We start from the raw sequence: 144179 nt of genomic DNA, 5'->3' as shown, positions 1-144179 counted from the left end.
TTCCCAAAATGGACTTGTGTCCTTAGGAACACATGTCACTCCTTCCCCTCTAGTTGATCCACTTGTCCCTTTTGAGGATAAGTGTATCCTCTTCAGACCCCCTCTCATTCCTCTCATCTTGTATATAAACCCTCCATTTATAGACTGAATCTCTCTCTAATCCACTATTCATTCAACACATCGTTACTCTAACAAAATCACTACTCACACTCACACATCCATTATCATTTGCATTATCATCTTCATCAAATCATGGAACATGATCAAGCATCCAAATCTACGTCATAAGCATACATCCAATTGTGAAATAATCAAATCTAAGCAAGGGTTTCAGGCTTGCATAGCTTTTCTTTGTGTTTTTGCTTTGATTTCACCTTTTCAATCTTGAGGTGCATGATGTCTTGTGTTTGTTTTGGTTAATTAGTTTATATTTTATCCTTTGTATTCATACGCACATTTTTCATCAGACAACTTTAAAGCTAGAGAATGGGGTCAAATTGGACCTAGGAAGGGGATGAGGATAGGATATGCTAAAGAAGGAGCACAAACATTAGGTGTAAATTGAACTAGTGATAATTTATGATGCTACACTAGTGTGGTTTTGTTCACCTATATATTGGAGCGCATGTACAACCTTCTTTAAGGTGTGTATGTTTTCTTGAGGATCCCTTCTCTTTCTTATGGGAGGTGTGTATTCTTATTTAAAGTTCCCCTCTTCTTCTAAGACATGTGCTATTTTGTTTGAGGATCTCTTTTCCTTGGTTTGGGAGGTGTTCATTCTTATTTTATGATCCTAATCTCTCTTCTTATCCTTAAAATAAATTAGCATAGAACATATGATAGTATTTTAAGGTGGGGCATATGGTCTCCTAAGCTTTAATCTTGTTGATGTGCCCCTTTTGTGGTGGTGTTATTTTCATGATGCTCCATGAGGCATGGTTATCAATATTTGTAGTAATCACTAATTATGAAGCATCGGTTATTTTTCCCTCTATTCTAGCAAGAATACACACTCCTTTTTCCTTTGTTCTTGTAGTAAAATAGAATATTTTGATGTTATTCCTATAGGAACACACACTAAATATGTTTATGAATCACCTAGAATTATACCTTTCTTGCCAATGAAAATCATATGATTCATTTTCATCAACTAGTATAACATGGCTTGTTAGTTGTGATCATTGTTGTTTACACTTGCTAAGGAGTTGATCAACTAGTATAGGGTGGCTTTCTACTTGTGATCATTTTATTAAGAAACATGTTGGCATTTTGGCACTAAGTTGTCATTGATGTCAACTGGCTAGATGGAGATCCAGTGAGCATAAAGAATGAAGGCCTACCGGTATGGGATGCTCTACCGGTTAATAGAAGAAGAACACTCTATCAGCAAAGGGTTTCACTGGGATGTGTTTGCCAGACTGACTGTGTGTTGGTAGGTCATGTCTTGATCGGTGTGATGTCATGCGGAGCTGAGGTGTCAAGTAGGGTGTGGTTGGTGAAGTTTCACCGACAAGGTTGATGAAATAGATAATCACCTTTAATGAAGGAGCCACAAATCACGGGATTGCATCAGATCGATTGCAGCTTGAGGAAGAAGGAATGATAGAGGAAGATCAGGGAGTAATTGGTGATTGGATCGAGGCAAGAAGATCTGATTGAAAGAATACCTCAAGAAGGAAACAACAAAGATATTAATAGTAGTTTGATAGATGTAGATCCAAATAATGGATCATGTTTCCCTTATCTGGAAAAAGTATTTTAAAAAGGCGAGCAAATGGCGGAGATGGAAAAATTGACATCAAGGTGATCAGATCATGTAGGATCTAATTGGATTTGGTTTTGCCTCGTAGATGGTGAGGAAACCCTAACCGTCAAAACTTTGAATTGCATTTTGGCTGGAAATCACTGAATAAGAGATGAGAGCTCCAGATAGAAACAAGTTGATGCTGTGAAGATTGAAAGGTCAAGGGAAGTAAGAGTGAGCAAGGAGAAAACTTCAGAAGGTGACATGAGCAAAGTTGCAATGTGAGTGAGCAAGCAAACCGGTGAGAGGATTCTACCGGTAGTGTCATAGTCTGACAATTGAACCTAACCGGTAAGGTGTGGTAGAGCAGGTAGCATCCTATAGTGGAGAAGTGTGTTGAGAGATTGTATGTGAGAGGGAGAGAAAGATAACAGAGTTTGAGAAATAGGGACAGTGATCTCACAATCGGTAATGTGAGCTCTAGTGAAGGAGAAAAGACTGTAAACTGGAAGAGAGTTATTTGATTCAAGAGTTGTAGAATTCATTTGCAACAAGAAGCCTTAACTATATTCAAATAGTATTTCATTATATGTTGCCAAGTTTAAGCTTGGTGAAGGGGTTGGTGCTCCTTGGGTTGGTGCTCTAAAAGTGCAGGGGTTGGTGCCCAAAATATTTATAAATCTCTGTTTTACTTGTGAGGCTAGATTGGAGTAGTAGTCTCCAGTAGCTCTTCTCACCTAGGTTTTTCCCATATTGGGTTTTCCTCATAAATCTGGTGTTGTGAATCTCTTGAGTATGGATGATCTCTTTGTTCTTCTCTCTTGCATTACTGGTATGACTATTTAGTGCGCAAGTAAAAAGTTGACTGTCTTGAATTGGATTGGTAAAGTTAGGGTGATAGGAACCACTAATTCACCCCCCTCTCAGTGGTACTCTGTGTTCAACAATTGGTATCAAAGACAAGTTCCCAGTTATCCTTAAACCTTGGGTAGATTCTAGACTTTGAGCATAATGGCAAGAAGTGAGTCTACTTCCTCAAAAGCGCCTATGTTTGATGGATCCAACTATGCCTTCTGGAGCAAAAGAATGGAGACGTATATTTCATCTCTTGGTTTTGATGTGTGGATGGTGGTCAATAATGGGTATGCTATTCCCAATACTCCTCCCACTGATCCAGATGCAAAAAGGGAGTATGAGAATAATGCAAAGGCAAAATATGCCATCTTGAGTGGACTATCCGATAATGAATTTGTCAAAGTCATGCACTGTGTTTCAGCAAAGAACACATGGGACAAATTGCAGAGGTTGTTTGAGGGAGATGCAAAGGTCAAGGAAGCCAAGCTACAAATGCTGAGAAGCCAACTTGAAAGCATCAAAATGAAAGATGATGAAAAGATTGCAGACTATCTTCACAAATTTGATGAAACTGTGAGTACTATTAGAGGACTTGGTGAAGAGATCACAAATGAGATTCTTGTCAAAAAGATACTTAGATCTCTCACTCCCAAATATGATACTAAAGTGTCAGCCATACAAGAATCCAAGGATCTAAACACTTTTACAATGGATGAACTATTTGGCTCCCTGACAGCCTATGAGACGAGAACAACCGGTGAGAATTCTACAAGGAAAGAGGCAGCATTCAAAATCATCAAAAAGGGAAAATAAGTTGTTACTCATAAAGAATCTAGTGAAGACTCTAATGCTGAAGTAGCAAAGTTTGTTAGGAAGCTCAAAAGAGGATCTGACTGGTACAAGGGAAAGCTACCAGTTAAATGTTTCAATTGCGGGAAGGTAGGACACTTCGCAGCGAGCTATCCTCACAAAGAAGCTGGTGTAGATGAGTCAAGAGAGTTCAGAAGATCTACTGGCAAAGACAAAGAAATGAATGAGTACCAGAAGGGAAGAAGAGGCTACCAAAACCAAAACAACCTTTATACCATTGAGGATGACACAACAGATGATGAAGATCCATCAGAAGATGATGACCATGAGAATGACAGAAAAGTAAATCTCTTCATGGTACTTGATAGACCTACTAATGAAGATGAGGAAGAAGAAGAAATTGAGGCTAAAGTGGATTTGGAAAGTGAACTTATCAGTGCACTTGAAGAATTGAGTAAAACAAGAAGGGAACTCAAGAGAGTTAAGCTTGGTGAAGTAGATGAACAAGATCTCTTGAAGTAGTCTCTAGAAGAATCCGGTCAAATGATATTTGACTTAAAACTGCACCTGGAAGAAATTAAGAGGATCGGTGAAGCTACAACCCTTGATCTGACAAGGAAAGAAAAGGAGCATCAAGAGATGGAAGTAGAAATAATAAATCTCAGAAAGGATCTTGAAGAAAGGAAGGAAGAAATAAAGACAAGAGGTAAGTATGAAGGCAACACTGAGGCTTTGGATAAGATGTTGAGCAAACAAAAGCAATCCAAAGACACCAGAGGTTTAGGCTTTGAAGCTGGTCAAGGTTCAACCCACAAAGATAAATACAACAAAGAGATAATGTTCACCTCTTCAATTGAAGGTGAAGAAAAGAAGACATTCATTGTAGGCAAGGATACTGGAAAAAAGACACATGCAAATGCTATTAGAACTCAACATCCAAATCTGTATGTAGAAATGAACTGGAGGCCATTCTTCATGCATAAATATGTAGACCCAAGAAGTAATGATAGGATTGACCAAGAAGGATTCATCAGATTCAACAACATGAATGGAAGACACCTAATGAGGCAGTTCCATTCAAGACCAAGACAACCCAACTGACATGTATCAAACTTTCATGGTTATTGTTACTGATGTAATAAGTTTGGGCACAAAATAGCTGATTGTAGGTTAAACAATAAGCCTTCTGTGAATTATGAAAGTAGAAATTCATTTATTGCACTCCAAGATATGGATATTGTCTGCTATTAGTGCAATGGATCTGGGCATAAGAGTTTTGATTGTAGGAAGAGAAAACTGGTACCCTACAAAAAATTTAAGGATGTTCCCTTTAATTAAAATATAAAAATGCTATAACTATCAAGAATTTGGACACAGAGCAAAGTTATGCAAAAACAAGAAGATCAAGAAAATGAAGGAAAAAATAGATCATGAACTGGTAATTGAACCTAAGCTGAATATAGCAACTAACAAGAAGAAGGAAATCAAACCAGTTTGGGTTGAGAAAGAAAAGGAAAAGGTAGAATCGAGTCTCATAGTGCAAACTACCTTGCATGCTGAAAGTAAAAATCTATGGGTGGTAGATAGTGGCTGCTCAAATCATATGACTAGGGACAAAAGGAAATTCACTAAGCTTGAAGATTGGAATGTTGGATCAGTAAGGTTTGGAGACAATTCCTCCATCAAAATAAAAGGAAAAGGAACACTAAGAATTGATGGAAAACTAAAGGCACATGATGTATACTATGTGGAAGGCCTCAAACATAATCTGCTGAGTGTGAGTCAGATGCGTGAAAAAGGTTACAAATTCACCTTTGACTCAATTGGCTGCCATAAAGAAAGACAGTACCGGTAAAGTTGTGGATGAAGAAAAGAGAACTGATGGAAATGTTTAAAATCTGAAGGAATGCTATGAGTCCCAATGTATGTTAGGACAAGTAGATGAAAGTTGGCTGTGGCACAGAAGATTAGGCCACATAATTTTTGATAACTTAGTTGTAGTAAGAAAAAAGGAGTGTGTGAGGAATATTCCACTCATTATCAAACCAATAAACACATTCTGTGATGAATGTGTAAAAGGTAAGCAAACAAAAGTGAGTTTCAAGACAAAGAAGCACAACACCTCCAAGCCACTTGAAATTGTGGATACAAATCTATGTGGTCCAACTAGAACAAGAGTACTTACCAGTGAAAGATACTTCATGCTCTTCATTGATGACTACTCATGGATGACATGGGTTACCTTTTTGCAAGATAAATCACAAGCATTTGAAAGATTCAAGATATTTCGGAAGATGGTAGAAAAGGAAAGTGGGTACAAATTAAAATGCCTAAGATCAGACAGGGGTGGAGAGATCACATCAAATGAATTTGAAGATTATTGTGAAAAACATGGAATTAGAAGGCAATACTCTGCTCCTAGAACACCACAGCAAAATGGAGTAGTAGAAAGGAAAAACAAGATAGTCAAAGAGATGGCCAGAACCATGTTCAATGAGGCCAGTCTGCCTGATACTTATTGGAAAGAAGTTGTTTATACTGTTGGATACACTTTGAACTGGGTTCAATTAAGAACAAATAACAAGATGACACCTTATGAGTTATGGTATGACCGGAAGCCATTAGTCAAATATTTCAAAGTATTTGGAAGCAAGTGCTTCATTAAGAAAGATATGGATGGTTTGGGAAGTTTTGACTCTAGGAGTGATGAAGGGATCTTCCTTGGTTACTCATCTAACAACAAAGCCTACAAATGTTGCAATAAAAGACTAAGAAGAGTTGTTGAAAGTGTGCATTTAAGAGTTAATGAAGATATGCACAAAGGTTCTCAAATATAGGTTAACCGGTATGATGAGTCCGGTGATGAATATTATGAAGCTTAGACAGAAACTGCACCATAGGTAGCATCCCAAAAGGTTCCCAACCAGTATGTACAGTTGAATCACCCAAAAGAGAAAATTTTGGGGAATAAGAATGATGGTGTGTAGACTAGAAGAAGACTTGCCTAGAATGATGAACAAGTCAACCTATGTCTCATGACTAAAGTTGAACCCAAAAATTTCAGTGAGGCTAGGAAGAGACAAGAATGGATGGATGCCATGGAAGAAGAACTACACTAGATTGAGAAGAACAAGACTTGGGAGTTAGTCCCTAGACTAGAAGACAAGAATATCATTGGTACAAAGTGGGTCTACCAAAACAAAATGAATGAAGAAGGTAAGATTGTAAGGCATAAAGTTAGAATAGTGTGAAAATGATACTCTCAAGTAGAAGGGATTGACTTTGAAGAAACATTTGCACCGATGGCTAGATTAGAAGCAATTAGGATGTTTCTAGCTTACTCTGCCTACAAGGGCTACAAAGTATACCAAATGGATGTAAAATCTGCTTTTCTAAATGGAAATTTAGAAGAAGAAGTATACATGGAGCAACCAGAAGGATTTTTGGTGCATGATGATGAGACATTTGTGTGTAGGTTGAAGAAGGATCTGTATGATTTGAAGCAAGCTCCTAGAGCATGGTACTCATGATTAGATCAGTATCTAAAGGAGAAAAGATTCAAAAAGGGAAGTGCTAACAGTAATTTGTACATAAGGAAATATGGGAATCACATGATTATTGTGGTTGTGTATGTAGATGACATCATATTTGGAGGCAACAAAGATACTCTCCGCAAAGAGTTTGCTGATTAGATGCAGTCAAAATTTGAGATGTCAATGCTTGGTGAATTGACTTACTTCCTTGGATTACAAATATTACAGAAAGATAAAGGAATCTTTATCTCACAGGTCAAGTATGCAAAGGAGATGCTGAAGAAATTCCAATTGGAAGATTGCAAACCGGTAAGTACTCCCATGGTGATAGGCAGAAAATTGAGTAAGAATGATGAATCACTGGTAGTGGATCAGACTTTGTACAGATCCATGATAGGCAGTCTACTGTATCTGACTACTTCAAGACCAGATATAGTTCAGGCAGTATGCATGGTATCCAGATTCCAAGTTGCACCAAAGCAGTCACACATGAATGTTGTTAGAAGAATTTTTAGGTACCTACAAGGAATGTTCAGCTATGGTTTGTGGTATCCTAAACAGGGAGATTTTATCTTGGAAGCATACACTGATGTTGACTGGGCAAGATGCGTTGATGATAGAAAGAGAACAAGCAGTGGTGCATTCTTTCGAGGTGACCGGTTTCTCTCTTGGCATAGCAAGAAGCATGACTCAGTCTCCTTATCCACTGCTAAAGCTGAGTACACTTATACTGCTACATATTGCACTCAGGTGCTTTGGATGAAGTAAACTCTCAAAGATATCCAAGTAGACATCACTGATCCTATTCTCATCCGGTGTGGCAATTCAAGTGCAATCAACATACCAAAGAATCCAGTCATGCATTTCAGAACAAAACACATTGCAATCAAATATCACTTCCTAAGAGAGAAGGTTGAAGGACAAGAGGTAAGAATGGATTATTTTCCTACTGGTGAGAAAGTAGTAGACATTTTCACCAAAACATTACCAGTCAACACTTTTGAGTACCTCTAAACACAAGTTGGGCATTGTATCATCTGCCTAGGAAGGTCTTATGTGGCTCAGGGGGAGCCTGGTATGGATCAAAGTGGGCGTGCACAAGTACCCTTTGTCATTGTGTCAAAGGGGGAGAAATGTATCGGTATATATATGAAGCGATTTGTGAAAAAGTTTACATCAATGCCAAAGGGGGAGATTGTTGGCAGTTTGGCACTAAGTTGTCATTGATGTCAACCAGCTAGATGGAGATCTAGTGAGCATAAAGAATGAATGCCTACCGGTATGGGATGCTCTACCGGTTAACATAAGAAGAACACTCTATCAACAAAGGGTTTCATGGGATGTGTTTTCCAGACTGACTGTGTGTTGGTAGGTCATGTCTTGATCGATGTGATGTCATGTGGAGCTGAGGTGTCAAGTAGGGTGTGGTTGGTGAAGCTTCACCAATAGGGTTGATGAAAAAAATAATTGCCATTAATGAAGGAGCCACAAATCAAGGGCTTGCATTAGATCGATTATGGCTCGAGGAAGAAGGAATGATAGAGGAAGATCAGGGAGTAGTTGGCGCCTAGATCGAAGAAAGAAGATCTGATTGAAAGAATACCTTGAGAAGGAAACAATAGAGATATTAATAGCAGTTTGATAGATGTAGATCCAAATAATGGATTGTGTTTCCCTTATCTAGAAAAAGCATTTTAAAAAGGTGCGCAAATGGAAAAGATTGAAAAATGGACATCAAGGTGATCAGATCATGCAAGATCTGATTGTATTTGGTTTTGCCTCATAGATTGTGAGAAAACCCTAATTGTCAAAACTTTGAATTGCATTTTGGCGAGAAATCACCGAATAAGAGATGAGAGCTCCGGACAGAAACAAGTTGATGTTGTGAAGATTGAAAGGTCAAGGGAAGTAAGAGTGAGCAAGGAGAAAACTTCAAAAGGTGACATGAGCAAAGTTGCAGTGTGAGTAAGCAAGCAAACCGGTGAGAGGATTCTACCAGTAGTGTCATAGTCTGACAATTAAACCTAACTGATAAGGTGTGGTAGAGTAGGCAACATCCTAGAGTGAAAAAGTGTGTTGAGAGATTGTATGTGAGAGGGAGAGAAAGATAATAGAGTTTGAGAAATAGGGACAATGATCTCACAATCAGTAGTGTGAGCTCTAGTGAAGGAGAAAAGACTGTAAACTAGCAGAGAGTTATTTGATTCAAGATTTGTAGAATTCATTTGCAACAAGAAGCCTTAACTGTATTCAAATAGTATTTCATTATACGTTGCCAAGTTGAAGCTTGGTGCAGGGGTTGGTGCCCTAAAAGTGTAGGGGTTGGTGCTCCTTGGGTTGGTGCCCAAAATCTTTGTAAATCTCTATTTTACTTGTGAGGCTAGATTGGAGTAGTAGTCTCCAGCAACTCTTCTCATCGAGGTTTTTCCCATATTGGGTTTTCCTCATAAATCTGGTGTTGTGAATCTCTTGAGCGTGGATGATCTCTTTGTTCTTCTCTCTTGCATTACCGGTATGACTATTTAGTGCTCAAGTAAAAAGTTGTTTATTTGGAATTGGATTGGTAAAGTTAGGGAGATAGGAACCACTTATTCACCCCCCTCTCAGTGGTACTCTGTGTTCAAAAAAACATGTATCACTTAACATAACATAAATTTTTTGGCTACTTTAATTTATGCAACTTAGAATGTTTGTGGACCTATAGCATAACACAACTTGCTAGTTTCTAGACCATGATAATTCATCTTAACTATGTATGATCTTGTCTCTTTCTATAAGTAAACTACTATGTTTGAAATATAATTTTGGGGATGATGTTGGTATGTGGTGACTAATCATCCTACTAAGCTCAAATTTTGGTGACTTTGTTAGACATATTCTCCCCCCTTTCCTGCCCCCCCCAAATCAATTAATGGGGAACGCAAGGGGGTAAAGCCCCATTTTTAAGGCTTGGGGGAAACAATTCGGTAGTGGAGTTGTAGAAATGGGGCCCACGGCAGGGATCAATTAGGGTAATGCTTCTATATGGGGGCTTTGGGGTAGGACCCTTAAGAAAAATTGATCATTATTTGACAAAGAAGTTAGACATTGTTTGGAAATATAAGCTGATCTTTGTAAACCACTAAAAAGGATTGATAAATAAGTGGTTGCCAAATATCTTCAAATTCTCTTTTTCATCACTCATATCAATATTATTTGTTGGACCAATAGTCCTCTCATTATTTTCTCTACAAAATCTTGTAGTGTGTCCTAATTTATTGTAGTTATAAAAAGTTGGACATTATTGCAGACCATTTCCATTTTATTTAACATTAGATTTATGGGTAAGTACACCAAGTTGTGGTACAAAAAATGTGCCACTTTTTATCTTTCTATAAAAATGCACCATTGGTAAGAAATGGTTGTCCAAACCTTCGGGTTGGATGGCCAAGGAAAATCCAACCCAACGGGTTGGTAATATCCAATGTAGACCATTTGGTGAGTGCCAAATATGGCACTTGCCAAATTCAAAAAAATGAATGTTCACATTTGGTGCGTGCCAAATTTGATGCTTGCCCAATGTGAAAATGGAAATTTTTGCATTTAGCGAGCACCAAATTTGGTACACGTCAAATGTTCTATATTGTTAAATGTTGTGCATTATTAATTTTTGCATTTTTTCAATTTGAGCACAAGTTATACCCAACCCCGAAGGAGAATATATACATAAAATATAAAACTTAAGTATAAGAAAGGAAAAAGACATGTATATATTGGCATGATGTTTGAGAGTTGTTTCAGCTATATAGGACTTATAAAAGTAGATTCTAGTTTTTAGAGGATCATATAAAATTTCAAATAGTCAAATTTTAGTAATCACCATGCCAAATATCAACAATCAACATGCTCCTATTAGAATTTTTTTATCATTGTACCTCACTCTATTTATCTTCCCCAAACTCTAGACCTATCTCTCTCACTCTCTTGTCTCTCTCACTTCTCTCTCCCCTCTCTAGCTTTCATTCCTTCCTTACTCCCATTTTTATCCTTGACTCCCTCCCTCTCTCTTCTTCTCTCTCACTCTCTTATTGTTTCTTTCTCCTCCCTTTCCATTCTCTTGATCACTAGTACCTATCCCTTCTACCCTCTCTCTCCCCATATCTAGGGCTCTCCCTCCCTCCCTATTCACCTCATTACCTCTCCCTCTCCATATTATTACCTACCTCTCTCTCCCCCTCTAGGTTTATCACCTATCTAATTGTCTACATGAAGGGAATGAGAGACTTGGTGATAAAGGCCATAGAAGGGAAGGGAGGTGAGACAGGGGTTTAAGAATGGTGGGGGGGATAGAGAGGTAAACATAGAGGGTAAGGGAGATGAGAGGCATAGAGGGGAGAGAGAGGTGGGAGACAAGGGGATAAATATTAAGAAGGGTGGGGAGATAGAGAAGTAAACATGAATAGAATGAGATACTTAGGGATAAAGGACATAGAGAGGAAAGGAGGTGAGAGGATTGGAGGGGAGAGAGAGGTGATATGGAGTTTTAAGGAGGGTGGGGGGATAGAGTGGTAAACATGAAGGTAATGAGAGACTTGGTGATAAAGGGCGTAGAAGGGAAGGGAGTTGAGAGGTCTATAGGGGAGAGAGAGAGGTGAGATGGGGGTTTAAGGAGGGTTTGGGATAGAGAGGTAAACATAGAGGGGAAGGGAGGTGAGAGGCCTAGAGGGGAGAGAGAGGTGGGAGACTTGGGGATAAAGGACATAAAGGGGAAGAGAGATGAGAGGCCTATAGGTGAGAGAGAGGTGACATGGTTGTTTAAGGAGCATGGGGGAGATAGAGAGGTAAACATGAATGGAATGAGATACTTAGGGATAAAGGACATAGAGAGGAAGGGAGATGAGAGGCCTAGAGGGGAGAGAGAGGTGAGATGGGGGTTTAAGGAGGGTGGGGGGATGATAGCGAGGTAAATATGAAGGGAACAGGAGACTCAATGACAAAGGGCATAGAAGGGAAGGGAGGTGAGAGGTCTAGAGGGGAGAGAGAGCTGGGATGGGGATTTAGGGAGGGTGGTAGGGATAGAGAGATAAACATAAAGGGGAAGGGAGGTGAGAGGCTTAAAGGAGAGAGAGAGGTGGGAGAATTAGGGATTTAAGGAGGGTGGGGGGATAAGGAGGTAAACATGAATGGAATGATATACTTAGGGATAAAGGACATAGAGAGGAAGGAAGGTGAGAGGCCTAGAGGGGTGAGAGAGGTGGGATGGGAGTTTAAGGAGGGTGGCAGGGGGATAGGGAGGTAAAAATGAAGGGAATGAGAGACTTGGTTATAAAGGAAATAGAAGGGAAGGGAGGTGAGAGGTCTACAGGGGAGAGAGAGGTGATATGGGGGTTTAAGGAGGGTGGGAGGCATAAAGAAGTAAACATGAAGGAAACGAGAAGGGTGGGGGGGATATGATGTCCTAATGGGTCATATAGTGTCTTAAGGGGTCATATGGTGTTCTAACACATGTGTGGCCCCTTAGGACCCCAAATGACCCCTAATGACACCATCCCTTAGGACAACATAAGATCTCTAACGATACCATATGACCATTCAGGACACTATATGACCCTCAGGACACCATATGACCCCTTAAGAGCCCATATGACCCCTTAGGATGCCATATGACCCCTTAGGACACTGTATGATCCATTTTAACATCATAGTACATGACATGACCCCTTATGACACCATATGACCACTTAGGAACACATAATGTCCTAAGGGGTCATATGGTTTCCTAAGGGGTCCTATGGTGTTATAACACGTGTGGCCCCTTAGGACCCCATATGAACCCTAATGACACCATATGACCCCTTAGGACCCCATATAACCCCTTAAGACCATATGATGCCCTAATGGATCATATGGTGTTCTAAGGGGTCATATGGTGTTCTAACACATGTGGCCCCTTAGGACCCCATATGACCCCTAATGACACCACATGACCCCTTACAACATCATATAACCCTTTAGGACCATATGATGTCCTAATGGGTCATATGGTGTCCTAAGGGGTCATATGGTGTTTTAACATGTGTAGCCCCTTAGGATCGCATATGACCCCTAACAACACCATATGAGCCCTTAGGACCATATGATGTCCTAAATGGTCATATGGTATCTTAAGGGGTCATATAGTGTTCTAACACATGTGTGGCCCCTTAGGACCCCAAATGACCCCTAATGACACCATATGACCCCTTAGGACAACATATGACCCCTTAGGACCACATGATGTCCTAAGGGGTCATATGGTGTCCTAAGAAAGGACATCATGTGGTTCTAAGGGGTAATATGGTATTCTAACATGTGTGCGGTCCCTTAGGACCCCATCTGAACCCTAACAACATCATATGACCCCTTAGGACCATATGATGTCCTAATGGGTCATATGTTGTCCTAAGGGGTCATATGGTGTTCTAACACATGTGTGTACCCTTAGGACCCTAAATGACCCCTAACGACACCATATGACCCCTTAGGACACCATATGACCTCTAATGACATCATACGACCCCTTAGGACACTATATGACCCTTAAGACACCATATGATCCTTAAGGACCCCATATGATCCCTCATGACACCGTTGATAATATGCTGAAACAGTACGGATCTGATCAACTACTGAGAGGGGGGGCTATGAATCAGTCAATAGAAAACAAACTAAACTTTTACCAAACTTAATCCCAACTCATAAACCAATCACTAAACTAACCTGTTTAAACACTGTATCTAAAACTACAACTGCACTGTCAAACTTTACTGATTGACCAAAACATCAATGATATAATGTAATAGATATGAAACTCACATACCAATTAACTAAAAAATTAAACCACTTTACTTACATCGGTAATATCTCATTTCAGATCACTTTTGGTCATCTAAACATATCTAAGTGGCTTTACCAGTTAATCATATCATCCATATCAAAACATATCTGCAAAATAATTCACCACTTGACACAATGATTTTTCATGTGGAAACCCAAATGGGAAAAACCATGGTGGGGATGAATACCCACAAGTATTTTGAACTCTTCTGAAGTTCACCATGTTAGGAGCCAAGCCTTGTTAGAAGCTTTACAAAAATGTCTTATTAGGAACATATCTAGTTAAGGACCACCTGATTAAGGGATTGACTACAATACCTTGTTAAAGGCAATACCCTGTTAGGAGTAACCTTGATAGAGGATTTAAAATCCAAGCTAATGGATCACTTGGTTAGAGGATTTAGGTAGCACAAAGCCTATTAAAGATTACCCAGTTAGGGGATTTAACTATTGTAATGGTTAGAGAACAATAGGGTTTTTGCTAATCTGGTAATATCACTATCTTGCTTCTAAGTCAGATCCTTTTATGCTCCTATCTGCCTTCAAAACATTATGCAGACACTCCTTCTGATTTGACAACAATCTCACTACCACATTTAACAAATTTGTGAACACAATTACAAAACAACTCATCAGCCTTATAAGAAAATACAATAGGTTGGTAACACATCACAAAACCTACAAATCTCATAGAGATTACAAACATATATCAGTTCAAACATGATCGTTGAATTACATAGTGTAGATGTATAAAAATGACCATATTCCTAAATGAATATTTTATTTTCATTCCTCCATTTAGTTAAATCCAATTTAATTAAATCACCCACATTCCTCTATTTAATTAAGTAAATTATTCAATTTATTTACTTAAATTCACTAGAACCCCTTTCATCATTTAATTGAATAAATCATTTTATTTAATTAAATCCCTTCTCTCTACTTTTAATTAAATTTACATTTAATTAAATAGCTCACCCCAAATTGAATAAATCTAATTTATTCAATTTCCCAAATTGCAACCAAATTGAAATAAAGTAATTTATTTTAATTAATTCTATTTTCCCTCATCCACTTGCAAAATCCTACATCTCCCACTTGCATCCTAAATCCCCTTTCTAAATTCTTCTAGAACCTATCTAATCCTAATCAATTAACCCTAAACCTATCCATTATCCCTTTTCCCTAAATTTGAGGAGGTCACTTCTCAAATTTGGAGTAAAGTCTTCAAAAGGCATTAAAGCCTTTATCCATTCAACAAGGTAACTTGTTGAATACCCCCAAATTTGGAAGGACTCTTACAAATTTGTCCCCAAAGTCTTTAAACCATTAATGGTTAACTAACCCTTAGTGGCATATTTAGAGACTTTTTGACTAACTTAACCTCCATATAGCCCAAGAGTCTCATCAAGCATTTATTGGTTTGACCATGGTTATTCATTTATCCTTTGCACAAGAGTTTATCCTTTGGGTAAAAGCTTTATCCATTGGATAACCCTAACCTAACCTTAACCCTTACCTCTTAGGGTAACCATGAGGTCTTCTCAAGCATTTAACGCTTCCTACCTCTCCTTTCAACCAGCCTTATGTTGACAATTATCACCATTTCATTGGTGATAATTGTAAACATGGATTGACAACTTTCAAACTCGACCCTTGATTAACTCTTTCAATCTTGGCCATCCATTGCCCTATTTTCACTATAAATAGAGCTCTCCTTCCTCCATTTCAAAGATCCATGCAAGTTTTAGTATCTCATTTATGCTCAATTTAAGCACATCTAGTCTCTCTTTGCAATAGGAATTAATCTAATAAACATTTTAGACTATTTCCTTTATCATTAGCTTAAATCATATAACTAGTATATCATGTTAGGATAGTAGTACTACTAATCTTTGTCATCTTATAATCTAGTTTGTTGCATTTGTAGAATCATGCATAGATAGGATGCATTTTCATAATTAAATCAATCATAAGCATCCCTCATTCTTGCATTTGTCATCCCTAAACCACTTTTCTTAGTGATCTGAGAGCAAAGGCATTGGTTTGAGGGACCTTGTGAGATAGAGAACCATGGAACAAACCTTGGGAAGTTGAGTCATTCTTCATGACTCCATATCTTGCACCAAGAAGTCCTATGGGTATGTGGACAAGTCTCTTTGAGCTTCACTTTTCACATTTTAAGTTTCATTGACCCGCTTCTCCCGCATACACATAGCAATCAACTACACATTGTTCTAGACAAATTGAACCACTCCTGGATCACCACATATTGAATCATATAACTCATCACATGGTTATCACTTCATGCTATAAATTTTATCATTCCCAAGATAAACAGTTATCTTCATGTGCTAAAATCACTTTGAAACTCATCATGTGCATCATTCATATGTGGCATCTCCATCTTCAATCACCATTTGATCATAGATCAACATAACCGATTCACCAAGCTCCATCAGTTAGGGTTTGGCATATCAATTGGTTGGGGTTACCGGTTGATCACTCTGCTTTGAATACCAATACCAGTTTCCATCACTACTCTACTACCGGTTGCAATACAACTTTATTACCGGTTACTATTGGCATCAATGACAACACTATACTTCATTAATGCAATCTTCATGCAATGCCAACAACCATATGACCCCTTAGGACACTATATAACCCATTTTAACATCGTACTACATGACATAACCTTTTAGAACACAACATGACCCCTTAGGAGGGTATGTATAGGATCATAAGGGTCCAAAAAGTGGCAAATTTTGACTAAAGTTCTGATTGAAAAATATCTATAACTTTCAAATGGTATCACTTTTTTTGAATCTAAAACATGCATCACATTATATACTTTGTATATTATAGGATTAAACAAAAAAAATGAATTTCATAAATTTTTGACCAAGTTATGGTGGTCAGACATACGAGTTTTAATATTTTTGAAGAGTTGTAGTAAAAAGATCATAATTAATTATTTATTTTTAAAAAAATACAAAAAAATAGGTGTCACATTCGCACATGAGTCTTACACTTACATATTAAATCTTATAAAAAAATGTTATGATTTGATTGTGGTTAGGGTGGTTAGACATACACCTACTACTTATGTTTTTCCAAAAATTTATTACTACTGCATTAAAATTTCAAATTGTCGTCAAATAGATTTTATATTTTTAGGAAAAAACTAGTAGCTTAGAAACTAAATTCAATTTGCTACAAATTTTATTCTTACATATTTTTGAAATAAAGTTGGTAACTTATTCAAATTTTTACGTCAAGTTGCCTAACTTTGTTTTTCTCATTTTCATTGCCACTTAAGGACCTATTTGGTCCACCATGATCCTACACATACTCAAGACCACATGATTTCCTAAGGGGTCATATGGTGTCCTAAGGGGCCATATGGTGTTATAACACATGTGTGGCCCTTTAGGACACCATATGAACCCTAACCACACCATATGACCCCTTAGGACACCATATGACCCCTTTGGTCCATATTGATGTCCTAATGGGTCATATGGTGTCCTAAAGGGTCATATGGTGTTATAACACATGTGTGGCCCCTTAGGACTCCATATGACCCTTAACAACAACATATGACCCCTCAGGACACCATATGACCTCTTAGGACACCATATGACCCCTTAGGACCATATGGTGTCCTAATGGGTCATATGGTATCTCAATGGGTCATATGGTGTTCTAACACATGTGTGGCCCCTTAGGATCCCATATGACACCATTTGACCCATTAGGCCATCATATGGTCCTAAGGGCTCATATAGTGTCCTAAGGGGCTATATGATGTCATTAGGGGTCATATAAGGTCCTAAGGGGCCTCATATATGTTAGAACACCATATGACCCCTTAGGACACCATATGACCCATTATGAGATCATATGCCATATGGTGTCCTTAGGGTTCATATGGTGTCATTAGGGTTCATATGGTGTGGTTAGGGTTAATATGACCCCTAATGACACCATATGACCCCTTAGGAGCATATGATGTCCTAATAGGTCTTATGGTATCCTAAGGGGTCCTATGGTGTTCTAATAGATTTGTGACCCCTTAGGATCCCATATGACCCATAATAACACCATATGATGTCCTAATGGGTCATATGGTGTCCTAAGGGGTCACATGGTGTTCTAACACATGTGTGGCCCCTTCGGACCCCATATCACCCCTAACAACACCATATAACTCCTTAGGACCATATGATGTCCCAATGGGTCATATGGTTGGCTAAGGGGTCATATGGTGTTCTAACATATGTGTGGCCCTTTATGACCCCAAATGACCCTTAATGACACTGTATCACCCCTTAGGACAATATATCACGCCTTAGGATGATATGATGTCCTAATGGGTAACATGGTGACCTAAGGGGTCATATGGGGTCCTAAGGGGCCACACATGTGTGAGAACTCCATATGACCCCTTAGGACACTAGATGACCCATTAGGACATCCTGGTATGTATCACATGATCCCTTAGGATACCATATGACCCCTTAGGACAATATGATGTCCTAATGGGTCACGTGGTGTCCTAAGGGGTCATATGGTGTTCTAACACACATGTGGCCACTTAGGACCCCATACGACCCCATACGACTGCTAATGACACCACATGACCCCTTAGGATCCCATATATCCCCTAGCTACACCATATGACCCCTTAAGATATTATATGACCCATTTTAACATCCTAGTACATGACACGACCTCTTATGACACCATATGGCCCATTAAGACCAAATGATTTCCTAATGGATCATATCGTGTCCTAACGGGTCATATGGTGTTTTAATAGATTTGTGGCCCCTCAAGACCTCATATGACCCCTAAGGACACCATATGACTCTTTAGGACACCGTATGTCTCCTTAGGACCAAATGATATCCTAATGGGTCATATGGTGTCCTACGGGGTCATATGGTGTTCTAACACATGTAGCCCCTAATGACACAATATGACCCCTTAGGGAACCATATGACCCTTTAGGACCATATGATGTCGTAATGGGTCATATGGTGTCCTAAGGGGTCATATGGTGTTCTAACATATGTGTGGCCCCTTATGACCCCAATTGACCCCTAATGACACCATATCACCCCTTAGGACACCATATGACCCCTTAGCAACAAATGATTTCCTAATGGGTTAGATGGTGTTCTAAGGGGTGATGTGGTATTCTAACACATGTGTGGCCCCTTAGGACCCCATATGACCCCTAATGACACTATATGATGTCCTAATGGGTCATATGGCATCTTAAGGGGTCATATGGTGTTCTAACACATGTGTCACTCTTTAGAACCCCATATGACCCCTAATGACACCATATGACGTGATAATAGGTCACATGGTGTTCTAAGGGGTAATATGGTGTTCTAACACATGTGTGGCCCCTGAGGACCTTATATGACCCCTAATAATATCATATGATGTTCTAATAGACCATATGGTGTCCTAAGGGGTCATATGGTCTTCTAACACATGTGTGGCCCCTTATGACCCAAAGGACTCCTAAAAACACCATATCACCCCTTAGGACACCATATGACCCCTTAGGACCATATGATATCCTAATGGGTCATATGGTGCCTAAGGGGTCATATGGTGTTCTAACACATGTGTGGCCCCTTACGACCTCATATGACCCCTAATGACACCATATGATGTCCTAATGGGTCATATAGTGTCCGAAGAGGTCATATGGTGTCCTAACACTAGTGGCCCCTTAGGACCCCATATGACCCCTAACACGTGGGTACAAGATTAATGGTAAATAGTTTCGGCCTATATGTAGTGGTAAATAGGTGGAGAGGAGGGAGGGAGAAACCTAAAAATGGGAGAGGGGGTGGGATTTAGAGGTGATGAGATAGATAATGGAGATAGAGGATAATAGAGGAAGAAATAAGATGAGAGAGTTGGGGAGGGAGATATTGAGGGAGAGGGGAAGAAAGGAAGGGAGAGACCTAGAGAGGGGAGGGAGGGACAAGAGAAGAGATAGTAGAACAAAGAGATGATTAGGAGGGGATGGATGGAGAGGTATGCATGGAGGGAGTGAGAGACTTAGTGAATGAGGAGATAGATAAGTTTGGAGAGAGAGAGAGATAGAGAGAAGAGAGGGAGAGATTTCATAAATGTATAGGGGTAAGGAGAAGGGGGAGAAAGGTGGAGAGGAATGGAGAGAACTAGAGGGTGGACAATTAGATAGGTTAGAAACCAAGAGGGAGAGAGAGAGAGGTGGGTAATAATATAGGGAGGGAGAGGTAGTGAGATGAATAGGGAGGGAGGGAGAGCCCTAGATATGAGGTGAGAGAGGATAGAAAGGATAGGTAGTGACTAAGAGAATGGATCAAGAGGGGAGAGAAATAGTAAGAGAGTGAGAGAGAAGAAGAGAGAGGAAGGGAGAAAAGGATAGAAATGGAGGAAAGGAAGGAATGAAAAGCAAAGAGGGTGGGATATATCTAGAGAGGGGAGGGAGAAGTTAGATGGACTAGAGAGGGAGAGAGATAGGTCTAGAGTTTGGGGAAGATAAAGAGAGTGAGATACATAGATAAAAAATGCTAATACGAGAATGTTGATTACTAAAATTTGACATGCTGATTACTAAAATTTGACTATTTGAAATTTTATATGTTCTTCTAAAAACTAGAATCTACATTATGACTCATATAGACCTGAAACCACTCTCAAACATCATGCTAGTATATACATGAAATATAACTTAAAGTATAAGAAAGAAAAAATACATATTGAAATGTGACTTATACTTAAATGTAATATTTCAATATATCACATTTCAATGTCTTTTTTCATTCTTATACTTTAAGTTATATTTCATGTATATATTCTCCCACGGGGGTAGGTACAGCTTGTTCCCAATTAGAAATTTGTAGATTCACAAGACCTTCAAATTGGAAAATGTAAAACATTTGGTATGTGCCGAATTTGGTGCTCGCCAAATGAAAAAAGTTGACTTTTCACATTTGGCGAGCACCAAATTTGGTGCACACCAAATGTGAAAAGTCAACTTTTGGCATTTGGCCACAAGGGCTTCACTTAGTGAACCTGGGTTATATCACCTGCATTCATTGCATACTAAACAATCCCCCTATTTTCAAAAAATATTTCCCTAAACTTCTTTTTTCCACCCCTTCCCAATACATAGCCTAAATTAAAAGCTCCCTTATTTGCACAAAAGATTGCATTTTTTCATAGCCCGAATTAAAAACCCCCCTATTTTCACCAATGGGAAATATATTGCACCCTTATTTTTGGGATATTAAACCCCCTAATATGAACACACATGATATTATATTGCCTATTTAGTGAAGCCCCCCATGCATTTGGTGAGCGCCAAATAGGGCGAGCGACATATTTGGTGCGCGCTAAATGGATTGCATTGAAAACCTCCAACCCTTTGGGTTGGATTGTACTTGGACATCCAACCCAAATGGTTGGACAACCATTTTAGGTATGAGATGTGTTTTTATCAGAAGATTAAAAAATTTCACATATTTTTGGTCATTCTCTCTCCTTCAAGTTTGCATGTATTTCAATGAAACTTAAAAAAATACCATATAAACCTTAAGCTCTCTTTTAGCCATCCAAGCATGTAACTTTTTTCACATTTTGATTTTGTTAAGGCTTTCATCTTTAATTTGTTTTGTTAGTGTGTCCATTTTTGGTCAAAAACCAACATGCACTATTTTGGGTATAGTTGTTTACATGTTCATCGGATTTCAAAGAAACATACATTTTTAGAAACTAGACTCCATTCTACACAACTTTAAAAACAATTTTTTTTATTTTTGACTAGTTTTTAATGATTTTAGGGGGGAGCACACTCAAATTTCTATTTTCAAAAAAAAAGTGGCATCTTAGGACCCCCTTTTGGTATCACAAATTAGTGCACATACCCCTACACTCAAAATCCTTGTGCCCAAATTTGTTGCATGCATAACAATGTACATTGAATGATTGAACATTTCTACCATTGTTTGTATTCACATATCCATTCCATACCATCCTACTTCACTCATTTTCTTTTTGTCAAAAATTAGTAAAAGAGTAGCACCAATCATTACATGATTGAGATCTGATTTGACTTCTACAATCATTATCTCTATGTTCAAACTTATTGCATGAAAAATAGTTACCATTAAAGTTTGATGAATACCTAGTTTGAGTAGGAGGAGTCCATTAGACATTCTTCTCATTCTAGACTGGAATGAAATCTTGTTCATCTTTGTTAGTGTCCTTCAATTCATCCTTGACCTTTTCCTTCCTTTACCTCCTTTGCTAGGAGTCTTAGAGATTTCACCTTTCTCAAAGCCCAATATGAATTTATCTTTGTTTATTTTTTCTGAGCAATCAACATTACATCATGTACCTCACTACCACCTTTAAGCTTTAAACCCTTGCCAATTTGTTCTTTTCATCTTTCTTTTCATTCTTTGGCATAAGCACTTCTTCTTCAAGTTTAGTATATTCTTTGGTTTTTTCATTTAACTCCATTTCAAAATCATCAATACATTCTTTCCTTCATCAAGTAACTTTCTCAAGTAGGAAATGTTTTCTTTTGTCTTCTTGCACTTATTTATACTTTCATCTAGATTTACTAGATTATACCTCAAGTCTCTTTCCATATCAACCACAACATGACTATCCCACTCAGTTTGATCCATAACAACCAAATCTCTTTCAAAATTAAACATAGTGTTCAAAACCTAGATCTACCTCAACTAATAGGATGTAACTTGAGGAACCTTGCTCTGATACCAATTGTTGAACACTACCTGATGTTGAGAGTGGGGGGGGGGGGAGAATCAATATATACAAAAACTAAATTAGAATTACCCTTTTTACTTAATATTCATTCCATATCCCATATGCATGAAAATAAATACCTAGAATCATAAAAGCAACCACACAGGAACACCAAAATTTTTACGTAGAAAATGCAAATTGGGAGAAACCATGGTGAGATTTGTCTCACTATATGACAAATAAGTTACAATGTTTAGGCTAGAGGCCAAGGAGGTCATTGCCCCTGAGATGAAATACACACAACCTTAGGGAAATATACAAAACTTTTGATAAAATAACATTAATAAGGTTTAGCTATTCAAAACACATCAAAACCTATCTTCACAATTGCTATATTGTACTTTTAGATCTCTCTACTACACATTCACTTCACACAACACACAACCTTTTTTTATCTTTCCAAAATGATTTCATCCTTTATATATCATTTCCAACCATATTAGCATCAATTAGGTTGGTTAGATGTGACATGTAAATGCAAAACGGTCAGCCCAAAAAGAAACTTTAATGCAATACGGAAGGAAAAATGAGATATGTGAGGTATCACACCATGTCGGCACACCTTCTCGTCCATCCTAAATTATTGCTAAAAGATCCACACATAATCACATGAACCAAAATATTAAAGGTTAGGTGCAAAATATTTAAAGAAATTAAAGTATACTAATATAACCAACACCAATTATAATGTAGACCACCAAGGATGCAAGAGGATGCTCAAGATTACATCACCAAACATCACAACACAATAATTGAACCACATCATGAAAATACTAGTAGACATAGGAATGCAATGTATTGTTATACACTGATACCAAAACAGTTGCACATGATTGAACATCAACCGTGGAACCCATAAATCAAAACCAAAGATTCGAAAACATCATGGTACATCTTTATAAATCTTTTGAAATGTACAAAAATATATTCCATGCATCTTCATGGTCATAGAGAAAACTCATAATATTAATGTGTTATTCTATACCAAATCTAGAGCACATAATGTTACCAAATTACACATCCATACCAACAAGTTTGACATCAACGACAACAAGAACTCAAATTTGCAACATTTGTAACCTATATTAAAAATTTCTATCCCTTTCATCCAATCCTTTGCATAAATATATACCCCTTTCCATCTCCTCGTCCATCTCATCTCCCTTTAGCATCATCCTACCAATGTCTTTGAGCATACCTTCAATAGTCATGTTACATTTTTTAACATATTCCAAGAACACTCTTCAAGGAACTAGATGCTTTAGTCCTTCCTCCATCTCTTATCATGTGTCTACTATCTTTCAAATCCACTTATCCACATCCTTTTTCTCATCAATCTCTACTCAAACTATTCACAAAACAGAAAAATATTAAAAACATTAAAATATCAAAAAATCAAAAAAGCAATAAAAAAGTAAAGAGAAATAATTTATCCACTAGACAAAACCACTTCTTGTGGCACCTTGGGAAAGCACCACGATGAAAACCAAGTGCAAATAGGAATCATGTGTAATCCATTATTCTCTTACATTCTCCATTTGGGAGAAAGTTCATACATGCTATCCTACATATCACATCCTCCATTATCCCTTTTTTATTATCTATTGTCCTACATATCAAATCTTCCATTATCCCTTATCCCTTATCCATCATATTGCCTACATTAATCTTCCCTTTTCTGCCTTTGATCTTGACAAGACCAATGTCTCAAGAAGAATCATGTATCCTATCTACATCATCTTATCCACACCATTTAGTCCATATTCTTTATCTTATTCATTTCTTCCTTCCATTATATATTACCACCTTGATCTTTCTTATCCTATCTAAATCCATCCCTTGATAATGTTCAAAATATAGGGGCATATACTTTTAAAATATGCTATCTCATTGTTGGTTAGTCCTTTAGAATTAAGTCAGATCCAATTTCTTAATAAGTTAACCTCGATCTTTCACATATGCATTTCATTAACACTAGTTTTTTCATCCATTCATAGAGTTTCATGCTTTTATAAACATTGTGGGAAAATAAATACATCTTTCTTGAGAATAAAACTAATTTAAATCTATAAAACAAATAAAAGATTCAAAATCCAAAATTTTCAAAAATCCAAAAAATTCAAAAAATCCTAATCCATATCATCTCACCATGCAATCAAATATCACCATCATAACTATTTGCCTACTCCAATAAATATACACTAGCATAATCTCCACCATCATGACCACAATCAATAATAAATTATCTCTTTACTATGATAGTGACATTTTAGGCTAAAAGAAACATTTACATTGCAACATATTCATCACAAACAAACTACCAAATTATCCTTTAGCCTCAACCAATCAATTGCCTAATGAAATTTATCCTAATCTTGATCACACTGTGAAGAATGAACACATCGGTCCAAAATAGACATCCTATCAATCAAACAATCAACATCCTATCTAAACATCAACACATCTATGCATACCCTATCGAAAAAAAAATCTTTGTCAAGAAGAGATAAGTGATTGTTGACTTGTTTGGTCAATGATATTTTTCTCTGCATGATCTCTTTCATGTCATGTTCCTATGCTACTCAAGGATATCTCTATTATTAGAGTAGTATGGATCAAACTTGACATGGTTTTCATATGTTATGTTTGTGGGATATTTTAATTAAGTTTTGGAGCAAGTGTTTTTGGTGTCTATGTTGGCATATTGATTCAACACTCTCTTATATCCTATGCACATTAAAGGTCATCTAACACTATTTTCCATAAGGATCATCATACTTTGTTACTATCACACATACCTCAACCATAGACATTCATGCCTTACAATGGAGGAAACCATTCAACTCTTGTAATGTTCTTGTCTATGCAAAGTGAGATCGTCTTCTCATAGGTATTTCCATATGTTTTTGTATATTTATCTATTTCAAAAAATCCAAATGCCCTATGATGATAATAAGAATACAATAAAGAAATTTCATAATCCTCATCTTCCATATCTATCCATATATTTCATATTCTACATTTTCTTCTATCCATTCTTTCTATCCCCTTTCTCTATCCATTTTCATTGCCTAAGCTTGTTTTTATAGCCACATCATCTTGTTGAGAAATTGACCTCCTTTGACATTTTTTTTTCTCAAATTCTCAAGAGGACCACATACCTCCTTATCTCGGTCCTCAAGAGAATACTGGGGCATATTCAATTGAATCATTTCTTTTTTGTTTGAAATAATTCTTAAAATTGAATTTTCTCAAAAGAGGGGCAAACTATATACAGTCAAATTTGACCCTTCTTTTGTCCACCCCTTTTCATCAATATTCTTCATTAATTAAATAATTTTTAAGTATTTATTTGCTTTAGTAACTACCCTGCCTTGTTCTAACATTATTAAAATAATTTTTTGTTTAATTAATTGATCATGTTACTTTATTTAATTATTTTTTAATTAATTAATTAATCTTTTCATATTCCTCTATCCCTTTATAATTAAATATTATTTAATTATTTAATTATTTAATATTTCAGCTATAGTTGAATAAATTGACAAAACTTATTCTTCTATTCACATAAATGTAAATTTTTTTATTTATTCATGCTTTTTCTTAAAAAAATAATTTTTTTATTATTTGTTTTTTCTTTTTTCCATTCACCTCTCCGCTCTCATATAGTCTGCACCATTTGTCATATGATTCCTTCTGACAGATTCCATGCTCTCACTGTCTTTGGTAACCTTTTTTCTATGTGATCTAAGTTGGAATTATTCCTTCTACAATGGACTCAAACTACATTGTTGATCTTCCCTTTTTGAAATCTATAAATTGAAATCTCTCCCTCCATTTTCTCTTTAAGAATATTTCATGAGTTTTTCTTTTATCATTCTAACATAGTGCTTGTAGATTTCTGAGGGAAATGATAGTTTATTTTTGAAGGAGACTCATGAGAAATGGAGAATCATGACAAGGAGAATATTTGATGTTTCTTTTCTTATTTTGATTTAGCTTATTTGCATTTCTTCTTGATTATCTCCATTGTTAGTCTACAAGTTTTCTTTGATTTGAGGGTTTTGTAGCTGCCCTAAGAAGCATTTCATTTCAGATTTTTAGGCTTATACTAAATAGTAGTATTTTTCTTAATAATACCCACATGCTTATAGAACTTAGGAAATTCACTACAATAATATTTAGTTCCATTATTGTATCTCAACACTATAATCTTATAATTTTTTTATTTTCCAACTAAAGATTTAAATTCTATGAACTTAGTAAAGACCTCATATTTTGTATGCACAAATAAATCTAAGTGTATCTTAAAACATCACCAATCAAAGAAATATAATACAAAGAGTTACCAAAATAATAAAGATCCATTGGTCCAAAAATAAATGAATGAATGACTTTTAATAATATCTTAGTCTTATTGGTTCCATTAGGAAAATTTGATCTATTACATGTACTATTGACATAAGGCTCACATAAATAATTTTTTCCAATAGAATAATCATAAATATAATCAATTAATTTTTTTTATCAATGGTCTTAAGACCTTTATTACTTACGAGATGCAATATATGGTTGCACAATATGCATGCAATTTTACCTTGCTTGTTACATTGAAATGGTTATGAAAAGTAGAGATTAAACCCAAAGAAAGTCCTTATATGATATTCTTGAGAAATCGCCAAACTCCTTACCAACCAACATGCAAACAAATTTGTCAAATGTCACACACATTCCATAATTATTCAATATGGAAAGTCAAAGGAAATTTCTCACAAGTCATGGAAAATGCAAAATATTATCAAGAGTTTGAATTATTCCATCATTGAAACAAAAGTTTACCTTTCTCTTATCAACAATATTCTTCATGATGTTATCACCAAGCAAAATGTCTCCCCTATCGTATGATAAGTATTTAGAAAACCACTACTTCTGAGCGGTCATATGGTAGGAGCAACCTAAATCAATAAGAAAAGAATCATTACTAATAATATCATAGTTGCAATAAATGAAGAATTAGAATCATCATTGGAGGATTTTTTTCTCGAAGTATCAACTTTTTTTTTTTTTTTTTTACACTCTTACACATGCCCTCCTTAGCTATAGTTTTAGCACTTCTATTTTTCAGCCCAGTTTCATAATCCCCTTTAGATTTATCCCTCTTTTCATACCATTTAGGCTCTTTCTTGTTAGACCTACCCCACACATGCAAGGCATCCTGGGAGCTAATATTCATAGAATTTCTCCTCATTCAGGATTTTGAAAGCAATATTTTAAGGATGCAATCCATAAATATATTCTCATTACTATTAATTATGGAAATAATTTGATTTTCTCAATATTTAGGTACATAATATTAAAATAGAACACATTCATTTTGATCTTCTAACTTAACATACACTTGTAAAATAATTTCTTATAATAAAGTTAAATTTGTTTCAATGAACTATAATTGACTCACAATACTTCATCTTTAAATAATACAAATATATTTTACGATATAATTTGCTAGACAAACTTTAAGCTTCGTAGATTTCACATATCGCGTTCCACAACTTGTATGAAATTTTTTTTATGGAGACATTGAAGAGGATAATATATACAAAACAAAACCAAATGGTTCCCCATACCTTCATTATCAACATATTATAAATGGATTTGTTTTTTGTAAAAATATCAACCACTAATCTCTTTCTTCAAGAAGATCCTCTATTTTCATTTTTTTACTTCTTGAAACAAGTGTTATTAACTTTATAAATATATTAATGAGAGATAGTGGTCATAATATACAATATTCTTAACAAACACATGAAACCATTATGTAAAAGCTACAATATAACTAAAAAATATTAAACACTTAAGAAAAAGGAAACCCTCTCTCAATAGAATTATTAGCTCTAATACAAAGTGTTGAGAACAAGATGAACTAAATGGTAATGTTAAATTTAGAATATAAATTTGTAAACAAAAAATTTAGATTACTAGATACAATATTATGTGTATTGCACATTCAAAATAATATAAAAAGTATCAAATAAAATATAATAGTAAATTTATATGGACAAACCCTTTTGGAAAGAAATTCTACACAATGAAGAGAGAAAGTATATTATTGATATTCAACAAGAGATTAACAATAACGTGTACATCACTTATACTATTCTTTGATTAATTTAATAGTAGCATATTACATTTAAAATACTATCTTATGGCTCTAATTTATAAGAAATTGAGAGAAGGAAAACCATAGTAGTAATCCAAAATAAGATGCAAAAAAACACTTGTGAAAACCCACACCAAAGATAATGGATAGCTATTAAAAGAGGTAATATAATCTTTTCTTTTACATGTCTCCCAAATAGGCACTGAACTTATGGTGACTAAAATTAAGTTCTATATCTCCCAGTGACTCTTTTGATCACATAAATGTGCCCCCACTATGATTTGAACCATCACATATAGTTGTTCAAATCTCTGAAATGTACTTGTAACTTTTCATAGGAAACAAATATTAAATGACTTTACTCTCATGTCTTGTAAAGTCATTTTCAAGGATATAGAGACACATGAGAATGATAAACAAATGAAAAGATATTGTCACCTATCCAAACAATTTGAGGAGTTTTAACTAAAGATGGAAATGAGTGCTTCAATGTTTATTATTATGTTATTTCCTTTGAGAGGTTCTTAAGTGACTTTTAATTAGTATTTTAATCATATTTACTTAATTTTAGACTCCTCGGGCTATGGGACTAGGAGTTAGAGCCAATTTTGGATATAAGGTTCAATCTATATCCAAGTTTCGCACTTCAAATTTAAGAATTGACAAATGTGATAAAATTTAAAATCTTCTAATCTTGAATATGGTAGTTGGTATTCCAAAACTAACCCCATAGCGGAGATATCTATGGAAGATATTGGATGAGAAATATTTCCACTACCAAGACACACTCTCATTGAAGAATAATTTTGAGGCCTTGTGGAAGACAAGCCATCCTATGGAGATTTTACATACATATTGTGTGCACATGCTTAGGATTGTTGTTAGAAGATTAGTTGTGAAGGCATTAGGTTTCACTTTCATACTTAGAGATAAGAAGATATAGGTTTCTATTTAACCCTTTGTGAATAGAGAGAGGGATTTTCTTTCATTTCAGCAATTTCTTTGTGGATATTGATTTATTACATCATTTGAATAAAATAGAGAGAAAAATTGATTGGTGTAAATATGTTGGAAGCAATTTGCTTGTAGAGCCTTCATGAAATTCCTTCAAGAGTTAAGGCTTTGAAAGGTAGACCTACATGACCTCCTTGCTAAATAGTTATGTAGAATCTTTATATAAATGTGTTTCAATGGTTTATATGCATATTGTTTGTGTAGTATTTGTCTATTATTCTTGCATTGGTCTGGTATGTTAGAGAGGATTGGTACACAAAAGTATACTAGGTTGAGGTTGGAAAAGCAGTTGTGAGGGGATGACATGAGTATGGTAGATGTGAGAGGTGAGACTCATGTGGATGAATTAATAAGATAAGTTTAAAAGGAATAACTTTGATATGACAAATTTAACAAAAATAATGTTATAATAAATAAAAGTAGGGATTTTGAAAGAGTCCAAACCCTTGTAGTTTAAGATAGTATATTAAGTACTACACAACAACAAGAGACAACCAAGTGAAACAACTAACAAACAACAAAAATCACCGAAACTTAAAAACATCTAAAAAATAATAATATTGATGCAAAATACAAAACATCATATAAAAAATAGTGAAATAAACTAAGAATCAATGAAAAAACAAATTAAACTAGAGAATAAAATAATAAAAAATTCATGAAAATGAAATAAATGACAATAAATGACAATAACAAGAAACTATAAATAAACTCTCCTTACTTATACCCTTAAATGTGTCCATCCCATATGTTTTCATGATGACTAACAAAGTTAATCACTAATGACAATATGATTAGAGTCTTAATAAATGAGTAAAATATTCTATCAATATTTGTAATTTCTTGATCAATAGAAATTATCAATATTAAAATCTCTATTTTGGTACCTTTCACAGTTATAGAAAATTTAAAAAGGATGTGGGGGCCATATAGGGTGTCACGACATTGACTGGAAATATTATTGAATAGATGAGATGTACGACTACCGGAGGCCATCTGATTGTTTTTTCAATGGCGTCTCAATCAGGCTGACAAGGTATAGGATTTTGTTTTCTAAGTCATCTAAAATTCCACAATAACTCTTGTTCTCCTGTAAGACTTTGACATTTTCCTTGAATTCTTTGAGGAGCAGTATCTAGAGGGTAAGACCAGGTCCTGAAAGAAAGGCCTATATTTATTCCCCTCAATCTAGCCCCACATAAGTTAACCTCGTCGACATCAGATTTCGACCTATTAAGATCATGCCGTGGGCATGCGGACATTACAAAGCGTCCACATTGGTTGGATCGACACTAAAAATGGCAATCCATATATCGGGATTTGGGATTAGGTTTATATAACAGCAGGGCCGTTTCCCTGATCCACTTATTCTTTCGTAATGATCCCATCACCTAAATGGTAATCAAATCAACATTGTTTAAATTAATTTGCCATTTTTTTCAAGAAATCCAGAAGACCTACTGCTGACTAATAAGACAAGGGCAAGGCATCTGATCACCTACAATTGTGCAACTCTTCTATGAACAACGACCATTTCTATAATATTACAGCAATGTTCAGGGAATTAATGTCTTTATTTTAAGATGGAAGTAAATGTGTGGAGATGAGTATAGGGAATATAAGGAAAAGAAAGTTAATATGTTGACTTTTTCTTATGAGCATGAAAATCTTGTGGAGAAGATGGTGCATAACATTGTTAAAGATAGTTTAGTAAATAGATCATAGTTTAGTAAATAGATCTAATAAATAAATATAGATTAATAAGCATAAATTATTATGAGTTGTAATAAGTATGAATTATTTTGATATGGACAAACAATAAATATTTTGATCATGAATGAAATGTTTTTCATTAAAATAAGTGGGGAAGGCCCCCAACTCATTACAAATTTGTTTCCAATCATAAAAAATACAGAATTGAAATAGAACTTGACAAAAAATATGGCAACCAACAAAGTCAAAGCCAAAAAAGTGACATCCTATTCTGAATCAAAGCTTTGGGACTATTTATCTAACAATCTAACTTGATAAGATGGAGACTTATTAGAGAGAAATTCCTTCCTACGTTGAACAATTGTCCAGGTAGATCCAGTATTACAATCTAAACAATACTAACCCATAGAATAAAGTGGGTAATCAGAAAGTCAATTATTAAGAATAAAATTATTAGGGATACCAACAAAACTATTAGAAGTAGTTGAAGAAATGGTGGCATCATTGTGAACTTTAGAGATAGTCTAGTAAGCATTAGTTGAAGAAACAATAGAAGAAACCAGAATCCCAACATCACTCGTTTTATTATCAGAATTGAACTTAGTTAGTGAAGAATGAGTGAACATATTTTATGAATTCAACAAATAATTTATCAAAGGTAAATTTTGTAGTTCTTTTTAATGTCCTTATAAATATTAAATTTCTTAAAGAAATAAACAATAAAATAATTTCATATATATTATTTACCTTATGAATAATTTTGAAGAATTTTAAATATCTACAAGTACAAGATGTAGATTTACTAATTTTGATTAAGATCATATTGCTTTGATTATAAATACAACTAGTTGAAATATACTTTGTATATTATTAAGATTTAAATTAGGTTCATTTATAAGAAGTGATTTATCCTTTTAGTAGCTTCAAACTTTTCAATTTTTATAGTAGATTAAGTTTATAATGTTTCTTCTATGCTAAATTGAAGAAATGTAGAATTTTCTAAATAGATCCATCACCTCGATCTTGATGAATAATGATCAAAGATAATGATTTAATAATAGTAAGAACAACACTATTAGAAAATCTCTTTCTAATGCTATACTTTACAATATTAAGAGTACTGTGGAAATAATTGGTTAAATTTGATTTGGATAAATCATCATATGGTAACTATTTATAATGCTACCTAATTATATCCATCAATTGATTTGCATGCATCATAAACATTACATTGTACTATTAGAGGGGTCTATACCTAAGGGCCTTCAAAATATATGTGAATGTTGGAACTTTAAGACTAATAAAATATAATAAACTATGGTCAACTATCTTGTAAAATAGTTTGTACTTGAAATGAGCTACATGCCTTAGTATCTCCTCGACATGAGTTCCTCCCTATCTATATAATTATAATTTAATTGTTATTAATCTTATTCATCTTGGCTCCTCTACTATGTTCTAGATATAATAATAAATAGGGCTTAAAGTAATTAGATTTAGTTAGCATCTTGTTAGCAGTTGCATATTTGATTCTAGTTTAATTCTCAATCGTCTACTTCTTTTATTCATTAGCATTACCTACTAAATTTATTAGTATGTCAGAGTTAACAATCTAACACTCATTTGTATTGTTCAAATATTTATAGATGACATGATTAATTTGGATATATTTAATTGTTTTTTTGATGATGAAGTTAGGCTCTTTCACAAATTATAGTAATAAATGTATATATGATTTTGAGTGATTCTTAAGTAATAGTTGTAAAATGATTCATATATTTTATAATTGATGATATGAAAATAATAAATGGTCTCTTAGTACAGTTTAATAGAAAAATCATATTTCATTACTATTTCAATTCAAATAAATTAATTTAGTTTATGAAATTTTCATAAAGACTAAGTTAGAAATATTCATGATTAATTTAACATACATACATACATGCATACATACATTTATGTATGTATGTAGGTATGTAAGTATTTATGTATGCATGCATGTATTTATGTATGTATGTGTGTATATATGTATATGTGTGTAGGTATATGTATTTATTTGTATGTGTATGTGTACGTGTGTGTATATGTATATAAGTATATATACATATATATATATGTATGTGTATGTGTATATACATATACATATACATATACATATATATTTGTGTGTGTATGTATGTGTTTGTGTTCCTTTTAGATAGTGACTTAGTGAACTTCTAATAGAGAATTCTAGTCAATACAAATATTCAATCAAGATGTAGATGGTTCCACTAAGTCTTAGACATTGGTTAAACCATATGTTTATCATTTGTTGATTTATGTGATTTTTTTTGGTTATATGATTGTCTCAAATGTATAGATAAATTCCTATATGATATAGATAGATTCCTAATCTATATAGTTGGATTTGTTTCTCATAAAAATAGATAACTTTCATATATAAATAGCTGGTTAATTATAGCGATTGATCAAACACATAACAATTTGATTAAAATATTTCTTGAAATATTTTTAATTTTTTTAGTTATATGATTTGGGTTATTACATGTGATAAAAGAGAAAGTTTTAGAAGCTAAGCCTTGAACCTATTACAACCTACCTAAACTCAAAGTATATAAAGTTTTATAATTATAAATTCAGTTTTTCTATTTTGAGAATGATGAAAGTAATATAAAACCTGTTCATTTGGTATTTATTGAGCTTATTTTTTAACTCCTTGTGAAATTAAAAAAGTTTAGGTTTAGCATACCAATTTACTCTCTTATTTGTGGCTAGGATTAGTCACACTATGCATGTGATTTATAGAGTTTTAATATATTTTGATACTTCTTTAAATCTTTTGAACTCTAACAAATTATTTAATTATTTATGAAGGTTAGCATTAATTTATTATCTTATTTATAAGTATTCTAGCCATTGATTTTTTGTGTTGATTTAGTTTTAAACATTTATCATGATGTTCAATTTATTATTCAAACCGAATTTATTTTATGCTTTAGTGATTAAATTGATATATTATTTTATAAAGTATTATTTTAAATCTTGAGGCGACTATATTAGAAAATTTTGATTTCTTGCTAAGTATCTTGTAAAAAAAAATTGTACAATATTCATGAAGGTCCTTTGATTGTTTCTATAAGGGAGCGGACTATGGAATATATATCTGTACTTTATTTTGATATAGGTTTACTAATTCAAATTAACTATTTATGTTAAATATGTAATAATATTAAGTGTTTTGAGAAAACTATGAAACATATTATACATATAATGATCTCTAATTATGAATAATCTAGATGGTTCACATGCACAATATATATTGTTAATAATTGATATATAATTAAATTTACTAACAAGTTGAATGTTTATCTCTATTTATTTAAACCTCAATAGTCAAATCTAATTAAATATTTAAGTGGGTTGTATATGAATTTTGTTAGTGATTGGATATTGATTTAGTTTTCTTGTCAATAAAATTGGAGTCATGTTTTTATTTCTATTAATATTTTAATCATAAAAGTAGAGTGAGATACCATGTGATGAAAAACATAAAGGTGTATTTGAAGCTCTTATCATCATGAACCAAGCTTCTATGTAATAAAGGTATGATTGCACCTCACGATATTTATTAAAAATAAGTTATAATTTTTTAATTTATTATTGTTAGTATTATAGTAAAATATTATTGTTTTTGTTTAATAGTAGTGATTAACAATGTTAGCTATCAAAATATGAGTAGAAACATGTTTCTTCCTTGTATGTATTTAAGATAATCAATATCAATCTTAATGATTTATTTAGGTTGAAATTGTTTTATGGTTTCAATAATACTAAAGAGAAACAAATGAACAAATACTTAGTGGTAAAATATGAGTAGAAATTTTGTAATGTCACTTCCATGGATTGACTGTGTATCCTTGATGTTTCATTACTTTCTAGTATTGTTTAAAATACTGATGGTATCTCAAATGAGGAATAATCTCATAGGTATAAACTATTATGGAAGAAGAAGGATAATTTAAACCAACATCATAGATAGTTGTATCTCCATTTATGTCAAAGACCTTGTTAAAATCATGATGATGTATAATTTGAGTTTGTCAGTTGAGACTACTATTTGAAGCATGGGGAAAATGTGTAATATATGAGGGAATAATGTTACAAATCTCTTCTCTCTTAATTAACAATTAAAAGTATGCTCTGAAATAGCCAAGTAACAATTAAATTTTTTTTATAATTTAGATGTTATTAGTATTACTAGATAATATAATTATAATTTTGAAGATGCTTAGAGCTACAAGAATAAAGAAGAATTATGCATAAATTCACTCAGACTTAGCATCATTATCATTAAATAATTTCTTAATATGTGTTTAATTGTTAGACTTTACATCCAAAAATATCATTATTTTGGTAGCCACAATAAAAGAATAGGAATGTTGACCATTATTTTATTTTTTCTATGATGGGTTTCAATGTACCAATAGGTGGGAGCTAAGGATTTAAGTTTGAGAGCAGAGACACTATTGTATTCTTACTACATGGATAGAAAATTTAGGTTTGAACTCCAAGGAAACCTAGTCAAATGAGGAATTTGAGTATGCATGAAACAAATATTTCTTATAAATCTCTCTGTTAAACAATGTCCATTCTCTACCAATATTACCATATTATGTATGTATTTATATAAAATTAGTTGTGTAATACATATTTTTGTTATACCTTTGGTTTGAGAGTGAAATGAGGAAAGAGGCTTTACAATTTCTTTAACATTTTGTAGATGGAAAAAAGAGGTGGCATTAAATATCATTTTTCATGACTCTATTTTGATGAAATTATTCATTGTTCAAGGGATCCTTTCAAAGATCATGAAATTTTCTATGGGAGGTTAATTAATCATTATCACCCACCTTTGATTCTTCACAATGTTGAAATTTGAGTAGTTGAATCCATTTATTTTAATTATTTTGTAGAAATCATACCGTTCATCTTCACACTCATCTATAACAAGTATTCTTCTTCAATTATAAAATATATACATGCATGGTTTGAATATATTAAAAATGACTAATATGTTTCCCTTTATATTTTAGTTGAAATTCCTAAAGTTAGAGATTTTATATAATACATCATTTTACTTCGGATCAATGGGGATTTCACTCTACTCAATCTCATCATGTAATCAGTGAGTCCACAATGACAAATCTCTTTTATACGTTATGTCTCACATGCTTTGTATATGCTTCCATATAATTAAAAAACATCTTCATCAATACTAGGTAATTTAATATTTACCATTTGCATTATCTTGAATTTATAAGATAGAAAAATTAAATTTCATTATATTTGGATGTATTAACTTCAAAAAAAATCCTAACCCACGGGTATTGGTTAAATTTGACCAAATATAGTTCATTCCAATGATAGATGCATTCTAGTTATATCTTTGAATTATTAATTTTAATAAACATATATTACATTAGAGAATTACTACCTTTTTTCTAATCTTGGACTGGATGTTTAATGTTTAATTGTCTTTCCAAATTCTCTTTCAATATCAATCCTTAGAGGATTCCTAATCTAGTAAAATTCATATAATTGTACACCCTTGGATTTTGAATATCTATTGCATGAAGATTGAATGGTTGTTATATCTAACTACATTAGCAAAGATCTCCAGTATAAACATGCAAATAAAAGGGCGCACATATAATAACCCTACAATTGTTTCATATATTAGGATTGATTTATCATAGGAAAGGAAGTAATGTTTAATATTATACTAAATAGTCAAGTCATAAACATCCACACACACACATGTGTATAAATAATTAGGTAATCATAGCTACAAGGCCCTCTCCATGACTAGCTAGCTCTTTTATAAATATCCTATCCCATTCACAATATTGCAATCATATTAACATTATTTAAACTTAATTTTCTTTCTCTCAAAAATTCAAAGAACTTACTACCAAGTAATACTTGCTTTAGGATTGGTATTGGTATTAAGTAAGAAGACAAGTGTAAGGAATGCTAGGCCACTTAAAAACCAATGCTAAATAGTATCTTATTACCTATAGTTGTACCACTCTTTTCTAAACATAGACCATTTGAAACATATTACAATAATATTCAAGGAATTATCATTAAACTTAAAAGAAAAATTAAATTTTAATTATCTCTCCACTGAATATTACATTGAAAGAGGTGCTAACTTATCTTGATTATGCTCCTCATCTTGAAAAATGATATATATTGTTTTTATAGAGTAAAATAGGTTTCACAAGGACTCAAAACTAAGACAAAAAATACGAATCAAAAGGAAAAGATAAACTCCAAGCAAGAGTGGTCCAGTAGTAGCATAACAACACAAATTAGGGCAAATGACCCAAAAACTACATAATATTGTTCAACATTTTGAACTGACTTAACATTCTTTTTAATAAAATTCCTATTAATCTAACCTAAATTCTGCATAATGATAGAATTCACCTGCTTACCTTTGTCCCTACTGTGAGTGTGAGTCGATGGTCCTAGAGTGGCCTAAGTATCACCTTCTAGATTAGGCACTTTCTCCTTTCCTTTGCCACAGATCGAAATGGAAGGGGAAGCATGAGTACCCGAGGGGGAAACATTGAAGGAGTGAAATATTTTACTGAGTCTCCAAAGACCCTCTATGTTGTTTTTCATGGTTGTCCTATTGACAACAATTACCTACTCTCAGCTTCTCATTTATATTTTCCATTGCCATCTCCAAGTCCATGATTTTTTCTTCATGGTCAATCTTCATAGCCTTCACGTTCATTACTAGCTTCTTATTGAGATCCAACAAGTTGTCCACATTATCCAGGGAGGGGGTGTTCAATGTGCTCCGTCCAGAACTTAGGTCATTGATTCTTTATTTCAACCCCAAAATCTCTACAACCACCCATTTGAAGAAACTATTTGGATACATTCACCTTTTTAATAGAAGGCTTACCATAATTGAAATATTCTTTTGTGCTAGAGATAGTAGTAATCTTATACACCTTACCATCATTTTTTAGTTGATAGGTGTTTAGCTATCTATCATAAATTATAGTATGATCATACTATAATGGTACCCAAGAAGGATATCTAAGCTATCAGATGGTGTTACATCATAATCAATGATATGTTAGAAATACCTAATAATAAACGTGACTCAACAAACCTTATTAATTAACTTATGAGGCCCATGTTCTTATATCAAACCTAGATTATATGAAGAACACTAATCATATATGGGGAGTTGATAAGTGTTGAACAATGTTTCATTAGATAGATTAATTTTTATTTCTATTATAAATGATTAAAAGAGCTATAGTATTCTTGATGTGATAAATTTACTTAAAAATTGACTCATGACACACCTCAAAGTAGTTATTATGCATGAACTTAAGGGAAGGGACAAGAAATGTAATATTTTCAACCTTCACTATGGGTGGGTCCTCCACCTCTTCCAAATTTTCCCGTTTCTCTTCTACAAAGAGTATTTTTCCTTCTCTCTTACTTTGGAGTACCTTACACTCCCTAGTGGAATGACCATATCACTTGTGATCACTATAAACCAATTTCTTACTACAATTGGTAGAGTATAATAACTTATTTGGAAATTTTGATTGGCCAATAAAGTCAATGTAAGTTATAGAGGTATCATATTGCATCCATATTTTAGTTCTTGGGTTACTTTTTGTAGCCATTGAAAGATTTAAATCCCTATCTAAAGATTCAATTTGAAACATAGCCATCTCCTTATGAAGGAAAGGAGATATACTAGAAATAAAACTAATATAATGTACCTCTTTTGCATTTTAAATATTGAGATTTACTTCAATCTTGTTGAAATTATTAATATAGTATTATATTTGTTGACCTTGAGCTTGCTTGAGTTGTATCTATTGACCTAATAGACTCTAAAAATATCCATGAGGTTAAAATATTTTCATTAGAGCTTCTTGTAGTTCATACCATTTACTAATATCCTATATTCTTGATACATGCATTACCTAGAGTTTTTTCTACCAATATAAAGTGAAAATCAATATATGGACCTCAACAATTTGTATTTTTGAGGTTAACTAAATTAAGCCATTCCTCAAAATATGCCTCATTATTCTAGAGCTAAGAAATAAGTTTTTACCCATAAAATATTTAATCAAATTTAGAATGGAAATGTTTATTTCCATTTGGAAGCTAGAGTTTTGAGTACTTTATAAATTGGCTATTGTAAATTGTAGTGTTATTTGACAAGCTACAATAAGATTATGCATGACATAATATTGGATTTCTCTTAAGTTTTGTAAAGTTTATTAGAGAGTTGTCATGTTCAATAAATATTTAGAAATATATTATCATCAAAAATCTTTCTTAGGATCCATTCAAACATGGAGATGAAAAAAGTATTTGTCATTGACAAATTTTCAAAAGAGTACCTTTAAAAGGGCATAAGTTTTGATCCATTTTTATTTATTTTAGTTTTGGTAATTTTTTGAATTTAAATTAATTAATGAGATAAAAACAAGGTGCTCAATAAAATTCTCAAAAACCACTCTAAAAAACCTAAAGATAAGTTTCAATTTTTTAAAATGTGATACCTAAGAGAAAACATAATATAGATCTAATAAGATTTAAACCATGAAACTGTCAACAGGAGAAGCTATTGATATACAAATATAGAAATAGTAGGGACCATCATATGAATCCATCAATAAATATAGACTAATGGCAATCAAAAAGTTCTTTGAGTAAACAAGGTCCAATACCAAGATCCATTGACTCTAATATCAATTGATATGAGTGTCAAAGAACATAAAATTGAGAAGGGAAATTATAGTTAACAAAGGAAACCTCCATACATATTTAATAATCTCTTTAAATAAATACAAAGATGATTCTATAGGAAAGAAGCTTGTAGAAATTTAAAAAAAAAATATAATAGTAATCAACTAATTAAATGAAATAATTTATAACAAAGTTATATTCTAATAGTAACACACTATATAATTAGTCAAATGAAGTGACCAAGCCTTATAAAAATATTTTATTTTTGGTCCAATCACATGTGTTTTCATTAATTAGACAATTTTTTTTTTTCCCTACAATTATCAAAAGTCACAAATATAGATAATAGTTTTTATTTTTGTTATATATCATTCTATTTACCCTATTTTCTTTTTCTTATTTTTGTAAATCAAATATTTAAATTAATTTACTAACAAAAAATTTATGGACCGATCAAATGAGACAATAATTAATTAAAAAATTAAAAAATTTATAACATATCCATATTTATGCAAATTTTAAAACATATTAATAATATTCATATGTTAATAAGAGCTAAAAAAAATGTTTTTAAATAAATATATATATAATTTCAACGTTAATATCTTTCTAGAATAGTTTAAATAAATATATTTAATATATCTATGTTTTTATTCTATTTTTGTGTCATTTTAAAAAAATTGAAAATTTGTTTTAAGTATATACTTGCTATATATGATTTCAGGGTAGGATAGGTGATACTTATCACTACAACATCTTGTTGTCTTTCTATAATAAATTCTCAATAAACAATATAAATACAATATAATAATTCTTAAATAAAATAGATTTAATTTCAATATTAATATCACTCTAACTGTTTAAATAAATATTGCATGAGAGGTGATACATGTCACTACCATACAATATAAAATAAATTCTTGCTTACTTATCTAGCTTTCACTCATTATTTCCTTGTATAGAAATTAGATAGTATTCAATGAATTCAATGAATTCTCGTTTTGTTATCTGCCTTTCACTTGTTATTTATTTAAAAGTTTCTATAACACCAATTTTGTCGAGGCATTGATCTTTGTCTTTGATCCTGCTCTTATCATTTATGATATCAAGACTTTCCACTCAAAAAACTAAATTTATAATAAGATCAGTAAGAAACATTCAACTTCACCATTACATTAAAAACTCATTGACCAAAGACCCACTGAATATAGACCCATTCACTAAAGACCCACTTACCGTGTATAACCAAAGGCCCACTTAACGCGTAGAAACTTACACGGCTAATGAGTTTCTCTTCCACGGCAAGCCTTACACTTGAACAGAAACTTCCTTCTCTCTGCAACAGCAGACTCTACTCCCATTAAACTACATCTGTTGTTTCATTTTATCAACACAAACTTGCCTTCTCATTCCCTAAATGGCTACGGCTTTTCCTCCATCGTCTGGCATATGTTACTTATCTGCTCTTCGTCATCAGCGTTGTAACACAGCAGCAGGTCAACCCTTGTGAGCCTGCAGACCGGGATAATGATGTTGGGGTATGTGGGTTCAATGGAATCTGTGGAGTTTCCGGCTCTTCATTCAATTGCAGTTGTCCTCCCGGATTCGACTTTTTCGACCAGCGTAACCATTCAAAGGGATGCGTGAACAACCCATCGCAGCTACAAAGCTGCAGTGCAAGTGGCGCTGAAATGCAGAGGGTTGCGGGCGTAGATTTTCCTGGGAATGATTACGCGCGGTTGTCATCCACGAATGAATCTGCGTGCCGCCAGGCATGTATGGAAGATTGCTATTGCACAGTGGTTATCTACGGCCTTTTTAACGCCTCAGAAACTTGTTGGAAGAAGGGAACGCCTCTCAGATTCGGCGTACCAAGCGACTCAAGAACCGTTTATATAAAAGTGTACAGCGGAGTCCCCAACGCAGTTGCCCCCCAAAATTCCAGAAGAAAGAAACGAAAAGGGGAAGGCGCTTACAGTTATTGGCGTAAGCCTTCTCGGTTGCTCCTTTGTCTTTGCTGCTATTTTGTTATTAATTTGGTTGTATACATGCAGGCCCAAGCTGAAAGCCTTTCAAGAGCATGATAAGGTTAGTCCAGTGGGGCTGAAAGCCTTTAGTTATCAAGAGATCGATTCTGCGACTGGAGGCTTCAAGCAAGAAATAGGGAGAGGGGCCTTTGGGAAGGTCTACAAGGGCGTCTTACCTGATGGACGCGCAATTGCTGTGAAGAAACTTGACGATCTGCTCGTGCGAGAAGGACACGATGATGGAGAAAAGGAGTTTAGAACAGAGATGGATATCATCGGTGCAAGCCATCATAGAAATCTTGTTCAATTGTATGGCTTCTGCACCGAGGGCTCACACAGGCTTCTGATATACCAGTACATGTCCAATGGATCTCTGGACAAGTTTTTATTTAGGGGTACACAAGATCTTGATTGGGAGCTGCGGGTTCAGATTGTTTTGGGAACTGCAAGGGGGATTCTCTACTTGCATGAAGAGTGCGAAACCCCTATAATCCATTGTGATATAAAGCCTCAAAACATCCTGCTGGATGAAAATTACCGTGCTAAGATAGCCGACTTTGGAATATCCAAATTGATTGGCGCAGAACAAACGAGAACGTTTACTGTGGCCCGCGGCACCATCGGTTACATTGCTCCTGAGTGGCATAAGAGTGTGGCTGTTACTGTCAAAGTGGACGTGTATAGCTTCGGAGTGGTGCTCTTGGAGATTATCTGTTGCAGAAAAATGTTCGAGTTGCATGTTCCAGAAAATGAAATGGTTTTATGTGATTGGGTGTACGATTGCCTCAAATATGGTCAACTTCTGAAATTGGTGGAGCAACAAGATTGCAGAGGAATTGAGGAAACACTGTTGGAAAGAATGGTGTTGGTAGGGCTTTGGTGCATTCAAGAAGACTCTTCTCTGAGACCATCAATGAAAAAAGTTGTTCAGATGCTTGAAGGGACAGTTGAGATTCCAGTACCACCTTTTCCAGAAGTCTCTTCTTCCTAGAACATATTCCCTCTGCATTTAGGTAATCTATTTTCTTTTTGATCGGTTTTTCAATTTACAAGAAACACATGGCGTAGAACTGAAGTTTAATTTGGTTCTACGAATGAAGAGGAGCTACTATGCTCTGTATTGATTAAAGGTGTTAATTCAATTTCCCCTACTACAGAGGCTACAATTAGCGGCCTCATCCTTGCAATTTGAATTTTACAGCGTTCGTATGGCAAATCTACTGTTATAGTGCATGTACTTGATTTGATTTTATTTTTCAGATTCTCTATGTTCAGTTTTTGTAGTTCATTTCAATGGGTTGGATATAGACCTTGTTTCTGTTTTGCCGAGAGTTAACTGTTTGAGGTTCGTTATTTTGCTTTCGCGGCTTATAGTGTTATAGTTTTTGCTTTCTTGATAGTCTATTGACTGCCCTCCTCCTATCTGATTTTTTCTGTTGTCTTCTTTTAATAAGAAAAAAATATTTACTCTTATAGTAACGATTAATGTATTAAGCGAAAAAAATATTTACTCTTATAGTAACGATTAATGTATTAAGCGAATGCTTCTTGGTCTTACTGGAAATGATTCCAGCTTTTGTTCCAACTTCTATTGTTTGTTTCAAAGCAAGTAGTGCAGTAACAATTGTCTTGAAGATTTTTAATACTGATTAAATGAATTACTTTTATTTTCCTACTCATATTGCTACATCATATGACTACAATTTTTTCATTTGGAAGAGGTGAATTAAATGTGTTAAGTCTACAAATTAACTCTATTTCTCATTTATTCTTTATTGGTGTGCTTAGTTTTACCTTTTGAAAAGAATTGTCTACACCATAATAAAAAAATTTATTATAAAATCATTTTTTTTTATGAACATTTTATTAAAAAAATCAGTACACGAAAAATTACAGTTCTTTTGTCATCTATGAATGGTTGAATGGCTTAATGTTACGTTCTTTGTATCTTTTATTTATTTTTTTTGCAATTTTTGTATGTGTATTTTTTTTTTCAGTTTTTGTTATGTGTCTACTACGTGTTCCTACTTTCTTCATGAAAGTCCTATTGCATTTATTCATGATTTATTTAGCAAAGAATTAAGATTTTTTTTATATTAAATTTTCTATAACTCGATTGTTATAAGAATTCAAGCTATCTTCATATGTAATAATAGCAATAATAAGATTTTTCTAGATTTCTTTGAAAATGTCAAATTATGTGAACAAATAATTTGGGTTTATGAATGATCTCCACATTTTTATAAAGAAAATGCTTATGTATTCCATGTTATGGTTTTCAAATTATGATAGATAAATAAGATTTGTAATTTATATCTAATGTATTAATAATACTACTTTGGATTACTAAAGGATAGTGATGCAGAGGCCTACCCAAAATCCTAATGAAAAGCCCAAACAAGGTTAGGCTAGTGACCCCCTAACTACTCACAAGGGTCCTACAAGGAAGGACTCTACACCTTGGATGAAACTACACACACATTCACTAAGCTTAGGCCTACTCAAGATGAGTAAAAGGCTTCAACTCCTAAACATGCTTTACCGGTGACCTATACTACTTGGGATTTTGAAGTTGGCCAACACATGTAATCTAAGGACTCTTTCAAATACTAGTTTTGGTTTAGGGAATCAATTCCTTATACCTCCTTTGTAAACCCACCCCCTCGACTTATAGCTCTATTTGATGATAGAGTGGATCTTATCTTAAAAAAATTTCACACACCCATAAAAAAAATCATCATTTCAGACACCCTTTTGGAAGTTATATTGATCCCCTAAATGGGTTGGTCAGATCTGCCATTACAAGGTCTACTCCCTTTAGAGGCTAAGAGACCTAATAAGGGCAATTAGCCCTATTTTCCAAAGCAACTACCTTTAACAGTACACCAAATGGAACCTCAACTCTATAGTCATACGGGGGGTAGTTATAAACATCTAATTCCAGGGTTACACGCTTGGAATCCACTGCTATGACAACTTATGATGACTGTCCTAAAACTAGTCCTAGGTAGTCACGTAGAGATGCCTACCTAATCTTGCTCTTTTCTCCACACAACAAAGTTTCCCCTGCTACACACCATAAAAACACTAAACTATAGAGGATTATGTTTCATCCCTCCAAAGGAAGGGTCTTCTAATGGATTCAGGTGCAAGATAAGGTCATTTTTGTTCAAAACCCTCTCCAAACCCTCAATTTATAGGTTACAGTGAAAAGAATGGGGGGTTCTCTCTACTCTGGAATAGTTAAGACCTCAAACCACCACCAAAAGAAAACTATTTCATCTCCCTATCTACTCCATGCATGGTGGGGTTCCAATCAATCTGTACAAACATGTACAACTCCTGCAAAACATAGAATTTTTGGGGAAACTGTAGTATTTTGTGTATTATTGATTCTCAAACTCCAACTCCAACATAAGAAACCTTGGGAATCATGCCCACAAGGCTTATACAACTCTCCAATGGTTTCCCACCAAATTTGGAGTAGGTTGGAGCCACTGAAAGGCTTCCCCCAACTGATTTACAAAAACTTGCACTTTTGCACCAAAAGTTGCATTTTTGCAATTTTGCACAAAAAGTTGTCATAGTCTCTAAGGTTGGGAACTGCACACATGGACCAACCAAACACACTTAAAACATGTCTAAAACCTATCAAACACAAATCTAGACGATCTATTACCCGTTTTTACCACATTGTCCCAATTGGCTTTTCAAATTGCCTAATTGGTGACATGGGCTTACATGGTGGGGTTCATTACATACATGAAACACAAAACACACTAAGACATCCTAATAATCCTAGTATTCATCCTTAGGGTCATGAATATATTTTTGATGACGTGCTCCTGCATCATACTCTCTGAGAGAACAGATCTCAAGCCCACTTGAGATCAGAGTTTGCAAATCTGCACCATGACTAGATATCTACTCAGTTGTCATCCAAACTGCCTCAGAATATGGTTTATCCTACCAAGCCACCAAGTACTCTGTTGGATCTCAAATCAACAGATTGGATAGGTTCTAAGAAAATGCCAACTCCTATTATCAAACCCTACAATTTGACTTGGCCAACTTATAGAGTAAACCTATTTGGTTACTAACTCCCTCACTTTAGGTTTTGCAAGACATAGGCGGGTATAACTATTTACTAGTGGCTTTCGATGACTAATGATTTTTATAGCACATTGGGTATCTTGGTCTAAATTATTCCTTATCTCAGAATGGCGTAGTTTCCTAGGAGAGGTGATTTTAGATAAGTTCAAGATTGTTGTTGTGGGAGCTATTTGATCTTTCTACTTGAAATTTATACATGTATGTATACTATTGCTAATTGATTCTATGAATCCTACTCACTTAACCTATAGTTTTAATGCAAAAGTAATTAATATGGTAAAGGTCGTGATTTGTGAATGACCAGTGTCTTTCCTATTTTTGGGGCTACAGAGTCTTATATTTCTCTAGGACTTAATGTATGATTTGTGAGATAGTTTTTAATTCTACCCCCTTTGGTAAATATGTCAGTTACTGTTTCTTATGAGATCTGCTAAATGTTTATATCATAAACCGCCTGAATGAATTTAACCCTCACCTTAAGGGGCCATTCAAGGAAGAACTACAAGGAACAATCACAATCCACGAGTAGAACTTTTTAATCCAAATTTTATAACATATGAATATAGACTTCACTGTAAGAATACGAATAACCTTATCTCCTTTAGATAATATCACAAACATCTACCTATAGGAAATGAGATAATCCACAACACATATGCAGAAGAAAGTGACTAGTTTTATTAAAAAATACTTCAAAATGGTACAATAGTATGCCAAAGGCTATAGTATCTGTCCAATGTCTGGTACTCTAATAATTGTCTTCATTTTACAAAATTTTCTCATATAAGTATGTGAGCAACACCTATTTGATGAGAAGTTGTGTCCCTTCATCATTAACGATTTGATTACAACTGCTTAGCAAAGTGAAAAATAAAAAGATTAAGCATGCCAAGATGATTAATATAACTGTCATTCTTATAGCATTTAGTGGCCACACTCTTCCTCTTCATATCTGTCTCTAATGAAAAAAGATTAAACACTACCTGGTTGACATGTGGGGCTACATCTTTATCCTGGTCAAATCTAGCCACGACTCCCTCCTTAATTCGTGCAAATTCTTTTTGTCATTTCTCTAATGGAGTTAGTTTGCCTTCTCTGTAGACAACTAGTATTGTTGCAACATTGTCCTCGTCCAATATTTGGAGGTCTTTATTCAGTGTGTCTACATATTTGTCATTCTCTACCAAGTATTGACTCCCTTGAACTCTTTCTTCTGCAGTCATGGCCTCATTATCCTTCAATACATCTTGCAATCTCGCCCTCAACCTCTCATGCTCTCCTAGAGCTTTCACAGTCCCTGTGTATACTTTCCAATATTGGTTAGCATATGGCAACATAGCTTTGAACCTATGCTCAATTACATCTTTTGCCACTTTGTTCATCTTTTGTTGGGCTTTGGTCAATTGCTTTGCTAGCTTTTCAGCCTTTATCCTCTAGTAGGCAGCATCTAATATAGCATCTAAGACCCTTTGGTCGGGTTGATAACCCATATTTGGTTCATCTCCCCCCATAATAGGAGTCTTTTGTTACAAGTGTCCTCGTAGCCTCCGGATTTCTTCAGTATCTTTCTCATACAAGCCTTTGTAAGTGTTGTTCTCCCTCACCAAAAACTTTGTTTGTTCCTGATTCAATTTTTCTACATCCACATTCAACCTGGCTATGATTTTGGGATTAGTTTTCCCAACTTATTGGATCATCAAGTGGCCAAAATCTTGATCTATATCAACAAGTATGGGTCTCTTCTTCTTCGGATACAAGGCCCATATTATGAGAGCCATTTGATCTAGATCATAGCCTGAGCCCATAAAGATCTTGTCTATCTCCTCTGGTATGATCTACTTGTTGGGATCTTGCTTCTTGAGGAAACTGTCAAATAGTAATGCAGACCTCATGTCCCACCCTGAGTAGATTAGCACACTAGAATCCTTGAGTAGATGTCTTCCTTTCTCAGTTGTCATTTCTCCCATAGAAAGCTCCACCTCTTCTTGTAACCTTTGGGCTTTTTCTTCCTCTATTTTCTCTTTCATAATATTCCTAATTTGTATTCGTTTATGCCGGTATAAAATGTATCAAACTCTCTAGAGGAAATAAAATCATTATCAACAATGAAATATTCATGTTCAAATATCCATATATATCCGACATCCTGGACATTGTACTGTCTTGGCATCAGATCCATCTGTACACCACCCTCAAATCCAGGAGGATATTCTTCTCTAGGGGAATCAACTGGAATAACATTAGAGATGGATTGAGGAGACAATTAAGCCAAGGGCTTTGTATCCCTGACAGTTTTGATGTGCCCCCCCATAGACATAGGCAGGCACTCCCTCAAGCAACTCTAGCTCATGGGTTAGTGCAGGATCATGGGGGCCCAAAAAGTGGCGATGTGAAAAAAATAGCCTTCTCCACTCACCTAAAAATGCGAAAATCCATGTTGACTTTTTTCTTGGCCTGGGTGTCAGTACACCTTGGCATGGTAATTACCTAAGCAAATTGAATATCTGATAAAATCGAATATCCGATTTTTATTTGTAATTTTAAATTAAAAAATATATTATTATAATATATTATTATATTATATTATATTATTATATAATATAATATTATATAATATATATAATGCAATAATATATTATATAATTATATATTATATAATACACATTATATAATATAATGTTATTTTAAAATAATTTAAGTATAAAAATTGGATATCCGATTTTTTGAGACAATATATTTTAACAGTGATAGCCCGTGAGTCATTTTTAACCCACGGGCTACGCGATTTTATAGAAATCCGATATTCGGTGTTTTGCCCAAAAATTGCTAAAAGATAGATTGAAGGGTAAGATTTTTATTTTTTTCAATCATTTTAATTCAATTTTTGTATTTTTTTTAATGTTTATTTTATTTTTCATTGAAAATATGGTTTTTTTCATGAAAACTAGGTTTTCTTAAATCAATTACAAAATTGTTTAAATTTGTTAACTAAATTCAATTGTTTACATTCAATTAGGTTAAAAATGGGGGATAACAATGAAAACATTGATCAACCACAACCGCAACAACCAAACCCTCCTTTTCCAACCCCCCCCTCAATTTAGGATTTGATTGCACAAAATTTGAATGAATTGAGGGGGATTGCAGATGTATATCGTAGGATCGCTCGTCTAAACCCAATGTTTGATCCTCTCACGTCGATCATAAAGAGTATGAAAACCATGACTGAGGAGAACAATGTCGCCCTTTTGTGGCGAGATTCTATGAGGGAACAATATGCGGATGGCTTGTCATATAAGGAGATCAAGGATCTCGAGAAATCAAAAGACGATATCACCTCATTGTTTGTGAATCCCTGCACTGGTCAACCCGTAGACACCCAAAAACCAAAACTTTCTATTAAATGGTACATAAATGATGGTATTGTGAAATTTTTTTGGGATCATTGGTGGATGGTTTTCGACAAACCACCCAACAACAATCTTGATGTCCCCTTCTACTTCATAAAAAAATTGTATGCTGAGTTTGTTTTACGCAAACATGTGAACTACTTTGACATCCAACCTTTCCAGGGTGTGGGTTTAGGTATGCACCCCAAAATAGACCTAGGCCAGTCATAGTAGTCCACGACCTGTATGTCCCCCCTCCTCTTGTTGATCCCCCACCTCCAGTGCAGCATCCAGATATCATTTGTGAGCATTTGTGAGGCAGCTTCACTAACCATATCGGCTATTCACTCTTTGAGTAGCCTTTTGGTTTCTTAGGTTGGGTCAATAGCTTAGCCTACTTTTTATGGTAGCAGTGCATCCGGTGGCACTGACACGTCATCCTCAGTTCCACACATATACGTGCCCCATAGTAGTTTCATGTGTGAGCACGTATGCTTGGGTCCAGTTGGACAACCTGTTTATCCTCCTCCAGACAGTGCGGATTATGAGGTACATGAGATGCATGATGCACCATATGTTATGACACAGACTAGAGGATACCCTAGGGAGTCCTCACATGCTAGAGGCGAGGAGGCACCGTCATCATACATTGATGATGTAGTAGTAAGATTTTTATTTTCACAGTTCATGCTATATTTTAAATGAATATTTATAATCTAGATAATATTAAGTACTAATTTTTATTTACATGGTCTATTTAATAGTTGATGACCGAGGAGGAGTTGAGAGAGATTCAGGAGGGCACCTTGTCAGCCATTTCATTTGGCCTTGATATCTTGACAGTACATATATTATTGCACCTAGTCATTTGTATTTTATTGTACATACATGCTCATCATTTATATTGGTAATAATTAGATTATGTAGTAACTTGCATGTATATCTTATTTTACTCTTGTCGGGCACAAGCAGCACGAGTGCGGGGTAGTGTGATTTAGGATCTGGTAGTGCAATTGGAGACAAGGGAAAGGTAATTGAATGCAAATATGATAGAATGAATAGTTTAAATAACTTATAGTGATTATACACGTCTAGACATAGATTGATAGTTTCATATACTTGTTGTGTATATGTATAGAGAATTCGTGGCTTCACATCCTTGATGACTACACCCAGTATACCTGAAGATGAAGAAGAAGAAGAAGAGATGCCTCGAGTAGATGTGTGTTTAGTAAATATAATTTATTATTATTAGTGACAATTATATGCTAACTTGTATCAATGTCATGTTTCTGAACATATGTAGGTTGTGTATGAAAATATTTAAAACATACCTCCTCTACCAAAGACATACATCAAGAGTCCTGCAAAGCCAAAGAGAAAATGTGGAGATGAGGTAAACACGAATAGTTCAATTATAGTTTATTCTTATGTTAACTTTTCGAATGTGAATTATATAATATAACTAATATTAATCATGGTTTGTTTTTCTTGTACAAGATCCTTCATAGCTAAGCAGTGCGGCAAAGAGAATCGATTTTGATGATCCATTAGCAGCTTAGGATGGTATATATAGTTTTGGGATTCTTACATGTCTAGTTGACATGTATATTTTGTATATGGACATGCATTCACGTATTTAGACATACATTTTGTTTGAGTTGGCGTTTATGCCATATTTGTGTATGGACATACATTTGTAATCATTTGACATTTTTATATATACAAAAGTTAATATTCGATCATATAAATTATTGCTCATTTGTGCATGGTGTTATCATGGAAATCTTTAATCTTCATTCCAATAATTAACAATGGCTAATAATGGTTATTTAATGAACAATACAATTCATTTCATTTCATCGTAAGTGTTGTTTGTATAATGAACAATACAATTCATGAAAAATACAATTCATTTAATAAATAAGGGTATGTGCAAGATCATGGGGGGCCAAAAAGTGGCAATGGAGAAAAAAATGCATTTTCAACCTTTCCAAACATGCCAAAATACGCTTTGATTTTTTGTTTGGGTCGGGCAAAATTTGAATTTGGTTAGTTAATACCAAACCAAATCGGATATCTGATAATATCGGATATATCTGATTTGTGATGTCACCATTGTGATGTCACTATTATCATACTTTTCAAATCGGATATCCGATTTTATCAACATAAAAAATATAGTTTAGTAAAATGGGCATAACTTTTGTGTTTCTTTTCAAAATTTTGATTTTTTATAGGCGTTGGAAAGGTAATTCATAGACCTATCAAATGGATGAGGTATTTTGATGATATTATGTACCAAAAAATAATTATAATCATTTGAATTTATTCCTTCAATTTTAAAACTTTAAATACTCACAAATTTTGCATACAAAGTCTCATTTTTTTTCCTATCACCTCCTTTATCTATCACTTGTCTATCTATACTTATAGAATATATTTTATATATCTCTTTCTTCTCTACTTATGTCACTTATTTTATCATTCCATGTAGATAAATAAATTCCCAAGTTACATGCATCCTTGCATATATCTCCATCTTTCTATTCATATCTCTCCCTCTCCCACTCCATCATTGTCACTCCTTATTTCTATATTTCTCTCTAATAATCTCTCTTCTCTCTATTTATCTCCCTCCTTTATCTTATCATGCCTATACTTATATATTACTTGTCTCTATCACCTCCTTTCTCTCCCTATCTTGTCCCCTCTCTCTCTATATCCCTATAGATCTATCTTCATGTATATTTATATCTCATTATCTCTAAATCTCACTTATTCACTCCATCTCTCCCTCCATTTGTCTTACTCTCTCTATCATGTTCTATCCATATCTATCTCTATCTCCATCTTCACATCTCCATCTCTTTCCCTATCAGTCTCTCTTTTTTATATGTTCCTCTATCTTTATATATATTCCTTCTATACACGATTAATCTACTTCTCTGTCTCTTCCTCTATCACCCTCTTGAAGTATCTTTCCCTTTCTCTACTTTTATCTCTTTATTTACTCCATCTTTATAAATCTTTTTCTCTCTATCCACATCCTTCTCTATAGTGCCTTTAAATATCTCTATATCTTCCTCTTTTTCTCTCTCCCTCTCTATATATCCCTATCTATAATCGCTATCTCTCTTTCTCACTCTCTTGCACTATCTATATATCTCTATCTATCGATATTTCTCTTCCTTTATATCTCTCTATCTCTTCCTTTTTTTATCTCTCTCTCTTTACCCCTCTCTATCCATTTTTCTCCATCTCTTCATATATTTATCTTTGTCTTTACCTCTCTCTTTCTCTATATCTATTCACCTCCCTCTCCCTTTATCTCCATTTTTTATCTCTATCTTCCTCTCTCCTTTTCAATATCTAGATATGTCTACCTCTTTCTATCCATCCTTGTCCTTTAGCTTTTCTCCCTCTCACTTCATACTCCTTAATATCTATATCTCTATTTATGTCCTTGTCCTTTAGTTCTTTTCCCTCTCCTTAGTTCTTCATCTCTCTTCACCCTTATATCTCTTCTTATTTTAAAATTAGTATATATGGTCTCCTAAGGGGTTATATCATGTCCTAAGGGGTCATAGAACATCATATGACCCCTTAGGACATGATATAACCCCTAACGACACCATATGGTCTCCTAAGGGGTCATAAAACACCATATGACCCCTTATGACACATTAAGACCCCTAATGACACCATATGGTGTCCTAAGGGGTAATAAGACACCGAATGACCCCTTAGGACACCATACAACCCCTAATGACACAATGTGGCATCCTAAAGGGTCATATGGAATCCTAAGGGGTCATAGGACACCATATGACCCCTTAGGACACCATATGACCCATAGCACCATATAGTGTCCCAAGGGTTCATATGGTATCTTAACGGGTCAAAGAATGTCATATGACCAATTAGGACACAATACGACCAATGATGACACCTAAGGGGTCATATAGTGTCATAAGGGGTCATAGGACACCATATGATCCCTTATAACACCATACGATCCCTTACGACAACATATGGTGTCCTAAGGGGTCATATAATACCATATGACCCCTTATAACACAAGAAGACCCATAACAACATGATATGGTGTCAGGAGACATCATATCACCCCTGACAACACCTAAGGGGTCATATGGTGTCCTAAGGGGTTATATGATGTCCTAGGAACCTTTATGACATAATATGACCCCTTAGCACACCATACAACCCCTATTGACACCATATGGTGTCCTAAGGGGTCATAGGACACCATATGACCCGTTAGGACACAATATGACCCCTAACAACACTTAAGGGGTCATAGTGTTTCCTAAGGGGTCATAGGACACCATATGACCCCTAACGACACTATATGGTGTCTTAAGGGGTCATATTGTGTCCTATGGGTTCATAGGAGACCATATGACCTGTAACGACACAAAATGACACCTAACGATCCCTAAGGGGTCATATGGTGTTCTAAGGGGTCATAGGACACCATATGACCCCTTAGCACACCATACAACCCCTAATGACACCATACAATGCATACTAATACTATATGGTGTCCTAAGGGGTCATAGGACACCATATGACCCCTTACGAGACCATATGACCCATCACAACATAATATGGTGTCCTAAAGGGTCATAGAACACCATATGACCCCTTAGAACACCATACGACCCATAACAACTCCATCTAGTGTCTTACGGGGTCATAAGACACAATATTACCCCTTAAGACACCATATGACCCCTTAGGACACCATACAACCCATAGCACCATATAGTGTCCCAAGGGGTCATATGGTGTCTTAAGGGGTCAAAGAATGACATATGACCAATTAGGACATAATACGACCCATGATGACACCTAAGGGGTCATATAGTGTCATAAGGGATCATAGGACACCATATGACCCCTTATAACACCATATGAACCCTTGTGAAACCATATGGTCTCCTAAGGGGTCATATAATACCATATGACCCCTTATAACACAAGAAGACCCATAATGACATGATATGGTGTCCTTAAGGGTCATATGGTGTTAGGAGACACCATATGACCCCTTATGACACAATTTGACCCCTGACGATACCTAAGGGGTCATATGGTGTCCTAAGGGGTTATATGATGTCCTAGGAACCTTTATGACATAATATGACCCCTTAGCACACCATACAACCCCTAATGACACCATATGGTGTCCTAAGGGGTCGTAGGACACCATATGACCCGTTAGGACACAATATGAGCCCTAAAAACACTTAAGGGGTCATAGTGTCTCCTAAGGGGACATAGGACACCATATGACCCTTAACAACACTATATGGTGTCTTAAGGGGTCATATTGTGTCCTAAGGGTTCATAGGAGACCATATGACCTGTAACGACACAAAATGACACCTAATGATACCTAAGGGGTCATATGGTGTTCTAAGGGGTCATAGGACACCATATGACCCCTTAGCACACCATACAACCCCTAATGACACCATATGACCCCTTAGGACACCATACAATGCATATTGATACTATATGGTGTCTTAAGGGGTCATAGGACACCATATGACCCCTTAGGAGACCATATGACCCATAACAATATAATATGGTGACCTAGAGGGTCATAGAACACCATATGACCACTTAGAACACCATACGAGCCATAACAACTCCATCTAGTGTCTTAAGGGGTCATAAGATACAATATTACCCCTTAGGACATCATATAGTGTCACAATGGGTCATAGGATACCATATGACCCCTTAGGATACTATACAACATCATACCAGCTTTTACAACACCATATCATGTCCTAAGGGGTCATATGGTATCCAAAGGGGTCATATAACACTATATGACCCCTTAGAACACAAGAAGACCCATAACGACACAATATGGTGTCCTAAGGGGTCATATGGTGTCATGAGACACCATATGACCCCTTAGGAAACAATATGACCCCTAACGATACCTAAGGGGTCATATGGTGTTCTAAGGGATTATATGATGTCCTAGGAAACTTTAGGACACAATATGACCCGTTAGCACACCATATAGTGTCTTAAGGGGTCATCGGGCATCATATAACCCATTAGGACATAATATGACCCCTAAGAACACCTAAGGGGTCAAATCATATCTTAAGGGGTCATATAACACCATATGACCCCTTATAACACAAGAAAACCCATAACAACATGATATGGTGTCCTAAGGGGTTATATGGTGTCAGGAGACAACATATGACCCCTAACGATACCAAAGGGGTCATATGGTGTCCTAAGGGGTTATATGATGTCCTAGGAACTTTTAAGACACAATATGACCCCTTAGCACACCATAAAACCCCTAATGACACCATATGGTGTCCTAAGGGGTTGTAGGACACCAAATGACCTATTAGGACACAATATGACCCCTAACAACACCTAAGGGGTCATATTGTGTCGTAAGGGGTCATAGGACACCATTTGACCCCTAATGACACTATATGGTGTCTTAAGGGGTCATATTGTGTCCTAAGGGGTCATAGGACACCATATGACCCCTAACGACACAAAATGACACCTAACAATACTTAAGGGGTCATATGGTGTTCTAAGGGGTCATAGGACACCATTTGACCCCTTAGCAGACCATATGACCCCTAATGATACCATATGGTGTCTTAAGGAGTCATATGGTGTACTAAGGGGTCATAGAACACCATATGACCCCTTAGGACACCATACGATGCATAGTAACACTATAGTGTGTCTTAAGGGGTCATAGGACACCATATGACCCCTTAGAGGACCATACAACCCATAACAACCTAATATAGTGTCTTAGAGGGTCATAGAACACCATATGACCCCTTAGAACACCATACGACCCATAATGACACCATGTGGTGTCTTAAGGGGTCATAGAACACCATTTGACCCCTTAACACACCATATGACCCCTAATGACATGATATGGTGTCCTAAGGAGTCATATGGTGTCCTAAGGGGTCATAGAACACCATATGACCCCTTAGGACACCATACGATGCATAATGACACTATATGGTGTCCTAAGGGGTCATAGGACACCATATGACCCCTTAGAGGACTATACAACCCATAACAACATAATGTGGTGTCTTAGAGGGTAATAGAACACCATATGACCCCTTATAACACCATATGACCCATAACAACACCATGTGGTGTCTTAAGGGGTCATAAGACACAATATTACCCCTTAGGACATAATATGACCCCTAACAACATCACATAGTGTCCTAAGGGGTCATAGGACACCATATGACCCCTTAGGACACCATACGACCCCGTGCGACACCATACCACCCTTTACAACACCATATGGTTTCCTAAGGGGTCATATGGTATCCTAACGGGTCATATAACACCATATGACCCCTTAGAACACAAGAAGACCCATAACCACACAATATCGTGTCCTAAGGGGTCATATGGTGTCATGAGACACCATATGACTCCTTAGGACACAATATGACCCCTAACGATACCTAAGGGGTCATATGGTGTCCTAAGGGTTATATGATGTCCTAGGAACCTTTAGAATAGAATATGACCCCTTAACACACCATACAACCCCTAACAAAACCATATGGTGTCCTAAGGGGTTGTAGGACACCATATAACCTGTTAGGACATAATATGACCCCTAACAACACCTAAGGGGTCATAGGACACCATATGACCCATAAGGACACTACATGGTGTACTAAGGGGTCATAGGACACCATATGACCCCTTAGCACTTCATACGACCCCTAACAACACCGTATGGTGTCCTAAGGGATCATATGGTGTCCTAATGGGTCATATAACACTATATGACCCCTTAGGAAACCATACAATGCATAATGAAACCATATGGTGTCCTAAGGGGTCATAAGACACTATATGACTCCTTAGGAGACCATACTGTTAGGGTTTCAAGCAGATCCGAAGTAGATATGAACTAAAAATTATATGTAGATTTAAATACAAAAGATAAAGAAATAAAATAGGACACAGATAACACAGAGATTTAACGTGGTTCACCCAGAATGGGTTACATCCACCATACATAGTCATCCAATCTTTCTTACTATCCAGCAAGGATACGTGCTGAGTGTATAGTACTCTGCTGATTAGTCACCACATTTCAACACATACAACCTATAACAACATAGTATGATGTCCTAGAGGGTCATAGAACACCATATGACCCCTTAGAACACCATATGACCCATAACGACACAATGTGGTGTCCTAAGGGGTCATAAGACACAATATGACCCCTTAGGACATAATATAACCCCTAACGATGTTATATAGTGTCCTAAGGGGTCATATAAAACCATGTGACCCCATAGAACACCATATGACCCCTTAGAACACCATACAACCCTTTATGACACCATATGGTGTCCTAAGGCATCATATGGTATACTAAGGGGTCATATAAAACCATATTGCCCCTTAGAACACCATATGACCCCTTAGAACACAAGAAGACCCATAACGACACGATATGGTGTCCTAAGGGGTCATATGGTGTCTCATGACACCATATGACCCCTTAGGACACAATATGACCCCTAACGATATCTAAGGGATCATATGGTGTCATGAGAGGTTATATGATGTCCTAGGAATCTTTAGGACACAATATGACCCCTTAGCACACCATACAATCCTAAACGACACCATATGGTGTCCTAAGGGGTCGTAGGACACTATATGACCCGTTAGGACACAATATGACCCCTAACAACACCTAAGGGGTCATATTGTGTCCTAACGGGTCATAGGACATCATATGACCCCTACCAATATAAATTGATACCTAACGATACCTAAGGGGTCATATGGTGTTATAAAGGGTCATAGGACACCATATGATCCCTTAGCACACCATACGGCCCTTAATGACACCATATGGTGTCCTAAGGGGTCATAGAACACCATATGACCCCTTAGGAAACCATACGACACATAATGAAACTATATGGTGTCCTAAGGGGTCATAGGACACCATATGACCCCTTAGGAGACCATACAACCCATAACAACATAAAAATGGTGTCCTAAGGGGTCATAGAACACCATATGACCCCTTAGAACACCATACAGCCCATAATGACAGCATGTGGTGTCCTAAGGGGTCATAAGACACAATATGACCCCTTAGAACATAATATGACCCCTAACGACGACATATAGTGTCCTAAGGGGTCATAGGACACAGTATGACCCCTTAGGACACATTACAACCCCTTAGGACATAAAATAAACCCTAATGACACCTGAGGGGTCATAAGACACCATACGACACATAGAAATACCAAATGGTATCCTAAGGTGTCATAATAGCACCATATAGTCTCTAAGCATATGGTGTCCTAAGGGGTCATACGACACCATATGACCCATTAGGACACAATAAGACCCCTAATGACACCTAATGGGTCATATAGTGTCCTAAAAGTTCATAGGACACCATATGACCCCTTAGGACACCATACGACTCTTTGCGATACCATATGGTGTCCCAAGGTATCATATGGTATCCTAAGGGGTCATATAATGTCCTAAGGGGTCATATGGTGTCCTAAGGGGTTATAGAAGACCATATGATCCCTTAGGACACCATAAGACCCATAACAACACCATATGATGTACTAAGGGGTCATATGGTGTCCTAAAGGGTTATGGGACACCATATGACCTCTTAGGACATAGTATGAGCCCTAACAAAACCTAATGGATCATATGGTGTCTAAAGGGTCATACAATGTCTTGTGACCCCTTAGGACACAATATGACCCCTTAGCACACCATACAACCCCCAATGACACCATATGACCAGTTTGAACACAATATGACTCCTAACAATACCTAAGGGGTCATATGGTGTCCTAAGGGGTCATAGGATACCATATGACCCCTTAACACACCATATGACCCCTAATGACACCATATGGTGTCCTAAAGGCTCATAGAACACTATATGACCCCTTAGGACATTGTAAGACTTATAACAACATCATATGGTGTCCTAAGGTGTCATATGGTGTCGTAAAGGTTCATGAGACACCATATGACCCTTTAGGACACCATATTCTCTCTCATGTTATTTCTTTTCCTCAATTACCCTCGATCACCTCTCTCCTCCTATGGGTTTATAGATACTTCCCTCTCCCCCTCTACCCACCCCCTAATTACTCTCTATGTCTCTCTTCACCCCTGTCCCCATCTCTCTTCTCTCTTTGTTGATACTTTCCCCTCTCCCCCTCTCCTCCTACCCCCTAATAATCTCAAACTCTCCTTCTCATTCTCTCTTCACCCCAATCACCCCCTCTGTCTCTCTCTTCGCCTTACACCTAATTACCTATAGCTCTCTCTCTCTCACTCTCTCTTCCCCCCAATTAATCTCTCCTTCTCACCTCTCTCCCCCTCTCCTTTTTTTGATACTTCCCTATGCCTGTCCTTGTCCCCTCTGAATTTTGTTGCTAGAGATGAGAAGGAAAAGTAGAGAGACTAGTCTAGATCTTAGAGAAGAGAAAGTGACATAGAGGAGGAAATTATGAAGAGGTAGAAATATAAGCACCTTTTAGAGCTTGAGAGATTTAATGAGGTATTCATCGATAGTTAGAGATATAGGCCTAGAGAGAGATGTATAAATATGGACAAAAGAGAGGGAGGAAGAAACAAATAGGTGGAGTGATAGGTTTAGGAGAGAGAGGTGGAGAAAGGAACACACATAGATAACATGGTTTATCAAAATTTATTGAACTCAATAAAATTCATAAATTTTCTATTATTAATTAATTAATTATTTAGTTTATTTTGAGATGATTGTTACAAAAATTCATAGAACACCATATGACCCCTTATGAGTTATTAATGTTTTAAAAATGAAGGATGAATTTAAATGAATTATAATTATTTTTTAAAATAAATAATTGGAAATATACGTACTCCATATCATGGAGCTCTTAATTACCTTTCCAACGCTTGTAAAAAATCAAAATTTTGATATAAAACGCAAAAGTTATGCCCAATTTACTAAAATATATTTTTTTATTTTTTCAAAAATCGAATATCCGATTTTATCCAATTTTATCGGATATTCGATTTTAAAACATAAATTTTTCCCTCCGTGTTTTGGTTCGGGTTTGCTTTGGGATTTGGCTTGGAAGTGACAAGCCTAAAAAGTCAACTGAAAAAACGTGTTTTTCAGTATTCCTTGATTTTCCAAACTTTACACTGGTGGCTGACGACTTTTTTTATAGCCAAAATTGATAAAATGAAAAGGGTTTCTTAAGGATGTTCTTAGCTTTCCAACAATATAAGGCTTGTCTTATTTTGACTTTAATAAATAATTATTATTTATTTTCTAATTGAATTCTGACAAAAGTCCTGATTGATAGACTAATTGAAAAATACTGATAACTTTCAAACCGCATAACATTTTTTGAATCTGAAACATGCGTCACATCCTATGCTTCATCTACTATAGGGAAAAATTAAAAAAAAAATGAATTTCATAAGGTTTTGACCAAGTTAAGGTGGTCAGACGTAAGAGTTTTTGAATTTCTGAAAAGTTGTAGTAAACAATTTATAAATAATTATTTACTTTATAAAAAATTATAAAAAAATATGTCACATTCGGAAATGAGTCTAATACTTATATTATAAATCTTATAAAAAAATATTATGATTTGATTGTGATTAGGGTGGTCAGACATACACCCACTTCTTATCTTTTTCCTGAAATTTTTGTACCACTACATTGAAATTTAAAATTTTCATCAAATAGGATTTTTTTTTTCAAAAAACAACTAGTAGCTTAGAAGCTACATTCAATTTCCTATAGATTCTCTTGTTACATATTTTAAAAATAATGTTCATAACTTATTCAATTTTTCATGTCAAGTTGCATAACTCTAATTTTTTGAAATTTCATTGCCACTTAAGGGCCTGTTTTGGCACACCATGATCCTGCACATACCCATAATATAATACAATTCATTTAATGAACAATAATTGATACAATTCATTATTACCCTATGCATGGTCCTATTTTCCCACCCCCACTCGGTCGAATACTTGGGGTCATACCCTACCGACGTCGTCCCTTGAGCGCCCTAAGTGCTAAAATTGTCAATCTTTGACGGGCCCTAACTCGGAATCTGTGGCACCTGCGAATGATCAGTTTGAACATACAGGGCCATGAGAAGGGTCTCTACAAAATCCTATCTCGATTTTTCAATTTTCCCTACGATTTTATTAGGGTAGCAATTTTTCGGTTGGCAAAACAATCGTCAGTCTCATTCATTTGAATGTTGTCGCGTGGCCAATTTCTCATTCAATGTATCATGATGATGAACCATCGGCTCTGACATGTCTAGTTAGGCATTATTACCCTATGCATGCTCCTATTTTTCCCCCCCTCTCGGTCAAACGCTCGGGGTCATACCCTACCGACGTCGTCCCTTGAGTGCCCTAAGTGCTAAAAATTGTCAAACTTTGACGGGCCCTAACTCGGAATCCATAGCACCTGGGAATGATTTGTTTGAACCTATGGGGCCATGAGAGGGGTCCCTAGAAAACAATATCTAGGTTTTTTAATTTTCCCTATAGTTTTATTAAGGAAGCAATTATTCGGTTCGCGAAAAAATCGTCAGTCTCATTCATTTGAATGTTGTCCCTTGGGCAATTTCTCGTTCTTCTCGTCGCGATGATGAATCATTAGCTCTAATATGTCTAGTTAGGCATTATTACCCTATGCATGCTCCTATTTCCCCCCCCCCACTTGGTTGAATTCTTAGGGTAATACCCTACTGGCGTCGTCCCTTGAGCGCCCTAAGTGCTAAAAATTGTCAAACTTTGACGGCCGCTAACTCAAAATCCGTGGCACCTGCAAATGATCTATTTGAACCTATAGTGCCATGAGAGGGATCCCTACAAAAGGCTATCTCGGTTTTTCAATTTTCCCTACGGTTTTTATTAGGGCAGCAATTTTTCGGTTGGCAAAAAAATCGTCAGTCTCATTCATTCGAATGTTGTCTCCTGGCCAATTTCACGTTCAACTCATCGCAATGAAAAACCATTGGCTCCAACATGTCTAGTTAGGAATTCTTACCCTATGCATGGTCCTATTTTCCTCCCCCACTCGGTCGAAGGCTCGGGGCTATACCCTACCGACGTCGTCCCTTGATCGCCCTCAGTGCTAAAAATTGTCAAACTTTGATGGGCCCTAACTCAGAATCTGTGGCACCTGCAAACAATTTGTTTGAACCTATGAGGCCACGAGAGGGGTTCCTACAAAATGCTATCTTGGTTTTTCAAGTTTCCCTACAGTTTATAGTTCTAGATCCAATACTGGTTTATAGTTCTGCTTTATACATAAACCCTTAACCTATAATTCACATAATAGGTCTGCCTTATTTCGCCTAATAATCTCCTTCCATCTTCTTTTTTAATTACCACAATGTTCTACAATGAACTCTTATATATATGAGTCATTTTACAACTTGCCAAGTCAGCTTACAATGATTTTACAATAATTAACAAAATATATTATAAACATAATTCCTGTCGGCTTCTGTACCGATATGCTTCCTTTCACTACTAGTGTCGGTGGTCTATGTACCAGTGTAGAGTCCGATCTTGCTAGTGTCGGTAAATTGCCTTGCTGATGTCATAAGATTGTAAGGTTGCCATCAATGACAAAACCTTCAATCGCCTACAATATCTCATTGGAGTGTGCATTTGCAAACAATCTCCCCCTTTGGCATTGATGGCAGCACTCATGAGAAAAATCCAAAAAATGTCATCCAAAAGGAATCTGCCGGAATTGTCTTACCAAAAATTGAGTACCAAAAGAATGTGTACTCCCCTGAGTTGGTGAGTCATTTACTGATTATTTTTCTCATTCCACTACTCCCCCTTTGGCATCAATGACAAAGGTTGTCAAAGTGTCAATCGAGTGTGGTTTCCAGTTTCACCCTTGTAATCGATTGGTTACAATTTGAAAAAGATCTACCAAAACTAGATTCAGGCTCTTAAGAAACTTTTTGTTGTCTTTTATTGTGGCCTATGTCCTCTGAACTGTACTGGTGAGGTGTTGCATTTGCTCTGCCGATGTTTTCTTTCCTTGAATCAAAGCATCAAATATTTCTTTTCTTAAGGAGGCGAAGTCTCCATTTTAGATCTTTAGCCTTGCCTTTTATTCTTTCCTTTTCTCTTTCCAACTTTAGTAGTTCTTCCTCAAAACCTGTTATTTTCTACTAAAAAACTAATAATGAATCAGATGAATTAATGAAATTGTCAGCTAGTTGATTTGTTTCTTCTTGTATCTTGCTGATCTTCTGGTCTATATCAACTGTCAAAAAGTTAGTTTTACATGTATCCTTGTAGAAATTTTTGAATTCCTTCAATGTACTACACAATTCCGGTAGAAGTGTGTCAAATTGTCTTGTACACTTCTTTATTTCTTCCTCAAAGAATTTGTGTTTTTCCTTCTCTAATCTCTCCTTGAATGCTTCCTCTTTTATTTGTTCAACTGTCATAGTGTTGTCAGTAATATAATTAGACAAAGTGTCAAGCTGACTCAAAAAATCTTTATTATCTACATTACATTTAGGTTCTATCAATTTCAAAATTGGAATGGTATCATCTATTTCCTTGTATGCTTGTGAGCTACATTTTGTTATCTTCTTGATAGAATCCAGAAGAACTTATGTCACATTAGTTGATTTGAATTCTACATTTGAAAAGCCAACACTCTGTATTCCGTCAGTGGGAGCAATATCCTTGCTTATGGTGACCTCTGGTAGGTCAGTTTGTGTTTCCATTTCTTTAAACAAAGGTTTGGATTGATCAGCTATTGTCGGTGGCACTGTCTCTGTGTGAACCTGTTACTGTGATGGAGCTTGTTGTTCTGCCTGTTGTTTAGTGTTATCATCTGTCGGTTTACCTTCTGTACCATTTGTTACTGGTGGCTCACTAGCCATATCTATTTTCCCAGTTGAATCCTTATCTACCACAATATTGACTTTCTAAGTGTCAATTTCAATTGTATATAACACCTCAGAATTGGGATTTGTGTCCTCTTGTGGTATGTCCATACTCTCACTAGCCGGTTGATTGTTAGTGATAACTACCGGTGGACTATCCTGAGGTGGTGGGGATAGATTATCTATTATTTTTATGCTAGGTGGTCCACCAAACTTTCTTTTTCCCTTATCTTTATCCTTCTGATATACTTTGATGGGTTTAGGGTTTCTATATTCTTCCCATTTTTCCTTCTCTACAAGGAATATGTCCCATGCATTAGCAGTTTCCTCTGCTACCTCATTCACTCTACCAACCATAAGTGTTATATGCTGGTGTGCAGTTGAGAATACTGACCGGTTAGCCTCAGAGATCAGATCATCTATCTCTTTTGGTGAATTGACGAGATAAACAACAAGTAGTTTTTCAACTTTTACTTTCTTATCAAGCTCTACAATAGCTTGCCTTCTAGCTTAAAGTCTTTTAAACATTTCTGTTGGTAATTCATCCACAACTTGCATTAAAAATTTCTTTTAAATGTCCAAGTGTAGAATTACACTATTTTCAACCTTTTCTTTGTCATCAACTGATAATGAATCATATAATTTATTGATGTTTTTCAGCTTTCCATCCTTTGCTATTTCATCTAGAAGTTTGTCAATTGGAGCAATGTTTTGTTGAGTCTTCTTTTTGGGTGTTAACTTCTTCTTTGGAGTTATTTTCCTCGCCGGGGGCCTTAATGCCTGTTGTTTCTGTCTGGTCCTTCTAGGAGAAGGTGTAGATACCGGTGAAGGTTCTCTTTTTCTCACAACTTTTTTAAATGCAGCTAGCATATCACTTTCTGAAGAGGTTGCAACTTGTGAAAGGTGAGTTTCTGGCTGTAGTGCTTCTAACTCATCTTCAGTAATACCAGTTTGTTTAAGTACATCTTCTTTGATAGCTTTATCTTGTCTAGATCCTCTTCTAACTGTTGCTTCAACCTTCTTTACCCTTTTCTTTGATTGGATTTGATTTTCAATAGTCTCGGCACTGCCAAATACCTCTTCTTTAGGTTCCTTGGGTGCTTTCAAGAGGGCTTTTGGATATGTTTCAATTAAGTGGTCATCAGTTTCATAACCCATTTCAGTAACCCAAATGGTTCTTGGGATAACTACCTCCATCCAAATCTCATCGTTCTTAATAATAAATCATATTTCATCCTTATACTTATTTACAATTGCTTGTGATAATCTGACTCTGGTATTCATCCAGGCCTTCAATGCCTGAAAGTACTCATTTATATTCTTTTCTCTATTTTCACCCATGTTATTTAGTAAATCAAACAATTGTTTGCCTACCGGTATACCAAAACCTATAGGACTTGAGAAATACAAATCCACAGAACCCAAAGAAACCTGTATGCAAGAAACCAGTCACAGAGAAAGAGAGAGAACGAATGCAAGGGTTTTGGCTCTGACAAAGTGAAAAGATTTATTATCAGAGAAAAAATGAATCAAGAATATGACAATAATACAAGAGATCAATCCTTATAAAGGAGATCAACACCGAAAGGAAAACCTAACCCTAAGGTGAGAGCATTTAATAATTAAATATTAATTATTAAATGACTAATGTATGCATAAAGAGAAATCTTAAGAGGAGAGTAAAGTTAATTAATTACTTTACTCTAACACCCCCCCTTAAGATGAGCTACAATGTAGCTACAAACAATGCAGAAGAAAGCAAAGGAACTACAATGCAAAAGAGGGTCCCGAGAACAAGGCCTGATCAGGTACCCGAATACAAGAAAATCTCTATAAAATGAAGTAAAGGAGAAAACCCAATGGGAAAAAAATCCTCTCCAAAAAGAGATAAAGAATCATGCTAAAAAGAAAACATGAAGGAAGGAAGGCCTCACTGAGAGCCCCCAAGGACAACTTCCTTCACCCCAAGCATGGAGTGCAACTGAAGATAGTGCAGAGATGCCAAAGGTTTAATGAAGATGTCTACAACCTGCTCCTCTGTAGGTATGTACTCCAAGATGAGAGAACCATCCTGAATCAACTGCCTGATGAAGTGCATGTGGATTTCAATGTGCTTTGTCTGTTGATGCTCCACTGGGTTGCGAGAAATGTGAATGGCACTCTGATTGTCACACCAAAGAATAGTGGGACAATCTGGAGAAAACCCAAACTCTGTCATCAACTACCGAAGCCATAAAACCTCCTGACTGGCTAACACTGTTGCACGGTACTCAGCCTCTGTAGATGATAATGCAATAGAAGATTGCTTCTTGCAAGACCATGTAATAGGACCAGAACCAAGGCAAAAAACAAAGCCAGAAGTAGACTTCCGATCATTGACATCACCAGCCCAATCGGAGTCAGTGAAGCCAATGATGTGAGGGGATCCTGAAGTGTAGTGAATGCCATAATGTGTGGTGCCTCGAATGTACCTCAAAATGCATTTGGTTGCTTTCCAATGGCTCTCATGAGGATCATGGGAGAACCGAGAGACAAGGCCAACCGCAAAGGAAAGATCAGGACGAGAATGTGTCAGGTACAACAAACTGCCAACCAACTACCTGTATAAAGTGGGGTCTACTGAAGGAGTAGAGCAAGTGGAAGACAAAACAACACCTGACTGAAATGGAGTGGGGGTAGACTTGAAATCAAGCATGCCAAATCCCTGAAGCATATCAAGAGCATACTTTTCCTGAAATATGGAAATCCCATCCGAAGACTGAATAACCTGTAGACCCAGAAAGAAGTGCAAGAGACCAAGATATGTCATCTCAAACTGCTCCATCAAAGCTCTCTGAACATTCTGAATCATGGAGGATGAGCTACCTGTAAGGATGAGATCATCTACATATAGCACAAGAATCAAAAGATCACCCTCCTGACGCTGAATATACAATGTGTGATCGGAATGACAGCATGTGAAGTGAGAGGAAAGTAGAAAAGAGTCCATCTTCTCATACCAATCCCTAGGGGCTTGTTTGAGACCATACAATGAATGACAAAGTCTGCAAACCAAAGAAGTGTCCTGCACAAATCCCTGAGGCTGCTCCATATAGATCTCCTCATGTAGGTCTCCATGCAAGAAGGCACTCTTCACATCCATCTGAAACACTGTCCATCCCTGTGAAGCTGCAAGTGAAAGTACCAGGCATATAGAATTCATCTTGGCGATAGGAGCAAAGGTCTCAGAGTAGTCAATACCCTCTACCTGAGAAAACCCCTTCGCAACAAGATGGGCCTTATACTTATCAATAAAACCATCTGCAGCATACTTGGTATGATACACCCACTTGCATCGAACAAACTTTCTTCCCTTAGGAAGAGGACAAAGATTCCAAGTATGATTCTTCATCAAAGAAGAATACTCCTCATCCATGGCCCTATCCCACTCAAGGTGTCCTGTCGCCTCTGAAAATTTTTGAGGATCATCTAAAATGGCATGACTCAAAAGACTAGAACCAGATGTCTGAGCACGAGTGCGACGAGTATCAGAAGGATCACCTGCCAAAGAACCAGCTGCCTCAATAGTATCACGGGCCCACCTCGGCAAAGATGGAGCAACTGGTGGTGGTGGAGATGGTGGATCATCATCTACATCATCCTCAAGAGATAAGTAATCCTCAAGAGATGAAGAGGAAGGAGTAGGCAATGAGGGAGAAGCTGGTGATGGAGAATCCATCTGAGGATAGAGCTCATCAAACTGGACATCCCACTGAAATAGGACCTCTTTGGAATCAGGATCAAACAACCTGTATGTCTTAACATCCTCACAGTAGCCAACAAATATGAGTGGTCGGCTCTTCCTCTCCATGGCTTTCTGTTGAGCATCAGGAATAAATGCCCAAGCCTCACTACCAAAAACTCAGAATGTAGAAACATTAGACTTGACATGGGTCCAAGCCTCCTCAGGAGTCATATGTCGCAATGCCTTATGAGACATCCGATTCTGAATATAATTGGCACAATTGACTGCCTCAGCCCAAAATGAAGAACTCATATCTCGAGACTGTATCATACAATTTTCCATCTCCCGTAAGGTTCTGTTCTTTCTCTCAGCAACACCATTCTGCTGAGGGGTGTAAGGAACTGTAAACTGATGCTGTAAACCATGCTCAGTGCAAAAATTTCTGAAAGCCTGATTTACATACTCCCCCCCATTATTTGTGCGTATCCTCCTGATAGAAAGTCCAGATTGCTTCTCCACAAATGTCTTAAAAATTCTGAATGAGTCAAAGACATCAGACTTGTACTTAAGAAAGTACACCCATGTACGTCTGGAGAAGTCATCAATAAAAGTGAGTGCATAATGGGCCCCTGAAAAGGAAGGAGTTGGAAATGACATAAGATCACTGTGTACCAACTCTAGGGCTGCCCTAGCATGAGAGGCTCGACCCTTAGGAAAAGGATCTCGATGATGTTTGCCAAGAACACAACCACAACATACACCATCTGTACAAGAAATCTGTGGAAGCCCAATCACAAGTTCCTGTGTACTCATCTACTGTAGATATCTGTAATTGACATGGCCAAAACACTCATGCCAAAGCCTACTCACTGAATCTGCATGAGCTATGAGAGAGGAACCAACAGTGTCTGAACTCTCAAAGCCATCAAAACTATATAAGTGAGATGCAGAATCCACACTCCTAGTACCCACAACCAAGTCAGGATCGTGAAGATCTCGAATAACCACATCATGAGGTGAGAACTCAACTATCTTACTAGAGCCAGAGTGGCAAATCTGATAAATGGATAGAAGGTTTGTCGAAATGTCAGGAACCAAAAGTACATCCTCTAGACAACCACCATCCAATGAAACAAAACTGGAACCCTGAATGGAAAGTTGTGTTGTGTCACCAACTGCAATAAGTCTAGTGCTTGTAGGGGCAAGAGCGGTGACCAAATCCTCTGTGTGTGTCATATGGTGAGAGGCACCAGAATCTAGAATCCAAGTGGATGCTGAGGACAATGCTCATGCAGAAAGAGCATGACCTTTCCCTGAGGGTTGTGAAGGAGGCTGAGGTGCACTGATATTATGCTGCTGCATGGCTTCCTCCAAAGCCTCTAAACATTTCTAACACCTGGAAATGGGATGTTCTTCCTTGCCACAAAAACTGCAAGGATCACTAGATTTCTTCTTAGTCTTGGAGGAAGACTCACCAGACTTTGAAGATTTGCCCTGTTTAGAATTGGACTGTGGTTTTGAATCAAACTTAGGTGGTGGCTTGGAGGGATTCTCACTAGCCTCTGAATCTTTCTTAGGCTTCGGTTTCTACTTCCGTTTTCCTTTGGATGACTGGGCTACCAATGCTTGGTTCTGTGAATCGGAAAGTGAATCCAACTGCTTCAGCTTAGCTTGCTCATGAGTCAGACGATCACAAAAGACCTCAAAAGAAGGCATGACATGTCGAGCACCCAAGGCATCCATGGTGGAATAGAAGGTCGAAGAGAAGATCTGAAATGGACCCCAAAGCTTGGAGAGGATCAGGAAAATGCACTGTGTATCAGTCTTAGTCTTACCACAACCCTGCAAGATAGATCTTTGTTGTTTGAACTTCATCAGAAAGTCCTCAATAGAGGGAAACGAATTAGGTACCAAGGAAGTTAACTCTGCCTCAAGCTGCAAAGCTCTGAACTTGTTAACAGTACCAAAAAGTCCTTCAAACTTGGTCCAAATGGCTCGAGGAGTGAGACAACCCTCAAGATGAAACTAGAGACTGTCAGAAATGTGTAAAGCCATCAATCCCATAGCCTGATCCATATTGTTCCTGTGCTGCATAACCTCAAAGGGACGTGTCAACTGAGGTTGAATCTCATCCAAATAGGACCATAACCCTTGAGACTGGAGAAGAGTCATCATGCGACCCTTCCAAGTGTGGTAATTATGCGGTGTGAGAGATTCAATAGGTCTATCTGCCATCCTGTGAACTGTGCCTCAACTACTCTGAATTTTTTGAATTATTATTAAGTGGTCTTTCAGAACTAGACAGAAGATGCAGAAGGGGTTTGGTTGTTTGTTTTGGTGTTTGTATATTTTGGTATTCTGATGTAAATAACAGAAAGCAAGAAAAAAAAAACCCCCTCACAATGCAAAAAACTAATCCCCAGTACAAACTGAAAGCCTGAAAATGATAGAAAGCAGTAACGGTTTGAGACAAAATTTTGAGCACCTAAAGAATTTACTGATGAAATAGACTATAGATCTGGAAAGAGCACAAAACCACCTTTTCGATGCCTATTCGCTTTAAAAAAACGGAGCAAAAATGAGCAAGTTATGCCCCTCGGAGTGCAAAAAGGCTCATCAGACTTTGACTGCATAAAAATGCAATAAAACTAGAAAAATATGAAAAAATTCCTACACCATTAGAATGGGCTTAGAGTCAGCTTTCCAACGCCTATTCATTTTCGAAAAATGGAGATTGGACGCCCGATTTATGCCCGATTGTGTAAAACAGCTCCAAAAAGGCCTAGATGGGCCCTTATAGCCCTCAATGGCTTAAAAAAAGGAGGTCCCTAGTCCTCTGGGTGACCAGGAGCTGGCACAAGGGGCTGGTGGCGCGGGGGCGGCACCGCTGGTTCCGACGGAGAGTGGGAGGCGCACGGGCGGCTCGGGGGCAGCAAGTTTCGCCGGCGGCGCGGCGGTGGCCGTCGAGCTGTGCACCGGCGGCGTGCTGTTTGAACTGGCGGCGTGCGTGGTTTTAAAACTGCGCTTTTTTTTTTTTGAATGTGCCTTTAACTACGTGCCCTGGGGCCGTACAGCCTTGGGGCAAAATTTTTTTGCCTTCTGGAGCAACTGTGTCCAAATCGGATGAATTTTATATGAAAATAGGGGTTTTTGGGCGCTATGAGCTCAACAGTGAGGTCCGTTTTGGCTCAAAGTGCACCCAAAAAAAAAAAACCCCCCTATTCCAAAATAAAAAATAGAAGACAAACACAGATCTGATGCAACCAAAACCTAGATCTCAAAATCTTTCAAAAAATCTGAACAAGCTGTAGCAGATATGGCTCTGATACCATGTAAGATTTGAGAAATACAAATCTACAGAACCCAAAGAAACCTGCATGCAAGAAACCTGTCACAGAGAAAGAGAGAGAACGAATACAAGGGTTTTGGCTCTGACAAAGTGAAAAGATTTATTATCAGAGAAAAAATGAATCAAGAATATGACAATAATACAAGAGATCAATCCTTATAAAGGAGATCAACACCGAAAGGAAAACCTAACCCTAAGGTGAGAGCATTTAATAATTAAATATTAATTATTAAATGACTAATGTATGCATAAAGAGAAATCTTAAGAGGAGAGTAAAGTTAATTAATTACTTTACTCTAACAAAACCAATATTTTTATTACCAATACTAGGCACTTTGTTATGTGCAACATTAAACAAACAAGTAGGTTTCCAAATCTAAATGTCCCCTCTTTGTCTTTCTTTATCTTTCCCAAGTTGTCAATTAGTTCATCTTTCAACCATTCACACACATCTATTTTTACATTATCTTTAATCATATCATAGGCACTCTTTATGCATAGGCTAGAGACTGAGTTTAACCTATTTGCATGTGTGGTTTTGTAACCTAAGATCATGCTAATGAATCTGACATTGATGTCAGTTACATCATTTACTCTTAAAGATCTCTTATCAGATGTTGCACCTATTAGGTTAATCACTAGGTCATTTGGGACCTTATTTGTTTTATGAGGTCTATTACCGGTGGAAGGTAACCCTATCACAACCTTTACTACCTCTTTAGTGATTTTGTGAATTGAATCCAACCAGAAGAATGCACCATGTACCCTGCTTAAAACTATCCTTATAACATCCTTAGGAAAATCTGGAATACTAAGAATTTCAGTGAAACCTAGGGTTTCAACTATCTTGTGCTCAGGTTTAACATTACCGGAATCATCACAAATTACAATTTTATACATGCTCTTGATTTCCTCATCACCTAATCCTTCTATGTGACAATGAATGTACATTCTAGGGTCTTCTGCAAAAACTACTCCTTTGGGAATTTGAGAAAATGCACCAACATTATCATCCTTCTTAGCAATTTTAGGAACTAACTGAAATACGGGTCTAGGGTGCTTAATCACTTCGACTACATTAGGGTTTTCTATGAATTCGGGAATAGATGAAAAAGCCATGATTATAAATACCTTTATCTGCCTTAGGAATGATTGCTTGCTGAATTGCTTCACTTCTTTGCTCGAAATGTCTTTGCTCAAGAATTTTTTGCGCTCTTCAAATGTTTGAATGCTCGGTGAAATGAAATTGGAGCCAAAACACTGATTTATAATGTTAATTTTGCCAACCACCACATTTAATGCTTGTCAGTTAAGTAGTCACTTAACTTATCTGTCGGTATAGAAGTAATTTCAACTTCTTACCATCAACCGAGGGAATAATAGCATGTTTAATGTTTTGATTGCCAAACCCTCAAAGAATTTTCTTCAGTTAGATGAAGAGTCCCTGCCGATGGAGTGTTACTCTGTTTTGTTGGTGGAGGAGTATTCCTATCAACATTTAGTTTTGATTTCCTGATCCATTATTTTGAGAATTCTTGCTTAACTTCTTCAACTTTTTCTTTACCTTTCAAACTAGGACCTTTGTTATTTACCGGTGAGGACTTGCTTCTATAAAATTTAGCAATATCTCCAATCTTGTTACACACATAACAAGTCACATTATGTTGGTTTGTGTTCTACATTGATCAGATAGATGTCCAAATCTTCCATAAACATAACATCTTACATTCATTCTACAATTTTCAGAATTATGACCAACTTTGTTACATTTTGAACATTGACCGATGGGTGTATTGGTATTTTGATAATTTCTAGATCTACATTGAATTGCTCTATGACCATACTTGTTACAGTTAAAGCATTTGCCATTAAATTTATAAGCAGTAGGTTGTCTTACTGGTTTACCATGATCCTGTGTGTTTGCAGTACCAAAGCTTTCACCAGCTTTAAAGCCAAGTCCACAAGTATCACCACTAGGTTTCCGATTCTTCAACAAGTCACCAAGTTCTTCTGAGCTTTTCTTGAATTTTTCTTTGTGCTGATTTGCAGTATCGAGTTCTCTTGCTAGGATTTCTTTCTGTCTTATAAGTTCATTGGAGTCATTTTGTGTATGCATTAGATATGTCTTCAACAAATCATTTTCGTAGCTAAGTCTTGTCTTCTAGTCAAATCTTCTTCATTCTTCTTTCTATCTTCAATTTTTTTACAAAATCTCATAGTCATATCCTGCATCTCATTCTTTGTTGTCATGTTTTCTTGTTTCAGCTTATTTATCAGATCACTAAGAGTTTCCTTTTCATCATTCTCATTTTGCATCTTTTCACAAAGTTCTCTTCTCTTATTTCTTGCAATGGTAAGATTTTCTCGAAGTGCTTGAATAATATCCTGTGTAGCTTTTAGGTCATCTTCAAGTTTAATATTTTTTAATTTTTCTGCATCAAAGTCTGAGAGAGCTGCTTCTAATTGCTTCATCAAGTTTTCCATCTCTACCAGTGTCAAGATCTTCCTCAAGTTGTTAGGCTTCTGAAAATAGAGGACCAGGCTCCGATACCAATTGTTAGGATTCTAACAGATATTGAGAGGGGGGGTGAATCATTATCTAACTGGTAAAATGATTTTCTTAACTTAAAACATGTAAAGCATATTAATATTGTGTATCGGTAAACAAGAAATAATGCAATAAATAGAGATAATAGCAACCACATGAAAAACACACCATAACACAGTAGTTTAACGAGGAAACCCGGTGTGGGAAAAACCTCGGTGGGATTTGTGACCACTAATATTCACTTAATGGCCAAGAAGAGAATATTACTGCTACAATAGGGGCCTGCACATGCAAGAAGGCCAAGTGCCTAGAGCTCACTACTCAATTACAAAATGGGAAGTCTCACAGACTTACAAAATAGATTATATAAATCCAATGTCTTGTACTGCTTCAAAATAGCATCTACTATGCCAGATCCAGTACCGGTTTATAGTTCTGCTTTATACATAAACCCTTAACCTATAATTCACATAATAGGTCTGCCTTATTTTGCCTAATAATCTCCTTCCATCTTCTTTTTTAATTACCACAATGTTCTACAATGAACTCTTATATATATGAGTCATTTTACAACTTGCCAAGTCGGCTTACAATAATTTTACAATAATTAACAAAATAGATTATAAACAAAATTCATGTCAGCTTCTGTACCGGTATGCTTCCTTTCACTTCCAGTGCTAGTGGTCTATGTGTCGGTGTAGAGTCTGACCTTGCTAGTCCTAGTAAATTACCTTGTCAGTGTCATAAGATTGTAAGGTTGCCATCAATGACAAAACCTTCAATCACCTACAATATATCATTGGAGTGTGCATTTGCCAAAAGAGGCAACTAAGAGTGGGGGGTGAATTAGTTATCTATTAATTTCAACCAAAATATAACTTAACTAAACTTAGTGCATAATATAGGTTAACCAAAAACTAAATACCAACAATCTCCTAAAGAGATCATCAACCAGAAATCAAAATACAGATATAGAGAGTAACAATCTCTCCCCCAATAATCTCTCCCCAAAAGATAATGTGTTTTTCCATAGATATCTCTCCCCCTTTGACATCAAATGCCAAAGAAATACAAAACCAAATACAATCAGTTCATAGAATTTATTACAAATACCAATTGTTATAACCAAATTTATTTAGTCTACTCCCCCTGAGAAGTAGCTCTCCTTCATTAAAGCCGGAAAAAGATCTCTGTTAATTTTGTCGGTCTGATGCCATGCTCCAACTGTCTAATTTTCTATCGATGAGGGTATAACTCCAAGCTTCTCTCTTAGATATTCAAAAGTTTCCTTAGGCAAAGGCTTAGTAAAGATATCTACAATATTCTCTTTACTATTCACATAAACCAATTTCACTTCCTTTTCTTCAACATTCTCTTTTAGAAAATTGACTTTGGTAGAAACATGTTTAGTTTTAGAGTGAAATACCAGATTCTTTGATATATCAATTGCTACCATATTATCATAGTAAATGATTATAGGTTCTTTGCATTTTACCTTTATATCCTTCAACATTTTCTTAATCCATAATACCTTTGTACAATTAGTTGCTTTTGCAACATATTCTGATTCTGTTGTTGATAGTGATATACAACTTTGTTTCTTGCTCAACCATAAAATTAGTTTGCTGCCAAGAAAAAATGCTCCACCGGTGGTTCTTTTTGTGTCATCTACATCTCCTACCCAATTTGCATCTGTGTATGCACATAAATCAAAGTTTTCATCTTTAGGATACCATAAACCAAGATTTGTTGTGCCTTGTAGGTACCAAAAAATCTTTTTTATTGCTGATTCATGATTTTCCTTAGGATTACTTTGAAATATTGAAACAATACATACTGCATTCGTAATATCAGGTCTTGTTTGTGTCAAATACACTAAACCTCCAATCATAGATTTATATCTTATCGGATTAACAGGTGTTGATTCAACCTTAAATGATAGTTTATTAGTTGTAGTCATAGGTGTACCTAGTGGTTTAGATTTTTCCATTCCAAATTTCTTAAGTAATTCCTTCAAGTACTTTGACTAATTTATGAATACACCTTTATCAGTTTGTGAAATCTGCAATCCTAAAAATAATTGTATCTCTCCAATCATAAACATTTCAAATTCTTCTTGCATCTTATTAGAATAGTCTTTACACAATCCTTCTTCTCCTCTAAAAATGATATCATCAACAAAAAATTCAATAACCATGATGTCATCAATAGTCGCTTTATAATATAAGTTGATGTCAGCATTACCTTTAGTGTAACCAAGCTTCAAAATATATTTGTTCAATCTAGCATACCAAGCTCTAGGAGCTAGCTTCAATCCATATAAAGCTTTCCTTAACCTGCAAACCATATCTTTGTCATCTGTCAAAAAAAATTCATCAGGTTGTTCAATGTAAACTTCCTCTTCAAGATCACCATTCATAAATGCACATTTAACATCCATTTGATATACTTTATAGTTCTTGTGTGCTGTAAAAGATAAGAATAATTTGACTGCCTCAATTCTAGCTACTGGTGCAAAGGTTTCATTGTAATCAATTCCTTCTTTCTGTGAATATCCCTTACACACTAGTCTTGCTTTGTTTTTTATAACCTTACCATCTTCATTAAGTTTATTTCTGAATACCCATTTAGTTCCAATTACATTTTTGTTTTTAGGCTGGGGAACCAATGTCCATGTGTTATTCTTTTCAATTTGTTCTAATTCATCTTCCATAGCCTTAATCTAATGTTTATCTTCACATGCCCCATTAATAGTTGCTGGCTCAATTTGAGAAATTAGACATACCTCTTCATTTTCCAGTATTCCTCTAGTCATAACACCTTGATACTTATTCCCAATTATCAGACTTTCAGAGTGATTCAATTTTACATACTTGGGTGTATTTACTTGCTATTGTTCTTCAGTCACTATGGAATTCTTAGATGACGTTCGTGTGACTAGATCAACATTCTGTACCGATGTACTCATTGTAGGTTCATTTATGATTATCTCAACTGTCGGTTTAGAGTCTATAGACCTTCTAAATTGTTCATCAATCTTCACATTTTCACTCTCAATGATTTTTTGCAATCTCTTATTAAAACATCTATATGCCTTGCTCTTAGACGAATAACCAAGAAATATTTCTTCATGACTTCTATGATCAAATTTGACAATATAATCATCTCTCCTCTATAACATCTTCTTCCAAATATTCTAAAATATTTAAGAGTAGGAGTATTACTAAACCATATTTCATGAGGGGTCTTGTTGGTCTCACCTTTGATGTGAACTCTGTTGAATGTATAAATAGTTGTATTGACTGCTTCTCTCCAATACACATGAGGTAGGTTTGCTTATGATATCATGCTTCTAGCTGCATCCAAAATAGTTTTGTTCTTCCTTTCCACAACTCCATTTTGCTGGAGTGTCTGAGGTGCTGATAATTGTCTTCTAATTCCATTCACTCCACAGAATGTATTAAATTACTTAGATGTGAATCCACCTCCTTGATCTGATCTCAAACATTTGATTTTCTTATCGGTTTCATTCTCTACCATGACCTTGAATAGTTTGAATTTCCCAAAAGCTTTTGATTTCTCCCTAAGAAAAGTAACCCAGCACATTCTAGAATAATCATCAATGATTAGCATAAAATATCTATCTTCTTGTAAACTTCTAGTTCTTACTGGACCACATAAATCAGTATGAATTAAGGCAAGAACATTATTGGATTTTTCTGGAATACTCTTAAAAGTTTCTCTAACTTGATTTCCAAATTGACATTCCTTACATATTGGATTGTGAGGTTTAACAATCTTAGGTAAATCCCTTACTGTCTTAGTTGTACTGATTTTCACAATGCAATCAAAATTTACATAAAAAAGTCTTTTATGCCATAACCAACTTTCATCAATATGTGCAATCAATTATGTCTTCTCATTTTTATTCAAATGAAATATATTACCTCTAGTCTGATTACCAGTTGCTATTTACAAACCAGTTCTATTCATGATTTTGCATTTACAATTCTTGAATTGTAATTGAAATCCTTTTTCAACTAATTGGCCAACACTCAAAAGATTATGCTTCAAACCTTCAACATAATAAACATTATTAGTATTGTGCTTACCATCAAAAGATATAGTGTCTTTTTCTTTGATCAAACAAGCTTTATCATCCCCAAATCTTACTAGCCCTTCATTGTATTCCTAAAAGGTTAAGAATTTACTTTTATCACCAGTCATATGATGTGAACATCCATAATCAATGATCCATTCATCTTTTTCTTCAATTTTAGCTACCAAGGCTTGCTCTACCAGTTGAACAGTAGGTGTCAGTCGATCTTCTTTAATTTCAACAAAATCCCTTCCATTGTCTGCCAGTTCCTTATCAGAATCATCAGTAACTCCTTCATTAGCATAGTAACATGATTTGTCTCTATTCTTCTTAAATCTGTATCTTTGATATTAAGGGTTAGGCTTATATGTTCTTTTAGCTTCTTCTTTCAATCTTTCATGTCTATCAAGACACCTAGATGCCATATGACCAATTTTATTGCAGTTAAAACATTTAAATAGTGCTTTACCTTCATACTTACTTCCAACTAGACCTTTAGGCATTTTCTTTACAAATAGTGCTTCAAGCTCTTCAAGTTCTTCATTCTCTCTTCTAATTTCTTCAAGTTCTCTAGAATAGAGTGCTTTCCAATCATATTTTTTAGATGATGATGTTGTGGATGATGAAGCTTTGAAAGCCAAATCCATCTTAATTGTAGTAATAGGACTAAATTCTTCAAGTTCAAAAGATAAAAGTTTTTCAACCAAAGTATCTCTAGATATTGATGCATTAGGCATTATTCTCAATTCATTAATAGCAGTTACTTTCATTTTATATGCCTGTGGCAATGCTCTTAAAACTTTAGAAACAATTTCATCTTCACTTAAGGATCCTCCACAACATTGTATACCCAAAACAATTTCATTAACTCTTTCCATAAAAGAAGAAATCCTTTCATCTTCTTCCATTTTCAAATTTTCATACTTGACCAGGAAGCATTCCAATTTTGCAATTTTGATAGTGGTATCACCTTCAGTCAATGTCTCCAATTTATCCCAAATAGCTTTAGCAGTAGATTGGTTTGATAATCCCATGATTTATTGATCTAACAATGTGCTCAAAAGTACTTCTCTTGCTTTGCAATCATTCTCCTGATCTTTAGCCAAGGTTGGTGGATTAGGTTGAATCTATGTAGGACCAACATAGCCATTTTTTGTAACATCCCATATGTCTTTTCCAATGCAATTAAGATGTGTCTCCATTCTTATCTTCCATATACCATAGTTAGTTCCATCAAGCTTTGGAATGTCCTTCCTGAAATAGTTAGTTGCCATGGAATCTCCTCAAGCTGTTAAACTTCTGCAAAAAGAGGACTTAGCTCTGATACCAATTGTTAGGACCTAGAGGTAAGTGAGAGAGGGGTGGGGGGGTGAATCAATTGTCTATTAATTTCAACCCAACTATAACTTAACCAAACTTAGTGCATAATACTGGTAAACCAAACTTAATGTTGATAGATAGTTTAATAGTTAATAATAGTACTGATAAAATTTAATGCATGAAACATAAAGACAAATAACATCCACAACACATAACACAAATATTTGTACGTGGAAACCCTGTAAGGGGAAAAACCACGGTGGGAAACCTTACCCACAATCAGATGATGCTACTGCAAATAGTATGTGTGTATAAATGGGGTCTACACATGCAAAAAGGCCAATTGCTCAGAGCTCACTGCTTAATCACAAAATGGGAGTCACGCTGACTACAATTGGATGGTTAAATCCAAAGATATTGTACTCAAAATAGCATCTTCATATGTTGGATTTAGTACTGGTTAAGCTCTGATTGTCTTCCTCATATCTCCCTTGAATCTTCAAATGATGTCTGCGTGTATAGATCTTCTTATATTCGCATATACCTTACTTAATCTCACAAATGAGATCATACATATATACCAAAACCTAAGACCAAATGTGTAGGTCGGCTCACTAAGAATATTATAATTGAATTAATTACAAATGAATCAATATGTGATCCATGATATCGGCTCAATGCATTTACAATAATAACCAATCAATAAAACATGTTCATAACGTGTCATGCTGATCTGGAATAGATAACGCTTGCCAGTCCATAACCTAGACCTATTTGTCGATAACAACAAATATGCAAAATGTAAGGTCCACCCTAGACTTGACTTTTTTGACTAGAGTTGACTTTTAATTCATGCGTGATAGACATTATTGGGCATATGCTATTTCATATGATTTATATGATGTTGATACTATCATTATTGATCATGTGATTTATTAGACACTATATGCTTATTATGAGATTGACTATCGAAAAATTATATTGACCATGTGATTTGATGAGCATAAGTGTTGATGGATTTTACATACCTTACTATAATCATGAATTATATTAATCATGCACTTGATGATATTTTTTATGTACTAACCATATTAATGATTATCTATGAAGAGTTGATCTTATGGTGTGTTTGATTGTTGTATGACTGTTTTCGGGATAGAGACAATTCCACATCACTCATTGCGAGCGAGATGTGTCGTTGCAATTCTCTAACCCTTGCCTATTATAATATATATGCATATGTCATATCGTTGCTTTGTGGATGGAGGATTTGCAAGTACCAGACATCGACTCCACCTGGCTCCACGGGTTTGAGTGTGTCTTTAAATCCCAATGGTATGTGGTTCAGAGTTGGCACAAGTTCCCCTCACATACTCTAGGTCTAAGTTGTTCATTGTGAGTTGTTAGTGTCTTGGCGCAAGTCGCCATGTCAGTTAGTAAGTTGGGTTTCTTCTGTGTTGTGAGTATGTTAGTATTGGCTGGTTAATCCTATTATGTTGAGGCTGATTGATTATTGATGCAAGATTAAATAGTCAATAATGTTTATTCTATTTATTTTGATTTATAGCAATTTGATTATTTGGTTATCTAATGTTTGATTTAATTTATTGGATTCTTGCCTTTTGGGTATTTAATTATTTGATATTTAAATGTTTATTTATTTTAATGATGATTTAATATTTATTTAATATTTATTGTTTAGCTTATTTTGTGGTTTTATATTTATTTGTGATTTGACCTTTTATTGGTATTTAATTGTTTATTTATTTATTTAATCCCTATGGTTTAATATTTATTTGGTATTTAATGTTCAATTGGTTCTTTAATTCATTTATGAGCCTTTGGTTTATTTAATTTAATTTTCCCATTTGATTTATTTAATTGTGGCTCATGTTTTATTAGTTTGACTTTAATATTAGGTGGGTTGTATAAATTCACTTTAAAATAAAATAATAAAACATTCCCACCTAATTGTAAAAGCATGATTTATATTTGCCTTACGTACCCTCTTCTTTTATTGGTTGAATTTGGAAAGGGAGGTAAAATTATATTAAATGGTGGGGTTGGTAAAATATATTATAGAATGGAATATTTTGATTGGCTGAGATTGAGATTAGGGTTTTTAGTTATTGTTTGTCTTTTTATTTTCTTTCCCATGAAGTTTTCGGGGTTGGCTCTTCTCTGGGAAAGTTTTCTCCAGCAAGTTTTCTTCTTGGCTTTGGATTTCTTCTTTCTTGGTTTGTTGCTGGAGCTTGGATTGGATTAGGTTTGGCTTGTGAGAGCTCTTCTTCAGCTTCAACCCATTACTTCAAAGTTGCAAGTTGGAGTTCTTCACTTTGTATTTTGGTTTCAATGGCTTCTCCGTGTATGCATTGTGTCTGCATTGTTTGGGGTATTGGGTTGAAATAATATTATATGTTATAGTTTTATTATTGTTGAAAGGAAATATTTGGGGAGAACTTTATATTATTTGGGTTTTGCATAGTTGCTGGAAATGGGTATTTGGTATTTCTTGTGTATGCCCTTCCTGGTTCTGTGAAAACCCTTGTGAAGATATTTGATTAAATCTTGGTCTATAGTTTGAGATATTTTATTGTGTTTATATCCAAGTATTCCTTGTTTTTGGGCCTCTTTATTCATATGTTTTTTGTGGCTTTTTGTAAAGTCGGGATTTTATTATTTTACCCGAAAGTTTTTGAGATTTCTATAAGTCTGGCAGAAACACTGTCTTTTTTTGGCAAAAGCACTGTCTTTTTTTGGCAGAAACTCTATTTGTCTTTTTTTGGCAGAAACTCTGTCTGTCTTTTTCGACAAAAACGCTATCTTTGTTTTCGGTAGAAGCGTTGTCTTTTTTAGCAGAAACTCTATCTTTGTTTTCGATAGAAGCTCGGTCTTTTTCAGCAGAAACTCTGTCTTTGTTTTTGGCAGAAGCGCTGCCCTTTTCGGCAAAAACTCTATCTTTATTTTTTGCAGAAGCACTGTCTTTTTTACAGAAGTGTTGTCCTATTGGGCAAAAACACTAACCTACCAGTGTGTTGTATTTTGTGATTTTTTTGTCATTTCTGATGTATTTTCCTGAATGGATTATTGTACCAGAGGCTATTTTTTAGGTCTGTTAATACTTTCGAGATTTGGCTTTTATCAGTCTTGATGTATTTTGATGGTTTATGTATATTTATCTCTTTATACCATTGTGGGTATTTTAGACTCTCTTCCATGTGAATAGGCCATGGATGATTGAGGTGAATATCTATGTTGTTTTGGACTAGCAAGTGAGTAGGCCTTGCTGTCATATTATCTTTTATTTGATGGCAGCATTTGATGACTTGTTATGCCTTTGTTTATTGCTAGCCAAGAGGCTCATTTTTCTATATTGATGCTGTTGTAGCCTTGCATATGTTGTGAGAGTATGTGTGGAAGTTATTGGCTGCATTGAGTATTATTTTTATGTATTTATGTTGGTAGAGCCTCTTGTGATGTGTTGTTGGGCCATGTTAGGGGGAGTGGGCTTCCTTGTGATGACCGAGGTCACGAGAGATAGGCTTGCATGAGGTTCCTTGTAAAGATGCATGAAGTCTAGACTGCCAGGGCACATCAGAGTTTTTCCATGATTTGTAAACAAGTGATAACATTGATAATGAATTAATTGGGATGAGAAATTATAACTAATTTAAACAAGATAATGAATAGTTTTGGTGTCACATGGCTTATGTCTTAGGGAGGATGTTTTAGGATAAGCATGAGAAGGCCATGAAAATGGTAAGCTAATCTCCCTTGATCTCTCATAGGTTGAGATGGCTCCACATGTCCATTAGGCTAGTGCCTTGTGTTATTATGTTATTATGTTATAAGGATGGCATGTGATGACATGTCACTCCTACATGTATTCCCCCTTTGTGATTTATGACTATGCTTATTGGAGCACTTATGTTTGATGAGTTTACGCCTCTTGGAGTTCATTCTTGTTATCTTGTGATTGGTTATTTCTTGAGCATTCTTGTGCTAGTTAGTCTCTTTGGTTTTGAGTGTCAGCCTAGATGTAGAGTGTGTGTTGGGACCTTGTGTCATCTCCTAGGACGGGGGGTGGTTCCTTTGGTTCCACCTGGTTGGGTGGTTGGTGCTTTTAAACCATTGGGATGTTCCTGTCTTTGGATTCTTCTTGCGTGGATGAGGATGCTTCTTCATATTGTTCATGGATAATAATTGCAGCAAGAATGTAAATGATGGTGTGATTTATGTAATGAAATTCTTATGTAATGGTTGTAATAGAAATCATGCTTATGAGAAATGATTATGTTGTTCTAGTTATAGTGATAGCTTTTGGTTATGGTATGTGATTGTAATGATGAAACTTGAGTTGTATTGTAACATATTTATATTAAATGAAATGGATGCATAAGATGTGGATAAGTATTGTTGTTTTAAATGAAATGAGGTATTTTGTGTTCTTGATGAGCCATGTTAAAAGTAAATTAGGTAAATGTTATGATAATTGTATTAGATTTGAAATGATGTGTTTAACTAATGATTTAAGTAGAAGAAATGTTATGTATTGATAGGATGTATGAGTTTGAGTAATTTTGGAAGATATCCTAGGACATGTTTATGAGTTGTGATTAAAGAATTTGAAATTATAGTATCATACTTTGTAGTTAGTGATCTAATGGTAGGATTAAAAATATCATAATACTTGGGATGTAGTTGAATGTTCCTTATGAAATATTGTATGGATGTTCTTGGTGAATGAATTGCTAATCTTATTAATGGAAATTACTAGTAAGTGTATGGGAAGACGATTAAATGAGTTCTTGTCTTTTAGGAAAGGATTAGAATGTATCATGTGATATGGTTTTAAGATTATGTCTCCATTTGGTGGATTCTATTAGATGTTATAGAATTAGGATATTGTATCTTAGTTTGTGTTAAGATGAATTCATGTAATTACCTGATTTGTAATAAAATGTTTATTGATTAATTGATATGGTGTAAGATATTTTATGAGTATTAAACGAGCTATGGGTTAAATGTTTAAGGATACTTTGGTGAGTATTGCGCTATGAGCTTCTAGAATCATGATGAAGTAATAAGTAAGCTAGGAGCATAGAATTATAAGTGACTATGTAGAAGTTAATTGTAAATGGAAATTATGGTAATGGAATGTAAGGGTTAATCTTGATATATGAATGGTGATGTCCATAGTCGAAGGTCGGTTAAAGGTAATAGGAACATTTGGACTTGGTGTATAAAATGAATCTAAGTGAAAAGGGAAATATATGTGCATTGAAAGATAGAATCTCATGTTAAGTGAAAGATTAAGTAGATTGCATGTCATGAGTGTAAGGTATTGCTATGATGTATCTATGGGTGTATGATGATTAAGATTAGGTGGTTGATCTAGAAGAAAGTAAATGTTTATTGCTTATGTAGGTAGATTAAGTAATGGTGTTGAGATACCCTAGGGAGTTAGTAGTAATGATTTAATGTATTCCGCTTGCATAATTGTTTGAATAGCTTGAGTGATTTACTCTATTTTCATAATAGTTAAATGTTGTTGTGTGCTCGCTGCATTGCTTATAAGATGTTATGTGTTGTATTGCCAAAAAAAAAATTAAATTAGTATGTTTTTAGCTATATTTCTCTAGGGTATTTTGGTGGGCATTACACAAAATTTATTAGACCAATAACCAAATCACCAAAACCAAGTGTCCAAACAATGTCTTCGACATAACCAAGTAATCTCTAGATGATAACAGATCATCCTTAGTGTCGGTGAACAATATAACCTGTCAGTGAACCAGATACCGGTGACTATGCATAAGTCATTGAACATGCTAGTGAACATAACTAGGGATAAGTGTTGACATCAATGAAAAAACTAGTGCAATGTATCCATAATAACAAGATAATTAGGGCAGCAATTTTTTCGGTTGGCAAAAAAATTGTCAATCTCATTCATTCGAATGTTGTCTCGTGACCAATTTCTCATTTTTCTCATCGCGATGACAAACCGTCGGCTTTGACATGTCCAGTTAAGCATTATTACCCTATTCATTCTCCTATTTTTCCCCCCTACTCAGTCGAATGCACGGGGTCATACCCTACCAGTGTCGTCCCTTGAATGTCCTAAGTGCTAAAATTGTAAAACTTTGATGGGCCCTAACTCGGAATCTATGGCACCTACGAATGATCCATTTGAACCTAAGGGGCCATGAGAGGGGTCCCTACAAAATCCTATCTCTATTTTTTGGGTTTCCCTATGGTTTTATTGGGGAAGCAATTTTTCGGTTGGCAAAAAAATCATAAGTCTCATTCAATCGAATGTTGTCGCCTGGCCAATTTCTCGTTCTTCTCATGGCGATGACGAACCATCAGCTCTGACATATCTAGTTAGGCATTATTACCCTATGCATACTCCTATTTTTTTTCCCCACTCGCTCGAACACATGGGGTCATACCCTACCGACTTTGTCCTTTGAGCGCCCTAAGTGCTAAAAATTATCAAACTTTGACCAGCCCTAACTCGGAATCTGTGGTACCTGTGAACGATCCATTTGAACCTATGGGGCCACGAGAGGGGTCCCTACAAAATCCTATCTCGGAATCCATGGCCCTAACTTGTTCAATAAAAAATAAATAAACAAGCACTACACTGTAGGCACATAATGATCATCAATATTTCCATGTATTGTATACACATAATTACCATTACACTTGCATGTGACATCCATGAAGGGATATGCAAACATGATTTTTTTTCATTATTAATACAACTACACCAATGTACTCATGTATAGATACATTGTATATCATCAATATAACTAAACCAATTTTCTCATGGACATTGTATATCATCATAAAAAAGTTACATCAATTCACATCCATATACAAATACAACATCCCACTTCATCTGCATTAGACATCCTCATGTCCTAAGAGAAAAGCTTACGTACAACAATGCCTGCATATAAATGAAGACCAAAATAAGTAACCTTTTTATGCAGAATGAATGTGCTACAAGAAAAAAATTATAACACTTAATACAAATTAGTTTGTCAAATTATAAATAGATCATTTGAAACATTTTTAAAACGTACAAGATTGTATAATTACGAAACTTACCAGTTTCTCTGTAAATTATACAAGCATAACTTTGAAGAAATACACATGTTGATTAAAGCCCTTCTCACTGCATTTCCCTACATGGTTGAAGACGATGGTAGATATGGTCATTTCTAAATATAAATACATTCACTTGACTTAATGTTTATGCATAAAATTTAATTGCATTAATGCACAAAGGAATATGTACCATCACCAAGAGAGGGTCTTGTCAACGATGAATGATCTAGCATGAACCTGCATTTTTAAGAATTGTTAGTCTACATATAAAATGCATGGATGAACATAAAGGATTTATGATAATCAATTCAACTAAAATGCATGATAATAAATAAAAATTTGGGATTATATGCCATAAAAATATGTCCCTTCGAATTATATCAACAAAACCCATTATGTTGATGCAAAAATCATAATGTGATACTGTTGTGTATCATCAAAAAAGACCTGCATGAGCATAAAGGTTTTGCGATAATTACATCATCAAAAATTATCAAATAGTGTTCTCTAATAAAAAATTTTTGTAAAGCTTATCAAATGCATGATAATAAGTCGTGTTGCAAAAATACGTCCCTTCTGATTATATCGAGTGTACCGACTATGTGCATGCAAAAAACATGTTGCCAAAAAAAAATGTTCATCAATAGACCTGCATTTTGAACACATCCTTAATATACACATAACAAACTTGAACATTAAGGTTTAATGATCATTATTTGAAATGAAATGCATGATAAAAGAAATAAGGCACCAATAAAGACCTACTACTCAAGTATGCTTGAAGGGTCATCTCTTTGCTTAAGAGTATCCAGTATTGCTTCATGATCAGCAGTAGTCATTGTCCATATCTCTTTGGTCTTTAGTTTTGCTTGATGCTTCAACAACTTGACATTTGTACCTATACTAAGGTGTGAATATATTATAATGGTTTTGTGTCTCTCATAGTCTTCAAATGCAGGTATGCCATTCTTTCTAATCATGTATGTTCGCAACCAAGTTCCCATAACAACAATTGAACCTGTAGGATATGTGAACCCATCATCATTTGTCACTGGTTGTGTTAGCTTTTGTTTTCCTTGTACACATCATGCGAACCAATATTTTGATCTCTCTTCATTCCCTTGCATTGCAACAACTACAAAAACATGTCCTGGCTATACAAGATCTGATAGATGGTCATACTCAAGTGAACTTTCCATGTCATCATTTGACAAGGATATTGTTTGAGAAAAAGGAGTTAGATATTGAGGAGCCCATGTATCAACCCACTCACTTGACTCGTACTGATCCCAATCACACCGAACACAACTCTGACAAAAATAACCCAACGCTCATGTCCAAATGGTCCATGTAATTGCATCTGAGCTGAGAAATGAATGCATCTTTGAAGAATCTTTAATTGTTTGACAATCCAATCTATCTCCCATTGTGCCCTCCTCAACCAACTAAAAGAATCTGGTCACTACTGAATCAAGAGTACCTCCATGTGACAATGTTGAACTACACCAATCAACAATAGAACATGCATAGAAGAAATTTGCACTTGGAATCCTCAATTGCTCCTTAACTAGAGCTCTCTTCAAACATGCACCTACTCCATCATGCTCCCCCTTCCCATGCCCTACCTCAAAAAAAACACCAATTATGAGGTATACGCCTCTCTACATGAATTCTACTCAACCAATAAAACATATGGGAATTCTTGAATTGACCCGTATTGTTATCTGACCATATGATATGTCGATCAATTGCAATATCTTTCTCATGCAAGAACTCAAAAAAATTCTCGAAAGAATGTTGCACATACTCGGGGGAGTGTGATCTATCATCACTCATATAAAAATTATACTCCTTGATTATCTTCCTATACTCTTCTGTACTATCGGGAGCATGTCTATATGTAATGTAAACAAAAATAGCAATCTGGATTGAATTGTAGTACTAAGACTATACCTCATTTTGTGGTTGCAATGTATAGTTCTATGCAAAATCAACCACTAATACAATAGTGCCAATTGGGAAAGAGTTCTTACACATCCTGAACTATTGATCCAACCACTGAGACCTATGGGTGTGCCTTGCATACTTGTAGAAAATATTTTCCTTAAAATCCAAAATAAAATCAGCAATAATCACTTCTCTTGAGACTAATTCACATCTAGAACCTTCACCTCCACTCTTCAAAGTATATTTCACTGTCTCATATCTTTTTTTCTCAACATAATTCTTTCTAAACTTGTGTTCGCTGCCCTCATGAAAACATGAAATAAAATTTGACAACCCACCACATTCTGAGCACTTCTCATTCAAACAATCATTTCTATAGAAATAGCAGCCATCACCTCTAGGGCATAAAAATAGATCTTGAAAGTCTCTTGATGAACTCAAAAATAGCATTGCACCACACTCCTGCAACATCTCATTAGTATGCATCGTAGAACGAATATGATATAAAAGTTCATGGTAAATTGAAAACTCCACATGGTGCTTGCAACAACAAGTATTGTGAATCTTAAGAGGAACACAATAAAATGGTTTCAAAGATTCAAAGGCCAGTTGTGATATTTGCAAAATTGGATGTACTTCATAAAAAATTTTATACAACATTGTTTGGCTTGATTCCAAGAAATGTTTGGGATGCAGTTTGCGGTCTCGGTTGTCGATTCTTAATTTCAAAATGTCCTTTTTATTGGATGACACTCTAGAATTAGAGTGTTAAAATTGTTGAATCTCCTCCTTCACATTGTCAGTCAACTTTCTATCAACACATGGAAGCCTCCCACCAAAAGCCCATTTATCTTTTTGAAGTGGATCATCAAGTCTTTGTCTTCATGCAAATGCTTTATCCAAAGTTTTACGGTTTATGTTAAAATCAACACAATTTTATCTCATTTGACGAGCCTTCCTCAATTGATGTCTTACTAAGGAGGTTGTAATCACTCTTCAAGCAGCTCTCTTATCTCTTTCTTTGGTATTCTTTCGAATAGAATTGAGAGTATCAAATAGATTTTTGGCAATAATAGAATTTATCTCCATCTTCTTGTTCATACAAATCTTCAATTTATTTAGCAATGGTCTCATTTTTATCATCTTTAGCAATTGAACAAAGAGTTGGCATTTCTCGGTCAATGTCTTATTACTAAAATTTTGGTTGAAAAGTTGTGTAGCCCACAACGGAATGGTTCTTGTTGACCTCTTGCCTTCAAGATTCCCAATAATTTTCTCATCAATTTCAAGTAACCATTTTGGGGTTCTTGAAGGTCTTGGATTTGGAATTTGTCTTTCATCCATGAGAGGGTATTCATTTCTAAAGTAATTAGGTGTTACATATGGCTCACTTGGTTGAGCAATTCCACCTTCAATGTCAAAGTTTTCCATATTTTCACCTGCTATGTCAAAATTTTCCACATGTTGAGCATTTTCATTATCACTTTCAACATTTTCAACATTTTAAAAGTTTTCCCTTTCAAAATATACATTTTCAAATTCAATTTCCTCTTCACTTGAAGTAACATTAGCAATATTTAACATACCTTGTCTTCTCCTCCTATGACCTTCTCTATCTCTTTTGCTATACACTTCAATTTGGTCATTTGAAAGTTTTCTTTTGTGTTTAGACTTCCGATGACTACTACTCCCCATTTACCTCCACAAATATGCTCCTAAATGATTGACAATGTAAGATTTCACTTTAAGAATCTACCAAAAGCACAAATTTGTCTCAACCTATCTGAAAACCCGTGATTGTTGATAGAAAATAGAATATGTAGACTGTGGTCCATTGGAATCCACAAAATGTCCCACAGGGATATTTTTTATTTACAAAAATTAGATATTTGATTTTAATGTATAAATTTGTGGTCCCAACAAATTTTCCTGTTGCCGCCTTTTTTTTTAATGTTGCCACATTAATGGCAATGGCAAAAATTAGATATCTGATTTTATTAGTCATATTTTAGAGAGAGAGACAAAGAGAGGGAGAGAAGGAGAGGGATAGAGGGACAAAGAGAGAGAGAGAGAGAGAGAGAGAGAGAGAGAGAGAGAGAGAGAGAGAGAGAGAGAGAGAGAGAGAGACAGACAGAGACAGAGATAAAGACAAAGACAAAGACAGACAAAGATCGGGAGAGAGAGAGAGAGAGGTCATATTATGTCGTTATGGGTCATAAGGGGTCTTATGGTGTCCAAAGGGGTCATATGGTGTCCTACGACCCCTTAGAACACCATATGACCCCTTAAGACACCATATTGGGTCGTTATGGGTCCTATGGTGTCCTAAGGGGTAATATTGTGCCCTACGACCCCTTAAGACACCATAGGACCCCTTAGGACACCATAAGGTGTTGTTAGGGGTCATAAGGGGTTATGGGATGCCATATGACCCCTTAAGACACCAAATTATGTCGTTATGGGTCATATTGTGTCCTAAGGGGTCATAGGATAACATATGACCCCTTAGGACATAATATGAACCCTAAAGACACCATATGGTCTCATAAGGGGTCTTATGGTGTCCATAGGGGTCATATGGTATCCTATGACCCCTTAGGACACAATGTGACTCATAATGACCTAATACGGTGTTTTAAGGGGTCATATGGTATCCTAGGACACCATATGACCCCTATGGACACCATATGACCCCTTATGACCCCATATGGTGTTGTTAGGGGTCATGGGACACCATATAACCCCTGAAGACACCAAATTATGTCGCTATAGGATATATTGTGTATGGTGTTGTTAGCAGTCATATGGTGTCCTAAGGGGTCATATGTTGTCCCATGACCCCTTAGGACATAATATGTCCCATAACACCATAATTTGGTGCCTTAAGGGGTCCTATGGTGTCCATAGGGGTCATATGGTGTTCTACGACCCCTTAGGACACCATATGACCCCTTAAGACACCATATTGGGTTGTTATGGGTCCTATGGTGTCCTAAGGGGTCATACTATGTTCTATGACCCCTTAGGACACCATATGACCCATAACGACACAATTTGGTGTCTTAAGGGGTCATATGGTGTCCTAGGACCCCATATGACCCTTATGAACACCATATGACCCCTAATGACACCATATGGTGTCATAAGGGGTCGTATATTTTCCTTAGGGGTCATATGGTGTCCCATAAACCCTTATGACCCATTAGGATACCACACAACCTATTATTACACCATATTGGGTCGTTATGGGTACTATGGTGTCGTAAGGGGTCATATTATGTCCTACAACCCCTTAGGACACCATATGACCCCTAACGACACCATATGGTGTCATAAGGGGTCCTATGGTGTCCATAGGGGTCATATTGTGTCCTATGACCCCTTAGAACACCATATGACTCCTTAAGACACCATATTGGGTCGTTATGGGTCCTATGGTGTCCTAACGGATCATATTGTGTCCTACAACCTCTTACAACACCATATGACCCCTATGGACACCATAGGACCCCTTATGACACAATATATGGTGTCATAAGTGTTCCTATGGTCTCCATAGGGGTCATATCATGTCTTAAGGCCCCTTAGGACATGATATGACCCCTATGGTGTCCATAGGGGTCATATGGTGTTCTACGACCCCTTCGAACACCATATGACCCCTTAAGACACCATATTGGGTTGTTATGGGTCCTATGGTGTCCTAAGGGGTCATATTGTGTTGTACGACCCCTTAGGACACCATATGACCCATAACGACACAATTTGGTGTCTTAAGTGGTCATATGGTGTCCTAGGACCCCATATGACCCTTATGGACACCATATGACCCCTAACGACACCATATGGTGTCATAAGGGGTCGTATGTTTTCCTTAGGGGTCATATGGTGTCCCATAAACCCTTATGACCCATTAGGACACCACACAAACCTGTTATTACACCATATTGGGTTGTTATGGGTGCTATGATGTCCTAAGGGGTCATATTATGTCCTACGACCCCTTAGGACACCATATGACCCCTAATGACACCATATGGTGTCTTAAGGGGTGCTATGGTGTCCATAGGGGTCATATTGTGTCCTATGACCCCTTAGGACACCATATGACTCCTTAAGATACCATATTGGGTCATTATGGGTCCTATAGTGTTCTAAGGGGTCATATTGTGTCGTACGACCCCTTAGGACACCATATGACCCCTATGGACACCATAGGACCCCTTATGACACCATATATGGTGTCATAAGGGGTTCGATGGTGTCCATAGGGGTCATATTGTGTCCTATGACCCCTTAGGACACCATATGACCCCTATGGACACCATAGGACCGCTTATGACACCGTATATGGTGTCATAAGGGGTTCTATGGTATCCATATGACTTCTTAAGACACCATATTGGGTCGTTATGGGTCCTATGGTGTCCTAAGGGGTCATATTGTGTCCTACGACCCCTTAGGACACCATATGACCCCTATGGACACCATCAAACCCCTTATGACCCCTTAGGACACCATATGACCCCTATGGACACCATAGGACCCCTTATGACACCATATATGGTGTCATAAGGGGTTCTATGGTATCCATATGACTCCTTAAGACACCATATTGGGTTTTTATGGGTCCTATGGTGTCCTAAGGGGTCATATTGTGTCCTACGATCCCTTAGGACACCATATGACCCCTATGGACACCATAGGACCCTTTATGACACCATATATGTGTCATAAGGGGTGCTATGGTGTCCATAGGGGTCATATTGTGTCCTATGACCCCTTAGGACACCATATGACTCCTTAAGATACCATATTGGGTCATTAAGGGTCCTATAGTGTTCTAAGGGGTCATATTGTGTCCTACGACCCCTTAGGACACCATATGACCCCTATGGACACCATAGGACCCCTTATGACACCATATATGGTGTCATAAGGGATTCGATGGTGTCCATAGGCATCATATTGTGTCCTATGACCCCTTAGGACACCATATGACCCCTATGGACACCATAGGACCCCTTATGACACCGTATATGGTGTCATAAGGGGTACTATGGTATCCATATGACTCCTTAAGAAACCATTTTGGGTTGTTATGGGTCCTATGGTGTCCTAAGGGGTCATATTGTGTCCTACGACCCCTTAGGACACTATATGACCCCTATGGACACCATCGAACCCCTTATGACCCCTTAGGACACCATATGACCCCTATGGACACCATAGGATCCCTTATGACACCATATATGGTGTCATAAAGGGTTCTATGGTATCCATATGACTCCTTAAGACACCATATTGGGTTGTTATGGGTCCTATGGTGTCCTAAGGGGTCATATTGTGTCCTACGATCCCTTAGGACACCATATGACCCTTATGGACACCATAGGACCCTTTATGACACCATATATGGTGTCATAAGGGGTGCTATGGTGTCCATAGGGGTCATATTGTGTCCTATGACCTCTTAGGACACCATATGACTCCTTAAGATACCATATTGGGCCATTATGGGACCTATAGTGTTCTAAGGGGTCATATTGTGTCCTACGACCCCTTGGGACACCATATGACCCCTATGGACACCATAGGACCCCTTATGACACTATATATGGTGTCATAAGGGGTTTGATGGTGTCCATAGGGGTCATATTGTGTCCTACGACCCCTTAGGACACCATATGACCCCTATGGACACCATAGGACCCCTTATGACACCGTATATGCTATCATAAGGGGTACTATGGTATCCATATGACTCCTTAAGACACCATATTGGGTCGTTGTGGGTCCTGTGGTGTCTTAAGGGGTCATATTGTGTCCTACGACCCATTAGGACACCATATGACCCCTATGGACACCATCGAACCCCTTATGACCCCTTAGGACACCATATGACCCCTATGGACACCATAGGATATGACTCCTTAAGACACCATATTGGGTTGTTATGGGTCCTATGGTGTCCTAAGGGGTCATATTGTGTCCTACGATCCCTTAGGACACCATATGACCCCTATGGACACCATAGGACCCTTTATGACACCATATATGGTGTCATAAGGGGTCCTATGGTGTCCATAGGGGTCATATGGTTTCCTACGACCCCTTAGGACACCATATGACCCCTTAAGATACCATATTTGGTGATTATGGGTCATATGATGTCCTAATGAGTCATTTTGTGTCATATGACCCTTTTAAGACATCATATGACCCCTTAGGACACAATATAACCCCTTATCACACCATATTGGGTCGCTTTGGGTCCTGTGGTTTCCTAAGGGGTCATCTTGTGTCCTGTGATCCCTTAGGACACCATAGGACCTAAAGCGACCTAATATGGTGTCATAAGGGTTTATATTGTGTCCTAAGGGGTCATAAGATGCCTTAAAGGGCTCATATGACACAATATGACCCATAGAGACCCAATATGGTATCATAAGGGGTCATAAGGTATCCTAGGATTGGGTCGTTATGGGTCATATTATGTCCTAATGGGTCATATTATGTCATATGACCCCTTTTAGGCATCATATGACCCCTTAGGACATAATTTGACCCCTTATGACACCATATTGGGTCGCTTTGGGTCCTATGGTGTCTTAAGGGGTCATATTGTATCCTACGGCCCCTTAGGACACCATATGATCCATAATGACATAATTTGGTGTCTTAAGGGGTCATATGGTGTCCTAACCACTATGGACACCATATGACCCCTAATGACACCATATGCTATCAGAAGGGGTTGTATGTTGTCCTTAGGGGTCATATGGTGTCCCATGAACCCTTATGACCCCTTAGGACACCATACGACCCATTTTGACACCATATTGGGTTGTTATGGGTCCTATGGTGTCCTAAGGGGTCATATTATGTCTTACAACCCCTTTGGACACCATATGACCCCTAACGACACCATATGGTGTCATAAGGGGTCCTATGGTGTCATAAGGGTTCCTATGGTGTCCATAGGGGTCATATGGTGTCCTATGACCCCTTAGGACACTATATGACCCCTTAAGACACCATATTGGGTTGTTATGGGTCCTATGGTGTCCTAAGGGGTAATATTGTGTCCTACAACCCCTTAGGACACCATATGACCCCTTAGGACACTATATGACCCCTAACGACACCATATGGTGTCATAAGGGGTCCTATGGTGTCTATAGGGGTAATATGGTGTCCTACAACCCCTTAGGACACCTTATGATCCCTTAGGACACTATATGACCCCTAACAACACCATATGGTGTCATAAGGGGTCCTATGGTATCTATAGGGGTAATATGGTGTCCTACAACCCCTTAGGACACCGTATGACCCCTTAAGACACCATATTGGGTCATTATGGGTCCTATGGTGTCGTAAGGGGTCATATTGTGTCCTATGACCCCTTAGGAAACCATATGACCCCTTAAGACACCAAATTGTGTAGTGATGAGTCATATTGTGTCCTAATGGGTCATATTGTGTCATATGACACTTTTAACACATCATATGACCCCTTAGGACACATTATGACCCCTTATGACACTATATTGGGTCGATGTGGGTCCTATGGTGTCCTAAGGGGTCATATTGCATCCTACAACCCCTTAGGACACCATATAACCCATAACAATAGAATTTGGTGTCTTAATCTATCTCTCTCCCCCTCTCCCCTAATCTCTCTCTCTCTCTCTCTCTCTCTCTCTCTCTCTCTCTCCCCTAATCTCTCTTTGTCCCTCCCCCCCTCTCTCTCTCTCCCCTAATCTCTCTTTCTCTCTCTCTCCCCCCACTCGCCCCTCTCCCTCTCCCTCTCCCTACTATCATATACTAATTTATTTATAAATTAATATATTAAAATATTATATATTAATATATTAATAAACATTAGACTAATTATGTGCAAATTTAGTTAGTGAATTTACTTATTAAAATCAGATATCTGATTTGTGCTGTAAAATTTTCAAATTTCAAATTTCGGCTCAGGAATGCTTTGGGATTTGTCTTGGAAGTGACAAGCCTTGAAAGTCAACTGAAAAAATGTGTTTTTCAGTATTCCTTGATTTTCTAGACTTTACACTAGTGACTGACGATTTTTTTTTTAGCCAAAATTGATAAAACAAAAAGGGTTTTTTAAGGATGTTCTCAGCTTTCCAACAATATAAGGCTTGTCTTATTTTGACTTTAACAAATAATTATTATTTATTTTCTAATTGAATTCTGACAATAGTCTTGATTGATAGATTGACTGAAAAATACTCATAACTTTCAAACGGTATAACATTTTTTTGAATTTGAAACATGCATCACATCCTATGCTTTGTCTACTATAGGGAAAAATTATATAAAAAAAAATTCATAAGGTTTTGACCAATTTAAGGTGGTCAAATGTAGGAGTTTTTGAATTTTTGAAAAGTTGTAGTAAAAAATTCATAAATAATTATTTACTGGATAAAAAATTATAAAAAAATATGTCTCACATCTGGGCATGAGTCTAATACTTATATTATAAATATTATGAAAATTCATTATGATTTGATTGTGATTAGGGTGGTTATACATACGTCTACTTCTTATCTTTTTCCTAAAATTTTAGTACCACTACATTGAAATTTGAAATTTTCATCATTTTTCCAAAAAACAACTCGTAGATTAGAAACTACATTCAATTTTCTATAGATTTTCTTCTTAAATGTTTTAAAAATAATGTTCACAACTTATTCAAATTTTCATGTCAAGCTGCATAACTCTGATTTTCTTAAATTTCATTGCCACTTAATGGCCTATTTTAGCACACCATGATCCTGCACATACCCTCATGCTCCATAACTTTGTTTGCTGCATCTAATGGATCTTTGATGTTTTGAAGCATGTCCTCATTTATTCTCCCTCAGAAGAGTTTCCATTTGTAGGCTTGTAACACTCACTCGTACTTAGCCCTTTTTTCACTAGCTTCTTCTCATTTCATGTTTTTGATGAAATCATCAGGTATGAGAGACACATGCTCTCCAGCCTGAAGTGTCTGGGATGACCCTGTTGCCCCTATGTATTCCTCGGGATCAAAGTTTGGCCTGGGGTCACTTTCCACCATCTTATAATAAGTCAATTTATTTTGCAGCAAACCATAACTCTTTGAACTTTTGACAATAAAATCTAAAAATACCAGTAATCTAGGCACAATGGATTGTTTTCCATGGTCAGTTAAGTGTCGGGAACTTACTATTGACAAGTGACTAACAATCTCTAGGAATGCCACTCTGTTAGGCATGATGATAGGCAATACATATGGTTTTCCTTCAAATAGATACAGTCTTATTTGAGTGCAATCCGAAAAGCAGTAAAAATCTCCTCAATTGTGCTCAATTGTGGTGTCTTTGCCATAATCTTTTGGCCTTAAGAATCTCTGAATTTTAGGAGACAAGGCATGATCACATGGGTATCCCAACAGTTTGTATAGTGTCTTAACAAAGTACTCCTCAAAATGCTAGTACTGGTTGTTGTTGTATCTTTCATCCCATGAAGATATCCATAGTTGCACAGGCTTCCTTATCCCAGCCTTATCATATGTCCTAATGCATAACTCATTTGGCCATAGCCCTTTGTCTTGGCCAACATACAATAGCATGTGCATAAGAATAGAATAGTACTTGCAATGCACATTAATCACATCTCCTTTTAGTTTTTCTAGTCCATGATTGATGGCATCAACAAGATAAGTAGAAAAATCAAATAACTGGGGATCTTTAGATTGCAAATTTGCATAGATTACCATGGCCACTATATCCATCAAGGGATGAGCCTCTACTCCCAAAACCTAAGCAATGCAGTAGTATGTATACTTGAAGTAGGGATGAAACAAATTGACATAATAGGGAGCTTTGTCATCTTTACCAAATGGTACTATCGATCCTGCAACCCTAGGTCTATGGATAGGGAGTCTCCACCTCTTATAGATATCCTCCAGGGTGAAGTACTCTTGTGCCAATTTCTTAGTATCAATTTTCTCTTCGAACACCCAATCCAAATTAAACATAGTATCAACAATTTCCCTAGTAACTGATAGTATTGGTTCCCTCATGTAATCATATATAGTTTTGGTCTTGGGGACATAACTATTGGCTAGGGATTTCATAAGTTCAACATTAACAAAGACATTAGCTACTACTAGTTTTCCCAAATTTAACCCCCATAAATTGTTCACGGGTTCGGGTGCGTTCCTTCTGATATACCCAAAAATAAACAACTCATGGCCTATTATCTCTATCCATATATCTCCAAGATGCTCAAATATGTCTTCTAAACCCTCCTCATCAGTCTTAACCTTTTTAGACTTGAGGCTTGACGAGGGACATTGATCAATCAAATATTGGGCCAGTGAACACCCTTCCCTCTTTTGTCTCTTAGGTTTATGATCTATAGATTGGGTTTCTTTTTCTTTCCTAACCTTACTGGATTTTGAAGATGATGACTTCATTTTAATTACGAAGTTCTGAGGGTGAAGAACTTACTTGGATTCTGAGGGCTTCTCTTGCGAATCCAATTCCGAATTATCTAGTTCTGAATCACTCTCTATGAATTCTCTTAGGCATTATCAGCATCGTATCCTTCTTCGTCGATTTATTGAACATTTATGTTGAACCTTCTAGTTAATAATTCTAGTTAAGCAACAGTCACATAGGTATTTGTTTTGAATTTATGGTGTTGTGACTTTATTGAGATTTGTTTTGATCTTCGCAGCAACAGGTAATAATTTGTCTAGTAGTGTTTGGAATTTTTAATCGATGCTTATTTTACATTACACCTATGGTGCACTTCGATGAAATCATATGTCTCAATGGCTTTACCTTAGGTTTCCTTGAAACATCATATTCCATCGACATCATTCTTTACTTTGGTTAAATTGACATCATCATTGGCACATCTCTTGGTCTTATCAATATCCTTGCTTCATCAAAGACTTGCTTTAAGTGTCTGCATCAATGTAATGTTTTATCAATTCATTGAAATCTTCCTTTCGATGAAAATCCTTTTATCGCTAAGTCTCTGGACATTGTCTTATCGATGTTAGAATTCCATCAAAACATTTTTTCATTATCCGGCCCTTGTACTAGCATCAATGAAATTTCCCCTTTTGATAAAAGAAGAATACTATCCTTCGACTTCTTATGTTTAGAAAATAACAAGTCATCGATGGAAATTTCTCATGTTTCATCGATCCTATATCCTTTGATGAGAAATCTATCTTCGGTCAACATCTTTTGTGCCTCTTCGATACCCTCTCAAAATAGCTTCGTCGATAAAGTATCCATTGGTTCCTTCGATATTACTCTTTCGGCCAAACTTCCTCCCTCGGCGAGTTGTTCACATGTCTCATCGATACCGTAGTTTCATCAATACCCTTTATTTTATCAGTGGAACCAATTTTGATTTCCTCGATGTGCTTTTTGTCGATGGAACTAATGTTTTTGGTGAATCCCTTTCGAGATCCATCGCAACCAAGGTTTGTTTGATAAGTCAATTTATCAATAGGGTATTGGTAGTGTAGCGCCCTAAAATTGTGACACTTGCAATTTCGACTGCATTTGGGTCTTCACGATGGCGACGCAACACTGAACCTGAATGGAGACCCCGAAACTTGCTCATGACATCAAAAACTGCATTTTTCCAGCACCCTGGCCTGATCCTCCTTGCACCCTGCTGTCCCGGGAGGTGGGACCAGAGCACCCAGCGCCCTGGTCCTTCAGGACTAGGGTGCCCAGCACCCTGGTCCCCCAGGACCATGGCGCCCAGCGCCCTGGTCCCTGGCCCTATTTTGGGCCCGGTCTCCTATGGGACTTCGGGCCTTTTTGTTTGCAATTTGGAAAATAACATTTCCTGGTCGGCCTAAGGTCAGGAAAATCAGTCTTTTAACCCTAATTGGCAAGTATATAAACTACATTTTCCTCTCTCATTTGGATGGATGGAAAAAAGGTGGAAACGATATTCAAACATTCAAGCATTCAAGCATTCCTTCAAGCAATTGATCATTCTAAGTCTCCATTCAAGGCTAAGTGTTGCATTCAAGACAAGGATTCAACCATTGAAGAGGAGATCACTTACAACACATTACATGCTACAACATACAACATACAACAAACAACAACATCTATACCTTCGCATATAAGGATACAAACATCCTTACAACAAGGTATTAGTACTTGTTTTACATTACAGTCATTTACATTTATAGCATTTCTCATTTCTTGGTTAATTCCAAAACCGGGGTTTGACCTAAGGGCAAACCCCTAATCCCTAACCCCCCAATTGTCTTCGATTTTCTATGTGTAGGTTGCAGGTACGCGGCTGAAATTGAAGATCTGGAATCCTTGTGCAGAGATGAACAGATCCCCCTTCGTTTCGCGGATTTTTTGGAGGACCGTGTGCACATCGGGCGCCATCGTCCCGTCAACTTTTGCTCAAATTTGTAGGACAGCGCCGTCTCGACATTTTACTACTAATTCCAGGTCCGCAGCTTCATATCATATCCCTATCTCAATTTATAAGTGAATCTTTCTTTCTTCTACATGCATTCCTAGTTCAATCTTTCTATCTACATTCTTTACAAAAGAGGGTGTCCTTGCTATCACAACCCTTGAAACTCATATAGAATCCAATCTTGCATTGCGTGGGATTGGATCTTGTGGGTTCCAACCCCTCTTTTGAATGTAAAGTCTCTCCTAAGTGAAAACCATCAACCCTAGTAACTCTCCCTTCTCTCTCCTTGGAGTTGGGGAGGGGAGAACGACTAGGGTTCGATTTTTCCGCTTTACAAGTAGGTTTCTTCGATAGAATCATTTCGGTCAAACTAGGTGTTTCGATGAAGGATGAACACCTGTTACCGACACCTTTAGTTTAGGCAATGACTTAGGGATTTTTGGTATCAGTGGGATTTTTAGGGTCTCTATCAAAATTATCAAGGACATATTCAACCTTTTATTATTCTTTTTCAAGAAATCATCTTAGCTCCCTATATAACCATGAATTTTTACATTTTTTAAATATGATGCTCAACATACTCAATGTACTCCTTGTTCCTTGTCTTCTTGGTGCCTCTAGTGTCTATCACTTTGCTCAACTTGGGTGATTCCTACCTTGGAATGCCATTGTCTGCAGTAACCTACATTGGTTCTTCTTCATCATTTCCATCACCTTTGAAAAGTGTAAGATCACACACATTAAAAATGGGTGATAATCCAGGATCAGGAGGAAGTTGGATCTCATAGGCATTTTCTCCACACTTCTTCAATATCTGACATGGTACAATCTTCCTCTGCATGAGTTTGGTGTATTTTCCTTTTGGGAGTATCTCCTTCTTCAAATGTACCCATACCAAATCGCCAACATTAAACTGTACATCTCTCTTCTTCTTATTAGCATGACCCTTATACTTCACTGCAGATTGTTGGAGATGAGACTTGACTTGGTCATGCACCTCCTTTATAGCTGATGCAAAAGTTTCACCATTTTCACTAATGGCTTCTTCTTTGGGTAAATCTCCTAACTCCAACACTCCCCTTGGGTGGATGCCATAAACAATCTAGAAAGGAGATTTACGAGTACTCCTATTTATCGTGTCATTGCAAGAGAACTCTATCTATGACAAAATGTTATCCCACTTCTCTCCATCTTGCCTTGTCAAACACCTTATTAGGTTTCCCAATGACCTATTGACAACTTCAGTCTGCCCATCCATTTGAGGATGGTAGGTTGATGAGAAAGCTAGGTTAGTCCCCAACTTCTTCCAAAGAGTCCTCCAAAAGTGATCTATGAACTTCACATCTCTGTTTGAAACAATGTTCAAGGGCAATCCATGTATCTGGACTATCTCTTTGAATAATAGTTTGCAACATATGATGCATCACAAGAAGTCTTACATGGCAAGAAATGAGCCATTTTACTAAACCTGTCCACCACTACAAAGACACTGTCAAATCCTCTCCTTGTTCTAGGAAGACCCAACACAAAGTCCATACTTATGTTCTCCCATGGCCTAAAAGGAATAGGTAAGCTCCAATACAAACCTACATTTGTAGACTTCCCCTTGGCTTTCTGACATATGACACATTGTCTCCACAAACTTTCATACATCTATCTACAACTTAGGCCAAAAATAATGTATCTTCAAAAGGTCTAGGGTCTTGTCAAGGTCAAAATAACCTACCATAGCTCCACAATGCTTCTCCCTAATAATATTTAACCTCATAGAACACTTAGGAATACACAAATGTATTCCTTTGAACAACAGTCCATCTTGTATCAGAAATTCAGAAAACTCAATATGATACCGGTCACCAAAAGTTTCACATACCTCATAGATCTCTCCAAAGTCTTCATCAACATCATACATACTCTTCAAGGAATCAATACAAACACTCTCCATCTTAATTTGGTTGACAGTTAAGACCCTCCTTCTCAAAGCATCTCCAACTTTGTTCTTGACTCCCTTCTTGTGTTTGAGGGTGAATGTGAAGGCTTGCAGGGTCTCTACCCACTTCATGTGCCAGTGGTTTATCTTGTCTTGGCTATTTATGAAACTGAGTGTCTAATTATCAAAAAAAAAATATAAACTCCTTTGGAAATAAATAGTGCCTCCACTTCTTCAAAGACTTTATTAGAGCATACATCTCCAAGTCATAAGATGAGTATCTTTTCTTAGCATCATTTAGCTTTTCACTGAAAAAAGCAATAGGTCTTCCTTCCTGACTGAGCACTGCTCCAATAGCCATGTGGCTTGCATCACATTCCACCTGAAATATCTTGTTGAATTCTGGTAAGGCAAGGAATTTTTGTTCTGCAACCTTCTTCTTCAATGTCCCAAATGAATCATCTGCCTCTTTGGTCCAACTAAACCTACAATTTTTTCCTCCCTTTATGGTGTCAAGAATGGGTGCACAAACATGATTAAATCCTCTTACGAACTTCCTATAAAAAGTTGCTAAACCATGGAAACTTTGGACATCATTCATAGTTATAGGTGTACGCCAAGACAGTATAGCACTTACCTTCTCTTGGTCCATTTTCAACTAACCTTGTGAGATTACATAACCCAAGTAGATGATCTCCTCTTGCATGAAAAAACACTTATCCAAACTGATCATTAGTTTCTTTTCATGTAACCTCTTGAGAACCATATATATGTGTTTGAGGTGCTCTTCCCTTGTGTGACTAAAGATCAAGATATCATCTAGATATACTATGATAAATTTTCCTATGAATTCCACCAAAACTTCACTCATTAACCTCATAAAGGTACTAGGGGAATTTGACAACCCAAATGGCATGACTTTACATTCATATAACCCCTCATTAGTTTTAAAAGCTATCTTCCATTCATTCCCTAGCCTTATTCTAATCTAATGGTATCCACTTTTTAGATCCATTTTTGTAAAATACTTGGCACTCCCTAAGAAATCAAGTAAATCCTCTATTCTGAGGATTGGGAACCTATACCTTATGGTTATCTTTTTGATGGCTCTTGAGTCTATACAAAGCCTCCAAGTGCCTTCTTTTTTGGGTGCAAGGACTGTTGGTAGTTCACATGGGCTTATACTTTTGCCAATCAGTCCTGATTCAAGCAACTCTTCAATCTGCTTTGCCATTTCTGCATTCTAGTCTGGGGTGAGCTTGTAGGTTGCTTTGTTTGGCAATGTAGATCTACGGATTAGATCTATGCAATGAGTGATGTCCCTTACCAGTGGTAGGGACCTTGGCATTCCATCTGAGATGATGCCTTGATGATTATCAAGAAACTGTATGACTGTCAGGTCAATGTGCTTTGGTCCACCTTCTTTCTCTTCTACAAACTGCTCTTTCCTTGTCATATTGGGACTAGGCATGAGGGCATAGAAAACTATACCTTTCACTACAATCTCCTTCATGAACTATTTACCTTCTACTATCAGCACTCTTGTATCCTTCCCTTTTGATTCCATCTCTTCCTCTATTAGAGGTAGGAGTTCTATCACCTTACCATCTTTGGTGATTGAGTAGGTGTTTCTCAACCCATCATGATGAGCTTTCAAGTCATACTACAATGGTCTCCCAAACAAGAGATGGTATGCATCCATTTTGGCTATGTCAAATAGCAATCTATCCTTGTAAGATCCAATCTAAAACTCCACCCAAGCCCGCTCTTCAACCATTGCTTGCTGACCTTTGGTGAGCCATGAGACCTTATAGGGGTAAGGGTGAGGTAGCTTCCTAAGTTTAAGCTTTTCTACCATTTCAAGTGATACAAAATTTTTAGCAGATCTGGAGTCTGTCAGAACCTTGCATACCTTTTCTCCTACCTTGCAAGTCATTTTGAAAAGAGATTTCCTTTGTGTAGGCTCTTTATCAAGTATCTTCATGGTGATTACTGCTCCCCTCATCATCAAAGCCTCTCCTCTTTTAGGGTAAACATAGCTATCAGGAGCATTAACGCTTTGATAAGTGTTTGCACTTGCCACACTTTGACAATCAGATTCCTGCACCAAATTGTTTCTCCTTTCTCCCATAGAGCTAGAAGCCATCTCCAGACATCTATTGGCCATGTTCCCTTCTGGGTTGCAGTTGTAACATCTAGGAGGTCCTCTACCTTGGGATCTTCCTCTAGAGGGTAGTCTCCTACCCCTAAAGCTTCCTCTTGGATTGTAGCCCCCTCCTTGGTTGTAACTGTTCTCTCCTCTATTGCCTTCTTGGTTAGAGTCTCCCTAGTATCCAAAACCATTTCCTCTACCTCTGAAAGGGCCTCTTCCTCCTCTTTGTTGTCTCCCTTTACCTCTACCATTTTTCTCCTGCCTCCTCTTTAACTTCTCCTCCACCTTGAGTGCCAAATGAAAACACTTTTAGACTATCTCCAGGGTGTGGAGATTCAAGAGTTCTTGGATTGTAAATCTCAATCCATTAAGATACCTTGCTACCTTCTCATATTCACTCTCTTTCACCCTAGTCCTCAAACACAACTTCATGAAATCTTTGGCATAGAAACTCATGTCCATCTCCTTTTGTTTCAAATTTTATCTCCTCCTATGTAATTGGATATTATAATCCATTGGGACATAGGCTTCTTTCACCAAAGCCATCATCTTCTTCCAAGTAGCTACTCTTATCTTTCCCTCTTTCACCCTCTCATCTTGGATGAAATCCCACCAAGTTAGTGCAACCCCTTTCATTTGGGATTGGGCCATCTTCACCCTCTGGTGGTCTGGTAAGTCTTCACTCTCAAAAAAATTGTCCAAGCAGTCTATCCAATCCATCATGGTGTTAGGTTCCATCTTGCCTACAAATACTAGCAACTCCATCTTCACATCCATTGTTCTTTTCTCCATTGACTTGAGGACACTCATCAGGAGTCTCTGGTCTATAGGTACCTCTAGCTCTTCCTACATAGGGATCTCCTCTTCATCCCCTTCTTCTCTAGAGTTTCTCTCTCCCCTCTCCACTCTGTCCTTCAACCAGTCCATCTCATTTCTCAAGGCCTGATTCTCAGCCCTGACTACTCCACTCTCTGCCATCCACATCTTCACCAGGACATTCAATTATGCATTGGTCATTCTGGAAGATTCCTCATGGGATCCTTCTTCTTCCGACATCTTGTCTTCTCCTTCTCTTCCAAAGGACACTCCTTTTCTCTGATTCCACTTGATGCATAGGTCTACCCAAATTCGTAATGACAAGCCCAAACAAGGTTAGGCTAGCAACTCCCTAACTACTCACAAGGGTCCTACAAGGAATGACTCTACACCTTGGATGAAACAACACACACATTCACTAAGATTAGGTCTACTCAAGATGAGTAAAAGGCTTCAACTCCTCAAACATTCTTTACCAATGACCTCTACTCCTTGGTATTTTGAATTTGGCCAACACATGTCATCTAAGGACTCTTTCAAATACTGGTTTTGGTTTACAACATCAATTCCTTATACCTCCTTTGTAAACCTACCCCCTCGGCTTGTAGCCCTATTTGATGATAGAGTGGATCTTATCTTCAAAATTTTACACACACCCATATAAAAAAATACTCATTTTAGACACCCTTTTGGAATTTATACTCATCCCGAAAATGGGTTGATCAAATCTGCAATTACAAGGTTTGCTCCCTTTAGAGGCTAAGAGACCTAATAGGGGTAATTATCCCTAGTTTCCAAAGCAACTACCTTTACTGATACACAAAATGAAAACTCAACTCTATGGGCATGTGGGGGGTAGTTATAAACCTCTAATTCTAGGGTTATACACCTAGAATCCACCGCTATGACAACTTATGATGACTGTCCTAAAATTGGTCCTAGGTAGTCACATAGAGATGCCTACCTAATCTTTCTTTTTTCTCCACACAAATTTTTTTCCCCTACTACACACCATGAAAAAAATAAAGTACAAAGGCTTATCTTGCATCCCTCTAAAGTAAGGGTCTTCTAATAGACTGGAGTGCAAGATAAGGCCATTTTTGTTCAAAACCCTCTCCAGACCCTCAATTTTTGGGTTACAGTCAGAAGAATGGGGGGTTCTCTCTACTCTAGAATATTTTAGACCTAAAACCACTACAAAAAGAAATATATTTCATCTCCCTATCTACTCCATGGATGGTGGGGTTCCAATCAATCCGTACAGACACGTACAACCCCTGCAAAACACAAAATTTATGGGAAAAATGTAGTATTTTGTGTATTATTGATTCTTAAGCTCTAACTCCAACATCAACAACCTTGGGAATAATTACCACAAGGCTTATAAAACTTTGCAATGGTTTCCCACCAAATTTGGAGTAGGTTGGAGCTGTTGAAAGGCTTCCCCCAACCGATTTACAAAAAGTTGCACTTTTGCACCAAAAGTTGCATTTTTGCAATTTTGCACCAAAAGTTGGCATACTCTCTAAGGTTGGGATCCATACACATGGAAAAACCAAAAACACATAAAAAATGTCTAAAACATATCAAACACAAATATAGACCATCTATTACCCCTTTTTACCACATTGTCCCAACTGGCTTCTCAAATTGCCTAATTGGTGACATGGCCTTACATGGTGGGGTTTATTGCATACATGAAACACAAAACATAGTAAGACACCCTAATGATCCTAGTATTCATCCTTAGAGTCATGAATATCATGTTGAAGAGGTGCTCTTGCATCAAATAGGCAAGTGAGTGTTATGGATTGGCTATATGAGAATGATTAAACAATGTGATATTGAACACATTATTTGAGTGATTACTATTTGTATTTCTGATTTGAATGTTTTGAATTTTCACACTTCATGATATGATAAATTTGAGATTCATAAATTTGATGAAAAAAAGCCTACATAGTTAAATATATAGGCCTCACATTGAAAAAAATAAAGTCATTTGAAGCTTTGTAGGCTTGTACACTTACATTATGTTATGTGTTAAAATTGAATAGTCACATAGAATTTATGTCTTGTCTAACTTTTGTAATTATTTTTTCTCCTTTTAGATTGTTTATTGGAATATTTGTCTTGCATGAATTTGAGTGTTCATATGATAAATATTTATTTTTAAGGACACCAAATAAGATCTTTATAATTTTGAAACATTATCTAATTTATTCTAAAATATAATTGATGTCCTTGGGATACAACTTATAACATAAGTGTCCTTCAAATGTCAAATAAATATTATATCATTTTTTATTGATGTATGCATTGCATGCAATTCAATAATAAATGGTCATTTGAGACATTTCAAAATGCCAAATGGAAGAAGCATGTAGTTATTAAAATTATTTGCATCTAATCTCACTGCATAGTAATTCTTGACAAATAATATTTTTTATTAAATCATTCTGCTAGATTGAACTCATAAATCAAGCAATCTATGCAATTAGAGAATTTATTCATTTGAGTACATGGTATAAAGGATCATTAGGAGAGATTGGACAATACTTATAATTTATGGTATTATTTTTTCATACCTACTAATTGTATAATTAAATTTGATGATGAATTTCCTACTTATCAACCAAATAAATTTAATATAGATGAACTTGAAGAGTGGTAACTCCTATCTCATTTCTATTTGAAAGTGTTGTATTTGTCTTGAATGACCTTAACATATTTGATAAATCTTGTTTTGACAACAATAATAACTGGGTCACAACTACCATCCCCATTGATGTAGCTATCATTAAATGATCTAATATACCCCCTTCAATCAGCAAACTAATTCCCCACAACTATGAATCTATTACAATTGACCTAATGAATCTGTTAATATAATAGCATGCTACTTTTGGTATGAATGTATAATTATACTATAATTCTAATTGTCACCTTTACAAGTGAAAAAGTAGGAGTTACAAGAACCCTTATAATCTTGACCAAATTAATTCTCATAAATCCTATTCATCTTGAGGCCTTCCATTCAGTTTTTTTTTTTTTTTTAGTGTATTCAACTTTTATATCTTTCATAAATTTACTTCTTATAACTATTTGATCTCTTAATACATTATTTTATTTCTTTCAACCTTTATTTAATATTACTTTAACTATATTTTATTAAGATCATTATCAAAATTCATCTCTAATTTAATATTAGGAATTATTTTATGAAATTTAAGTTTTCAAATTCTTACATTGGATCATTTAGTCTTAGGGTTTTATCCATTTTCCCTCTCAAGCCTTTGTGATTTATATTTTTAGACTTGTGTAGTTGGTAAACCCTATTTTAATTTTTGTATGCCTCTTTTTTGCTAATAAATATTCAAAATTTAGGATCATTAGATTGTTGGAAAAAAATGTTTTACTTTATATTTCTGATTTATTTTCATATGTTTGTTTTAATGTTTCACATAGGTGAGAATTCAAAGTTGCATGTTCTAAGGGGAAGGCTTCACATTTCCCTTTAAATCCAAAAGCTCTATAATATTTAAAATATATGGTTTTGTGAGGATTGAATGGACTCAAAGCCATTGAGTTCATAAAATCCTCTAACAAGGTAACCTCTAACCTATTGCACATACTGCTTCACCTATTGCACATATAGGTGAAGCAGTATGTATTCCTACCACATTCCATGTATCAGTTCACATTTCAAAATACTGGTTCACTTGGACAAACATACCGCATCACCTATTGCACATATACCGGTTTACACCACCATACCGGTTCTCTTAGCTAGTTTCTTAACTTCAATATACCGGTTCACTTCTTAGCATATTGACATCAATGACAACATACAATATCATCATGTCTTCATACTCTTGCACATATGCCAACAATCTCCCCCTTTGGCATTGATGACAATATACAAATATATCACTCAGCATCACATCTTCTCCCTATTGCTCCAGATATCTTCCCCGCTTCACATCTTCTCCCCCTTTGATGACAATGCCAAAGTGAAGGCACACACTTTCTTGTTCCACTATGTTGCTCCCCCTTAGAAGTAGCATCCATCAACACATCAATCTTGAAAAAGATTGGAAACTACAATACCTGACTGATGTGGAGTGTTATCACTGATTAAAATTGGGTTTTTCTTTTCCCATGATTGGCTGTGGTATGTTGATTTTTTCGAATAGGGTGTAATTCCAAATGCTTCAGCTTTGTTCTATCCTTTAAGGGTTTAAGGGTTTTTGATTTTAGATCCTATCGTTTGTTTTAAATCCTCTGGTTTCTAGTCTTTCGTTACTTTATTCACTTAAGTAATGGGTCGTGGGGTCGTAGGATGTGTTCCCCCCTTGTTGTTTGCCTAGGCGGATTATGTTGATTAATCAAAAAATTTATGCCTTGTGTATTTTTCTTCTAAAGTTGTTGGGCCCAATAACTAATGCGCATCTCATGGATGGATCCACGGCTCATGCTATTTCGCGAGGCGAAGTTGCGCGTAGTTTATACCTCGCGAAATAGCGAAAACCACATGGCATGCCACATTGATGATCCAGCTGGTTGTTGACAGCGAGTAAAATGGCGGCATGTGGCACAAGTCACAACAGTCAGTGGGTCAAGGTTAAAGGCTAAAAGGCGGGCCCCAGAGGTGAGTCATGTCGTAAGTAGATATGACCTAGCGGGTACAGTTGTTAATAACACCTAGAGCCCCGTGGTTTTCTTTTGGCAAATGACAGAGTGACAAATCAGCGCCGAAAGTGACAGGGCGCTAGGTGTTTATGATGAGTCAGTAGGCCCACCCCTCCTAAGAGCCTTTTCGGAGGATTAAATGCTGATCAACTTCATAGATGATCCAACAACCCGCGCTATTTCACAAGGGTAAAGTGCTCACTCTTTATGCTCGCGAAATAGAGAGAATGAATGAGAACCGTCCATGTGTCTTGATGCTGACTTGGAGGATAGAGCTGTTGAGATGAAAGTGGGGCCCCGTGGTTTTCTTTTGGCAAATGACAGAGTGACAAATCAGCACCGAAAGTGACTGGATGCCAGGTGTTTATGACGAGTCAGCGGGCCCACCCCTCCTGAGAGCCTTTTTAGAGGGTTAAATGCCGATCAACTTCAGAGATGATCCGACGGCCCACGCTATTTCGGAAGGGTAAAGTGCTCACTCTTTATGCCCACGAAATAGCGAGAATGAACGAGAACCGTCCATGTGTCTTGATGACATGTGGTCTAAGATGAAAGTATGGGCCCGCCAAGGTGGAACCGGCAGTATAAAGGAAAGACACGCGGCCAGTGTCAAGTGGAATGTGAAGTGGATTTTAAGGCCAATGGTTGGATGCCACGTGGTATTACGTAGCCAATAGAAAAGCGGGCCCCAGGAAAGTGCCAAAGCCGTCAGTTAATCTAACGCTCGATCAAGTTTCTTTTGATCGAACGGTTGGCGTTATTTCGCAGGACTAAGCTGCCCAATAGTTATGCCTCACGAAGTTGCGAAAGAACCAAATGAAGCACTTGCAGGAATATTGTGACCCGTTGGAGCAAAAAATATGAATTCTTGTATGAATTCAATTTCGAAGGGACGACCGAAGCATGCGGAATCAATGTTACAGTTAAGGCCCTGAGTACAAATATTTGATTTCCTAACAATCGGGTAAAGATATCTTTTAAAGGATTTTGCAGAAGAGCAGATGCAGAGTTATTTTCTTGATATACAAAGCAAGTCCGTTTAATTGCAGAGCAAATTCCTTCAAGCAAAGAACAGGTTCTCTTGTATTTTTGTGTAGCAATTCTTGTGCAGTGTTCTAAAATAGATAATTAATTCTTTGCAGAGTTGTTTAAGAGTGGCATTTATTTTCTTACATTTACAAAATGGCTCCTAAAAGGGAATTCTCTGGCAAGGTTAACTATTTAGAAAGAAATGTATGTGATGATTTTTTAGAACAGTTGACATTGTCAACCAATCAAGCATCAAAGGCTAAAGAGTTAGTTCCTAGGGCTCCTTGTCTAAAAATAGGAGAAGGATTATATGACAAAGGCAATTGGTTGAGAGAGCGACAGGTTGGACTGTCTGGGTTGGGGTTATTCAAAGTGGGATTTTGAATGAGAAATTCTCCTGCCCCGCAAAACAGTATCTGGGAACTGGATGTTGGAAAACTAGTTGTCCCAGGAGTATTCATGGATACAGACCTGCTAACCCAAATAGCATTAAATTATGATCCAGCCACAAGATGCATCTAGGATGTAAATGGGAAAACCCTTGTTGAAATTAATGCTGAAGAGTTTAGGATAGCATTTGGGCTTAATGAGTTCACAAACTTCCTAGAACCTATACATTTCACATCATTAGCCCAAATTTATAGTGCACAAAGAAGTCATCTCAGGAATGGGCCTCTCAAAGAACTTTTTGTGAAAATAGGAGGGTTAACAGTTGTAGGACCCAACACACAAGAGCCCTTCTCATTAAGTATGTTTACCCTAAGGGCTAAAGGAATGTATTGGGAACTTTGTCAAGTTCTAGGAGAAGATGTTGAAGCAAATATGCCGAATCATTACTTGCTAATGATTGTCCAGATTTTGAATCCTTCTCTTGCTATCACATTTGATTATGCCTCTTTCATTGCCGATGCTATCCATGGAGGGTTGATAGGAATAAAGAATGGAAAGGTGAACAGACCTTTCGGATGGTATTCACTCCTAATGCACCTTTTTCTCTTCAAAGGTGGTGATTATTTTGCCAGTGGACTAGACCTGGTTAAGGAGAAGGAAGGAGAAAAAATGTCGGTACAATTATGGAGTACTGTGTTGTCATGGGACAGAGAGGATGCTAGTTTTTTGAAGTTTGATAAATATTTCGCATCCAAAATAAGAACTCTCCTCTGCTCTAATAATCCAAGAGTCCCCAAGGTTCTTCTGGAATTCATAAGGCCAAAAGAATTTGCAGAGAATATAAAAATTGTTCATAACTGGGGCAACATTTATTTGTATCCAGTCTCCACAGTTTTTAGAGTTTTTGGTTTTAGGGGTACTCCATTTTTGTTACCTTACCAGGTCCCTCTCAAAGTGGGGATAGCAGAGATCCTTAGGCAAATTGGTGGCCTACAAGAAGCAGAGTTGACAGGCAGAGGTAAAGGGACTATTTTCCCTACAGCTACCATAGCCCACCAATTTGTAATAACAAAGGGAGGCTAGAACTGCTTTGAGGATTTCCTCAAACCCTATCATTTGTCCACTGCAGTGTCTAGGTGTGCTGATCCAGAGGACTTCTTCAACGGTGTGTTTAGGAAGAAGGTAGCATGCAGAGGTAGGCCTCATCAATTCCAGTTTCCTAAAGACCTCATCAGAAATGAGTTTGACCTAGATGAGCAAGAGCTAAGGAAAGAAAAGTGGGTGGCTTATAAGAAAGCCTTGGATTTTGTGTATCAGTTTGATGCAAGCTATGACCCATTGTCTAGCTTCTTCCCACTAGAAGAGAAAATAAAGTTTTTGATTGTTTTCTTTGAGGATGTGATGCAAACACTGAAGGAGAAGAGGGAAGCTGTGATTAAGAGTAACCCTGAAAAAGCCAGAATGATCCTAGGCAGGTCAGCTTCCAGCAAAGCAATTCCTCCTGGTGATTACACACTGCACAAGAAATCAGGTTATAGTATGCTAGTGCCTACAACAGGGGAGCCCTCTACATCCAAAGGAAAGAGGAAGATACAAGATGTCATTGACATCCAAGACAACCCAAAGAATCAAAGGGTGGGGAAGGAAGTGCAATTAGATACACCTTTGTATTCCCCATCCCAATCCCCTATCCATATAGGAGATGAACAAGTAGCAGCTAAATACCTCTTGTAGTTGGGTAGTTTAGGGGAAATTGCATACACCTATGATGAAGTGGAGGAAGGGATGCCAAAAGAACCCATTGATGCTGAAATGGACATCACCTTTACTAAACTTAAAGGCCAAGAGTGGGATCTTGAGATAAAAAAGGCAAGTAGTGCCTTTCTAGCTGATGACAATTTTGTCACATCGGAAGCATTTGTGCAATTCATTTGGAAATAGCATATAGATAGATATAATGCTAGATGTGAGACAAGAAAGGCTGAGTAGCCCAATAAAGATCCAGCCTCAGTGGAAGAAGAAATAAAACAAGAAACGATGGAAGAATTCAAAACCATCACCCCTGAGCAGGGAAGAGATATGGTAGCACAAGCTGGAGTGCTTATCTTACCAGAGTGGGACATTGCAGATGCCTTGGTGTTAGATGCAGTAAGAAAAGAGACTAAACCAATGGAAGGGGTAGCTTTCAATAAAGATAATGTTGCACTAGTCATGTGGTCTCTTAAAAGAAATGAGAGCAAGAAAGGCAAAGATACCCAAGGGTCAAGTTACCTTGGTGGAATGATGGTAAAGAGAGTGCAAAGTACAAGGGTAGTAGAAGCTGCTAGCACTGTGCTAGAAACTGCAAAATTCAGTGTTGCAGTGGCAGAGAAGGAAGCCAAAGAAAAGGAGGCCCTCCAAATTAAGTTGGAAACAGTTTTAAAGGCCTATAACAGTGCCAAGGAGGAGGTAAGAGGTAAAGATAGCATCATTGCTAAATTGTAGAGCCAGTTGATGGGACAATACCAACAAGGTGAGTCTTCAACACTGATGATTTCCTCTTCTCCTGCAAGACCGCCACCTACTAGTCCCATCATTGAACTTCCACCATCTCCAGCACCCTCCAGCTCTCAAATGATTGAGATTACTCCCCAGGAACTAGAAAACCTAAAACAGGATCAGGATTTATATGCAAGGAAATATGAGGAGAAAGTAAGGGCCACAATCTCCATTTTTGCAGATACAATAAATGCATCATTGCTTTACAACAATGTGGGAAAAATTATGGAGATATGGAATGAGTTGAGGAGAGATAAGGCCATTTTGACACCCATTTTTGACAGATGGAGGCCCAAGGAGCAAGATCTAGAGTTCATGTGTGTATCTTGTGATGAAGCAAGAGCCAATCCCATCATCAAATCCACTTCTGATGTTGCAAAAGTCTTAATGCAATTGGCTGTAGAAGTGGACAATGTGGATAGGAAGGTTAATTTGTGTAAGAAGGAATACACTGATCAAGTTTTTGAGTTGCTCCAAGGAATTTTTGCTAATCAGGATCAGTTAAAAGACAAGCAGATATGGCTTAAGGAGATAGAGGCTAAATTGTCAGCAAGAGTTAAAGGAATCATTGATCTTGATGATACTTCTTTCTTTGTTGTGACAATACAAGAGATAGAAAAAATTAAGTCACATTATGGTTTCCTTAATTCAGAAGTCAACAAACTGAGAAATTCTTGGAAAAGGTTGACTAAAATTAAAGATGATGTGATTAATTTTTCATGGCCGACATAAGAGATATATAGTGAGTGGGAAACTAAATATGCTACCCAAAATCCAAAACAGTTGGAGAGAGCCCCTGAAAAGACAGAAGAGGTTGCAACAGAACAACAGGTTGAAGTAACTACAAAGGCTGAAAAGAGCTTGTAACTGCTTTTGCGAAAAGCTTGTAACCTCTTTATTTTGAAAGAAATGATTGTAACAAACTCTCCTTGAAGGGTCCGAAGCTTTGTGCATCCATGTTGTTATAAATGGATACCAGGACTAGAGGAAGGGGGATCACAAAATTTTGCAAGAAAACGCAGCAGAAATTTATTTGAGCTTTTCTAAGTCTAATGGAGAATCAGAATTTATTGTAATATCTCTTGAATTGAATATCAATATACAGGCCATCGGTTTTGAGTAAAGCTTTGTCGGGTTGTTCCGTTGGAATGGAATTGCAAAGCAATTTTAGTATAAGTTTTTGTTAGCTTTTCTCTTTAGGAGGGAAATTAAATATGCGGGATCACTCATACCAGTAAATTCTTTGGGAGGAATTTTGAATTTTGAGGACCATAGCTTAGTTTGGAATGCTTGAATTCTTGTATGTGTCAGGCATATATAAGGATTAATAGAAACCAAGCCGATGGGAAGCATAAAGATGTATTGTTTGAGGAGATTTATTTGAGTTTAGATGACTCTGTGACCTTGGATAAGGCACTGGTATTAATTAAAGTTGTTTATTGCATGCTTTACTGATCGAAATGCTGAATTTAAGTATAATTTCCATCCTTTATTTTCAGTTAATTTCAAGGTGAATAAATCCACTGGTTTTCTGGACTGGTTTGCTATGGGTTTTTGTTTGAAAGTGTGAATTTAATTCACAAAGGTATACCCACCTGGGCTCCGAGGAAGCCCAAAGTGTAGAAGGTCTATCCAAACCTTGTCATATGTTGTCTTGAGAATTTCTTTATCTCCGATGTCTCTTCTACACCAAGCTTGAATCATATTATTCTAAGGATACTAAAGGGAATCAGATTTTGAAGACAACATGGAGCACATACTTTTAGTTTACCTCTTGAAGGGGCAGCACCCCTAATTCACCTCTCAAATAGGTAAATGAAGCCTTTGGTAGAGGCTTGGTGAATATATCTGCTAACTACTACTTACTGGAAACATGTTCCAATACAACCTCCTTGTTCTGAACCTTCACCCTCAAGAAATGATACTTGAGCTCAAAGTTCTTGGTTCTAGCTTGCAAAATCGGATTCTTGGAGATGTTAATTGCACTTGTGTTGTCACTAAATATACTTATTGGTTCAGATAAAGGAACTTTGAAGCCATTCAATACATGCTTCATCCAAATAGTCTAGGTGCAGTTCATAAAAGCTGCAACATACTTTTCTTCTGTTGTAGACTGAGAGATATGACTCTTCTTTTTACTCATCCATGAGACTAGTCTACCACTAAGGAAGAATGCACCATCGGTTGTGCTCTTTTAGTCATCCACATTACCAACCCAATCGGCATCAGTAAACACTTTGAGACTGAAGTCATTGTTGTATGGATACCACAATCCATACTATATAGTTCCCTTCAGATATCTAAGAATCCACTTGACTGCTATTAGGTGGGATTCTCTTGGGCTTTTCTGTAATCGAGCGGTAATTCCCACTGTATGTGCAATGTCTAGTCTTTTGTGCACTACATAATGTAACTTACCAATCATTGATCGATATTCCTTCTCATTTACCACCACTGAGTCATCCTCTTTTTATAATTTACAACTAGTCACCATCGGTGTACCAACTGGTTTGCTGTCTTCCATGCCAAAAGTCTTCAACACTTCTTTGACATACTTGGACTAAGTGATAAAGATTCCATCTTTCATTTGTTGACTCTATAGTCCAATGAAGAACTTAATCTCCCATATAAGTCACATCTCAAACTCCTTTTTCATCTCATCTAATTATGACTCATCTTGTCATCTCCTCCAAAGATGATGCCATCAACAAATACTTCACAGATCAGAATATGATCTCCTTCTAATTTCAAGTAGATATTTCTATCTTCACTTTTTCTTTCAAATCGAATCTTCACAAGATGGGAGTGCAAGCATTCATACCATGCTCTAGGTGCTTTCTTTAGTCCATACAAGGCTTTATGTAGCCTACACACCATGTCAATATCTTCTGATAGGGTGAATCTATCTGGTTGCTCTATATACACCTCCTCTTCAAGTATTCCATTTAGGAATGCATATTTTACATTCATTTTGTAAACCTTGAATCCTTTTAAAGCTGCATATGCAAGAAGCATATGAACTCCTTCCAATTTTGTATATTCTTCTCCTTCTTCTTGAGCATACCCCTTACACACCAGTTTGGTTTTGTTTCTTATCACTGTCCCATCTTCATTCAACTTATTTCTGAAAACCCATTTGGTGCCAATGACATTTTTTATGCTTTGGTCTGGTTACCAAGGATCATGTACCATTCTTTTTTATCTGATCAAGTTCCTCTTCCATTGCCTTGATCCATTCTTCATCTTTATGTGCCTCTTTGAATGATTTAGGCTCAAATTCAGAGATCATACATGAGTTTTCCCTGACCTTTCTTCTTGTAAGTATTCCTGCATCCTTGTCTCCTATGATTTGCTTTGGATCATGATTGAGTTTGACATACCTAGGTATGTTCTTAACAGATTCCTCTTGCTTTTCTTCTTCATCCTCATCTTCATCAACATCAGCATCCACCGGTGTAGGAGCACAATGACTGGTATTGGGTTGATTTGCAACCGGTTCCTAGAAGGTTACCACTAGTTCATCTCCTACTTGCTCACTGTCAGTTTCCTCAGGTTTCCTAGAGTTTTCATCAATCCTAACATTTATGCTTTCAACAATTCTCCAAGTCCTATTGTTGAAGCATTTGAAAGCTTTACTCTTGGTGGAATATCTTAGGAATATTTCCTCATCACATTTTGCCTCAAACTTGCTCTGATGTTCACTTCTCTTGATATAACATTTTCTACCAAACACTCTAAAGTAGCTTACCACCGGTGTCTTACCAGTCCAGTACTCATAAGGAGTCTTATCCTTACCTTTCTTGATGAGTACTTGGTTCATTGTGTAGACTGCAGTGCTCACCACTTCTCTCCAAAAGGTGTGAGCAACTTTTCCTTGGATCAGCATAGTTCTAGCTACTTCAACCATAGTCTGATTGTTCCTCTCTACTAATCCATTTTGCTATGGATTTTAGGGGGTAGACAGTTGCCTCTTGATGCCATTCTCCTCACAATATTTCTTGAATTCACCAGAAGTGAATTCCCCTCCTTGATCAGTTCTTAAGAACTTAATCCTCTTACCGCTTTCTTTTTCAACTAGTTCTCTGAAGGCTTTGAACTTTCCAAAAGTTTCAAATTTGTCCTTCAAGAATGTGACCCACATCATTCTTGAGCAATCATCTATTAGAATCATAAAATACCTATCTCCCTCCACACTCCTAGTTTTCATAGGACCACACAAATCAGTATGCACAAGATCAAGTAAATTGTCTGCAGTGAAAGATTTACCTTTGAAGGTTGAGGAAGACATTTTCCCTAGTTGACACTCTCTGCACAGAGGATTTTCTGGTTTGCTTAGCATAGGTAATCCTCTAACTACCTTGGTCTTACTGGCCTTCACAATGTTATCAAAGTTTACATGGCAGAGTCTCATATGCCATATCCAACTATCATCAAACTTAGCCATAAGACATGTACTGATATTTGCATTCAACTGAAATAGATTACCTTTGGTCTGCTTACCAATGGTCATCAGTTCACCATTCTTTCCTTTGATTTTGCACATTCTATTTTTAAATTCTAGAGTGATTCCACTATCATTCAACTGGGCAACACTCAAAAGATTGTGTCTTAGACCTTCCACCCAATACACATTGTCAGCACTGCTCTTTCCATTTAGAGAAATAGACCCTCTGCCTTTGACCATACAAGGTGCATCATTACCAAAATAGAAAACACCACCATCATACTCTTCCAAAGATAGAAACTTGCTCTGGTCAGCAGTCATATGGTGAGAACAACCACTGTCAATAATCCACTCATTGGAATTATCAAAGTGGGAGACAAGAGCCTTCTTGTCTGACACATCTTGCTTGACTGCAACAAACACAATATCTTCATCTTCTTCATCTTCTGATTCCTCATTAGTGACACCTTCATCAACTGCTACAAAATAGTTTCTTTGGTTTCCTCCTTTGAACTTCTTGAACCTTTCCGGTTTGTCCTTGTTATCACTATTAGGGAAATTTACAACAATGTGTCGTATCTGGTTACAAGAAAATAATTTCAAAGGGAGCTTACCTCTATATTTACCAGTTCTTTTGGGAAGTCTCTTGGCAAGAAGAGCTTCAAATTCCATCAGAATCTCCTCATCATCCATTTGTCTACTTTGTCTTTGTTCACAGCTGGTACTAGCTTCTTTGCCTTTTCTAGATAGTACAATAGATGCTCTGAAGGCTGATTCAGTCTTCTGAATACTACCATCATAATTATTTAGCTCATAAGTTGTTAGCTTTGCAATGATGGAGTCTAGGGATACCTTTGTCTTGTCTGCAGACCTCAACTCCTGAATAGCAGCAACCCTTATTGCATAGACCAGTAATAAGGATCTCAAAACTTTGCTAACAACTGTGGAATCTTCCATTTTACCACCTGCACTCTTGATGTCTCCAACAACAGTTTTGATTCTTATTCCATATTGTTGATTGGTCTCTCCTTCAACCATCTACATGTCTTCAAACTTTCCCCTAAGGCTCTCTTCCTTATCTTGTTTCACATGCTCATCACCGCCATAGATATTTTCAAGGGCATCCCATACTTCTTTAGGATTCTCTTTATCCTGAACATCAATAAACTCAATGTCAAATAAACTGCTGATTAGGGCTTCCATGGCTTGCCCATTCTCTTGAATCTCTCTCTTTTGATCATCGGTGAGAATACCGATAGGGATAACATAAGCATTCTCAACATAGCTCCAGTGTTGAGCACCCATGCTTCTGATGTATATCTTCATTCCATCCTTCCATATTTTAAGTTATCTTTGTTAAACTTTGGACCTTCCCTCTTCATCATTAGTGTAGGATCTTTGCCTCAAGCAGTTAAGCTTACAACACAGAGGACCTAGAAGATGCTTTGATACCAATTGATAACTCAATGATGAACGATGAGTACAAAATTGGTACTGAGAGGGGGGGGTGAATTAGTATAGGCACAAAATATTTTCCCTAACCAGTTTGACTGCAAACAGTAAACTTGACTGGCAATCACTAACACCTGTCAGAACCAGATTACTACCGGTTAAACACAATGCTACTGGGAAAGACATAAACCAACAACACTTAGCTTTCCATACAACCTACTCCCTCATTTCCACTTTATTCTTATGCATAAATAGATAATCTATCATTAGAGATACAATAATTTACTAGCATAACATGATTCACCACTTGACAGAAAATAACAAAGCATGACATGAAAGAGGCATGACACATGACACACATATTTTTTACGTGGAAACCCAATTGGGAAAAACCACGCTAGGGATGAATACCCACAAGTTGTTTTTGAACTCTTTAGAAGTCTTCTTTGTTAGGAGACTAGTCCGGTTAAAGACTATTACAACAGGTTCTATTAGGAACCGATCCTGTTAGGGATCACTCGGTTAAGGGATGGCTAGAATGCCCGATTAAGGGTTAAACCCTGTTAGAGGTTACCTTGTTAGAGGATTTTATGAACTCAATGACTTTGAGTCACTCTATTAAAGGATTTACAACAAGCTGGTTAAAGCTACCAGGTTAAGGGATTTTCCAACTGTTGAAGTAGTTAAAGATCAACAGGTATTACAATGATCTAGTAATAGCACTCAACGCCAATGCAAATCCACTTTAGTTCCTTCCTTCTACACACACACTATGCAGGTATCAATCCTCTTATCTGGTCTAGAAAGAATCATGTATCTTTGCACTTAGATACACACACACCATTTGCCAACAACCTCAACATGAAACACAACATTGACCTTATAGAAAACAGATAGGTCAGAAGCATAAACCTTAAGCCCTAAACATTTAGGTTAAGCAATTGATCAGTTCAATCCTGACCATTGAGCACTTTGCATTTGAATACAACGATCTTGAATAGATCTCAAGACATTCTCCATCATTCATTCTTCACCGCTTCATGGAGGCGATAACCCATCACATGTTCTCCACCATTTACAGGGACTTCACACATTCCCGAGGTAGATAGGATCAATCTCCTTCATGCAAGATCCTTCATGCGCACAAGGCTGATGTGGCAACATGATCTGATCTTCACTACAATGCTAACTCATCACACAATATCATCGGTTGAATCACATAGGCTTGGAACACTTCAACCGAAAACCCTAAAGCTAATACTACCAATCGGTAGTCCTACCACATTCCATGTACCGGTTCACATTTCAACATACCAGTTCACTTGGACAAACATACCTCTTCACCTATTGCACATATACCAGTTTACACCACCATACTAGTTCTCTTTGCCAGATGCTTAACTTCAATATACCGGTATACCGGTTCACTTCTCAGCATATTGACATCAATGACAACATACAATATCATCATGTCATCATACTCTTGCACATATGCCAACACTCTTCACACCTATGAAGATATAAAATAATACTTTAATTTTGTTGATTCCTTTAGGACATATGCCTATCTTCCAAAATTTCCTAAATTCACCAAATTCTTGAACTTCCATAAAAGTTTAGAACACTTAAAATTTAGCAATATTAAAGATAATTTTTCACAATTATGAATTTTTTGGGTCATGAACTAATTAATATACATCTAAAACTTAATTTTGAACGATGAATTGTGAACTTCAATTGGTTTATCATACTTCAAAAAACACATCCAACCTTTATGAAATTATAGATATCCACTTGGGCCACCTTAACCTACATAATTTAAAGAACATGATGTATGGGGAATAAAATACATGAAGAGCAAAGTTCATGGTTGAAAAAATAAAATAATCTAGTATGATTTCCTACTTTATTATAGTACCCATAAATTATCATGTTATATATAAAACATTAAAATCCTAGCACTAATAATATCATAAAAGTAGAAAAGGAAGTGCATTCCCAAATTTATACCCAAAATGATATTGATAAAATATTACAAATTCCTAAACATAATAGTACCATTTATTTGAATATGAATACTAGGCTATAGCTATATAGGGAGGAATGTAATAATTATTTAAAAATCTTAAAGAAGAGGTGTCTAATTAAGTATAGAAGTTCAAAAATCCCTAATGAATACATTAGAAGTGACTTCCGTGTGTAGATATTTTCAAGCGAATCATTAACATCTTAGAAGATCAAGAAAAAAAAATTGTAAGTAGATTCCCATTAGTCAAACAACCTACAAATAACTAATAAAATTATAGGAGTAAAAGGTGTTCTAAATGAACTCCAATATTATAAAATTTATTTTAAAAATATTTATGTTTCCAAGATTGAAAAGGTTAGGCACCACTTTGATGTTAGGAAAATGGTGTCTCAAGGGGAGGGGGAGGATGAAGTGTTCTAGAAATTCTCCTCTTCTAGGAAGTTCAAAGTTGTTGATGCCTATAAGTTCATCTCTAGATCCTTCTCCCCCCCTATTGGGCAGGTATCTGGAACAAACTCCTAATTTCTAAAATTAACATCTTTTTCTAGTTGTTTATGCAGGGCAAGATCTCTACCATTGATAATCTTTGTAGAAGAGGTATTCCTCTCTCTAATAAATGATTTCTCTGTAAAGAGGTGGAGGAAAATTTTGGCCATCTTCTACTGCATTGCACCTATGCCAAAGATATCTGGAATCACTTCCTTAACATTTTTAACATTGGCTGGGTCTTCCCTGTTTCTACTCAGCAAATATGGTTTGAATGGAAATACCCTTCTGATAATCAAGCCTTAGGTGTTCTTTGGAATTTATCTCTTCCTCATATTATCTAGGGCATTTGGAAAGAAAGAAACAATAGAGTTATCAGGGACTTGTAAACTCCTCCTTTCGTTGTCGTTGTTAGAATACACAATGCTATCAACGAGAACTTTCTCCATGCTTCCCCAGTAGAAAGAATGATTCCCCCATTCCTACTCTCTAGGAGGATTGGGATACTATCAATCGGTGGCAAATTTATTGGAACGTTGCCAACCTAGTCCACAAAACCAAGCAGTGCAGACAAAATGTTGTATGGCTTCCTCCCCCTATGGGATGGATCAAAATCAATATGGATGGGCCAACTAAAGGAAATCCTAGGTTGACTGGGTGCGGGGGAGTGGCTAGGAATCACTCTGGTCTATTGGTTTCCATGGTGGAACTCCCCCTAGGCACCCAGACTAACCACTATGCAGAAGCCAATGCTGCCCACATTGGGCTACACATGGCTAAAAGAGAGGGGTTTACTAAAGTGTGGCTAGAGTCCGACTCGCTAAACACTGTCAACTACTTGAGTGGTCGAACAGATCCTAGCTGGATGATTGCCAGCCCAATCAAGGACTGCCGAAATATAATTAATGATCTAACAGATTTCAAAATCTTGCACATATATCGAGAAGGAAACAAGGCGACGGATCTACTGGCCAATCTGGTGGTGGGATACATGGCAACCAACTAGTGGAGTAGTAGGGATGTTTTCCCCAAAAATCTATGCGATGTGGCACGTAACGATTACTACGTTAGTCAATGATCCCACATCATGACATGACTAAGTTGATAGGGAAACAAATCTTTCTTGTTTTTCCTAATCAAAAGTCTAGAAACCTCCTTAGTGACTAGTTTTCCTATCTCATTGTGTTGTTTTTCTACTACTATTTTGATATCCTTTGCGTGTGACCCATTTTTTGTGACTGGTTGGCGATAGTGATCTCCTATTATTTGGCAACTAGGAGAATAATGGGAGGGGATAAGAACATCCAAGAGCCCTCTACTTGCGAGAAGTGGAAAAATAATAAAGATGTTTGGCATGAAGTCGTCGATGGTGGTCTCATCCCCTACCTAGACCAGCTTCATGGTCCCTCTCCTCTGATTACGGAGGGCTTTGTTAAAAAATGAAAAAAAGGGAGTCTCAGAGCTTATGGTGCCAATTATTAGATTGATGAAACTTTGGTGGTGATGGTCACTGGTCTGGCTACAACTGGAAGAAGGTTTTATAGGGATAGAAAAACTGGGGACGAGGACTTGTCGATTTTCTTTGACAAAGACAAGGAGCGCTCCAGAGTCACCAAGATGGCTGATGGTGGCTATAATAGAAAAGACCTCATGGCCCCATGGGATGACATGATAGAGTTTATAATGAGGTATATCACCCTTGATGGCAAGTATGCAAGTATCTTCTCCTACCATTTCACTATTTTAAATCATTTTTGCCACTATAAAATTATCTTTATTGCCTACTATCTTGCCTCTTCTCTTGAAAATAGCCTCAAAAAGAACCTAAAAAACCCTAACAACCCTATTCTTCATGAGGGAATTATTGTCCTTACAATGGAACACGCCAAATCCCTTGAAATTGTGCCTCACTTTTTGAGATTGGTCTGTAGACGGAGGTCCAAGATGTCTCTGATTCAAAGATTGACCTCGACGATAGTGGGGTTCCTGTTGATGACCCTGAATATGAACCTAAAGATGAAAAGGAAAAGATGGTCACTCCTGAGATGCTTGGTAGCTAATAAATACAAAACCAACAGTAAGTTGATCTCCAAGGCCGAACCTGTCACCAAAAAGAAAAATTTGGCGGCGAAGGATCACAACCCAAAGATTATGGACCAAGGGATTAAATTGGACATCCCTATCAATGTCTAGAAAGATAATCAGGGGAAAGATGGTAGTTTGATGAATCTTGTCATGGAAGCCACTAGAAGCTAGGAGTGCTGCTGGAAGTGGGTCGAGCATGAAATTGACACTCTCAAGATGGGGGTTACAAAAATAATTGACATTTTTACTACTTCCCCTAAACCCAACAAGCTAAAAAAACTCATGATCATGACTCAAAAAAACTCTCTGAATGTTGAGGTAATGAAATGTAACCATGAACAAAGGATTGATAAGGTGGAAAATTCCATGAATGAGATTAAGAAAAATATCAAGAATATTATCGACATTAGTAAAGAATCCATGAACAACAACATTGAGGGGCTTGAAAAGATTAATGAGATGGTTGCTGATTATAGATCCTTCGACAATGACCTAGTGAAAGATATTGGAGGAGATGATGTGGCTGCTGGAGATAGAAAAACCACTGGACACAGTTCCAAAACTAGGAGCAGAAGCAACAACAAGGGTACCTCTAGATTCATCATGGAGGAGCTTGAGGAAATCAATAGGATTTCCATCCAAAAGAACAAGGATCCAGTGCTCCCGCTTAGCTGAGAGATTTTTTGCTTTGGCTTGATTGTCTGTGTTTCTTTTGTCTTTGTTTCTAGTCGGGGTTGCTCCCCTATTTTGTTGTTGTTTCTTGCTGGATTGGCTGCTAGCTAGTTGTTGTAAAACTTTAGGTTTTGGGTCCTTGTAAAACCAATTTATCCTTATCAAAAACAAAAACAAATGTTATTTATAATTTAGCATTACAAATCTCTATTTCTTATCATGAGGTCACAAATCTAATGGTGGATATTTTGTGTGCTCTTATTACCCTAGAAGATAACCCTATTTTTTAATAAAATTGTATTGTGGCCATGTATTGTGATATATTCTAAGTGCTTGACAGTTGTTGAGTTCCCTCTTAATCTTCATTGGTAATACTCATCTCAAAATCTTTCTCTACAAGTATATTGTAATCCATTGTTGATATCTAAATAATATATTATGTGGCTTTTAGAGTGTGGGATTTTTCTCCTAAGAGGGTTTTACCCACATAAATCATGTGGTATAGTGGTGTGCATGTTTTTTATGTTTATTTCTATTAATTTTTAGTAACTATTGTAAAGATTTTAAAAGTTTGGCATAACCCTCCTCTAAAGGTTAGTGTAGGAAATTTCTCCACTGCCTTAACTTTATTACATTTGAAAGGACTAGGAAAATTTGGAGTTCAATATTACCATCATCTAGTAGTGAGAGAAGCATATGATAAATTTAATAGGGTGATTGATCCCTTCATCATCTTCTCAATTAGAATATTTGAAGGATACATGCACATAATGTTTAGTTTGTAAGATACCAAGGTAAAAATAATCCGAGGAATGTATTTCATCCATTTCTCTAAGTTCTCATAACCATAGAGTTTACAAAAAAAAGAGTGATAGAACTATACTATTTGAATTTATGAATAAGTTATGTGAAACTTGAAAGGAAATAATAGAGAAGTATAGAGCCAGGCTTCAATTCACCATTAATATAAATATTTACAATTAAAATAATTTATCCAATGCTAAAAGTTTCGGTGGAAATATCTATAGGTTCACCTTTTAATCTTATTACAAAAGGACCTCCTTTATTCCAAAGGGACAAATGTATAAATATGTATGGGCATAATTCAAGAATGCACCTCACCTTGAGGACTTTTGTGATGATTATAATAGTGGGCTAGAGGTAATTTAGAAAAAAATATTCTAACTAATAATATTTAAAATAGAGCGTTTGAATTTTCTAAAGGTATTGTCCAAGTACATAAAGATGGGAAGTGTTGGACATTGTTGCTGCTAAGATATGTTGTTGTCATTAATGTCAACATATTCATGTGATTTATTGCAACCATGATTGCAAATTGGTTTATTGAGATCATGATTCAGTTTATGGAGTATTTCTTGTATCATTACATCCTTTTGTATTGATTTCAGTGATCCAAAAGCTTAATTGATCATATCATATGATCCGGTTTACAACTTAGTTTTTTATCAATGTTTTGCAGAGTTCGATATTTCCTCTGGTATATTCTAGTGTGATCTGATCTTGAGTTATGATTTTGGGAGATTGTTTTGGATGTTCATGTGCATCTATATTTTAGATGGTTCATGATTTTGTGCTCTGGAAGCTATCTTTATAGTCCACTTTGCTATTGTTTGAGTGTTCTTGAGTTTCAGATGTTGATCAATAAAGATTTGATAAGTGGTGTTGTTGCAGCTATTGTGGATGGTTTAAATGTGCTTGTTGGTTTTTGGTGATTTTATTGAGTCGGTGATATTCTTCATGTTATGCAGTATTCCTGGTGATGTAGTATGTTGCGGTTGATATTGGCATAATTTATGTGGTGTTGCATGTTTGAGGGTTTGATTTAGGTCCATGTTATGTCTTGTATATCATTATATTGGTCTGATGGTCAACCTTTATATCGTGAGATGTAATTTTATAATTATGAGTTGAGGGTTTAGCCGACATTGTTGTCAAAATTGATGAATTGTATATATAGGTGATGAAGTCATATAAATTGTTTATCGGTATTGTGTTTGCATTATCAAAGAGTGGTATATTTGGTTCTTAAGAGGATTTATCCTTCAGCATTGTGTTTTAATAGAGATTGGAGTGTTCTAGGGAAGACAAATGTGCTTAACCAAAACTATCATCAGGCATAAGGAAATGTTATATTTATAGTTCATGTAATCTAGATTGTAGTCTAATCATTATTGTAAGTTAGTGAACCTTCCCTCAGGGTTGTATCCTTCTGGTCATTCTATTTTGGGTAGTGAGCTCTAGGCAGTGTGCCTGAATGCATGTGCATTCCCCATTGTAATATTTTCACATACTATTGTAGAGTATCACCTAATTGTGGGTAGGTTCCCATCATGGTTTTTCACTTAACCGGGTTTTCCATGTAAAAATATTGGTGGTTTGTTGTGTTGTGAATTTGCTGATCTTTGTTGTTACTGCAGTTTATTAGATTTGGATTTAAGGTTAAGTTTGATAATCTAGTAAAAATTATTTCACCCCCCCTCCCTCTCAGTTTTCCTTAATTATTGTTGCCAACAATTGGTATTAGAGCTAGATCCTTCGGAAGAATCTTGACTATTTGACATGATCCAGTATGGCAACTGGAAGTGGAAGTGTTATTTTTAAGAAGGAAAATCTGAGATTCATTGGAATAACTACGCTATATGGAAGAACTGGATGGAGGTGCACTTGAGATGTCTTGGATAGGATTACTGGATGATTACAAAGAATGGCTATTCTATTTCTTAGAATGGACCAGTTACTATTGATGAGATCAAGGAATCTGAACATAACATTAGAGATAAGGAAGTGTTGTTGAGTGTCCTGACTGATTTTGAGATGACTAATGTGATGGGACTTCAAACTACACATGAGATCTGGGAGAAGCTTGAGGCCTTGTATGAAGGAGACAAACAGGTCAAAGTTTCTAAGTTGCAAACCTTGAAAGGGAAATATGAGATGTTGAATATGGGAGAATATGAGAACATAAACTCCTTCATGGCTAAGGTGAATGAACTTGTCCTAGGTATTAGATATGCCGATGGAACCATTGAAGAAGATAAAAGTGTTGCTAAGGTGTTGAGATCATTGCCTGCTACTTACAAACATAAGGTAGCTTCTATTGATGAGATCCAAAGTGTGACTACTATGACAAGAGACATGTTGGAAAGATTATTGCATTTGAACTGAGTGAGTTTGGTGAATTACATAGAAAGTCAGAGACAACATTTAGAGCATTTGTATCTAAAAAATAGAAGGATGTGTTGGAATTCTACACTCTTATGAGAATAGTTGATGTTGTCATTGATGGAAACCAACTAGCAAACTTTTGTAAACCCACTAGAAGTTACTGACACTGGCAATAGACTTCTACATACACTGACAGGCACTTTACTGGTAGTGGCAATAATGCATACCAATGCTCAAGCTGATATGGAATAAACTTTGTTTATTGTTTTATATTGTAAAAATCTTTTGTACAAGCCGACATGGAATATTGCAAAAGATTCATATATATGTATGAGATCTTATAGGTCATTTTGTTGAGAGAGAGGATATTTGAAAGTGAGAGAATAGATGATATTTTGTTTAAGGTGATATAGTTGATAGCGAATGTTTTGGTAATAGACTGAGCTTAAACCGATACTGAACCTTACATAGTTGATGCTGATCTAAAGTAGTACATTGTATTGGATTTTGATAATCCATTTTGTAAGTCAGTGAGACTTATATTTTGTGATTGAGCAGTGAGTTCTAGGTTGCTAGCCTTCCTGCATGTGCAGGCCCCTCATTGTAAGTATTATTTATTTTTTGGCTAGTGAGTGAATATTGTGGGTCACAAATCCCACCAAGGTTTTTCCCACACCAGATTTTCTTGTTAAATATCTTGTGTTATGGTGTGTTCTCTATGTTGTCTCTGCTATTCTTATTTATTGTATTAATTCTTATTTACCGGTACACTATTTTTATATACAAAGTTCTTAATAAGTTTAAATATTGTGCTAACCAATTAGACATTGTTTCACCCCCCCCCCCTCTCAGTGTCTTTGGGACTATCATCGATTCTAACAGTATGACCCTAATGAAGGAAAAATATCCAGATATGAAAGAGAAAGAAAGAGAATTCGATGAGCTTGAACAATTGATTGACTAGAGATTGTAATGCCCGCCAAAATACCCTATATAAATAAACCCAAATCTACTAACAAAAAGAGATTTTTTTTGGTTTTATGATAACCATTACAAATACACTATTACTAGTATTTATTAATGCAACGTTACTACTATTATTCATCAATGTATCATTAACTATATACATGAATACATCAATCAACAAGAACATAACCATGTAATCATATTACGCAAGCGGAAAAACCATTTATCCATTAACACAACTCTATATAAACTCATACAATGCAAATTCATTCCTTAGGGTATCTCAATGTCACTACTTGAGAAAATCTTAACACATCACATATTCATCTTAGAACATCATATTCTATTATCTATTTATTCATTTACTTTCCATACAACTATGATAATTCTTAACGGATATGCATAACTTAGGTGCATAACATACTCTTTAGATTCTTTTAGAAACTAACCAATCAAATACTCCTACTATCCATTCCTCCATTCATCATAAAAGCATCAAAGATTACATAACCATTATCTTCAATAAGACTAGATTATCCTTTAAGTTTCATTACATATCTCTAAGATAACTAGCTCATTTACCTAAGCAACATAATCAATTCTATCTAGATAATTTTCATTCCTTGAAAAAGAATTATAACAACAACCACTATTCTTCCATCTTAATTTTCATTAGATTATACATACAATTTCATGTTACAATTTCAATAGAATACAAATTTATAAATACTAACTCTACCTTTTCCACATAGAACTCATAATCTAAAATACATAATGAATACCCAATGCATCAATGAATGTACAATGAAAACTCCTCCTAAACTACTACATCATATTCCATGTTCAATTACATCAACAAATACATGAAGATATATAACTTAGGGGCACATAATCTCTTTTACAAGTACAAATCATCATGATACAATATTTTATATTCCAAGTACATAGAAATCAGCTACAAAGAATATTGACATAATGAACAATCCAAGAATCCAATCCATGCACGCTAACGTCCAAGAAGAATAATATCCCAATGGAAGAAGGCATCAAACCACTTGACCATGTAGAACCAAATAGGAACCACCCCCCATGTTACAAGATGACATAAGGTTCCAACCCACACTCAAGACCTAAGATGACACCTAACAACCATAGGATACAACATGACATCTCAAGAATCCAACATAAGAATACAACAACCAAATCATATCACATGAATAAATAAAAGAAACCAAACTTCTAGAGGCATAATCAACAAATAAAGGCATATGGATAATGGATACATGTAGGGCAAGAGTATCATCACATGATATCCTCACAAAAGAAGGCGCCAAGCGTCACCCTGATAGACATGTGGAACCATCTCAACCTTGGAGCCATTCAAGGGAGATTGGTTTAATGCTCCAATGGTCTTCCCAAGCTCATCCCAAGTGCACACACTTCTAGGGCTATGAGGTGGGCCAAAAAAATAATTATTATTTTGTTTAGTGAATTCCTAGATACCCAAACCCACTAATCAATTATTAAGATTGTCACTTGTAATTACAAGAAAACTCTTCATGTGGTTCCAACAAGTCTAGACCCCCTCCTAGAGGCCTAATGCTCAAGACCCTAGTCCACACATGAAAGAGCCCACTCCCCCAACCATGAACCATAACCATTGGGTGAAACACAACAAAATAAAACACAATAATAAAATGAATCTCAACATGGAAATCATCCAAAATTCATTACAAAACTGATACAACCGAGTCACAAAGATAGCCATCAACATTCAACCAAGAGCCACTTAACAAGGATCAAGCCATAAGATCACAATGCCAAAATGTAATAATAAAGAGAGCCTCAAGAATTTTTAATACACATAAATATGGGCAATACATGAATCTAATAACATAGAATGATCCTCGACAACGAGGCACAACATAACCTCTTACTGGAGCTACAATTAACCATCCTCAACAACAAGGAATCACTCAAATTACTGGAAAAACATATCAAAACCTCAACGAACAAGCACAAAAACACTTTGTAGAGCCCAAATGGATTCACACACATCACAAATGAATGGCACAGTGCCCCAAAACAAGCATCTAGAATGAAGACCAAGTAGAGAAATCAACTCAGGGACTCAAAAACCAACGTAGAAATTTGCTGACACTACTTTGGTGCTATTGTAGCCCAGAGTAGAACTATTGTTCTCTTTTTTAGCAATATTGTAATAGGGGACCAACTCATGAAAAATAAGATACAAAGATCCTCAAATTTGTCCAGATTCGGGCACGAGCCTTACAATGGCATAAATACGACCCAAAAGTCACTAAAAGCCAATAAGGAACCATAAAAAATCCTTGTTAAGGCCAATAATATAGCGCATCCAAGAATTCCAACATATACCGACAATAATTTGCATAGAAAAGATTATAGACATAGCCACTCTAGATGTAATCAAACCAAATTGACACAAGACAAGGTATGCAACAATAAATAAACCTCACAAAACCAACCATTACCACAATGCATCAACATATCAACATACACAAATGCCCTTTTCCGGTAATACAACACACAGATTCATAAAATTATATATAAATCTTTTTCCCAAAATATTACTCCCAATTATTGATAATAGAATAATCATTCATTCCCAAATCTCCTCAAACAATCTTTTAGCAGTCACGAAGATAACATCTCTTTTCAAAAATCAAAATGCAAGAATGGAAAAAGATCTCCAACTTGGAAGTAGAGTAATGGTAATGGAATCGTAGAAGAGAAAAAATCCAAACCAACAAGCTTTCCAAAATCCAACCCAACCCAAAAATTCTTACTCCAAGCAATCCTAAAATTCAAAAGTTGCAGAAAGATATCCAGAAGCACACTCACAAAAAGGATCACAAAGCCAATAAATAGAATCTCATTCAAAACTACAAAAGAATATCCACCAATTAAAATAATAGGGTAGTTATAAATATAATATTTAATTACTCAATTAGTAACAAGAGAATGTAATAATAATAATAATATAATAAATAATAATAAATTAAAGCCCAATAAAATAAATCAATGATAATATAAATAAATGCTCCAATTAAATATTAAACCATAAATAATATAAATAAATAAATAAAACAATTAAATAATATTATCCTCACAATCAAAATTCCCAAGAGGGTCAATCATAACAAGGGGTAGGTACATGAATAATAACAAATATTTAAAACAAAAATGCAATTAAATAAATAAATAATCAAAACAATAAATAATTAGATAAACAATAAATAAATGTACAGATAGACATAAATACCCATCTAGTAATTAGACAATAAATAAATTAATAATCCAATATATCAAAAGCTCAAATAATAAATCAAAACCAATATAAATTGGTTTGCTCCATTTGAACCAAAAAAGTTCTTTGCCTAGAAACTTCTGCTTCACAAGCTCCCTCTTAAAGACAATAATGGCAATCTCCTATTGTGTAAATTGTGTCGTCTCCCCAAATCTATGTTACATATTTTTTTTGAATGTCATTTCACCAAAGGGGTGTGGAAATTGTTTGTTCTTTCAATTGATACTAAATGCCTTACTACTGATGAGGTGGTACTTGGTTATATTAAAGGTGGCAAGAAATGTGTTAATATCTTTTGGTTTGTTCTCTCCTTGGAAATTCTTTGGATCATTTGGGATTCTAGGAATGATGATATGTTTATTGGCAAGGGTAGATACCTCACTGAGTCTCTTAGGAGACTCATTCTTTACCTTATTGCTATGCAGGGCATAGTGGTTCTTTGCCTTGATGAGGGCAAATATGACAGGTGGTTGAATAATGGCTCAACATATGTCTTCATTAGGGAGTTGTCACATGGCTTCACCTGGGATCAAATGGGGAGCAATAAGACACACTTTGAAAAATCTTTAATGAAATTCATGCAGGAAATGGAGGCAAGACAACAGAGAGAAGACTTCATTCAGATGGAACTGGAAGGTCAGCCTGCACACCCTTATAGAGACCAGTTCATCAAGGGACATGTATAGGTGTGGTGTGAGGGTGAAATGGGTTGGACTGCATGTCTCCCCCCATTGGGAGATAATACTGATCCCGATTCCTCCCTCCTCTTTAGCTAGTTGATAAGTTGTTTTCTTCATGATTTTCTGCGTATATGGGACCTCCAAAACTGTAATTTTGTAAATTTTGGGATATAGTTGTATTATTCCTATGCATCATCTGCATCCTATATGTAATGGTCACATGATATGACCGGTGGGATTTCCAACCATGATTTTATTGATACTATGAGTGCTATTTGTTAGATAGTTGTGTGTTTTCTAGCCAAGACTCTTGAATTTTGTAAAGTTGTTTTATGATACTTAATACAAAAAAAACCAATATAAATAAATAATAAATAACCAATAAATAGATGAGCCAAAAATAAATAAACAAATAATTAAATGTACAAATACATATAAATGCTCTAGCCAATATAATTTAAACTCAATATTATAAATATCCCCCACATACATTACAATAATCAAATAAATAAATAAATGGATGTAATGATAAGCATAAAAACTCAACTAATATAATTCTACCAATTAATTATTAATTAATTATAAACTCCCAATAAATAAATATGTATAAATATATTGTATTCATACTAACCATTGTTTAATAATTTACGCCAATGGGTTATATGTAGTAATTGATTAATTAATTTCCATAATTCCAAATAGTCAATAAAATATAAATCCATAAAATAAACATTAATGAATAATAATTCTCCAATAATAATAATTGCACATTAATATTAAATATTAATGTCATCTATTAATTTAAATTAATATTTATAAACTATATAAACTAATCAATTATTAATTAATAAATAATCGCAAACTCACAAGGCAACCCGACATAAGGTTGAACAACATATCACATGACGAGGACCAACGACTCAAGCCAAGACACTAATTGACAAGGGTATCAACTTAAGCCTATATTATGAGAGGGAAACACATGCCATCTCCAACAACTTGCCATTGGGTTAAGGACACACTTAGATCTGTGAGACCAGGTGGAGTCGATGTTTGGTACCTACAATCCTCCATCCACCACCTAATGCAATACAACATATATACAACACATATACATCATAAATGACTAGGCAAGTGATAGAGAATCACAACATCATATCATGATCGCATTGACTGGTATGGCATCGTCTCTAATCATGAAGATACTAGAAAACAATCACAAACATCGTAGCATCAATTCATTCATCATAATCATAGAGTAGGGTTAGAATAATCATAATGTCATCAAAATCTCATAAGAAATATGATCCATCATTAATAATGATCAAATATAGTTCCATCATCATATCCAATACAATCATGAAATAGGGTTAGTACATAACATGATACCATCAAATCATCATAAAGTAGACTAAACTAGATCAATATATTCCATTGATGTACAAAAAGACAAGATGAATCAGGGAGGGGGACTACAAAGATTACCTAAAGGAGTTGGTAAGTATGATGGTAAATTGCCTTTGAAATGTTTCTCTTGCAATAAGATAGGACATTTTTCTTCTAGGTGCTCGGAAAGAATGTCAAAATATGATAGTAATGATAAATTTGATAAGCTTGATAAAAATGATAGATATGAGAAGCATGAGATGTATGACAAGCCCTACAAATATAATTGAAAGTATAAGCATAAAAAGAACTGTTATTACGCTGCCGATGAAGGTGTTACAGGTGAAGATTCAGGAGAAGATGAAATTGTGTTTATTGCTATCAAAGAAGATGGACCGGTACCTGTTGAATCCACAAGTTACACTATTGAGGAGAAATATTTAGCTTCTAAAGTTGAAGAGAAAGATGAATGGGTGATTGATAGCGGTTGTTCACATCATATGATTGGTAATAAATGAAAATTTGTGAATATGGAGAGATATGATGGTGGAATAGTAAGATTTGGAGATGAAAAAGCTTGTGTGATCCATGGTAGAGGTTCTATTACCCTGGATGGCAAGTAGAACACTGATGATGTCTTGTAGGTTGAAGGTTTTAAGCATAAACTTTTGAGTGTTGGATACATGGTGGACAAAGGTTATGATTTGCAATTCAAGAATGGAAAATGTAAGATCCTAAATGCCTCTAGTATAGAGATTGCATCGGGAACTAAGACTAAAGGTAATATCTTTTATTTGAATGTCAGTGAGAAAATTTTCTTGATTTCTTACATTGATGAAAGTTGGTTATGGCATAGGAGAATGTGTCATGTTAATTTTGACTCAAGGATTAAGATCAGTTCTACTCAAGATGTTAGAGATTTGTCTAGAATTATTAAGGCTATTAATCCGATATATAAGGAATGTCAAATGGGTAAGCAAACAAGAATTTCTTTCAAGAGTAAGTAGTATCAATCTCATGGATTGCTAGATCTTGTACATACTAACCTATGTGGACCTATTGAAATAATAAGTGTGCAGGGTGACAAATATTTCATGTTATTTATTGATGATTATTCCAAGATGATGTGGGTTGCCTTTTTGAGGGACAAATCAGAAGCATTGGACAAATTCAAGGTATTCAAAGCAAAGGTTGAGACTGAGATGGATTGAAGCTAAAATGCGTGAGATTTGACAGAGGAGGAGAATTCTTTTCCAATGAGTTTTGAATCATTCTATGAGAAGCATATTAGAATACAATTATCTACTCCTAGAACCCCACAACATAATGGAGTTGTTGAAAGGAAGAATAGGACTATCTTGGATGCTGCAAGTTCTATGTTGATTGATGGGAATGTTCTAAAGATCTATTGGAGAGAACCTATCAACACATTCAACCAAATACATATAAAAGGTGATACTGGTAAAACTCCTTATGAGCTATGGTTTGGTCATGTTCCTACTGTGAGATATTTCAAAATATTTGGAAGAAAGTGTTATATCAAGAGAGATGAGGATTTAAGAAAGTTTGATGTGAGAAGTGATGAAGTTGTTTTCTTGGAATAATCTACAAAGAGAAAGTCTTACTGGTGCTACAATAAGAGATTGAGAAAGATAGCAGAAAGTGAAATTGTGAAAGTTGATGAGAACCATGGAAAAGAGATCAGAGCATGCGGATATGATGATGATCAAGATGTTGTTTTAAGAGTAAATTAGACTTAAGAATTGAAGCAGAATGATCCAATAGAGATTGTTAATCTGGATGTTGTGGTTGCCAGTGAAGAGGTGCAAGAACCTGAAAAATTAGAATAACTAGAAGATTCTGAGGTATGTAAAATTTGTATCATTCTGAAAGTTGGATCATTGATGACAAAAATAAAGGTGTGATGACTAGAAGAAGGTTAGCTGCTAAAGAGGTATGTTTGATTTCCAAAATTAAACCTAAAGATGTTGTTGATGCCTCTAAAGATGAAAATTGGATGAAATCTATGGAAGAAGAATTGAATCAAATTGAAAAGAATAACACATGGGAACTTGTGCCTAGACCTAAAGACAAGAATTTGATTAGTACTAAATGGGTATTTAGGAATAAATTGAATGAAGTTAGTGAAGTTGTCAGAAATAAATCAAGATTGGTATGCAAAGGATATTCATAGAAAGAAGGAATTGACTATGAGGAGACTTTTTCTCTAGTAGCTAGACTTGAAGCTGTTAGACCATTTGTTCCATATGTTGCTTATAAGGATTTTAAGGTATATCAGATGGATTCCAAGTCAACCTTTATGAATGGTGATCTTGAGGAAGAAGTCTACATTGAGAAACCTGATGGATTTTCATTATCAGATGATGGAGACATGGTATACAAACTAAAGAAATCTCTTTATGGATTGAAACAAGCCCCTAGAGCTTGGTATGCTAGATTGGATAAGTATTTTCTGAAATTAGGAATTACTAAAGGTACGACTGATAGTAATCTATATCTAAAAATTGAGAATGATAACATTTTGATTGTTGAAGTTTTTGTTGATGGCATTATCTTTGGAGGAGATGATAACTTGAGTATGAAGTTTTCTGGTGCTATGCATAAATAATTTGAAATGTCTATGATAGGAGAGATGAATTTTTTCTTAGGTTTGCAGATTTCATAGATTGCAAAAGGTATTTTTATATCTCAAGCCAAATATGTGAGGGTTGCTGAAGAAGTTTGGGTTAAAAGATTCTAAACCAGTTGGAACTCTTATGGTGACTAGTTGCAAATTATCTAACAATGATGAATCTCTAAAAGCTAATCAGATCTTGTACAGATCTATGGTTGGTGGATTGCTATACCTGACTCAAACTAGAATGGACGTTATGCATGTTATGTGCATGGCTACTAGATATCAAGCTGATTCGAAAGAGAGTCATGTCACTACTGTAAAGAGGATATTCAGATATCTGAAAGGAACTGTGGATTATGGTTTTTTGTACCCTAGGAAGGATGATTTCATGCTATGTGCTTACCCTAATGTTGATTGGGTTGGTGATGTTGATGATAGGAAGAGTACCTCTGGTGGTGCATTATTTTTGGGTAAGAAATTGGTTTCATGGGAAAGTAAGAAACAAGATTCAATTTCCCTATCTACTACTAAAGTTGAGTACATTGGTGCTACTAGTAATTGCACTCAAGTAGTATGGATAAAATTTTTTTTGAAGGATATTAGAGTTATCTATGATGAGCCTACTAGCATATATTGTGATAATTCTAATTCTATTAATATGTCAAAGAACCCGGTGCAACATTCAAAGACTAAACATGTATTAATCATCATTTCTTGTGAGAAAAAGTCAATGAAGAGGAAGTGAAGCTAGAGTATGTGTCTACAATGTTGGTATATGCACACTCCATTGAGACATTGTAGGTGATTGAAGGTTTTGTCATTGATGGAAACCTTACAATCCTATGACACTGGTGAGACATTCCACTGGTACTAGCAAGATCAGACTCTACACTGACACTTAGACCACCAGCACTGACAGTGAAAGGAAGCATATCGGCACAGAGGCCGACAAGATTTTTGTTGTAATATATTTTGTTTATTATTGTAAAATCTTTATAAGCCGACTTGGCAACATTGTAAAATGACTCATATATATAAGAGATCATTGTAGAATATTTAGAAGTATGATATGGAATGTAATTAGGTGAAATAAGGCAGACCTATTATGCAAATTATAGGTTAAGGGTTTATGTAAGAAGCAGAGTAGAAACCGATACTGGATCTAGCATTATAGATGCTATTCTGAAGCAGTACAAGACACTGGATTTATATAATCTATTTTGTAAGTTAGAGAGACTTCTATTTTGAGTAGTGTGCTCTAGGCACTTGGCCTTCCTACATGTGCAGGCCCCTCTTGTAGCAGTAATAATCTCTTATTGGCCAGTAAGTGAATATTGTGGGTCACAAATCCCACCGAGGTTTTTCCCACATCGGGTTTCCTCATTAAAATATTATGTTATGGTATGTCTTTCATGTGGTTGTTTCTATTTCTGTTTATTGCATTACTTCTTATTTACCGGTACACTATTCTAATATGTTCTACATTTTTAAGTTAAGAAATTTAATATACCAGTCGGATACTGATTCACCCCCCCGTCTCAGTATCTGTGGGAATCCTAACAATTGGTATGAGAGCTTGGTCCTCTATTTTCAGAAGCCTAACAACTTGAGGAAGATCTTGACATTGGTAGAGATGGAAAATCTGATGAAGCAACTAGAAGCAGCTCTCTCAGACTATGATACAGAAAAATTAAAAAAAATCAAACTTGAAGATGATCTGAAGGTAGCTCAGGAAATTATTCAAGCACTTCAAGAAAATCTTACCATAGCAAGAAACAAGAGAAGAGAACTTTGTGAAAAGATACAAATTGAGGATGATGAAAAAGAAACTCTGAGTGATATGATAAACAAGCTAAAGCTAGAGAACATAACAACAAGGAATGAGATGTAGGATATGACCATGAGATTCTATAAGGAAATTGAAGATAGGAAGAAGAATGAAGAAGAGTTGACCAAAAGATTAAGTGATGCAGCAAATGAGAACACAAGACTTAGCTATGAAAATGACTTGTTGAAGACAGATTTGATGCATACACAAAATGACTCCAATGAACTGATGAGACAGAAAGAGATCTTAGAAAGAGAACTGGATATTCCAAATCAACATTAAGAAAAATTCAAGAAAAGCTCAAAAGAACTTGGTGTCTTGTTGAAGAAACAGAAACCTAAAGGTGACACTTGAGGAATTGGCTTTGAGGCAGGAGAAAGCTCCGGTGCTGCAAACACATAGGATCATAGCAAACTGGTAAGACAACCTACTGCTTACAAATTTAATGGAAAATGCTTTACTTGTAATAAGTATGGTCATAGAGAAAATCAATGTAGATCTAGAAAATTTCAAAATATCATCACACCCACCGGTCAATGTTCAAAATGCAACAAAGTTGGTCATAACTCTGAAAATTGCAGAATGAATGTGAGATGTTATATTTGTGGAAGATTTGGACACCTATCAAATCAATGTAGAACACAAACTGGCATAGGTTATGGGAAAGCTATTCAGAAGAATAATATGACTTGCTATGCATGTAACAAGATTGGGCATATTGCAAAATTCTACAGAAGTAAAGGATCACCGACAGACAACAAAAGTTCTAGTTTGAAAGGAAAAGAAAAAGTTGAAGAGGTTAAACAAGAATTCTCAAAAGAATGGATTAGAAAGTCAGACCTAAATAATGTTGGAAATACTCCTCCACTAGTAGAACCAATCAACACTCCATCAGCAGAATAGAGTATTACTCCACCGGCAGGAAGCTCTTCATCAAATTGAAGAAAGTTTCCTTGAGGGTTTGGCAATCAAATGAGACATATGCTATTATTCCCTTGATTGATGGTGAAAAGTAGAAATTACTTCTATACCGGCAGACAAAGTTAAGTGATTACTTCACCGACATGCATTAAATGTGGTAGTTGGCAAATTAACATTATAAATCTGTAGTTTTGGCTCCATTTTACTTCACCAAGCATTCAAACATTCAAAGAGAGCGAAATCTCCAGAGCTAAGGCATTTCGAGCAAAGAGGCAAAGCACTTCAGCAATCAATCTTTCCTAAGGCAAAAAAAGTTATTTATAATCATGGCATCCTCCTCTACACCTAAATTCATAGCAAACCCTAATGTTGTGGAAGTAATCAAATGCCCTAGGTCCGTATTTCAGCTAGTTCCCGAGATAGCTAAAAAGGATGACAATGTAGGTATTTTTTCCCAAATCCCCAAAGGAGTTGTTTATGCAGAAGACCCTACAATTTATATCCATTACCATATAGAAGAACTAGGAGATGAAGAAATCAATAACATGTACAAATCTGTTATCTGTGATGATTCTAGTAAAGTAAAACCTGAACACCAAATTGTTGAAACCCTAGGATTCACTGAGATCCTTAGCATTCTAGACTTTCCTAAGGAAGTTATTTGGATAGTATTGAGCAGGGTACATGGTGCATTCTTTTGGTTAGATTCGATCCATAAAACTACCAAGGAAGTTGTGAAAGCTATAACAGGGTTACCCTCCACCGGTAGCAAACCAGACAAAACAAAGAAGGTCTCAAATGACCTAGTAATGAACTTAAGTAGTGTAACATCTGCCAAAAGGTCTCTAAGGGTTAATGATGTGACTGACATAAATGTGAGATTTGTTAGCATGATTCTAGGTTACAAAGAAACTCATGCAAACAGACTTAACTCAGTTTCCAGTTTATGTATAAAGTGCACATGATATAGTTAAAGATAATGTGAAAATTGATGTATGTGAATGGCTAAAGGATGAGTTGATTGATAATTTAGGAAAAACTAAGAATGATAAGAAAGGGACTTTTAGATTTGGTAATTTACTTGTATGCTTAATGCTACACATAACCAAATAGGTGCCCAATATAGGCAACAAGAGCCTTGGATTTAACATACCGGTAGGGAAACAATTATCAGACCTATTCAGCAACATGGGTGAAAACAAGGAGAAGAATATCAATGAGTATTTTCAAGAACTAAAGGCCAGAATGAATAAAAGAATCAGACTATCACAGAAAATTGTGGATAAATACAAGGATGATATATGCTTTGTCATTAAAAAGGATGAGATCTAGATGGAAGTAGTTATCCCAAGAACAATTTGGGTTACTGAAATGGGTTATGAGACTGATGATCACATCATTGAAACTTATGCAAAAGCCCTTCTAGAAGCACCCAAGGAACCCAAGGAAAAAGTATTCGGTAGTGCTGAGACAATTGAAAGCCAAATTCAATCTAAGAAGAGAGTAAAGAAAGTTGAAGCAATTGTGAGAAGAGGCTCAAGGTAGGCTAAGGCTATCAAAGAAGATTTACTAAAACAAACCGGTATCACTGAGGATGAGTTAGTAACATTACAGCCTGAAACTCACCTATCACCGGTAGAAACTTCTTTAGAGAATGACATGCCAGCAACATTTAAAAGAGTTGTAAGGAAAAGGGATCCTTCAACAGCATCCACACCCTCACCTAAAAGAACTAGACAAAAACAATAGGTAGTGAGGTCTCCGGTAAAGAAGACCACCCCAAAGAAAAAGATAACACCTAAGAAGAAAAGGAGTCAACAAAACATTGCCCCAATTGATTAATTGCTGAATGAAATCATAGAGGAAGGAAAACTCAAGAACATAGAAAAATTGTATGATACACTATCAGTAGATGAGAAAGAGCAAGTTGAAAACAATGTCATTTTACACCTAGATATCTATAAGAAGTTCTTAATGCAAGTGGTAGATGAACTACCAGATGAATTGTTCAAGAGACTAGAAGCAAGAAGACAAGCTATGGTAGAGCTTGATAAGAAAATTAAAATTGAAAAATTACTTGTTGTTTACCCAGTAAACTCACCAAAGGAGATAGATGACTTAATTGCAGAAGCCAACTGGTCAGTATTCTCTACTGCACACTGACATATTGCACTCATGGTAGGAAGAGTAAATGAGGTAACAAAAGATATAGAAAATGCATGGGATATATTCCTTGTGGAGAAGGAAAAACAGGAAGAGTATAAAAATCCTAAACCAATAAAAGTATATCAGAAAGATAAGGACAAAGGGAAAGGAAAGTTGGTGGACCTCCTAGCATCAAAATAAAAGATAACTTATCCCCACCACCTCTGATTACTCCACCAGTAACAAGAACTAAAGATCAACTGGTAGATGAGAGTATGGATATAGAGGATACAAATCCTAATTCAGAGGTACTATACACAGTGGATGTTGATACTCAAAAGGTCAACATTATGGTAGATAAAGACACAACCGGTAAGACTGACATGGCTAGTGAGCCACTGGTAATTGACAACATTGATAACACTGAAGGAAAAATGGAAGATGATAGCACAGGGCAATAGGCAGAGACTCAAATAGAGACAAAGACAGATCAACAAATAGAGAGTCTAGCAGAGCAACAGGCTCCAAAATAGGAACAGGTTCATATGGAAACAGTGCCACCGACAACAGGAGAGAAACAAAAACCCTTGCTTAAGGAAATGGAAACACGGACTGACCTACCAGAGGTCACTACAAGCATGGTCACTTCTTCCACTGGCAGAATTCAGAATGTTGGTTCCTCCTCAGAAGGTTACAAATCAACAAATGTAACTGAAGTTCTCTTAGATTCTTTGAAGAAAATAACTAATTGTAGTTCACAAGCCTATAAAGCTATAGATGACACAATCCCAATTTTGAAGATGAAAGCTCCAAACTGCAATGTAGATAATAAGGATTCTTTGAGCTAACTTGACACTTTGTCTAAGTACATTACTGAGAACACAG

At 36.2% G+C, this 144179-nt stretch overlaps 1 protein-coding gene across 1 annotated transcript; it reads left to right on the top strand.

Moving 5' to 3' along the window:
* Nucleotides 1-41756: 41756 nt before the first annotated feature.
* Nucleotides 41757-125498, top strand: LOC131037075 (G-type lectin S-receptor-like serine/threonine-protein kinase LECRK4). The gene is made up of 5 exons (XM_059208569.1): nucleotides 41757-41845; nucleotides 41931-42338; nucleotides 42394-43342; nucleotides 71446-71634; nucleotides 125370-125498. Exons 1-5 carry the CDS (start codon nucleotides 41757-41759, stop codon nucleotides 125496-125498), a joined length of 1764 nt encoding a protein of 587 aa, XP_059064552.1.
* The last annotated feature ends 18681 nt before the right edge of the window (nucleotides 125499-144179 follow it).

This window comes from Cryptomeria japonica, chromosome 7, assembly GCF_030272615.1.
Source record: "Cryptomeria japonica chromosome 7, Sugi_1.0, whole genome shotgun sequence".
NCBI classification, from domain to species: Eukaryota; Viridiplantae; Streptophyta; class Pinopsida; order Cupressales; family Cupressaceae; genus Cryptomeria; species Cryptomeria japonica.
Note: the sequence above shows the minus strand (reverse complement) of the source record. Positions and strands in the feature narration are given on the sequence as shown.

What these genes read in the sequence shown, in the direction of transcription:
- LOC131037075 (XM_059208569.1), top strand. Translation starts at nt 41,757, where the DNA reads ATGGCTACGGCTTTTCCTCCATCGTCTGGCATATGTTACTTATCTGCT. An exon ending in ACAGCAGCAGGTCAACCCTT is followed by an intron (nt 41,846 to 41,930) that starts GTGAGCCTGCAG and finishes ATTCAATTGCAG; the next exon opens with TTGTCCTCCCGGATTCGACT. An exon ending in TTGAACTGGCGGCGTGCGTG is followed by an intron (nt 71,635 to 125,369) that starts GTTTTAAAACTG and finishes ATTGGTCTGTAG; the next exon opens with ACGGAGGTCCAAGATGTCTC.